The following is a 127,120-nucleotide window of genomic DNA, read 5'->3' as shown; positions in this document are numbered from 1 at the left end:
CCTGAGACAGAGTTCTAAGCCACTTTTTGCCCAAGTCAGTCACGCGGTAAATGGCAGAAGCCGTTCAAATGCAGGTGTTCTCCCTGAAGACCCCTCACGAGAGTGCCCTTGGGAGCACTTGATCTAGCACGGGCAAACTGAGGCCCTAAGCGAATGAATGAAAAAACGCCAAGACGCCGGTCGGGTAGGCCGGACTGTTGATTTCAGCTCTGGTCATGATCTCACAGTTTGTGAGTTCCAGTCCCACGTAGGGCTCCGTGCAGAGAGCACAGAACTTGCTTGGGATTTTCTGTCTCCTCTCTCTCCGCCCCTCCCCTGCTCACATTTTCTCTCTCAAGAAAAAATTTTAAAAAAGAGAGAGAGAGAAAAGAGAGCAGGCAGGAAGAAGGAAAAAAAGCTTTATTATATCTCTTTACTGGAATCCCAAGTACTCCAAAGTTAGATGGTAAGGTCTTTATGTGACTACTGCCCTCGGGGCACCTGGGTGGCTCAGCTGGTTAAACATCCAACTTCTCCTCAGAGCATGATCTTGAGGTTTTTGAGTTCGAGCCCCACATCCGGCTGTCTGCTGTTCTCACAGAGCCTACTTCAGATCCTCTGTTCCCCTCTAACCCTGCTTGCTTGCTCTCTAACATAAATTTTGTTTTAATTTTTTTTAATGTTTTTTATTTATTTTTGAGACAGAGAGAGACAGAGCATGAACGGGGGAGGGGCAGAGAGAGAGGGAGACACAGAATCGGAAGCAGGCTCCAGGATCCGAGCCGTCAGCCCAGAGCCCGACGCGGGGCTCGAACTCACTGACCGCGAGATTGTGACCTGAGCTGAAGTCGGACGCTTAACCGACTGAGCCACCCAGGCGCCCCTCTAACATAAATGTTTTCAAACTTTAAAAAAATGGGGCACCTGGGTGGCTCAGTCGGTTAAGCATCCGACTTCAGCTCAGGTCATGATTTCACAGTTCATGAGTTTGAGCCTCCCATCCAGCTCCCTGCTGACAGCTCAGAGCCTGGAGCCTGTTTCAGATTCTGTGTCTCCCTCTCTCTCTGCCCCTCCCCTGCTCATGGTCTGTCACTCTCTGTCTCAAAAATAAATAAAAACACGAAAAAAAAATTTTTTTAAACTGTTGCCCTTGTCCTGGCCTCCTCTGTGGGAGGAGCTAGACTAAATCACCCTCCACACCCGTCCAACCTAAGCAGGACACGAGGTAGCACAGCCTGGCTGGTTCAGAAGCATCCTGACCACTCACAAGCCAAAGGCCCAAGACCACCTGTGTACTTCAACTCTCCGACCTCAGAGCAAACTCTCCACCTTGCTAGAGGCCTCTCTTCTCCCTCTTCCCTTTAAAGTCCTAATCCTGATGACTGGGCGGTCTCACAGCCCCCAGATCCCCTTCGCCACGTCTGGGGCGGACACGGTGGCCCTCAGTGCTGTCACCTTGGGGTTCTGGTGTTGAAATGAAGATTCCCCCCACCCCCACCCCATGTGACCCTCCCACACAAAGCACGGCCCGCCGTACATGATGTTTATTGTCTGTCTTGGTGGAGGCAAAGCTGCGGTCACCACAGAGCCCCAGAGAGCAAATGAGGCCCAGCGGGTGATTCTTACAGGTACATGAGGAAAATGGATATTATATCATGGGCTACAGGGTGCTTTTAAAATAAAGACAAGGTGGGGCGCCTGGGTGGCGCAGTCGGTTAAGCGTCCGACTTCAGCCAGGTCACGATCTCGCAGTCCGTGAGTTCGAGTCCCGCGTCGGGCTCTGTGCTGACAGCTCAGAGCCTGGAGCCTGTTTCGGATTCTGTGTCTCCCTCTCTCTGACCCTCCCCCGTTCATCTTTGTCTCTCTCTGTCTCAAAAATAAATAAACGTTAAAAAAAAAAATTAAAAAAAAAAAAAAAAGACAAGGAAAACACGTACTTACGGGGGTGCCGGAGGATCGCTGTAAAAGGCACAGAATCCCGAAGGGAAGATTTCAGCCTGGGAGCTCCTCACTCTGCCGAAGAACCTTCGACAACCTATCCATCTGGGAAATGACCCATCTGCACCGAGGAAAAGTTCTTGTCCTCGGCCCGACCTTGCTTTTGCCAAATTTCCTAGCTCTGAGGGCGAAAGTAAGCACTGGCTCTTTCCTCTGATGAGCAAAAAAACTACAGCTGCCCCTGGGCCCAGTTCAGAGGGGCCGATGGGAGCAGACCCAAGGGGCAGGGGGTGGAGAGGAGCAGGCCCAAGGAGCGGGGGGGGGGGCTGCGGGTGAACAGGGGGTGCACCTCCTCTGTCGGCAGGGTTCCCGGGACCTGGGAAGAGAGGAGGGGGTCCTCGCCAAGAACTGCAAGTCCCCAGGGAATGCTGGGTTGGGTCATCTATTCAGAGAAGCACAGCTGTGCTAGAAGATTCATCGGTCACACATGGGCCAGAGCGCTTTCCTCGGGCTGCCCGCACGGAGGCCAGAGGGCTCTGTTAATGGAATAATCGAGTAGAGTCACGGCCATTATGAGCAGCACTCAGGGGCCAGGTCAACCTGCATGCATAACTCATCAAACCTCTGCGGTTCCCCATATAAAAGCAACCACCTTCTATGTCAAACACACCATGTACACTCTCATCTTTAAAATAGTATTTATAGGGGCACCTGGGTGGCTCAGTTGGTTAGGTGGCCGACTTCGGCTCAGGTCATGATCTCGCAGTCCGTGAGTTCGGGCCCGTGTCGGGCTCTGTGCTGACAGCTCGGAGCCTGGAGCCTATTTCAGATTCTGTGTCTCCCTCTCTCTGACCATCCCCCATTCATGCTCTGTCTCTCTCTGTCTCAAAAATAAACATTAAAAAAAATTTTTTTTAATAAAAAAATAGTATTTATAATGCAGGGTCTGTACGTTTCAGCTAACTTTGGGTCAGCCAGGTGACCTTAGGGAAATACCTCTTTGTGCGGTGACTTTTGCGTGGGGTGGCCCAGGCTCCCCCAAGGAGATTTTCCCAGGAGCCTCTGCAAACCCAGACCCCAACAAACCTGCTTGTAAACTACGATCCAGGCTTTGACTTTTTGTGAAAGTCAAAATAGGAATAAGAACTTGAAGCAAGACAGGTGGGAATCTGTATCATGTTTGATGACGTAGGTCTTCCCAAAGAAATCTCAATCCGTCACAAAAGTATTCACATTATTACATTCTCCAAAAGCAAAACACCTCAAGTGCAATCCTGGCCCCAATAGGATTCCTCAAAATGGAAATAATTCCTTGAGAAACAGAAAGGTAAAATAAGAATAATTTAAACAATAGAATTAGCTGAGAAAAAAGATTGATCTGAAAACAAAACAAAACAAACTTTAAATAAGAATGGGCAATAAAGGTTTTTTTTTTTTAATGTCTATTTTATTTTTGAGAGAGACGGAGAGAGAGAGACAGAATGCAACCAGGGAAGGGGCAGAGAGAGAGGGAGACCCAGAAGCTGAGGCAGGCTCCAGGCTCTGAGCCATCAGCACAGAGCCCGATGCGGGGCTCAAACTCACGGACTGCAAGATCATGACCTGAGCCAAAGTTGGACGCTTAACCGACTGAGCCACCCAGGCGCCCTGAAAAATCTTGTCCCTAAATGGAATCAAGGAGTCATGCTCAAACCATTTCAGAGAAACTGAACGCTGAATGTCACCGTGTGTGTCTGAGAGGGAACCGCCATGAGATACCAATTCTCTAGAACTGATTTCCTCTAGCTGCTGACACACTTCGTAAGTGATCCTTTTCTGAGGATTCTGCCACAGCCTTCGTGTAACACAATATTTTTTAATTTTTGATGACTCGTGAGACGTCAAAGTAACAAACTGACAGCTCTAAGTCTCAGACACACCCAGAATACAGAAGCAGGTGTAATTTTAAGTACGTTGGCTGTTTTCCAAAGGTCAATGAAATGCTTGTTGTAACATATACACCTTTACTTGGCTGAAAGTCGAAGAGAATAAACGAGCTTTGTTTTATTGTTTCTGTAGGCCTTTTTTTCCTTTAATTATTAATGCTGTTTTCCTAAGTTACCTAACACAAACCAATTCCTGTGGTCATAACAAGAAAAGGAAATTTGACTCTCGCCGAATCCTGTAAAAACTAAAAGAGATTTAGGGTATGGTAGAGGAAAATGCCAGGTTATAATGTGAAGGAAAGACCGAGGTTCCCATTTCCAGGCCCCTGGGCTCTGGGCTTGTCCCCATGAAGACAAATGAGCCTCTAGTCCCACATCATCCTGGCCGTGTTCTCTTGGTGCTCCTTAACACTGTGTGAGCATTTCATCAGGGCGCCCTTCTAGCTGATTTTAAATGTGGTTTTGGCGGTCATATTTGCAGAATGTATTTACTTAAAGTAGCTCTTTCAGAGAAATATTTGAGGAAGATTTTGTTCCTCATAGAAATTTATTAAGCACTGCTAGAAACAGAGGAGGGAGGTAAAGTGAGAGGATGGTTTAAACTATAATCCAAAGAAATTAGCCTCCTCTTGCAAATGTGTCCTAGAAAGTGACCCTTTAGAGCCAGATCTGAATTCTCCTGACATAAAGCCCCCTCTTCCCAAGTTTTCAGTGGACTTCATGTAAATCAAGCCTAACATTAACTAACAAACAAACAAACAAACAGGGGTGCCTGTGTGGGTCAGTTGCTTAAGCATCCAATTTCGGCTCAGGTCATGATCTCAAGGCTCGTGGGTTCCAGCCCCGTGTCAGGCTCTGTGCTGACAGCTCAGAGCCTGGAGCCCGCTTCGGATTCTATGTCTCCCTCTCTCTCTGCCCCACCCCCACTTGCACTCTGTCTCTCAAAAATGAACAAACATTGAAAAAAAAATTTTTTTTAAACACACAACAAAACCCAGGTTTACCAAAAAGAGAAAATCAAGTTGACCATTTTTCCCTGGAAGATTTATGGGGTTATTCCTGTAAACAGCAGCTTCCTCTAGGTCAAGTAAAATGTAAGCTGAGAAGAGGAGGAGGGAAGGAGGGAAGGAGAGAGAGAGGGCAGGGGAAGGGGGAGGGAGGGGCGGAAGGAGGGGGAAGGAAGGAAAAACTGAAAACTTTTTAAGAGGGGCACCTGAGTGGCTCAGTTTGGTAAGCGTTCAACTCTTGGTTTTGGCTCAGGACATGATATCATAGTTTGTGAGTTCGAGCCCCACACGGGGCTCTGTGCTGTTGGTACAGAGTCTGCTTGGGATTCTCTCTCTCTCTTCCAAAATAAATAAACTTGAAAAAAAAAAACTGGGGCGCCTGGGTGACTCAGTTGGTTAAGCGTCCAACTTCAGCTCAGGTCATTATCTCGCGGTCTGTGATTTCAAGCCCCGCGTCGGGCTCTGTGCTGACAGCTCAGAGCCTGGAGCCTGCTTCAGATTCTGTGTCTGCCTCTCTCTCTGACCCTCCCTCGTTCATGCTCTGTCTCTCTCTGTCTCAAAAATAAACATTAAAAAATTTTAAAAAAAACCAAAAAACTGTTCAAGAACACATCAGCTGCCACAAATGAGGAGCACCTCCAAAGGCATCCTGAGCTGTTCGATTTCTACAGGTGCCCTCCCAATAAAAGCACCGGCCACCCACCCTCCGCTACTTTCTCGTTCAAGCTCAAAACACACGCACACACAAAGTGTATCAAAAAGTTTCCAGCCTGACAAGGAAATACGAGCCCCACACTGGAAACACTTTAATCAACGACTCTGACCTAGGTACAGAAGACTGAGTGAGTACAGGGTTTGGTGTAAAGGGGGTGAGACACTGGTGATTCCACGCACATAACAAAAACTTGTTCATTTCTCGAAGGATGTGTCAGTTGACTCGAGTGAGTTCTTTGCTCACTCCAGTTTCCCCTGTGAAACCGGCAACGTCGTGCACGGCACGTGGTCCTGAGAAAAAAGGCAAAGGATCAGCGCCAAGGAGGAGACGGTGATTTCGCTCAATCCTAATCTAGACAAGTAGCTCTTCCCGAAGATCCCTTGGTGTCTGAGCCCCCTCTACATTCCCAGTGCAGGGGGAGGCGACGTTAGGGAAAACCTGACCGAGCAGATGTGTGACCTTGGGCAGGTTACCTGACTTCTCTGCGTCACATCAGTTTGAGGACAAGCCCCTGAGACAGGGAGTAAACAGACTCCTGCCCACCCAGTGTAGACAGAGTGAGGCTGGTAGCTGTACCAACCACTGTCTTAGGACCTGGAGGCCTAATGAGCTGAGACAGACCAACAATCAGCATTTTAATTAACTTTTGTCCTTTTTTGGTTTCTTTCTTGATTTTTTTTCCATTTTGCTACTCTTTAATTTTTCTTTTTTTTTAATTTTTTTTTAACGTTTATTTATTTTTGGGACAGAGAGAGACAGAGCATGAACGGGGGAGGGGCAGAGAGAGAGGGAGACACAGAATCGGAAGCAGGCTCCAGGCTCTGAGCCATCAGCCCAGAGCCCGACGCGGGGCACAAACCCACGGACCGCGAGATCATGACCTGAGCTGAAGTCGGACACTTAACCTACTGAGCCACCCAGACGCCCCCCTATTCTTTAATTTCAGAGAGGTTTTTGTGCTACGGTTCTCGTCTGTGTCTGAGGACACGAGGCCTGGGTTCCCTGCCCGCCCTCTGGCTGGAAGCATTCCTAGCAGACTGGCCCCTGCTCCAGACCGGCCATGGTGCTGGAACTCAGTGGGCCGGAGCTGGTGCCGTTTGGTCAGTCTCTGTCCCCTTCCTCGGAGGGTTTTCACAAGGAAACCAACTATAATACATGGCTGCGGGAATGAAGTGCTCAGTGGAGGTTCGTTTGGAAGCAGAGGGCAGCGGGCCTCAGTCTGCCTGAGAGACCAGGCGTCGCAGAGGACAGCCCTGGAAGCTCGCCCTTGAAAGCGGAGTCTCAGTGAGCACCTGCCAGACACACACAGTCAGCTCACACACTTGGTAAGGACCGAAACACAGAGACAAGCACGCATTCCAAGAGAACTAGGGGGTGGGGAGTGGTATACGGGATTTTTTTTTTTTTGGTGGCAAAATTCACATAACACAAAATTTTATGTTCACGGTTTATAAAATTTCAACCATTTTGAAGTATACAAGGAATAATCTGTTTTATACCAAAAGTGCCAAGTCCCAAATCATCCAGAATAAGGAGAAAGAGATGTATTCCCACCCCCACTACCCGATTCTTCCACCCGTTCCCTTGTCAGACAACTGGATTCACTGTTTCTGGGTCAAGAATTGCTGGTCCTTTTGTGGTAAGAGTCGACTGTTTCATTTCCCCCAGTCTTGAGATCACTAGGCACCCAGGAGGGGGACAGCTGGTCAACAGCAAGAGAGCCGAAGTGGCAAAGGCAAGCGATAAGAATTGGAGTCTCCAAGCGGGAGACGGTCCTTGAGAAAATCAAGGTTGGGGACAGGTAGTGGAAGCCCAGGGGGTCTTCTGTGGATGCTCCTCTCTGGGACTGTCTTCCTGACCCAGAGGGGGGACTCTAGCCGTCCTATTTTAGTGGCCTGATCTTGCTTGTTTGGATCCTCCCTAGATTCACTGAGATACTCAGCATCCTTGTAATAAGTGCCCTGTTTGCTTAAGATGAGCCAAGGTCACCCGTGTTTCTTTGCACGCATGAACACTTTCACAGACACAGCCCTCCAGGACTCCTGCCTCCCCAGGAATGCATGACCCAAACAGTGGGGGGTGATCGGGGAGTGGTATGGAGCACTTCCAGAGAAGGCCTACGAGACTATTCCAAACCAGTGGGTGGGAACTTGTGTTTGGAAGGAAACCTATTTTCTTTCTTTCTTTTTTTAATTTTTTTAAATGTTTATTTATTTTTGACAGAGACAGAGACAGAGCACGAGTGGGGGAGGGGCAGAGAGAGCAGGAGGCACAGAATCTGAAACAGGCTCCGGGCGCCGAACTGTCAGCACAGAGCCCGATGCAGGGCTCGAACTCACAGACTGCGAGATCATGACCTGAGCCAAAGTCGGACGCTCAACTGACTGACCCACCCAGATGCCCATCTTTCTTTTTTTTTAAGTAAACTCATCCCCAACATGAGGCTCAAACTCATGACCCTGAGATCAAGAGTCACATGCTCTACTGGACTGGGCCAGCCAGATGCCCCAAAGGAAACCCACTTTCTAAGAAGTTACTCATTTTTTTTCTTCCCTTCACTCTCTCCCCTCCCATCGGCATCCACGTATCAGCTGGTTTTGGAACTTGATGCCAACACAACTTGGCATTCAGTAATTATGTGGGCATGGTTCCCATGGTGGTAATTATGTGGGCCCTGTTCCGTATAACTGCCTAATAAATGCCGAGATGACTATTTTGGCAACTGGAGATTCAGTGGCCCAGCATCTATCCTTTAATCTACCAAGCAGAACGTTCTGGGGTAGAAGTTTGGAGAATGGGCTATTACTGAGCTGTCCTCCCCACACCTCGGTGCTAAAGGCAGTGAGTCCTGGCCAGCCCTGGAGGTGGGGGGAGGGGGTGGGCAAGCAACTTGTGCCCTGAAGCATGAGTGACCCTCGAGCCAGATTTTCTGGAGCCCAACTACTGTGAAAACCTAGCATATCATCTCACACTCCTTTATGGTTTAAAAAGACTCATAATCATTTTGATGTTGCTAGGATGCTAGGGACTACATAATACAACAACACAGGATCCCCGAGGGAGATGTTCAAGGGCACCGTCCACAGACTTTGCTCAGATTCCCAAGGGCTCTGCTCTTTCTCCCCAGGGCTCCCCTATCACACAATCTAGGTTTCAGGAGGCCACAGAATGTTCGTATTCCTGGCCACGCCATCCACTGGCCATGTGACCTTGAGCACGGCACCTAACCTCCCTGCGCCTCAGTTTCTCTATCTATGAAATGGGACTAATGACAGAACCTACTTCATAGGGTTGTTATGAGAATTAGACATTCACTCATCTATTTTTTAATTTTTTTTTAACCTTTATTTATTTTTGAGACAGAGAGAGACAGAGCATGAACGGGGGAGAGGCAGAGAGAGAGGGAGACACAGAATTGGAAGCAGGCTCCAGGCTCTGAGCCATCAGCCCAGAGCCCGACGCGGGGCTCGAACTCACGGACCGCAAGATTGTGACCTGAGCTGAAGTCGGACGCTTAACCGACTGAGCCACCCAGGCACCCCGACATTCACTCATCTAATGCATGCAAAGTGTTCGGACCAGTTTCTGGCACTCAGGAAGCACTTTGTAAGGAAGAGCTATTCTAATTCTAGGCCCAGGCAGGAGAGGAAAAGAACAGAATTCACTGCATCATACGGCCAACTACTTACCATAACACCTGAATCCTAGAGTTGGCCTCATCCCCTTGTTCGACACTCACTCATAAAGGGATACCTACCGAGCACCAACCACAGTGGAAGGTGATCTGATACAAGGATACTTTTCCCGAGAAAAGTGCAGAGCGCTTTGGTCACGAGACCAAAGGATAAATAGAAGTGACCCACTTCTAGAAGGGTCTGGAAGCAGTATTCTAGATGGAGGGCAGCATGTGTAAATACCCCACAGCAGGAAAGAGAGCCTAGAGCTCAAAGAGGTCCCATTAAATAAAAGGGTGGGAAGGAGGGGAGAGAAAGAGAGACAGAGACAGAGACAGACAGAGACCAGGCTAGCCGACCACAGACACGCGTGCTATGGTTCTACCGCGTGGAAGAAGAATGTGGCTCTTAGGTCTCCACCCCGTCTCCTGTCCACCACATTTTCTAGTTATTTCATGTTGACAGGAAATTAAGCAAATCAAAATAGGAAACAGCACTTAAGCTGCTCACTTACGTAAGACAGCCGCTTAAAAGTATCTCTGTTCCTGCACTGGGTATTTCTTCAGGGGGTAACTTGGTCTTTCAAGGATATACTTTGTTTCAGAGATAGTATATTCCTGTAACAAAAACAAACCTGGCAATTGCATTACTCATAGTGTCATATAGATCAATGATACCCAGATGTGTGCTTCTGCATGTAAGAAGCCGGGGGGTGGAGGGGTGGGGAGGGTACCTAGGTGACTCAGACAGTTAAGCAAATGACTCCCAATCTCAGCTCAGGTCTTGATCTCAGGGTCATGAGTTCAAACCCCCGCACTGGGCATGAAGCCTACTTAAAACAAACAAACAAACAAACAAACAAACAAACAAACAAAAAGAGGTCTATGACCCATGCATGCCCCATACATGGGGTTTACTATATATGTAAATACATGCAGATACTTTCTTCTTTTTTCCTTCTTTTTCTTCTCTCTCCTTTCCTCCTTTCCTTTCCTTTCCTTTCCTTCTTTTTACATTCTGAAAGGATTCCCTTCCTTAAAAAGACTAGAAATTAACAAAGCAAAGCCAATGACTTTGCAGAGAAGAAGCAAAGTAATTCACAACCCTCTCCATGAAAATCAATATTTATTTGTATTTTTTAATGCTTTTATTAATTTGAGAGAGAGAGAGAGAGAGAGAGAGAGAGAGAGAGAGAGAGCATGAACGGGGGAGGGGCAGCTAGAGAGGGAGACACAGAATCCGAAGCAGGCTCCAGGCTCCGAGCTATCAGCACAGAGCCCGATACGGGGCTCGAACCCACGAACTGCGAGATCGTGACCTGAGCCGGTCAGATGCTTAACCAAGTGAGCCACCCAGGTGCCCCAATGCTCATTTATGAGTGTCATCCTATAAATCTAGAACATGCCAGTGTTTATATAACTCAAGACAACCGCTTCAACTACTACATGGTGTCATTAAATCCATCCATGGGGGGCACTGTTAACCTCTCATTGGAATTCCTTGGAAATGGCGACAGGTCCCTTAGCTCGTGCTGCACACCGCAGTAGACAGAGTACTGGGTATATCTAACTATGGGTTAGAAACTGTGCTCCAGACTGGTGAGAGGTCCTCCCTCAGTCCCTGAAAGGACCGTGCTCCCTCACGATGCAGGACCTCTGCCCCGTGCATGCTGAACTGCAAAGTAGCTGCACTCATGGGTCAGATGGAAGCTCCTGTGTCTCTTCCTCAGGGAAGCCCACCCTGATTCCCAACCACGGCAATACCCCCCTTTCGTACGCTCTCAGGACCCCATGCACCCTCCTTGGTAAGTGTCACAACTGTACATTTATTTCTACGGTGGCCTGATTAATGTCCATCTTCCCCCCACCAACACACCCCCCTCGGAGACTGTAAGTCCTAGTTCCCGTGGAACTTTGTCAGCGATTAGGTGTTCCCAGAAGCCCTACCTTGTTTAGGTGTTGCTGAGCTCTGTGGGTTGTCAGAAGACCGCACACCCTCTCGTGGATCTTCCTCCAAGTGGACTGAGAATAAAGGTGGAATCTGCTCAGAAAATGAAACAGGTCAGAGTGTTAGGCAGCTGCTGAAAAGGATACTAGAATACAGAACACTGTGGGCTGATATTTACAGCCTGATGGCAAGAAAAAGCAGCAACAGGCAACCTGTACACATAGTGTGGTTTCAGTGTCCTTATTAACCCCGATGCATACGACACACACTGACGAATAAAAACCACAGGGTGGAGAATGGCCTGTGTGGGGGTGGGTGCCTATGAGGGATTCTCTTCTTCTTTGCTGCGTGCTTCAGATAGCTCTCTAAAGAATAAAGCCTGCGTTCACGCTGAAAAATTTAATCCGCCAATGTTTAACACGAAACGTAATCCCAATTGTTTTCCACCACAAGGATTTTTTTAACGTTTATTTATTTATTTTGAGAGAGACGGCATGCATACATGCATGCATGTGAGTGGGGGAGGGACAGAGACAGGGAGAGGGGGGAGAGAGAGACAGAGAGAGAGAGAGAGAGACAGAGAGAGAGAGAATCCCAAGTACGCTCCACTGTCAGTGCAGAGCCCAACACGGGGCTCGATCTCGAGAACCACGAGAGCATGACCTGAGCCAAAATCAAGAGTCAGACGCTTAACCTGACCGACTGGGCCCGGGAATTTACTGTTTATCTCACCTACTTTAGGCTGAGCAGACCCAAACTTCACCACACACCTTAGGGTGCCTTTCGGTTCCTCACATAGGAGGCACTTTCTCCCTTCCACACCCGCCAGCACTGCTCGCTAGGGCCTGGAATGCTGCCACTCCCACCCCGATCCCCACTCCGTGCTAACCCCGACTCCCCTTCAGAGCTCAGTCCAATCACTGATTTCTCAGCAAAGTCTCCCCTGAGCCCCCTCCTGTAGAGGGAACCGGCTCACCTCCTACGTGCACTTGGAGTCCATTCAACGTCATTCATAGCACTTCACCCAGTGACATTTTGTCATTATTTGGTTAATGTCTGACATTGGGATGGGGGAGGGGGACGCCTGAGTGGCTCGGCCGGCTAAGCATCCGACTTTGGCTCAAGTCATGATCTCACGGTTCGTGGGTTCAAGGCCCGCGTCGGGCTCTGCGCTGACAGCTCAGAGCCTGGAGCCTGCTTCCGATTCTGTGTCTCCCTCTCTCTCTGCCCCTCCCCTGCTTGTGCTCACTCTCTCTCTCTCTCAAAAATAATACATATTTTTAAAAAGCTATGCAAGGATTAAAAAACACACATTGTTTTCTAAAAATTCCTAAGAAATTTAGCAATATGTTGAAATCATTCTCTTTAATTAATGTATGATACACACTGGACAGTGCTGGGCAAGCCAGATGGCCTTTCCATGACTGTGCTGTCCTTTGTCACAGTTGATCACAGCCTTATCTACAAACTCATAGTCTAATTAGTTCCAAAGTTCTCCACTTAGAGTGATTTGGGGCACACAGAACTTGCTGATTCGCCAGAGGTAGAGGATAAAAATCTGATCTGCAGCCGGAGCCATCATCCTACAGTCAAATGTCCTAACTCCTGAGAATGAACTTGAAAAAGCTCCCCACTGCCTTCCATTAGCTTGGCTTCCACAGTCCCTCAGACCCTCAGCCTTGGCACCCACTATTCCCTCAAGCTGCTCTAACTTCTAGAAGGTGCCAGAGCCCTGTGGCTTCGCACCTCCAATCCCTCCCCTCCATTAACTCCATCAGAATCCAATCCCCTCCCCTCAAGGCCCACCTGGGAAATACCACCTGCTCCATGAAGCATTCCTTCTTCCTGCTTCATACTCTGATAACATTTGGTCTACACTATTCTCAAAGTCCTGCCTTGTAGAAAGCTCTCGGTACACGTTTGTTTTTACATCCTCTGCTAAGTTGCAAGTTCTCAGAGATCAGGAGAAACGTCTTCAGTGTCAGTGTTTCCAGAGGTGCCTGGGTGGCTCAGTCGGTTAAGTGTCCAACTTCAGCTCAGGTCATGATGTCATCCCTGCATCGGGCTCTGTGCTGACCGCATGGAGCCTGCTTGGGATTCTCTTTCTCTCCCTCTGTGTCCCTCTCCTTCTCTCTCTCTCTCTCTCAAAAATAAAAAATAAACATTAAAAATAATAATAAAATAAGTCCTAGGGATGTAACGGACAGCATGGCAACTAGAGTTACTACCATATTGCATATTTAAAAGTTGCTGCAAGAATAAACGTCCAGAATTCCCATCACAAGAAAAACAAAATTTGTAACTATGGCAACAGGTGCATACTGGATTTACTGTGGTGAGTATTTTGTAGTCTGTACAGATATCCAATCATGATGCTTGTTGTATACCTGAGACTAACATAATGTCAATTATTCCTTTTTTAAAGCTGTCTTAGAAATATTATCTTCAGGGGGAGCCTGGGTGGCTCGATCAGCTGAGCGTCCTACTTCAGCTCAGGTCATGATCTCACGGCTCATGAGTTCGAGCCCCGCTCTGTGCTGACAGCTCGGAGCCTGGAGCCTCCTTCGGATTCCGTGTCTCCCTCTCTCTCTGCCCCTCCCCCACTCGTGCCACATCTGTCTCTCAAAAGTAAACATTAAAAATCTTAAAAAAAAAAAATATATATATATATAATCTTCACCACTTCCCAGCATTAAGGTGACCACATGTCATGGTTTGCTGGGAGTAAGGCGTTTCCCGGAATGCAGGACTTTAAGAGCCAAAGTCAGAAGAGTCCCAGGCCAACTGGATGGCTGGTCATCTTACCAGAGAGGACAATTTGGAAAATATGGGTTCTTCTCTCAATTTTGTCCTGCTTACCAGATAGGTGCAATGGGGGGGGGGTGGGGTTATTATTTGTGGCAATCATATAAATAAACCAAGAAAACATGTCTAGAAAGAGAGAGAATACACCTACATGTTGGTAATTCTTGTCTTTGGGTGGCAGAACCATGGATGATTTTTTTTTCACCCCTGTTTTTCTGGAATTTCCCAACTTTCTATAGTGGGTGCTTTTCTACTGGTGAAATCAAACTCTTGGGGCGCCTGGGTGGCTCAGTTGGGCGTCCGACTTCGGCTCAGATCATAATCTCACGGTTCGTGGGTTCGAGCCCCACAGATCCCGTGGGCTCTGTGCTGACAGCTCGGAGCCTGGAGCCTGCTTCGGATTGTACATCTCTCTCTCTCTCTCTGCCCCTCCCCAGCTTGCACTTTGTCTCTCACTCTCTCTCAAAAACAAATAAACATTTTTTAAAAAATTATTTAGAAAAAAGAAGAAAGACATCAAACTCTTGAAGGTTTAAACTTACGAAAGATGAAAAAACGGATAGATAAATAGTATCTACGCCAAGTTAGCTGTCTGTCCCATTTTCGACAAACATGAGATATGCTTTCCACGGGCAAGAGAAAAGGCTCAATCCTTCCTTCTGGGAAGATTTGAAAAGAAATGGTGATTTTTCCTATCACCAGCTGAACACTCGTCAGGAAGCCAACTGGTGAAGTGACCAGGCTTTACTCCCACTAGACCACAACACGCTCTTCAAACGAAGAGACGGGTGCTGGCCGCTGACCTTTCTCGGAGAAGGGGCTGATCCAGAAGAGGGCTAGAAGATCTGGAAGGCTGGTAGGTGGCAAATGAGGCTTCCCGGTGGAAATCGGCGTCCCCTTGGTTACCATAACTGGGCGACGGTTTTCCAAACTTACTTGAATCTAAAGGTGATGGTGATTCTTTCCTTAAAACAATCCGTTCATCTGGCTCTTTGATAACCTGAGTGACAATGTGCATTATTCTTTAGCTGTCATTTTGCTTTGGTCTGCTTAATTAGAGCCGGGGGTGGGTGGGATGAGGAAGGGGGCAAGCTAATTGAGTACCTGCCCCAAGGAGCTCCTGCAGTAAAAGAATGGCAGGAGTAGGCGGCACTGAAACAACATGCTGAGGAGTCAAGGTCAAGGGAAGGAAAACCAAAATTCTGCACGTTTGGCACATACGAACAAGCCCAAATAAACTCATGCTCCGAACTTTGATTTGAGAGGATAAGGGATTATCGGGTTTGGTAAAGATACAATTTCTTAAATAAAATATTTCAAGGCCGTGGCATCAAAAGCTCAGTATATCCCATCCCTCTGCCTACGTCTATTTTCATGTTGTAACGTACAAGTGTGAGCCTTCACCCTGACAAACCAAACTTCAAGAGTAAGTGGCTTGCCACCTCTTTGTGTCATAAAAAGTATTTGATTGGGGGAAAAAAGCAATAAGAATACCAACTGGTAAAGTAGGTATTGGGGCGTTCGACCCTGGTGATTCATTCCACAAATGGAAAGAGCTTGTAGGAGGGGAACAGAGCGACCAATGCAAGAGGACAGTGGCGCCTGGGCATCTCTTAAACTCTAGTGCATCTACAGCAATTCCACAAGCAGCACTTGCTAGAAATAGCCTTTCCACCCCTCGTTGGGAAACGCACAATAACCGACATTAGAAGCTGGAAATAAATCATTTACAAATGCTACTTCTACAATTACCTTTATGTTAGCAGCAAAGCTGTCAAAAGAAGAAGCTAGAAGAGAGAGGAACAGGTGTTTCAGTGATTCATTTTTACCGGGAACCCCTACAACTGCTGTTAGGTCTCCTCCGCAGCAGCACAAAACTATGACACGTGAATGAATTATTAAAGAATCTAAGCGCTCCCTTGTAAATTACACTGTCAACTTTTATGCGTCCCTTGAGTCACAGTAAGCCTATCTCTGAGTGTTTCCGTCCTTTTGAGGTCCGGTGAAGTTGTATTATTAATGACAGTACACAGGGACGTGGAAAGGGCAAAGGAGGGTCTACAGTGAAGCAGTAAATTCAGTAATCCTCACGCAGCCTGGAAAACAAAACAAAACTCATATTCGCCCAATTGCCCAGAGCCTAAAAGAAAACCGTGTGACTCTCATATAAAATTAATTATACTCTGCGTCTGCCATTCCCTTCCTTTCTGGTTTACGTGGAGATCCTATTTATGCACAACTCTCCAGCATGCTTGTCCAAGGTAGACACGATTGTTAAATGGGGACAATGAATAGACAAGAGCTTGGGAAAACATAATGCAGCAAAGTGTAAATCATTAGGATTACCCTAAACAACCATGAGTAAGTAGACCGCATGCCAGAGACTGGTAAGGATGGCTGGGAAGTGAAGTAATAAATACACACAGGCAAAATCAAGACTAAACTGGATTCTTCCAAAGTCAGAAAAAAAAATGCTTTTGGAAGGAGTATTTGCAGGGCTAGGCCAAAGACACCGTGACTTCCCCCTCTGCACTTGGGGCTTAGGCAGTAACAAGGGCTTTTTATGGACTGCTGATGTCCCTCTGTCACTGACAGTAAGAAGGAAGATACGAAACGAAACGGCCTTTTTAAAGACTGGTAATCGCCACCACTTCCCGGCATGCAGGTGTGTGTGACTACCTTGTCCCAGAAGTTCCCTTCTCCCCAACTCCTAGCTGAGCCGGGAGCTGGCAATGCTAAGGCCCTTTACGGCTATAGCCACAAATCTGCCCTGTAGACAGAAACCCCTTGCTACTGGCTGGGATCACTGCCTTTCACAAGGGGCCTGCCCTGTTCTCTTGCTTCTCAAAGTGCAGTCCCTGGACCAGCCATGTTGTTATTACTGGGAAGCTTGTAAGAAAAGAAGGCTCCCAGGCCCCACCCCGGCCCTACTGAATCAGAATCTACAGTTTAACAAGAGCCCCAGGTGATTCAAATGCACATTCAAGTTTGAGAAGCCGCTGCTTTATTCTGCCTTAGGCCGGGATGAATGAGCTGACCGATGACCTAAGCAAAGGTCTGGCTTGGGACCCACAGGGAATCCAAGGATCTGAGAGCCCAGAGGTCTGAACGTCTTCTCTAAAGGTAGGTGTGCCCTACAATCTGTAACTTCTCTGGAACCTCAGTTCTCCACCTGCCAGGATTAAGAAAAGACAGAGAGGCCGAGACCAGTGTGAGGCATGAGAGTCCTGTCGTAACTGAGCCAGCATTAAGCCCAACGTGTCCTCTCCAGGAAAGGACACTTGCCGTTGCCTGATCTCACGGTAATAGGGAAGGCAGTGGTGCTTTTATAGGCTACGTGGGTGATTTTCAATCCAAAGGACTTAAATTAAATGTCAGAGGTGATAAAGCACTTTCTGCTTCAAACCCCGTACTCTGTCCTTGGTCGGCTGCTAACAGTCACCGTGTTCCAGGAACACTGGTTTGAGTTACTAAAAGAATCTGTGTAGCCCCTTAAAAAGCATAAGCCTTTAAGCCTAAAATAGGGAATGTGCTGTCAGGATTGGCCTCGGTCCAGTTCCACCAGGAGTCAAGAAAATAGGCCAGCACTGCAAGCCTAAGAATTTTTATCAGGTTCAGGAATGGATGCACTTCACTGCCGTGACCTTGGGAGCTGCCACATCATAAGGTACATGCCACCAAGGGATGCATTAACTCAGTGACTCTCAGCATAAGGTTCAGGGACCTCCCCAGGGCTCACCAACAACTTCCAGGAGATCTGCAAAGTCAAAACCGTTCTAATAATACTAAGACACGAGTTATCTTTCTCTCATTCTCGCACGAGGGAATTTTCCCGAAGCTACATGATGTGTCATGACATCACCACTCTACATGGCTAATGGAACGTGTGCTTGTAAAATTCTCGTATATTACAAATTTCTCAGTTTCAATTTCTAATATGCTAACTATTAAGAGGTATCATCCACTTAAACAAAAGCTCTTTGGGGACCTCAATAGTATTTAAGAATACTTAATTCAAAACCCCTTAATGCAAAAGGGTCCTGGGGCACCTGGGCGGCTCAGTCCGTTAAGCGTCCAACTTCAGCTCATGATCTCACGTCTCCTGGGTTCGAGCCTCCCGTCGGGCTCTGTGCTGACGGCTCGGAGCCTGGAGCCTGCTTCGGATTCTGGGTCTCCCTCTCTCTCCACCTCTACCCCGCTCATGTTCTGTCTCAATCTCTCTCTCTCTCAAAAATAAGTACACATAAAACAAATTTTTTAAAAGAATGCAGAAGGGTCCTGACAGTTGCACGTGGGACTCCCTGCCTTAACCTAACTGCTTCAGGTGGAGCTGGTGCTCCTCTTTGCTGACCTGGCCTCTTGTAAAGCAAAGCTTTGATCTCCACCAATCCCCTCCCACACCCCCGGCTCTTTCCCATCTCGAGAAATGGTGAGCCTCCTCTGTTAGCTATGTGGGGTGCCTTTGAGGGTGTCCCACCAGGACAAGCTGGCCCCTCTTCCGGCCCAGCCACCTCGTGACGGTGCTAACTCAGAGCATTCTCCTTCAACAGCGAGGGGGACCAGGAAGGGGACAGCTCTCCCTGGCCTCTGCTCCGTGGGAACGCCTTCCCTGCAAGCTCCACAGCTGGACGGCACTTGACAATCAAGTCAAAGATTTTCCCCCCAAAAATGTGGGATGCTTCAGAATGAAAGAAGATTTAGGGAGCACCTGGGTGGCTCGGTCAGTTGAGCATCTGACTCTCGGTTTCGGCTCAGATCACGATTTCATGGTTCGTGGGTCCGAGCCCCGCATCGGGTTCTGTGCTGACAGTGCTGAACCTGCTTGGGATTCTCTCTCTCTCTCTGCCCATCCATCCCCCCCAACTCGTGCTGTCTCTCTCAAAATAAATAAATAAACATTAAAAAAAAAGAATTAAGGAAGATTCAGAAGGAGAATGGGGAATCTGTAGGAGAAACCCAGTAATTCCACTGGGGAATCTGTAGGAATAACAAGAAACTCCAGTACCTCTTCTCCCTGGAAAAGGTAAGTTTGAAAACTTGGGTTTTGTGCTAGACTTCCGGGGCTGAAGCTCTGAAATATTGTCACCAAAAGGCTTCGCACTGTCCACCTGAAAGAAAGGAAAGAAATAAGATTTGAACCCACCATAGCTCATGTTACCCTCTCCTCATTACCTGTAGTGCCTTTCTCCCATTCAATTGCGGGCCACGCAAGTAAGAAGGGAAGGCTGGGCAGGGGGGTGCCTGGGTGGCTCAGTCGGTTAAGCGACAGACTTTGGCTCAGGTCATAATCTCGCCGTCCGTGAGTTCGAGCCCTGCGTCAGGGTCTGTGCTGACAGCTCGGAGCCTGGAGCCTGCTTCGGATTCTGTGTCTCCCTCTTTCTCTGACCCTCCCCTGCTCGCGCTCTGTCTCTCCCTCTCTCTCAAAAATAAACACACATTAAAAATTTTTTTTTAATAATTAAAAAAAAAGAAGAAAAGGTTGGGAACAAATTGAATCATATCTCCATGTATGTTAAATGCTATCCCAACAAAGGAAGCTGTGTGTCCCTACCTTCGCTGAGGCTTAAACAGGAAGGTATGAGCTAACTCTTAGCATAAAGTTGGACGCAAATTATATTCTAACCACAGGTTCAGGATCAAGCCCAGAAATGAGTAAGTGAAGTTTATTTCTAAATCTTTCAAAACAGGACAGTTTCATGTTCCTAAACAGGACGCAGTGCTGGCCTAGGTAGGGTCCTCCCTGAAATCAGGGGATTATCACAAGGTGACATTTCAGCCTTCCCCATTCCCTTCCAATCTGAGTGTCTGTATCCTTAAAAAAAAAAAAAAAAAAAAAAAAAAAGAATAGTGGCAGCTGCGTGATTTTAATTAAGGTGACCTTATTATCCTGACTGGGCAACATAATCTGTAAACAGGTCCAAACACTCGAAAGAGGGAACTAACTACTTCAGACTACTTATGGCATAGAGTCGCTGGATTTTTTTTTATCTTGTTTATTTCTGCCATTTTTTTTTAATCTCAAGAAGGCAGGTTATAATGTTACTCTCCATTCTACTTTCAGAATTTTATTGATTAGAATTTACTGTCTTCACGACATTAAGTCCTCTAAATTTTAATGCTTCTGCTTAAAGGAACGTCACATGCCATCAGGAAATCTGGCTCCATAAGAGTTACTACGTATAAAGCATTTAGAAAAGAGCTTGGTACATAGCAGAGGCTGTACAAGAATTTGTTAAATAGGGGCGCCTGGGTGGCTCAGTCGGTTGAGCGTCCGACTTCAGCTCAGGTCACGATCTCGCGGTCCGTGAGTTCGAGCCCCGCGTCGGGCTCTGGGCTGATGGCTCAGAGCCTGGAGCCTGCTTCCGATTCTGTGTCTCCCTCTCTCTCTGCCCCTCCCCCGTTCATGCTCTGTCTCTCTCTGTCTCCAAAATAAATAAACGTTAAAAAAAAATTAAAAAAAAAAAAAAAAAGAATTTGTTAAATAAAATAAACACCAAGCAGGTTTTATTCCCTATGAAATCTATCAAGATTTTAAGATTATGTAGCCCAAAGGGCCTCGACTACAGTTGTATTTCACAAAAATGAAATGCAATGAAGCAGAGCGTCCAATAAACTCAGTTCAACAATATTTAAAGATTGGTCGCTAGGTTTCTACCATTTTACCCAGGTTACCATGAGGTAACCCCAGCTGCTCTACGGTCTCTGGCCAAATAACATCTCTGTTAAACCTATAAACCCGCTCTGCACACAGTCACCTCAATCAATAGCACCCTGACTTCGGGGTTGACCATGCTTCGTATCTTTTTTTTTTTTTTTTTGCGAGAGAGAAAGCACACTCGAGCAGGGGAGTGGGGCAGAGGGGGAGAGAGAGACAGAGAGAATCCCAAGCAAGCTTGACATAAGGCTCAATCCCACATCCCTGGGATCATGACATGAGCCAAAATCAAGATTCAGAAGCTCAACCAACTGAGCCACCCAGGTGCCCTTTCTTATATCTCATGCACAAACATCACCACCAGTGACTTCTTTAAGCCAAGTTATCAATTTGACAGTAATATCCACAGTTAACTACTGGGAGTTATAAGGACTCCTGGAGAATAAATCATTAACTAGAATGTGGAATAAAGAATATGAACTAATATAGGAAATGCTTTTAATGTAATATTAACCATATATATTGAGAAACCAATCTATATATACAGTATAATTATAAGTTTGTGGAAAAAATAAAGCCTTATGAATATTTAAAAAGTGAAAGAAAATCCATTAAAGAAAATTTTTATTTACATTACATTGGTGAGCCTATAGGTAATCTTTTTTCAATTTCTCTATATTTTCCATTACTTAAAAAAAAATTTTTTTTTAATGTTTATTTTTGAGAGAAAGAATCCAAAGCAGGCTACAAGCTCCGAGCTGTCAGCACAGAGCTCGATGTGGGGCTCGAACCCATGAATCATGAGATCATGACCTGAGCCGAAGTCAGACACTCAACCGACTGAGCCACTCAGGCGCCCCTCTGTTACTTTTATAGTAGTCAAAAAAAATGTAAGGAGGCGATGTGGGCTGCTGCGATTAAATTTCCCCGTTACTTCCTGAGGGCTAAACCTAAGGAAGCTTTAATTAAGGGCCTTGAGTATGGCACGTCATTGCTTCTAACTCAGACATAGTTTTTCCTGCTCTTTAAAGTAAAAACAACCTCATTTTAAAAACTCAAGCCGTTTTGAGTTTGCGATGGGGACAGAGCACATGTCAGCCTTCATTATGCATCTCCCACCCCTGTCAGTTGGCTGATTCTTCTGGATAATGGCAGGTTGTCACATGCAGACATCACCCTCTATTAATAATTTCCAAAAATTAAAAATAGGGATGACTGACATTCAGTGAGCAAGTCCTGTGCACGAGACAGCTTCGTATGCCTTTCCTGACAATGACTCCAGGAAGTGAACATCATTTAATCATAGTTACTATTCAGCTTGAATTCCCTCTTTATTTTAATATTGCCCATTCGTCTTCATGGCCTGACCTTCCCGTATTCTGCCCTCATTCGCACCTTCACCCTTCCAAACTCTGAAAAATAATTTTAGGCTCACGTGTCTAACTACAAATGGAGGTTTGCTTTCCCCGGAGATTCTGAAATTATTTCCAAGGCTCGGTGGAGTGGGCTGGTCCTGAACGAAGCACCTGGGGGAGCAGGGCGAGGGGGCCCAGGATTGCGTGCTTTCAACCTTACTGTCCTTTGGCCTCATCCTCACGTTATTTAAGGGGGATCTGGGCCCATCTGATGTAGATAAAGGCCTTCTTGACTTCTCTCTTTCTTCCTGAAACCAAGAAGAAACGTTTTCAAAAATGAAAATGGAGAAAAAAAGAAAATTCAATCAGAATATAACCGTATTTAATCGAACTCTGTAGAAGAGTGAACACCTCAGATTTGCAAACCATGAACTTAGAAAGGGTGTTCTCTCTACTTAGCTTTTCTTCAGTTCAGCTTAACATCACTAGTATTTATAACTCGCTAGGGTAATATCTTTCCACCAGTAACAGCGACATTTATTTGTATTAGGAGAAAGTTGGGGGGCACCTGGGTGGCTCAGTCGGCTGAGCGTTTGACTGTAGATTTTGGCTCCAGTCATGATCTTGCGGTTTGTGGGTTCGAGCCCCGAAGTCAGGCTCTGTGCCAACAGCACGGAGCCTGCTTGGGACGCTCTCTCTCTCTCTGCGCTGCCCTGCCCCCCACTTCCAAAATAAATAAATAAACAACTTCTTTAAAAAAGAAGATAGGTGACTGACAGCGACAGAGATAAAGAGAGAGAAATGGAACCTGGCACACACCCCACCCCGGCAATTTCACGTCAAGGAATTCATTATAAGGAAATAACTGCGGCAATGTGTATAGTTACAAACATTCTCATAACCGTTCCAAACCTGGGAAAGTCAGCTATACCGGTGAGTAAGCAATTTCCTCTCTGCTGGGAACCCCCCTTGCTCCAACGCTCAGCCGGGCGATGCTGGGGCAAACCGGCCGCTTGTCGAGCCGCTCGGGCAGGCCCCACCGCTGGAGGGCGCCGGGGAGCGGCTGCAAGCCGGGAAGGCAGGCCAGGCCCGGCTCCCAGGGCTGCCATCTACGGCTGTCAGCGCCACCCCAGCAACCACTCTTCACCTTCCGAGTGACAGAGGTACCGGGTTTATAGTGTTCCTCCCATAACCGCAGAGCTAGCCTCCTGCGCCCCACTCACACCTTCCAGCACCAGCTGGCCAGAGGGCCCCGCTCAGAACTCTGGGACTTGCCCCACAGGACCCTTCCTCCAAGCTCCCGGGTCACCAGCGGTGAGTGGTGTCAATCCCGTGTCCCTTTTACCTTAAGTCCTTCAACCCGTTTGGCTTTACTTTAAAACATTAAATCTTTTGGGGCGGCTGGGTGTGTCAGTGGGTGGAGCGTCTGACTCTGGATGTTGGCTCGGATCACGATCTCACGGTTCAGTAGTTCGAGCCCCAGGTAGGGCCCTTTGCCGAAAGCGTGGAGCCTGCTTGGGATTCTCTCGCTCCCTCTGCCCCTCCCCCGCCCACACAGGTGCATGTGCTCTCTCTCGTGCTCTCTCTCTCTCTCAAAATATAAATAAACTTCAAAAAAATAAAAGATTAAATCTGTTTACTAAAATAACATGTGCAGTCTGTTTTCCCGACTGAACTCTGACTACTGTATCAGTGAAGTGCCCAACAACAGGAAAATGACCAAATTATGGTGCTTCCATATGGTGGACTGCAGTGAAGCCGTGAAAATCTGCCTGGTGTAAGAATACTTAAGGATGTGAGAAACATTCCCAGGGTATGTGAGGTGAAGAGGGAAAGGTGCAAAGTGATATGCAGTCTTTTAACATTAAAATTATGTGGGTGTGGGTATGTGTATACAGAAGAACATGCTCAAAAAAAATGAGTCATGCTCATCTCTAGATAATAAGAATGACAGGCAATTTTTATTTTCTCCTTTTTGCTTATCTGTATTTTCTAATTTTCTAAAATGAATACTTTTGCCATAAGAAAAAAACAATAAATCTGTTACTTTAAAAAGTTAACACTTGGGGCCCCTGGGTGGCTCAGTTGGTTAAGCGGCCGACTTCGGCTCAGGTCATGACCTCGTGGTCTGTGAGTTCGAGCCCCGCGTCAGGCGCTGGGCTGACAGCTCAGAGCCTGGAGCCTGCTTCGGATTCTGTGTCTCCCTCTCTCTGCCCTTCCCCTGCTCGTGCTCTGTCTCTCTCTCTCTCTCTCTCAAAAATAAACATTAAAAAAATTAAAAAAATAAAAAGTTAACACTTAAAGGAAGACCTATATTAGGAGATCAAAGCAAGATTAATATGATGGAGTGGAAAAGAAAGATAAACTGAAAAATCACCATGCACCCACATCAGCCTGGAAAAAATAGCAGGTAAGTAAGGAAATACTGGGGCACCTGGGTGGCTCAGTTGGTAAAGTATCTGACTCTTGATTTCGGCTCAGGCCATGATCTCATGGTTCGTGAGTTCAAGCCCTGCATGGGGCTTTGCGCTGACAGCACAGAGCTGGCTTGGGATTCTCTCTCTCTCCCTTTCCGCTCCCTCCCTCTTTCAAAATAAACAAATGCTTTTTTTTAAATAAGGAAAACCTAAAAAGCAGCTGATGCCTTCCTTAAATTAATCATTGGCCTCCCATTATATGAGTTATGATGCCCACAGGATTGATGGATTTGCACAGATTAGTGACCCTTTTCATTCAGTACCCCCTTAACCCACAGCCTACATTTTCAAGGATTTTCCAGGACACCAGGCAAGATCTGGGATGACAAGCAAAGCACCTGAAGAAGCTTTACCAATTACATTCACCCATGCTCCATATTGTTCTAGAAAGGATTTTAATGGTTAAAAATTATAAGCCACAAGGTAAAAGAAACACCAAAAGTACTCAGGATGACGGGAAATCGGGGCTGAACAAGAATGCCCGAGACCCTTCCCGGTCACCAAAGACGGCCCCAAATACAACTCGGAGCAGCAGCCTCAGCCAAGAGGGAAGGAACACTCATATTCACAAGCTCAAGAGCAAAAGCCATGAAACAATAGCAAATAAGCTAACCAGCCTACTTCTGTCAAACTTGTGACTTTGGCTTTTGTATCGCTTTTCTGTCCGCTCCACCACAGACCAGAAGGAACCCATGACAGACACAGTCTAATGGGGCAGGCTGAACAGTCCGAATACAGAAACTCAAACCCAGCCAGGAGTCTCCAGGTTTCTACTCATCCAGTTGCATCTAAACTTGGTAACTGAGTTTGAGCTGAGAACATTCTGCGGAGAAAATTCCTGACAGATCTACTACTGGCTTCTTGATTATACTTACAAGAAACCTGTTTCTATGCAGGAACACGCGTTCTCTGATGGCTGTCCGTGTGGAAAACTCTATTTTGGGAGCAATGCCCTAAAAATGAAATAGCATAAAGGAAGCAAATAAATTACTGGAAACAGATTCTTCGCCCATTCCATTCTAACTTGAAAGCCTGTAAGAACCTAATTACTCTTTTGTGTGGTTGGCATAACCCACACATATCGCCTAAAATATATACATATGGGGCACCTGGGGGGCTCAGTTGGTTAAACATATGATCTCAGCTCAGGTCATGATCTCACGGTCCGTGAGTTCGAGCCCCGTGTCGGGCTCTCTGCTGACAGCCCAGAGCGTGGAGCCTGCTTCGGATTCTGTGTCTCCCTCTCTCTCTCTGACCCTCCCCCTGCTTGCACTCTGTCTCTGTCTCTCTCAAAAATAAATAAACATTAAAAAATTAAAACACTGAACCACAGAATTGAGTGAGATTATCTAGGATTATCTGGGATAGATAGAGGTTCTCCTTCCTTGCCTACTTGCTTTGAAAAACGTGCTTTGTATCTTATACCAAATATTTATGCTCATTAGATCTATTTCCAAACTCCCCACTTCGTGTCATTGACACTTTTCTGGGGATCGGTGCCATACTGAATAATACACAGACACACACACACTCAGTAATAACAAGGAACAAAGTACAGGTGCACACAATCACATGGGTGACTGTCCAAGGCATTTTTCTAAGTGAAAGGAGCCAATCTCAAAAGGGTGCAGACCATATAATTCCCTTTACGTGACCTTCTGAAAAAGACAGAACTACAGTGATGGAGAGCAGACCAGCGGTGAGGGGTAAGGGAGAGGTTGCACCTATAAAGGGATAAAGGGAGGAGATTTGGGGGTTGATGGGAGAGCTCCACATCCTGATCACGGTGGTGGTTTCACAAATCTATACATGTGTTAACATTCGTGTAACCGTGTATCAGAAAAATCAATTTACCGCACGGTCATTTAAAAAATACAATTATCTGGGCACCTGGCTGGCTCAGCCAATGGAGAGTGCGACTTTTGACGTTGGGGTTGCGAGTTTGAGCCCCATGTCGGGTGTGGGATTACTTAACCATAAACGCTTTTAATTGATAAATAAATAAAATAAAAATACCATTATCTTTCTAAAAAGACTGAGGCTTTAGAGAGACAGAAAGCAGTTTTCCCAAGGTCCCGTGGCTTCTAGATGGCAAAACAGGAACAGAACTGGATCTGATCGAGTCACAGGATCTCCGACTGACCTCATGGACTCACCTGCAGCCATCGCTCCCTCCCCCCCTCCCCCGCCCAACAGGACCCTCTGCTCTTCCCTCCCCCAGACACCATCACCTGGCCAGGTGTTCCTTGTCCCGGGTGTGCCTTCCCTTTCTTCATCTCCTGTCCAAGCCCCAGTCGCCTCTCAAAGCCCGCCCTCCCCCTCACTCCTCCGGGCTGTGAAAGCTCATTCTCATTATAGGACGTAGTAAGTAAGAAGGATCTGCATCAGCTGAAGCCCCAGGGGGAGAGGATACCGACAAGTACTGTATCTTTACAGTGAGGGACTTTCACGCGATCTCATTTAACCCTCCCACCACCTGGGTAGCACACAGTCCTATCCCCATTTTATCCAACGAGCTTGGAGAGGTTAAGGTCTGTCCACTGTGACGCAGCTGGGGATTGGTGGAGCCAGGAGTCAGCTTGTTTCCTGGGCATTTATTCACTCCTATGCACGTTCATTCTTGTGCGTTCATCTTGTCCACAGAACATGTCCTTACAGGCACAGCCTAGATCCTCAGCTCCTTTTTTTCTTTTTTCTTTTTTTTTTGCGTCTAGAATGTGGTATGCCCATACAAGCGGTAGGCTTGGGCCAGAGACTCAAGATTTCTGGGCTTACAAACACATGAGCCCAATTGCTGCCAAGTTAGAAAATCTGGCGGGGGCGGGGGGGGAAGGGTGGTGGTGGGGGGTGGAGACATCTGGCAAACAGCGTACAATGACGTGACCTGATCAGCCTCACCTCCAGCTATGAGACTGCCCACCGGAGAGGAGACTGGGGGAAGCTCCAAGGTCCACAGCGCTGTTGGTTAGAATCACGAGACCTCGTGTGTGCCAGACCTCAGGTCCCCCGTGGCCCAGCCGTCTGAGCCTGAGCACGTCCCCACGTGGGCCACAGACTCGTGCACTTTTTCATGGCCTCACAAGGAGGCAGCATCATCATTTGAATGACAATTTAATAAACCACAACAGGTCACGTTTACCGTGAACCTAACTATATGCCAGATAGCATGCTAAACGCTGTACATATATCCAACCCTCGCAATAACCCTACAGGGGAAGTACTGTTATCAGTCCATTTTACAGCTGGGAACCTAAGGTAAACAGAAAGCAATTTACCCAAAGTCACAGTAATGAGTGACATAGCCGGGACTGAACCCAGACAGTCCGAGTCCACGCTTCGCACGTGTGGCTGCCTAGCAGGACTTCAAACCGCTGTTACACTTTGCCTGGAGAGGAGGAGGGAGGTGCCCCACCAGCAAGGAATCCACACCCCGTAACACATTCCTGTTCGCCTCATATAACCTCGATGCCTGACAGTGACTGACAGATAATAAGGAAGAACGTATTTTCTTGTTCACAGGAGCACTGATTTTAGTGTAAAAGTTTAGAGCTGAAATTTACAGGGTATATCTTGTCCAATTTCCTTAGCAACAGGATGAGGGCAATGATGGTTAGGTCAAGAAATGGATTTAACAGTACGACTTTTCTAGAATCATGGCCCTAAAGAAAAAATGAAATTATTAACTAAAAGTTAACAATGAAGAAATAATAATATTCCTTCTGCTTACTTTACAATCTTCACCTAACAAGAAAACAAATTATATTTAAAAAAAAAATTCTTGGGGCACCTGGGTGGCTCAGTCAGTTAAGTGTCTGACTCTTTAATTTCAGCTCAGGTCATGATCTCCCAGTTTATGACTTTGAGCCCCGAATTGGGCTCTGCACTCTCTACTTGGGATTCTCTCTCTCCCTCTTCCACTGCCCCTCCCCCCCCCAAAATAATTAAATTAAAAAAAAAAATTCTTAACCTCAGCAGGAAAAGGGGGGAGAAACAGCGGTTAAGGTATCAAGTGAAATAAAACGAAATACAGAAATACAAAGGAAAAGTCACATTTTCGTGAAGGAAATAAGTCTACTTCTTAATGAATTAACAACTTAGAGAAAACAAGTGAATGATTTGCCTGACCCACACATGTACACACTCAAGTTCTATGATATGAATGTAGAGAAAGTGGACAATGGGCTGAAGTAAACACGAGAGAATTAGCATCTCACAGTGACCAAGATTCCAGACTTTGAAGTCTGACAGACAAGCATGCCCCATCATTCATCAGCCCTGTGTCTTCAAGCCCATTCTTTTTTTTTTCAATATTTTAAAAGTTTATTCATTTTGAGAGAGACATAGACAGCGTGAGTAGGGGAGGGGCAGAGAGAGAGAGAGAGAATCCCAAGCAGGCTGTGTACCGTCAGCACAGAGCCTGATGTGGGGCTCGATCTCATGAAACCGTGAGATCCTGACCTGAGCCAAAACCGAGAGTCAGACACTTAACCGACTGGGCACCCAGGTGCCTCTCTTCGAGCACCTTCTTAAACTCCCTGTGCCACCTTACCCATCAGTAAAATGAGGAAAAAACTGAGAGCCACCTTGCAGGGTCAAGGAGGACTGCACGAGATAACCTGTAACAAACTCAGCACAGTACCTGGCATCTAGCGAGCGGGCACTGAATGTCTGCTACCACTAAAACTGTGGCACCTGGCTTTATGTTGCTTTACAGAACATTTGAGAGAAATTGAGCTCCGCTATCTTTTTAGAAATTGTTTAAAACATAGTTTCATTAACTTCACTGACACTTTACCTCTAATGCCTGCCGATCTTTCCCTGCGGTTTTAAAGCCCTTTCTCTGCATTTACAAAAAACTATAAACACAACTTCCTATATGTTCTTCTTCCTACTTATGCCCATAAAGTTAAACAGAGACAACACTTGAGAAAATATAAGAACGTGTGTTTCTCCTCGTCTCGAGACTCAGCTGGATACCAGCTCAGTGTTTGTGGATGGCTTTTCCGTGATAGAAAACTCAGGCAAACCGAAGTTAATATGAGGAATATCCTTCACGTGATTCTCGCCAGTTTTGGTCCTTTTAGCTCCTGAAGAGAAATATGCCAATAACTCAATATGATAAAGGCAAACATTCTCATGAGTATGATGGATATAGGTGATATACAAAGAGTATCTCGGAGGGGGAAAAAAATGGCGTCAGTGATATTCACCGAATCCTCAAAGATTATGGAGGGTTTAGAGTTACAGACATTAGCAATTCTGAGGAGGACAACTTTTGATGAAAGTTTGCCATTTGAAGTATTAGAACTAGAAGTTCTGTCGTCCTAAACATCACAGAAGTAAGGGTCCTGCGTGTTGTATATTCTACACAGTACTCTCAACAAAATGGGAGGCAATAACATTTTATTAAGTGATAGTAACAGAGATTCATGGGCAAGTAACAGAAAAGTTGAGTATTAAATATGCTTTTTATAATTCATAAAGGTGCGGCCCTTAAAAGAGAGGCCATCCAGGCAACAGAAATGTTGAGAAAACCATCCGAGTTGCTGTGAGGTTAGAAACTATCACAGATATCATCAAAATGAATATTTTGAATTTGGGTTCAGGCAATGCCCCCAAAACAGACTGTCATCTGAATCACTGCTGTGTCTTTTAAGATCCTTCAATAATATCACTGTGAACCTCTGTCTCTTTCCCTTCCGTTAAGTAGAGACTGTGATAGCTGCCTTGGCTGACATGAGAACTCTGAGGAAAATAACATATCTTATGAAGAACCGAAAGCTCAAAATAAATGAGAGGTGGCATTATTACTATTACGACTGTATTTTGCTTTCATCATTACTACTAAAACAATAGTTTCAATTAAATAAACTGGTACAGGGGCTCCTGGGTGGCTGAGTCAGTTAAGGGTCCGACTTCAGCCCAGGTCGTGATCTCACGGTCGGTGAGTTCAAGCCCCGTGTTGGACTCTGTGCTGACAGCTCGGAGCCTGGAGCCTCCTTCGGATTCTGTGTCTCCCTCTCTCTCTGCCCCTCTCCTGCTTGCACTGTCTCTCTAACTCTCTCAAAAATAAATAAAACATTTAATAAAAAACAAACCAGTATCAAATCTTTCAGTTAGTCTGCATTCAGAGAAGGTGGAAAAAACATCCTTCTAAGTATGTGACAGTGTGACTATGCAATGATTTACCTGGCTAGGTAAGATCCCCACCTCTCAGACCAGTATAATTGGTATTTTGAATGGGGCATCTAAACGGGGCTGCTAAACAGAACAAGGGAACTAACCCAGATGGAAGTGATCTGCCCAAGAGCATCCCCTATTGGAAATAAAATGTCCAGGTCGCAAGAATCTCTCCCAGAAGTCCAGCGGGGCATGAATCACTTACTGGAAAACCTGCAAATGTCTTCATGAGCACCTGCCTGTACATGCCAGGGAGCGAAGGTGTCAGCTTGGGCTCAGGGAAAAGAAAATCTCGTGTGTTTTCTTCATAGCAGGCCAACTCTTCCCATGCTAGAATGCAAGGAGAAAAACCATAAGTAGATTTACGTTCTGAAAATGATCTACTTCTTGAGTTTAACAAAATAAAAGCTCAGACAGGTGATGGCAGAGAAGGCACTCAGATAAAAGTAGACATTTTGGGGCGCCTGGGTGGCTCATTTGGTTAAGCATCAGACTTCAGCTCAGGTCATGATCTCACGGTTTGTGAGTTCAAGCCCCGCATCAGGCTCTGTGCTGACAGCTCGGAGCCTGGACTCTGCTTCAGATTCTATGTCTCCCTGTCTCTGCCCCTCCCTTGCTCACACTCGGGGTGAGCTCAAAATAATAATAAATAATAATTATTTATTAAAATTAAAATGTTTATTTTTATTTATATAAAAATATGTATTTATTATAATAAAATAATAAATAAATGCTCAAAAATAATAAATAAACATTAAAAAAATAAACATTTTGATTAAAGCACCTCTTATTTAAGAGGCAAAGTAGAAAACACTTCTACTGGTTCTTATCTCATGGATAAAATTTAAAAGTCTTCCGAACTCACAACAGAGAGAGACAAAAATATCTAAAGGATTACTCCACAAGACAGAACAAAGAGAAAAATCTCTTTTCATCCATCTGTCTGTCCATCCATCCATGCAACCACCCATCCTTTCCTTCCACATGTTTTCCAAGGACACACTTTGGGCCAGGTCCTAGGGACAGAACAGGAACAAAGCAGACAGCGCCCTGTTCACACAAAGCTTACAGCATAGACTGGGGCTCGACGTGTCCTCTGATGCAGAGACACCAGTATCCTGATGGCCCCCAGAACAGCCGAGGCTGTGGTTCTTAGCACGGTTGGTACCAGCCTCAGGGACACTTCCAAAATTTGTGGGGACATGTCATGGGCAGGAGCCAAGGTGCCAGGGTCAAGACGTTGCAACACTCAAGACACTCCTGCACAACGTTCTAACATCATAACCGACATTCTTTTAGGCGAGAAGCTAATTCTTCCCTTATAATTAGTGAAGCCTGGAACCTCACGGCTACATGTAAACACAAAGCACTTTCTCTGCATGGTTTTATTTTTTTTTTAATGTTTTTATTTATTTTTGAGACAGAGAGAGACAGAGCATGAACGGGGAGGGTCAGAGAGAGAGGGGACACAGAATCTGAAGCAGGCTCCAGGCTCTGAGCTGTCAGCACAGAGCCCGACGCGGGGCTCGAACTCACAGACCATGAGATCATGACCTGAGCCGAAGTAGGCTGCTTAACCGACTGAGCCACCCAGGCGCCCCACTCTGCATGGTTTTAAAATACACTGAATTTTCGGGAATGCAGGTACATGTGAATTAAGGGACCGTCGTACTTGACTGTGTTTGGGTCTTTACTGAGCCCCTACCGGCAGTTTGAAAACCATGCCACATCTAAATACTTCTTTGTGCCCACCATTTATGTATTGATACGCTATCGTTTTATTTTAAACCATTTTCCTTTTATTTCTCCATTGGCAGTGATTCGCTTCAGTTGGTTATATTAACCATCAATATCATTTCAGATTTCAGTCTGACGAAAGGGATGTTCCCAAACACTCATTACCAAAAGATCTGGGGGCTACGAGGACCGAGAATCACTGAGCGAAGGACGGAGAAGCTGCCGTCTGAATGCTCCTCGTCTACACAGCAGGGGCGACACAAGAGGTTCAGACTAAGAGTGGCCTCTGTATGGCACACCGCCACAGAAGAGACTATGGTCAACCAGGTAGCTTTACTGTTTGGTGACTACCATTCTGTTTGTGAGAAGAAGTCTGACGAGGGTGGATTTCTGGCACATCGATGGCAGAAAACACCTGACATTATCACGTATAATGGACCAATGTCTTCCTACTTATTCTTTAATACGGATATTTGGGGGGCGCCTGGGGGGCTCAGTCAGTTAAGTGTCTGACTTCTGCTCAGGTCATGATCTCACAGTCTGTGAGTTCGAGCCCCCCGTCGGGATCTGTGCTGACGGCTCGGAGCCTGGAGCCTGTTTCAGATTCTGTGTCTCCCTCTCTCTCTGCCCCTCCCCTGCTCATCTCTCTCTCTCTCTTTCAAAAATATATAAAACATTTTTTAAAAATTAAAATAAATAAATATGAATGTTTGGGTTCTAATAAGGATCTATGTGCAAAAAGAACGCATTCTATGGTTTTCGTCATCAGATCATGTGTCCCCGCCCTTCTCTCAGACGTGCTCAGGCCACAAGGGATTGATGATGTATCTCTCCCTCCTCCACCGCCGCGTCCTTCCTCTGCCGGTGCTGTTCCTTCCAAAATGTCCTTTCTTCCTTCCCATCCTGTTGAGATCTCCTTCGTCCTTCAAGCTTCACGTCCAATGTCTCCTCATTGGAGGCGGGTGCTATCCCAGAATCAAGCTTAGCATCAATCATTTCCCAGTCTTATCCTGGCCACCTTTTTTATCAGTGCTCCCTAGGAGGGGCATGGCCTCCCCACCTCTGCCGGCCAGCCAGACTTCCTCCAGTCTGAGGTCTCACAAGCACAACCTGAAAATGGAAAGTGATGCGACGGTCTCCTCACCCGTCACCAGCAACGGAACACAGCTTTCTGCTGAGGTCCATGTACAGTGGGGAAGAACCGTGTCCAGATGCACACAGAGCTGGTTCAGATCCCTGCCCCACCCTTTACCAGCTGTGTGACCAGGAGCGCGTTACGTCATCTCCTAACTTCAGGGGCCTCTTCGGGAAAACGTAAAAGTCATCGTAATACCTGCCCCCTAGGGCTACTGTGAGGTCACGTGACATATACAAAATGTAGAGCACTCGGACACCACCTGCCATTATCGTGTCCGCTCCATGACACCAACCCAATGACTGAGTCACTATCGCCGTCGTTAGCAAGAATGAAGATAAAAATAAGAGGTCAGAGAACTGGAGGCCTGCTCATCTACTACCTTTGGAATCACGGGGATGAAGGCACTGAAATTGGAGGAGATAGACAGAAGGCTTACGTCCTCAGTTCTCTCTCTGGTTCCATCACATTCTAGAGTCCTAACTGCTACCCAGTGTAAAAATGTTGGCACCCCACGAGGATGTTACAGCAAGAGCCTGGATTCTACACAGGCTGAGCCATACTCATAGGCCACGTGCTATGTCTGAGGGAAATCCGTGTTCTTATAGGCTAATGGCACAGACAGACAACGACATCATCGATGCCGTCGATGAAAAACATTTCCCCTAAAAAGGAAAACGAATGAGGACTTCAAGAAAAAAAAAAAACATTTTTTTTGAGAGAGAGAGAGATAAAGAGAGAGCACAAGCAGGGGAGAGGGGCAGAGGGGGAGAGAGAGAGAGAGAGAGAGACAGAGAGAGAGAGAATCTCAAGAAGGCTCCACGCCCAGTGCAGAGGGGGCTCGATCCCATCACCCTGGGATCTTGACCTGAGCCGAAATCAAGAGTTGGATGCTCATCCAACTGAACCACCCAGGCGCCCCCAAAATCGATCATTTTAATAACAATATTGTATTGAAAACCTAACATTTATAGAGCACATCAGAATCGACAGCTTGCTTCCCACTATGGAGTCTCATTTGATGCCTTCTCTACCGATAAGGAAACTGAGGCTCTGTGAGTAGAAGACACTTATCATGATGCCACACGGCAAAGCAGGAATTCAAAACCATATTTTCCGAGGCAGGAGTTCTGTTCTTGCTGATACCTGGTAAACACCACTACAAAGTATAAAACCAAACTCTGATTGAGGGAACAGGTGCCCACAGAAATGGCGATTTACAGCTGGACTGAATGTAACATGACTTATCCCCAAGTAGACATTTTTTCTCTAAGAGATCAGTAAAAAGAAAGCACCAAGCTCCCAGTCCAACAGGATTACACTGCTGCCCCCCTGTGTCCACTTGCTTTTTTCCCATCTTGGTAAACAAGAACCCGAGGCATCTTTACAGCTTCTAAGCCAAATCTTTGGACCCCTTCATTCTTTAGCAGTAAAGCTGTATGTAAATCTAAGCTACTTGTATCATTAACACATGGTCATAATATGTCTTTTGACTATCAGCGTGTTTGAAAGGAATGTGAATAAATATCAAACAATGAGGGGGCGCCTGGGTGGCTCAGCTCATGACGTCGCAGTCGGTGAGCTCAAGCCCTGCGTCGGGCGCTGTGCTGACAGCTCGGAGCCCGGAGCCCGCTTCGGATTCTGTGTCTCCCTCTCTCTCTGCCCCTCCCCTGCCTGCACTGTCTCTCTCTCTCAAAAATAAACAAACATTAAAAAAATTTTTTAAGGAATCAAACAATAAAATAACATCTACAGCAAAATGAAAAGGTAACAATTCAGCCAAGTGAAGGGCTGGTCCCTGTGAACCTACATGTGACCCATGTGACCCTACGGTGCAGCCTACAATGAGACAAATCATTTTTACTTAATTATCTGCTATCGAGACCCAGCAGAGCAAAAGGGCTTACAATCACCCTTCCGCCTGGCACCACTGGTGGGAGGCCAGAAGCACACTGTGGGGCACGTTCCGGGCACACCCTCAATGAACACGTCGGAAGAACTAACGGATTCGTCTCCAATGCATCTGAAGCTGAGTGAAATTATTTTGAGCAATTCTAACTTCATTCCACTACGATTACAATCTGAAATTGAAGGACCGTAGACAAAAGGAAAACACGTCTCGTACAGCCTCCACTTTGTATCTGAGTAACTTCTGAGTTATAAACAGTACGTGTGTACCCAGCCTCAGTATTCTCCAATCATCATGGCTTCGAGCTATTCTTGCAACCCACTCACAGATGGATTTCTGGTCTTGTGGAAAACACATGGTTGGGGCACCCGGGTGGCTCAGTCGGCTGAGCATCTGACTCTTGATTTTGGCTCAGATCATGATCCCGGGGTCGTGGGGTGGAGCCCCATGTCAGACTCCACGCTGAGCGAGGAGTCTCTTGATCTCTCCCTGTCTCTCTGCCCCTCTCCCCTGCTCACGCTCTCTCTCTCTCTCTCTCTCGAAATGAAAAAAAAAAAAGAACATATGGCAATCTAAGATATATTAAACTTTAAAAAGCAAGCTGCAGAATATGTATATTCAACCAATATGTATACTAAACATACATATGATAAATACTAGATATATATATAGCACATGTATGTATATGTATGTATATATATGCATGTATGTATTTTATATTTTAAATGCATTACATATACTAAATGCATTTTAAAACATCTGAAAATTATTAGTAATTGTTGTCAGGAGCTGTTGATGAATGTGGCTTTTGACTTTTTATTTTATATAACTTTGTGTTAGTTTAATTTTTGCAGTGAGAGTATGTAGGTATTGGGTTATTTTTTTTTTAATTCGTGCAGAATTAAATAAGACCAAAATGAGTCTGCTCCTATTTTATTAACATACTGAAGTATAACTTGCCAGTTAGCATTGATATATGTTTGAACATAAAACTAGGTCAAATAAGGAAAAAAAAAAAACGTGGAAAAAAATTCAATGCCCTGATTTTAGTCTGTCACTTTTAGGCTGAAAAATATTCAGTAAGAATTTCTGGAAAGCCAGGAAGAGGCACCACTGGCCTTCCTTCTCTTCTGTCTACCTAAGAAAGCCCTAACACATACGAGGGTACCCGTCCTTAAATCCACAGAGAGTGGGGTACTTCTCTGTTTCGGGGCCTCCTCTGCCAGTGAGCCAAGAGGCAGAAGAGCTACAGATTTCTGGGTCCCCTCCATCCCTTGGGGCCTTGACCTGCCACAGGCAGGGCCACACCAGGCACAACTGTGATCCTCTTAAAAGCCTCCACAGCCACCTCTGCTTTAGCTCAGGAATCTGCCAGGCTCACTCTCCTTCCCTCATGCTTTCTTCAGAAGAAGAGAAAGGGGCGCCTGGGTGGCTCAGTCAGTTGAGCGTCCGACTGCAGCTCAGGTCACGATCTCGCGGTTTGTGGGTTTGAGCCCCGCGTCGGGCTCTGTGCTGACAGCTCGGAGCCTGGAGCCTGCTTCAGATTCTGTGTCTCCTTCTCTCTCTGCCTCCCCCCAGCCCCCACTCACACTCTGTCTCTCTCTCCTTCAAAAATAAACATTAAAAAAAAGTATTTTTAAAAGAAGAAAAATTCAAACAATAACATATCAGAACATACAACAAAACAGGGGGAATCCATACACAGTAAGCATAACTTATTAAAAACTTTGGTAAAAATATCAGGAAGTTATACCAAATGCAATGTTAACATCCAGACATCACTCCACAAGTAACCACGGGGCACAGAAAGTCACGTTGTACAGAGGAAAAGAAAGAAAACAAATCATGGGAAAATGGAAATTTTTTAAGAAGTAAATTTTAAATTTGAGGTTGTCACAAATCATGTCTGCAAAAAAGAAGAGGCCAGAAAATATAGTACAATATACTTTTAAGAAATTATTATATACTTTGCAAACATGATTAATTCAAACGTTAATATCCACCATTAGCTAGGATATGGGCAATGGACCTGCTGTATACACACTGCTGAACACAGTAATAATGGAAGCTTGCTGGCGATCGGTTTACTTCCAGGTTACAGATAAGGATGGATGGTTTAGTCGAGTCCCCGCTTATCTATGGGGAATTATATACCAAGGTCCCCACAGCAGACAGTATTGAATCCTACATACACTACGTTTTTTCCTATACATACATACCTATTATAAAGTTGAATGTATAAGTTAGGCATAGTTAGAGATTCACAACAATAACTAGTAATAAAATAGAATAATCAGAACAACACACTGTAATCTCTGGCGAAATATCTTTTTTTAAATGTTTATTTGGGAGAAAGAGTGCAGGGGGAGAGAGAGAGAGTAAGGAGGGCAGAGGATCCGAAGTGGGCTCTGAGCCGTCAGCCCAGAGCCCGATGTGGGGCTCGAACTCAAAAACCGTGAGATCATGACTTGAGCTGAAGTCGGACACGTCACCGACTGAGCCCCCCGGATGGCTCTTGCGAAACATCTTATTGTCCTGTACTCACCCTTCTTGTGATAATGTGATTTGGATTTGAAAAACTGCCTACGTGATGAAATGGCACAAGGTGAGTGACCGAGTAGTCACGATTCAGTGTTAGGCTACTTCTGACCTTCTGACAAGGTCAGAAGGAGGATCGTCTGCTTGCAGACCATGGTTATGGCGGGTAACCGAAACTACAGGAAGCAAAACCCCAGACATGGGGGGACCACCGTCACTCTATTCCTTACAAATATACCAAGAGAAAAAATTAACCTTTTATTTTTACTTTTGAGAGAGAATGAGTGTGATCAGGGGAGGAACAAAAAGAGAGGGGGACAGAGGATCCGAAGCAGGCTCTGCGCTGATAACAGAGAGCCCAATGTGGGGCTCGAACTCACAAACCATGAGATTGAGACCTGAGCCGAAGTCAGAGGCTTAACTGACTAAGCCATCCAGGAGCCAGGAGAAAAAAATAATTTTTATAAATATGTGAAAGACAAGGAAAACCTACATGTTCAACAATATCAATTTAAGGATAATTAGAATATTCTGGAAAAACACATAGCTATTGAAAAAAGACAAACTACAGACAACAACGTACAGTCAAAAAAACCCAAATATTATGTCCCTACTGTTTAGAGACTTTTAAGGACACATAAGTAAATTAATGGAATTCTTTATTACAGTTAAAAAGAATGAGGTACCTCTAGGCTTTTAGAAATGACAACACAACAGTGATATTTGACGGGGGGAAGCCAATAAGAGAAGAAAATGTATGTGACACTATTATGTAGAATTTCCATATCTAGGTGTTCTGTCCACAGACAAATATCAAGAAACATGTTCACCAAATTATAAATAGAGGTTTTCTCATCATTTGGGAATGCTTTTTGCAGCAACTAAAAACCATAAAGCTATTTTCATCTTGGGAAGAGAAAAGGCAAAAACCAGTAACAGCAAAAATCAAAAAAGAATTCTAAATGTTTCTGAGTTTTAATGTTTATTTCTTTTTGAGAGAGAGAGAGAGAGAGAGAGAGAGAGAGTGAACAAGGGAAGGAGGGGCAAAGAGAGAGGGAGACACAGAATCCAAAGCAGGCTCCAGGCTCCGAGCTGTCAGCACGGAGCCTGACGCGGGGCTCGAACTCATGAACCGTGAGATCATGACCTGAGCTGTAGTCAGACACTTAACCGACTGAGCCATCCAGGTGCCCCCTGAGTTTTAAATATTATCTCTCTCTCCCTCTCTCTCCCTCCCTCTCTCTCTCTCTCTCTCTCACACACACACACACACACACACACACACACACGACTAAAATCACCAGGTAACCAGCCACACTGAGAAACTACGTAAGAGAACTGATGCCACCATGCAGAAGTTTAGCTCAGGTGCCCTGCCATTCGAGACACACAGGAAGCAGAGGCACCACAGAATGGTTTCCTCCTAAAGTCCCATGATTCTGGCAAGAACTGCTTCCGTAAAAGGGTCAGAGAGTAAATATTTTAGGCTTTGCAAGCCACGCGGTCATAACTACTCAACTCCAGCATAAACAAAGTCAGCCACAGACAATAAATGAAGCATGGCCGTGTTCCAGTAAAACTTTATGGACGATGAAATGTGGATTTTATATAATTTTATATAATTTTCACATCACAAAATACGCATGTTTTAAAATTTTTTTCCAACCCTTCAAAATGGCCAGAATGGAAGACAGTTTGGCAGTTCCTCAAAAAGTTAAACGTGGAGGTACCATAGGATACAGAAACTCTACTCCTAGGTATGAACCCAAGAGAATTGAAAACATGTACTCACACAACAACTTGTACGTGAATGTTGATAGCAGTGTCATTCATGATATGCAAAAAGTGGAAACAACTCAAACGTCCATCCACCAACCAACGAACGGGTAAACAAACTAGGCACATCCATATAAAAGCACATTATGCATCCGGACAAGGAACAAAGTAACGATAACAGGCTACAACCTGGGTGAATCTTGAAAACATGCCACATGGAAGAAGCCAGACACCAAAGGCTACATATTGTCTGGTTCCATTTACACTAAATGTCCAGAAGAGGCACAGCCATAGAGAAAGTAGACTAGTGGTGGCCAGGGCTGTGGGAAGAGGGAATAAAGGGTGACTATTAAGGACTACAGTGGTTTTGGGGGTTTTTTTTCCAGATAATAAAAAGGTTCTGGAATAAGATGGTGGTGATGGTTGCAGAAATTTGTGAAGATGCTTAAGCAACTGAGTTGTACACTTGCAATGGAGAGGTTTATAGTATATGAATTAAATATCCAGTATATGAATCTCAATTAAAAAAAAAATAGAAATTTAGCTCACGAGTCACACAAAACAAACTGCAGGCTGGACTGGCCTACAGTTTACCAAACCCATTCTGGCATCTAACACAGAAGATAGTTTTGGGTTCGCCAACAAAGCCGAAGGCAAAAACTTGAAAAAAACTGAGCCAAGCTTTTCTTATTTGGTGAGAATTAAAGTCATGAAAAAATGGAAAGCCAAAGCGCCTTTAAGTTATGCTTACTGCCACCAGACCCATAAAGTGACTTCTGTGAGAATTGGTAAAATTCAACAGACTGGTCAGGGGGAAAGTGAGTGTTCTAGAAAGCACAACTTGTAAATACCAGTCCCCCTTCTGTCGTGCCAAAATCCCTTCAAAATTAAAATAAACTGATTTAGAAATGCATTTATGGGCACATTACCTGGAGATACTAGCTGTATTAATTCAAACCTGGTTAGGAAGCCTAAAATAGAAAAAATGAGAGAGTTTTTCATAATTGCTAAGTTCAAAACTGCCATAACATTCCATTTACAATAATGATAATAATAATAATAATAATAATAATAATAATAATAATAATGCCATATCAACAAGGATTCAGGTATTTCTGGACCCAGTAATCCAAGGGCATAGAGTGGGAGTAACTAAGTTATAAAAATAACATTTTGTGCCCTAAGAAGTATTGATGACACGGATGTAATATTTTGTCTTAAAAACGTATCCATAAATCACTGACATAAAAATCAGATTCTCATTTTAAAAATTCAAAATCCGGGGCGCCTGGGTGGCGCAGTCGGTTAAGCGTCCGACTTCAGCCAGGTCACGATCTCATGGTCCGTGAGTTCGAGCCCCGCGTCAGGCTCTGGGCTGATGGCTCGGAGCCTGGAGCCTGTTTCCGATTCTGTGTCTTCCTCTCTCTCTGCCCCTCCCCCGTTCATGCTCTGTCTCTCTCTGTCCCCCCAAAAAAAAAAAAAAAAAAAAAAACGTTGAAAAGAAAAAAAAATTTCAAAATCCAAGGGGCGCCTGGGTGGCTTAGTCGGTTAAGCAGCCGACTTCGGCCCAAGTCATGATCTCGCGGTCCATGATTTCGAGCCCCGCGTCAGGCTCTGTGCTGACCGCTCAGAGCCTGGAGCCTGTTTCAGATTCTGTGTCTCCCTCTCTCTGACCCTCCCCCGTTCATGCTTTGTCTCTCTCTGTCTCAAAAATAAATAAACACTAAAAAAATTTAAAAAAAATAAAAAATAAAAATAAATAAATAAAAATTCAAAATCCAACTCTTGCCCATCAACCTATACAAGTTTATCTTGCTTAAAACAGTATGCTCTCTGACAATATAAATGAAACATAAAATATAACATTTTTTATACTTCCTGAGTCCAAAGTATATTTACAGTGAGCCCATGTACAAAATCTATAAGGACAAGAGTAAAATTCAAATCTGAAAGTCACTTAAACATAAATGGTATAACAATAAAAAATCAATAAAGATAATTCCCCCAAATTATAGAAGTGAATACATTTTAAAATAGACGATAATGGTGGCAATCATAGACGATTATAGTTACTAATCCATATTATATATTTGAAAGTTGCTAAGAGGGTAGGTCTTAAATGTTCTCACCGCAAAAAAGAAATGGCAGTCCCATGATGGGATGAGTGTGTTAGCTCATGCTGTGGTAATCATTTTGCAATATCTAAGTGTATCAAATCCTCATGTTGTATACCTTACACTTACATAATGTGATATGTCAATTATGTTTCAAAACAGCTAGAAGTCTGTATACAAGAAAAGTAAAATTCTCCCTCTGCAGACTTATGAAAAGCATGTGGATGTATGAGGACAGAATTTTAAATGCCAAGAAACTGACAGTTAAGACAGTTTGTAATTTTAGGTTTTCCAAGTAGGACAATGGGAATGTTAAGCCCTCCATTTGTCTCAGGCTCTAAATCCCTTACGTTCAGTGAATTCTCACTATATCCCATGTTCATGGACTGGAAGACTTAATATTGTTCAGATGGAAACATTCCTCAAATTGATCTACAGGCTCAAGGCAACCCCTATCAACATCCTAGTTGGCTCCTTTGCAGAAACAGACAAGCTGATCCTAAAATTCATATGGAAATACAAGAGAATCCAAATAGCAAAAACTGCCTTGGAATGAAGAACTAAGGTGGAGGACTCACATTTCCTGATTTCAAACCTTACTCACAAAGTTACAATAATCAAGACTGTGTGTTACAGGCATAATGATAGATATATGGATCCACAGAATACAATTGAGAATCAAAAAAAAACCCTCATATTTACAGTCAATTGATTTTCAACAAATGTATCTGGACTATTCAATGGGGGGGGGGGAGGGGGGAGGGGAATACTCTTATCAACAAATGAGACCAGGACAACTGGATACCCAGATGCAAAAGAATGAAGCTGGACCCCTACCTCATGCTATTTACAAAAATAAACTTAATATGTGTCATAGGCTTAAATGTAAAAGCTAAAACTATAAAACTCTCAGAAGAAAACACGGACATAAATCTTTGTGACTTAAATTAGGTAATGGTTTCTTAGTTATGACATCAAAAGCTCAAGTAAAAAAAGAAAAACGAATAAAACAGAATTCATCAAAATTAAAAATTTTTGTGTTTCAAAGAACACCATCAAGAAAATGAAAAGATAATCCAAAGAATGGAAGAAAGTGTCTATCATACATCTGCTATGGGACTTGCATCTATAATATACAAAGAATTCAATACATTACAAGTTCATAATATATTACAACTCAATAATAAAAAGTCAAATAACCCCATTAAAATATAAGCAAAAGCTCTGAACACACATTTCTCCAAATACCATATACAAACAGCCAGTAAGCACATGAAAAAATGCTCAAAATCATCAAAACCACAATGAGATTTCACTCATACCCACAAGAATGGCCACTGATCAACAGGACAAGTAACAAGTGTTGACCAGGATGTGGAGAAATGGATCCCTCACGCATTGCTGGTGGACTGTAAAATGATACAGTTGCTTTGGTGAAGTTTCTCCAAAAATTAAAAAGAATTACCATACGACCCAACACTTCCACTCTGAGGTATAGACCCAAGACAAATGGAAACACATGCCCACAAAAACACTTGTAGACAAATATTCACAGCAACGTTATTCATGATAGCCCAAACATGAAGAAAACCCAAATGTCCCTAAACCACTAAATGAATAAACAAAATGTGGCACAGCCATACCATGGAACACTACTTCGCCCCAGAAAGAAATGAAATACTGACACATGCTGTAGCAAAGATGAATCTTGAAAACATGCTAAGTGAAAGAAGCCAGTCACAAAGGACCACATATTATATAACTCCATTTATATGAAATATCCAGCATAAGCAAATCTATAGAGACAGAAATATTGGTTAGCAGTGCCCTAGGGCTAGGAGTGATAAGGAAGAATGGGTTTAGGGTTTCTTTCTATGGTGATAAAAATACCCCAAAATTAATTATGGTGATGGTTGCAAACTGGTGCAGCCACTCTGGAAAAGAGTATGGAGTTTACTCAAAAACTTAAAAATAGAACTACCCTACGACCCAGCAATTGCACTACGAGGTATTTATCCAAGGGATACAGGTATGCTGTTTCGAAGGGGCACATGCACCCCCGTGTTTATAGTAGCGCTATCGACAATAGCCAAAGTATGGAAATAGCCCAAATGTCCATTGATGGATGAGTGGATCAAAAAGAATGAAATCTTGCATTTGCAACCACGTGGATGGAACTGGAGGGTATGATGCTAAATGAAATTAGTCAGAGAAAGACAAATATCATATGAGTACTTTAAGATACAAAACAGATGAACATAAGGGAATGGAAGCAAAAATATTATAAAAAACAGGGAGGGGGACAAAACGTTAGAAACTCTTAAATATGGAGAACAAACAGAGGGTTGCTGGAGGGGTTGTGGGAGGGGGGGATGGGCTAAATGGGTTAGGGGCACTAAGGAATCTACTCCTGAAATCATTGTTGCACTATATGCTAACGAACTTAGATGTAAATTTAAATATTAATTAATTAATTAATTTTTAAAAATTATGATGGTCACATAACTGTATGAAGATACAAAAACCATTTAATTATAATATATAAACAAACAGAAGTGGACCATCAAATAAATCCCATCTCTATCTAGAAAAGGGTTTGTAATAGAATCAAAACCATGATTCAAATTTGACACAGACTGTTGAATGTAAGTATGGATCAAAATGGAAATATCACAATACAGAATTAGAATACAGAATTTTGTATCTGCACACACAATTACATACACCCAATAGTTGTTCTGCTTTGTTTTAAGAGCACTTACTTTCTAAAATTTCTGCTACAGCCCCAGGATCTATTGCATTTTCAAATACCTGCAGGAAAAAAAAAAAAGGGTGAAAATAAATTTTCAAAGATTAATATATGCTTATAGAAACTGTAGGTTTTATCTTTCCAAACAATTAACACATGTCAATTCCAGCCATACAGTATTTTAAAATTCAACGGGAGTATCTTTAACGTGTATGCGGCTAAAAGTTCAACAAATGACTATAGAATGAGAATAAACGCAATACCAAGTACAAGGAAAATCTGAGTTAGCTGACTCTACCCCATGCTCAAAACGTCATCAACTTGACCTAGTCTTATAGTTTGTTGCTAAAAGCACATCTGGCATCAACCTCAAAGAGTCTTGCTTGAATACCTAGAAAAACATTCTGCATACCACGGACACTCATTAAGTGATGTTAACTGAATAAACGACTCTAACAATTGGTTGTGCTAAACAGGAACGTCAGTACAAATTCTATGTGCAACACAAAAGAAAACCTACGCGCCCTCCTACAGAACAAAATAACTAGAGAGAGGGAGAGCCTCATAAGTTTAAAGTATATCATAAAGCACAAGACAAACGTTGTGGTATCTGCCTCGCCAACGCCAAATATGCTTATTTTGTCCTCGAGCTAAAAGGGTCTGGGACAGGACTGAAAGTGAAAGCACACCACGCCGGTCTCCCCAAACTCTGGAAGCCTGCATGAAACCAAAGTTTTCACCAGAGGTTGGTTTCGGGCATTAATGTTCTGATTTAAATGGTATTTAAACGTAAGCATGGTTAAAATCTGCTCTTGATCTAAAAGCCAGGTCTGCTTTAACTACAAAAGTGGAGGCTATCCCTGCAATCCGTTTTTGCCTTCCTGACCTAGATGTATCAGGGCAAATGTGGGTAAGGGTTTTTTTTTCCCCCTAAAATATTTCAGTAATGGCATCCCTTCACTTCATCCATGCTTAAGGATTTTCTCAAGTATGACCCTGGGGAGTAAATGATCAACATGAACTGTTCAAACACAATGTCTCATACGTTCGTTATGAACAGTTTATTTATCCAATTGTTTTAGGACGTTCAATTCTGGGTTACACAGAAGGTCCAGAGACGAGAAGATGATTTTGATACTTGCTGCACGTATTTGCAGCTGGAGAATAGAACAAATCCAAGAACACTAGAGCCGAATGGAGAAAGCTGGAATATGAACCCAAACCGCTCACACATGAGGGTAGTATTTCAGATTTTTAAATAACCACATTTTATAAAAAGAAAAATGGCCCATGATACACGTTTGACCAGCAACCTTAAATGCAGTTTTGCAAGAGAGCAGGAGGGGCATCTAGAGTATGTGTGAGTCTCTCCTTCCTTTTCTTCACATCAGGGATGTTGCACTTGATGACCTCCAAGTTCATTTACAGAATTATCATTCTGTGCTTCTTTGCCTTTGTACCCTTGGGTTTCTTATAAAAAGATTTCTAAAGTCTTCCACAGAAGCAAACTTGATAAATTAAAAAGGAAATTCTTAGGCGAAAACATAGACTGGATTTTCACCACTCACTTCCTACCACTACTAATATCTAGTAGAAGTAGGTTGCTTTCGATTCTGACTGTATGTCCCAAGGTAATAGCCATTTATTCTTCTCCTCTCTTATCTAACCAGTTTGGTAGACTCTGTTTAAATAAACAAGCTGTAATGTACAAACATATTATCTACAGCCCTAGCCTGTTGGAAAACCAACCCTCATCTCATCGCCCATTCTCAGTTCAAACATGTCATTTTCTGGGCAGCACCATCCAGCCCTTTAAAAGTGATAGGCTCCATGCTTCCGATTCTGTGTCTCCCTCTCTCTCTGACCCTCCCCCCATTCATGCCCTGTCTCTGTCTCAAAAATAAATAAACGTTAAAACAAAATTGAACGGGGGCGCCTGGGTGGCGCAGTCGGTTAAGCGTCCGACTTCAGCCAGGTCACGATCTCGCGGTCCGTGAGTTCGAGCCCCGCATCGGGCTCTGGGCTGATGGCTCAGAGCCTGGAGCCTGTTTCTGATTCTGTGTCTCCCTCTCTCTCTGCCCCTCCCCCGTTCATGCTCCGTCTCTCTCTGTCCCAAAAATAAATAAACGTTGAAAAAAAAATTTAAAAAACAAAAAAAAACAAAAAAAAACAAAATTGAACATAAAAGTGATAGGCTCCACCCTGGAGCCCTTCCCGGATTTGTCCCCTCTCCCAAAGAAGCAGCTCAGTGATATCATTTTGAAGGGAAATCATTAGACTCATCAAGGCTAAAACTGATTTCACCTCCAAATTCCAAAACAAAAACTTCAAAGGACCGCCAATGAGTCATAGTAATGAACTTGATATTCTAAATTGAAGCGGGAAGCAGGTTGATAAATGTTCTATTAATATCATGTTCCTATTCGTAGGAATGAAACCTAGTCTTTATCGCTGTAGCTAAATAAACCAGGTATGGCCTAAGAATACTCAGTAAATCTGAAGAGCCTTGTTTTGTTACGGGATTTCAGGTACAGGGTTTTACTAATTTGAATCTAGTTTTTTTTTTTTTTTTTTTCATTATTTCTCTGAGTCTACCAGTTTGTTTCTAAGGTCCATAATTTACTGATAATCCCTGTCATGAATGTAACGCAACTGCCTCTAACACCTCCAGGAACTTTGAGAAAATGCTCTCTGTGCTCCAGTTAGAAAAATGCCATGGGAGTTCCAAGAATAGAAAACATCCACCAGCGTATTTAGCACTAGGTTGACAGCACTTGGCTCAGACCTACAATGTAAAAGCTATTCCTCCAACTACGGTGTGCTGAGGCCGCTTCAAGTCATTTTTTAAAGAAAATGTACCAAGTAACTTTTTAAGAACCGCGTTCTTTATAAGAACCATTAGAGGATCTTCAGACAGCAACATCTACATTTCTCCGTTTAGCAATGAGAAAGTCAAGATCACCTTTTCAAACCTCATGCTCTGCTGAATCATAATAGGGAACACAGAGGGAAAGCAGTCTGTCTCCAGGTACTGATTCAGGAGGTACACCCCAAGGTACACATCTTGCTTGTCGGGAAGGAACACTCCTGGACAAGAAATCTTAAAAACAAGAGAGTAGAGAACAGGGCTTGGTTTGTTTCGTGTTTGAAGTGGAGCTGCGTTCCCTAGGCTCGCACGGACGCGGTGGAATTCGCCGCCCCGCCATCTCCCACACCTCCACCTTCCTTGCCCCGTCCCCCCTTCCCCAAGTGGAAACGCCAGTCTCCTCCCACGTCTCCGCCAGGTGTCACAATCGTCCTCTCGCCGGCCCTTCTCCCCGCCCCCGCGGGGATGGCAATGCGGAAGCGGAAGAGGCTGCAGGGCCGGGAGCCGCTCGCTAGGCCGGTCGGGTCCTGGGGTCCGGGCCCCCCGCCGCGATGCCGAGCCCCCGCAGGAACGTGGACGCACGCCCGCTGGCCGCCTCCGCCTCGAGCAGCAGCGGCGGCCCCGGCAGCCCGGCCCACGGCGGCGGCGGCGGCGGCGGCAGGTTCGAGTTCCAGTCCCTGCTCAGCAGCCGCGCGCCGGGCTTGGACCCCACCTGCACCCGGCTCCGCGCGTCCGAGAGCCCGGTGCACCGCCGCGGGTCCTTCCCCCTGGCCGGGGCGGGCCCCTCGCAGGCGCCCCCCGCCCCGCTCCCCGAGGAGGACCGCATGGACCTGAACCCGTCGTTCCTGGGCATCGCCCTGCGCTCCCTGCTGGCCATCGACCTGTGGCTGTCCAAGAAGCTGGGAGTGTGCGCCGGGGAGAGCTCGTCCTGGGGTAGCATGCGGCCCCTTATGAAGCTGCTGGAGATCTCGGGCCACGGCATCCCCTGGCTGCTGGGGACCCTCTACTGCCTATCCAGGAGCGACAGCTGGGCCGGGCGCGAGGTGCTCATGAACCTGCTCTTTGCCCTGTTGTTGGACCTGCTGCTGGTGGCCCTGATCAAGGGGCTGGTCCGCAGGCGCCGCCCGGCCCACAACCAGATGGACATGTTTGTCACCCTCTCGGTAGACAAATACTCCTTCCCCTCGGGCCACGCCACCAGGGCCGCTCTGGTGTCCCGGTTCATCCTGAACCACTTGGTGCTGGCCATTCCGCTGAGGGTGCTCGTGGTACTATGGGCCTTCATCTTGGGCCTCTCCAGGGTCATGCTGGGGCGGCACAACGTCACCGACGTGGCTTTTGGCTTTTTTCTGGGCTACACGCAGTACAGCATCGTGGACTATTGCTGGCTTTCACCGCACAATGCCCCGGTCCTCTTCCTACTGTGGAACCAACAATGACACCATCTCATTCATCATGGCACCAGGAGATCTGAAGGTTTCCACATGCGACCATGCTGACAAAAACCAGCCGCACTCCTGCTCGGCCCTCTAAGGACATTTCAGGCTTCCTTTGAAATTTCAGGTGTCATTCCATCTTGATGGCTTGCTAGGCCGGAGAACGTGCTGGCCATTGGACCACAGCCATATTATGGAAAGCAAAAAAAAAAAAAAAAAAAAAAAATCTCTCTATTACATATTTATTCAACAACTGTTTGTATCTCCAGAACAACTGCAAAGAAAACAAGCTGGGGTGATTATAATACTGCTGTTTTTTAAAAGTTGACATCGGTAAATTTTGTGTTTTGTAGTTATCCCGTAAGTCAACGTATCGCCTGTAAAGTGAACTTGGGGGAAAAAAGCAAAACATGGTCTGCATTCTGTAAATGTACATGCAGATGAACCACCTACTAAGCCTGGTTCTTCTCCTGGGATAGACTGTAGACAGTAGTTTAAAGCATGGGTTTTTCTCGCTGATTCCCTGAAAATCTGTTGCCACAGTGTCTTCTTAATCCCGATTTTCTTGATAAGCTTTTTTTGTTTATTGTCTCTTCCCTCTTTATGGATTGGGTAGCGAGAAGAGAGATTATAGTATATATCTTTCTTTCCTTTCCCTCTACCTTCTCAAAAATTCTTTAAATAGATCTCCCAGTACTCTCTCATGTTATCTTTTTGCATTCAGAGAACAAGCCAAGAACTTCCTTGAAGAAGCAGCACTTAATGTAGATATGGGCATATCTACAGTGCCAGTGGAGAAAGACTGGGACCATGACCAAATGCTTGATTCTATTGACAACAAATAGCATGGCATGACAGAGGGCAGAAACACCCATTGAGGATGTCAGGAACTAAGAGTCTGGGGGTGAGCTTACCACATGTGATGGCAGTGGGCCAGTATGGAAGGAGATGGGACTGTGCTGCCCACTGATGCTTCTCTACGTAGGTAATAAAATAGGAAAATGACTTGATTCTTTGCAGTGCAAGGGCATAAGCTTTCTCATATGTACCACAGGGGTGACCCTGTATACTACGGTTTTTCGTACAGAATCCCATTTCCCTGTGCACAGCACACTTTAGGTAACAGTATTCAACTTGAAACTCATCAGGGGAACCCACTGCTATACCAGGCTCAAGGTATAACTAACTCCTAAATTTCCCTTTATGGTGGTGACCTTTACATTTAAATCGGTTTATCCATGGTGCCTCCCCAAATCACAAGACCAAAGACCACCAAACGCAGGATGGACTCTGCTCATTATTCTTTGACCAGGAAAGACCACAAAACGGGATGTGCTTTAAATGCTGTTCTCCCTGAAAAATGAGAACCTTTAAATTACCCGTGGAACTGGTGTTTTCAGAGAATGAGGAATTATTTTGACATTTATAAAGAGAAAGGATTATGGCCTTTGATCTGCCACATAGAGGTGAACACTAGAATCTGGAGAATAGCGTGACAAGTAGGTTCTGATTGGGTGGAAGTGTGAACTTCCTGAGCGTGAGAGGCACACTGAAAGAGGAACTCCTCAAAGTAAAATAAAGTCATTTGCATCCCCACAACATCTTCAACATGGACTACCTCTTCTCTCGCGGAATCAGCCCAACTGTAAAGCTCTAGTGGTCTGCTTAATTGTTTAACCTTAGAGAGATCTTTGTTTTAATCCAGCAGTATTCGGGCCAGCTATTTTTGGAAGCAATGACATTTATTGCCTTTGCAGTGTTCACAAGTCTGAATATTGGGGGCTCAACACTAGGCTTCTCTTCTGGTCCCTGGAATCCCACATCTTAGTTGTTCAGACCTGACTTTGCAGGCTTTTAAAGCACAGATCAATTCAGCTGATGTTTCTGAAGCACTCTAAGTACTGTAGACTAGAAAACTGATTTTACTGTAATCGTGCACTGAGGAATGCTTTTTAAAACTTAAAATAAAATAAACCAATAATGTCTGAATGGAGCGAGATGCAAACTGGTTTAATCTTGGCCTTGATGAGCAGGAAGACTGATTTATCACTCAGCTCCTCAAGAATTCCTTCCTCTTACTGCAGAATTTTGAGAGTTGGCATTTGATGGAGCACAACTGATAGAGTGTGGTCCTATTTGCTGTTAGTAAAATGGGACAAATCCAGGAAATTTTTATCTTTCAGAACTGCATGTCTGATGAAAGCACAGCACTTGTCACTTGTACGGAGGCTGACAGATCTTCCACGGCCGTAACCCGTCGGCATTTTGCTTGTACTCACGGCCAGTAGAGACGCCCCTACAGCTGACAGGCAAAGCTGTATGACAGTCTGTCACCAACTACAGATGGAAGGATTGGAAAATATAAGCTGAATTAAAAGAAATGCCTGATCCCAAACAGGAACAATGCAGTCACTCTGCCACAAGCACCTCACTTGAGCAGGATTCAGTGGACAATTATAAAACAAGTGTTGGTTGATTGACTTCCCTTTTGGAATTAGCAAGCCAGAGCCATCTCTAGGGGAAATACCTTAGAATATATTCAGTTGGTTCATAGAGGTGGCAAATTATCAGGAAGTCATTGGGCTTTATGGAATTAAACTCTTCCCTTGTTATTTAAAGGAGGGTGTTGTTTTTTTTTTTTTAATTCTTTCACAAATCTTTATCCTGGAAAAAAATAAAATTCTTCTTGGACTTAATGCAAGGCTATAATTAATTTTTTTTTTTTTTAATTTTAGAGAGTGCACTCAAGTAGGGGAGAGGGGTAGAGGGAGAAAGAGAATCTGAAGCAGGCTCCTCGCTGAGCACAGAGCCTATCAGGGACTCCATCCCATGACCCTGGGATCATGACCTCGGTGGAAATCAAAAGTCAGACACAACCAACTGAGCCACCCAGGCGCCCCCATTATTTTAAAGTAACAGAAAAATTTAGGATAAAGCTAACAAGTCGTTGGGGCGGGGGGAGTTGGAAGGGGTTGGGCTGAATTAAGAGTTGAGAAATCAGGAAAGACCAATGTAGAGGATCTTAAGGACTGAGAGGTATGATCTGTCCCCAAAGACAATGATGTGTGTGGTGAGGTGGGTAGGAGGTGGTGAAAATGATCAAGACCATTTAGGAACCCTGGGCAGAGTGTGATTTGGGGCAAGGAGTGGAGGTCGGTCGACTTCTCTTACCGCCCGGATCTGGAGTTCCACCACCACCTCCAGAGGCATGGTCCCCTGTGTGGGCGAAAAGCACTGGAATGAAAAGATCCTTTTGTGCTCAGCCCTGGGCCAATTTTTCTTGGTTTAGCTCAATCCCTAGGGCAAACGTTCCCAGCAGCTTCCCCAGGCCCTTTATCCCCTGGTCTCGCCATCCGTCCCCCCGCCCTCCGCCCCAGCCCAGGTCCCTCCCACCGGGATGGGTCTCACCCTGCGCGAGCTGGAGCCAAGGCTTCCAGAAGCCGGAAGCGTCGCGTTGCCATGAACGCTCAAACTCGCAGCCTTCCACCTGGAACGCGCCAGCTAGGCTCTGCGCAGGCGTGCGCGCCCCCGGCTGCCCCACTGGGAACGCGGCGCGCGCCCGAAGTGGGCTTCCCAGGCTGTGCGCGGGCGGGAGAGCCCCAGCAGGTGCAGGCTTGGCGGCTGGACCCTGAGCTGCTGAAAGAGCTCCCGTTTCCTTTCCCCCAACTCTCTCCATTACCTCTCTTTATGGCCCCCATTGCTATGTTAAAATGTTCACAGAGTCCATTCTGAAAGGAGAATATGATCATGAGCTCCGTTATCATTTAAGTGCTACCCGCTTTTAGTAGCTGTAAAACCGCCAAGCCCCAGAATTTCTTTAACTGTTCAATTAATATAATAGCCTGTCCCTAAAGGTACTCTCTTGCTTACGAAATGTTATGTCCTTATGTTTAGTTTGGAAAACATGGCCCCCTTCAATAACAAGAAATTAACATGTTGCTTATTGGAAATACAAGGATAATTCCGAAAGAGATTTAAACGTTTGGTTTCCACGTTAGCCACAGTGGAAATATTTGTCAGTCTCTCTTTTCTGGCGTTTACTTAACCGGGAGCAAGCAGGGAGTTACATTATCTCCCAGTGGGTAGTTACGGTGGTTGCCAAAGGCAGGGCCACACTGTAAAAACCATCAGAGGGGACAGGCAGAGAAAAAGTTTTTCACCAGTAGGGGAAATTGCTTTTTGTCCATTCACTGTGTTTAACAGACAAAAAGACAGGAAAGGAGGCGGGAGTGACTGCTTCTAGCCAATCTGAAAAATCTGGGAGGGCCAGTGCTGTCTCTGGAAAGAAATCTTAAATTGTGATGAGTCATTTATTACTAAACTTTTGGAGATTTATGCCACTGCAGAAATCCAAGTGTTCTGTGACAAGAATTAGGCATTCTTTGGGAACCGGAGTTCCTTTCCCAGGAACAGAAAGGCTCAGTATGATGAAGGAAGGTATATTATGTCCTTATCCAATCTTTGTTGCTCTGTCTGTCTGCATACCGAGAGAAACACAGGTGCGTGCTTGGCCCCCTGCGACATCCTGAGAACTGATTTGTTGACTCACGACAGCGTGCCGGCACCCAGACAAGAGCAGGGATACACAGGAACATGAACTGTGTCGACCCTCACAGGTAAGTTACCACCACCAATGCTAAGTCATCATGGAGAGTAACAACCAAAACAGATGAATAAACAAGGTGGATAGATGAATAAGTGAGATGAAATAAATAGATGAATAAATGAGTGGACAGGGACACAATGGAAGGGAGGAATCGCTCTTTCTTGAGAACGTGCAAAGTGCTAGGCACATTGCATACGCTAATTCATTTCATCTCCACATTAACTCTTGGAGGAAGAGATTCTCCGTTTGACAGATGCAGGATCTGAGGCCAAACAGCCTTTTCCCCAAGGTCACACGGCTAAAGGGAAGCAGCCACACTTGAATCCAGGTGTGCCCTACCACATCACTGCCCCTGTGGCATAGAAATCCTATTGATTTCTACAAACACACTGCCCCATCCTGTGTTCTTACTAGTCTTAATCGGACTCTCCTTGCTTGGCTCCTAGAATACAGCCCTTTTCTGGTTTCCCTTCAACTCTCTGGCCACTCTTTCTCTCTGTTCATCTTCCTCTACCTGGCTATGCAGTGTTTCCAGGTCCTTTCCTTTACATAATCTATGCCTTTTACCTAGGGTGGCATACAATATAGGTATGGATAAAAACATGTATGCAGATTTACATATCTCACCCAGGCCTCCTGATGAGGAGGAATCTCACTACTTTTATATTTATATTTATATTTATATTTATATTTATATTTATATTTATATCTATATCTATATCTATATTTATATTTATATATCCCCTCTTTGTAGCAGCTGCCACAATAGCAGTTTCACATTTGTTCCTGTGATTGTTATTTTTCTCTATAAACTACACGCTTTGCCTGGCTAAGAGTTTGTATTCGAAATACCTAGCTTCGCAGATGCTCAATAAATAGCTTTGAAGCGATGTTAAATGCAGAGCTGATCAAGGCAGTCTGTAGGGTTCAACGTACGTGGGGAAGGGGGTTCCCACTTGTTGGAGGCGGTCATCAAGAGGACGTGACCACTGGTTGACCCACAGGCGGGACCAAGGCAACTGGAAGTTCTGCACCCCCCCCCCCCCACTGTGCTTGGAATGTACATTCTACCCACCATTCCCTCAGTGGGAGTTACTTCAAGAACACAGGCCTTGAGAGAGCAAAATGCTGTTGAGACCATCTGGATCGTAAATGTGTCTGAATCCAGTTCCAGCTTCTAAATAAACTTCTAGTTTCTGGTGGGTGGGTGCAGATATCTACTCATCTGGTGGCCGCCTAAGACAAGCCTCCTGTGTAAGTTCCCTTGCTTATTAAAACTGCCACCTACTCATCTTGAGTGGCCTGCCTCTTCCTTCAGTCTCTCACTGTCCTCCACAACTAGGAGCCAATTTCAGATATCACCCAGGGAAGCTCTGAGTTTGGGAACCAACACCACATCAGGGCAGACTAAATGGCACTTTGTAGCTAGCACTTTTTTTTTTTTAATTTTTCTTTATTTTTGAAAGTGGGATGAGTGGGGAGGTACAGTGAGAGCAAGGGAGGGGCAGAAAGAGAGGGAGATACAGAATCTGAAGCAGGCTCCCGGCTCTGAGCTGCCAGTACAGAACCCGACCTGGGGCTCGAACTCATGAACTGCGAGATCATGTCCTGAACCAAAGTTGAACTGTGAGATCATAACCGATTGAGTCACCCAAGTGCCTCCTTTGTAAGCTAGCACTTTGCAGGTTCTCAATAAAGATTGATTCCTCCCTTCTATTATGCTAGCTACTTCTGCTACTCTGCCGTGGAGGCTTACCAACTGAGTTGATAAGGAATATTTATACTCTGTTAATTTTCCCCACCGTGGTCACCTGAGCTACCATGGAGATGTAGAACTTTCTATCATACATAGTGCCTTTGGCCCGTCTTGCAGAGTAGTTCATCATCGAGACTGCCACCTTGGTGGCAGAAAACAAATCCCACTGAACAACTTCTATTCCCACAGTGTTTCTGCACTGCAGGCTGGTCAACAGTGATATCACCACTGCAGAAATAACACATCAGCACATCCTGCTCACATCCTGGCTACTGCAAAAAAAAAAAAAAAAAAAACCAGGCACATGTCCCAAATGGGAAATTTCCGAAGAGTTAATTAGCAAAGAACAAAGGTGTAACAGTCAGACAATTATGGTTGCGAATTTTCCATTTAACTAAACACATGAATCTAAATCGTTTACACCAAATCGTAAGCATTCCTCAAATAATGTAGAAAGGAATATTCATATGGAGAAGGGAACTATGTATTAAAAAAGAAGGCTCTAATCTTATGGATGTTGGTAGGAGTGTAAATATATATTATGCATTACTTTTCTATAGCTATTGTAACAAATAACCACAAACTTAATGACTTAAAACGAGACAAATTTATTATTTGTTATTATTAGTTTTGTGGGTCAGAAATCCAACACAGATCTCACAGGGCTAAAAGCAAAGCTAAAAAAGCAGGGCTGCGTTCCTTGCCTTTTTCGTTTCCTTGTTTTTCCAGCTTCTGGGGTCACCTGCATTCGTTGTCTCCTAGCTCCCATCCTCCATCTTCAAAGCCAGCAAATTGGAGCTAATCCTTCTCACACTGCCATCTCTCTGGTTCTCTCCTCCACTTTTAGGGATCTTTGTGATTACTCTCGGCCCATCCAGATAACCCAGAATAATTTTCCTATCTTTTTTTTATGTTTATTTATTTATTTTGAGAGAGAGACAGACAGAGCATGAGCAGGGGAGGGACAGAGGGAGAGAGAGAGAGAGAGAGAGAGAGCGAGAGAGAGAGAGAGAGAGAGAGAGAGAATCCCAAGTAGGCTCCATGCTGTTAGCACAGAGCCTGATGAACAGCTCAATCCCACAAACCATGAGATCATGACCTGAGCCAAAATCAAGGGCCAGATGCTCAACCAACTGAGCCACTCAGAGGCCCCGATAATTTCCCTATTTTAAGATCTTGATTAGCAACCTTAATTCCATCTGTAATGTTAATTCCCGTTTGCCATGGAAAGTAACATATTCATAGGTTCCAGGAAATAAGATGTGGATATCTTTGGGGACTATTATTCTGCCTACCATGTATAACCTCTCTGGAGAGCAGTTTGTTAATGTCTATCAAAATTTTTCATTCAACTCAGCAATTCTACTGCTAGGAATGGGTGTGTATGGATATACTTCCACACATACACAAAAATACATGCTGCAGCATTATTTACAGTTTTAAAAAAAAGATACTGGGAGCGCCTGGGTGGCTCAATTGGTTGAGCATCCAACTCTTGATTTCAGCTCAGGGCATGATCCCAGGGTCGTGAGATCAAGCCCTGAATGGGGCTCCATGCTGAGCATGAAGCCTGCTTAAGATTCTCTCTGTCTCTGTCTCTGCCTCTCTCTGTCTCTCTCGATCCCTGTACCCCTTTCCCCCACTCATACTCTCTCTAAAATAAAAAATAGTAATAAAAAAAGATACTGGAAACCACTTAGATGTTCATTAAGTAGGGTCAGGTTCAATCAATTATGCTTAAGCCTCAAGTTGGAATATTCTGCAGCATGGAAAAAGTATGAATCTGAGATGCACATCTCAGCAATAAATCCTCCCGAAAATATAGGACTAAGGGGGCAAAAAGCATTGAACAAAAAATGTGTGGAGTATGCTGCCTTTTGGAAGAGACAGGGCATATGATATGTACATACAGGCTTAGAACATTCCTAAAAGGATATGCTAGAAACACCTAATAGTGGATGTCTCTAGGGAGGGGACCTAGAGGAGCGAGAGAGAGAGAAAAGGAACTTCCTTTTCATTGAATATCCTTAGGTATTTTTTGAACATTTTTGCCAAGTATTTGCAGTATCTAATCCAAAAAGAAAACAAATTAAAACAGGTAGAAAACATAAAATAATAAAAAGGCTAAATGTGGCTAAATTAGGAGGACCAGGAACTGGATTCTTCAGCTCTTTGGGCTGTATCATATATACTGCATGCCATGAAAACATCCACGCAAGCGTGGTTGCTCTTCAGCTTCCAGTGCAGGATGTCTTATCTGGCGATCCCTGGCTGTCTCAGGGGTCCTACAACTCCTGGAATAATAGGCAACTTTTCCTTCATGTGCATATGTGCATTTTTCTGGGAAGACAGGCTGTAGTTTTTCTGAGTCAATCTGGAAAGGATAGAGTTAGTCAAACCAGGTTTTAGAATTACTATCCCGCCCTCCAACCTGCCGTAAGTTCCTAGCACAGCAAAAAGAAGGGCCACCCGGCTTATCTGACAAAAGCAGCAAGTAAGGAAAAGGGGGCTCTTCTCTCCAGAACATTCATGCCCACTTATTAGAGCAAAGTGTCTCTCCAAGGGCAGCTGTATTCAATAACAAGTGAAAAAGACTTCCAAAGTCCTGTTCTGGGCCATTAGTTTATGTGGACTCAGATCCATTTGTTAGGCCTACATTCTTTTGATACAGTGAGTTATTCATTAGCAAATGTGAATAACACTAGCAGATTGAGTTTCCAAAGTGAGTTGCTCATTAGCATTTGTGAGAAATGCCTGAAAAGCAGAAGAAAAAAAAAACATCCAAGTATATGAAACAATCTGGATTATTTCAGCAAAGGTGCATTTTCAAATCACCGATTTTTTTTTTTAAAGCACAGACCCAATCTCGAGACCCAAGAAATAATTGCTTTATATCTGCCTTCTCTAAAATCTTTCTCTGAAATGTCAACAATTTAGTTTTCTTACAGTTTGACATACAGACGAGAAAAGTTTATCTTTCTAACTTTTACTATGAATGTGTAACAGAGCTCAATGAACTGTGCTGGGCCCTTTCCTCGTTTCTCATCAACTGCACAAAGATGAAGTTTATATTTTTTAAAAAGTTAATGAATGCACTAATTAATCTTAACATCACTGAAAGTGACATCATGTCTCCCTATGTGATTGTAGAAACCACCCTATGCCAAGAAAGTTGATGTTGAATCTCATCAAGCCACTAGAGCTGCACTAATAAGATAGCCATATATAGCTATTTGTGTTTAAATTAACTAAAACTAAATAAAACTTAAAATTCAGTTCCTCACTCACACTAGTCACATGTAAAGTGCCCACTAGCCACATGTGGCGAGTGGCTACTGTATTGGACAAGGCAGGTAGGATACTTCCATCATCACAGAAACTTCTATTGAACAGTGTTGCTCTAGAGCTAACTTGACTTATTAAAGGAAATATGGTGGATATATCTGGAACGTAGGACATTCTATAGGACAACTGATCCAATTAGTCTACAACAAGTCAATGACATTGAAGAAGAAAAAAAGGAAAGAGTCAGGGGAAATGCTCTAGATTAAAAAATACTCCAGAAATCTGACAATCAAATGTAATACGTGGCCTTCATTGGGGCCTTGATTCAAACAAACCAACTTAAAGAGAATATTTGAGACTATTAGGAAAATTTGATTATGGTGTGGGCATTGGATGATGCTAAGCAATTAATTTTGACAGGTATGGTAACATCCTTGTGTTTATGTAAGGCAAATATCAACATTGTTTAGAGATGCATATTAAAGTATGTCGTAGCAGGGGTGCCTGGTTGGCTCAGTCAGTTAAGGGTTGGACTTCAGCTGAGGTCATGATCTCGTGGTTCATGAGTTCAAGCCCTGCATCAGGCTCTGTGCTGACACAGCTCAGAGCCTGGAGCCTGTTTCAGATTCTGTGCCTCCCTCTCTCTGCCCCTCCCCCCACTCGTGCTCTGTCTCTCTCTCTCTCTCAAAAATAAATATTAAAAAAATTAATAAAGTATGTACTAGTAAAATGATCTGATGTCTAAGATTTTATTTTCAAATACTCCAGCAAATGAAAAAAAGGAATAGATACAGCAAATGTAGCAAAATCTTCACAATTGTTAATCTGGGTGATGGATATATAGTGGTTATCATAATTCTATATTTTTGTGTATAAAATATTCATAATAACAATGTAAAAATATTTAATATACACTTAAATAAGAAAAGCAATCACATCCTTATGTGAGCTTCCTTCTGTCCTAAAATAACCCGTCAAGAGGATTCTTAGTGGCATCACAGTGAAATGCCCTACAGTAGAACTCTTACATACACTTAAAGAGATAACAGGGTGGATCCATTTCCCTCAAATGCAGATAAGAAAATCATCGAGGTGTATAATACTTTCCAAATGATTCAGAGAGAAATCCACTTAAAGAAAAAAGCAGCACTGTATTACCAGAATAGCGGCCTTTGCGTAAATATACAAAACGGGAGCTGGCAATTTGAGTATTTCTTTAAGTGCCCATACTTCTCCAGAATTTCCCCAAGTATCAGGAAAGCTTTCAAGGAAGGAATTAAATTGCAACTGCACAGCGTTTAACAACCTTGAAGTCATTTGGGATCTGGACTCACACATGGGATCTATTTCACAAACTTTATTAGAGTTTATGAGTCAGACTCATATGTTACTCTTTGGCTTCTACTTTGATTCACTGGCTTTTGTAGGCTCAGTACTTATTTAAAACCACACAAACTCTTCCACAAGGACTGCCGTTGGGCATTCTGGACTACACAGTCCATATCCTTCCATTTTAAAGTAATTTCTTTTCAAGAAAAAGTAATTTGCTCCTCTGAGTTTCAGCTGACTAGTTCTATGTCCATGGGGGCAGTAGGCTAATTATGACCCAAAGCAGTTTCCAAGGAATTATATTTATTATCCAATATAAGAAAGTAGAAAAGAGTTTGATTTAGTTCCAAGACTTGTAAAATGTATCCACTGAACCTGGGCACGGGATTTAGGCCCCAAAGTCAGCAATGGCTAAGATGATGTCATTACATCTACCCCTTCTTCTCCTACCAAAATATACCTCTTTTCATTCCTTTTCACCCTCTTCTGTCTTTATCTAGTCCTACACCTTTCCTCTTATCCTTGTTTCCATTCATTCATTCCTCATGCATCTATCAACACATATGTATTGAATACCTACTGTATGCTAGGGTACTCTTCTGGACAATGGAGGTACGAGGGTGAACAAGAAACAATCTATGCCTTTGTGGGCTTTATATTCTGGTGGGAGAAGAAATATAATAAATAAGTGAACCTAAGATAATAACAGGGTGATAGATACTAGGAAGGAATTTGGGAGTTGGGGGTGAAAGAGAAGGTCATAGGTTAGAGAGGGAATAAGAACCTAATTTAGACCCAGTGGACAGATCGGCATCTCTAAGGGCATGACATTTGATCTACGATCTAAAAAAATAAGCATGACCACTAGCCGGACTTTTAAGTACCAGAGAAAAAATATCCCAGTGCTGGGAGCAACAAATGTAAAGGGCCATGAGTCAGGGAGGGGATGGATATGTTTGAGAAACTGAAAGGAGGCCAATGAACATACTAAGAGAGATCTGGGCGGGGGGCAGAGGGGGTTAAGAAGTGACACTGAAGAGGTAGCCGGCATTAGATTACATGGGAACTCAAAGTTATAGCAGACAATGTGGCTACCTAATAGTCATAAGCCCTCTTCCTTGCTACTGGAGCACCAGTTTTGCTTGGGTGGCAATGCATCTAGCCCTGGGGAATGAATCATCATTTATTTAACCAGTTCTGGACAATGAGCTATAAGGGGAAGTCACTGGAAGCTTCTGAGAAATATATTTTTTTAATTTTAATGTTTGTATTTATTTTTGAGACACAGAGAGACAGAGCACGAGCAGGGGAAGGGCAGAGAGAGAGGGAGACACAGAATCTGAAGCCGGCTCCAGGCTCTGAGCTGTCAGCACAGAGCCCGACGCGGGGCTCGAACTCACAGACTGTGAGATCGTGACCTGAGCCGAAGTCGGACACTTAACCGACTGAGCCACCCAGGCACTCCTGAGAAACATTTTTATGTCTCATAGTAGAGCCACAAGTAAGTAAAGCTGTTTGCCTCCTCCCTCTTCCTGCTTTGGCTGTTGTCGTGTTTCGATGTGACATACAGAGCTGTGGCAGCCATCCTGCCACCATGACAGGCCTGGGGATGAGGGTCAACAGACTTAGGATGGTGGAAAGAATAGAAAGAACTGGAGTCCTTGATGACATCGCCAAACTGCTAAACCAATCCTGAGAACACCCATCTTCATCCTTTTTCATTAAAGAGAAAATAACTTTCCTTACGGTTTAAGTTTCCATTAGCTGGGGTTTCTGTTTCTGGGGTTGAAAGCATTTAAATGATAGAGCGGGGGTGTGACACGATCTGATTTATATACACGTATTTTTAAATCTCTTCGGCAACCGTGTGAAGACATTTGTAAGGAGCAAAAATGGAACAGAGGCATGAAAGACTAGAGTACTAGTAGCGTGTAGTAATTCTGAGGAAGGATCCTGGTGTCCTGAGCTAGGGAGGAAGCATTACAGCCGGAGAGTAGACAGATTCCAGATGTGTTTGAGGGTAAAAATAACAAGATTTGCTGTTGGTTCAGATATGGGAGGTGAAAGAGAGGGGATGAATGAAAGCCACCCTCTTTTGAAGTTGGTGGTGGTGCTGCTTATTGATATGGAGAAGATAGGAAGAAGTTTGGGGAAGGAATGGAATCAAGAGAGGTTTTTTGGGGAAATATTAAATTTAAGATGTGCATTCAAAGGGAGATGTCAAGTCAGCAAGTAGACAAATGAGTCTGAAATACTGAGGTTAGGTCAGGGCTTGAATTTCAATTAGTGAGTTGTCAATACACAGATGTTATTTAAAGCCACGGGAACAGACAAGGTCCTCCCCACTGGCCAAAAATTGAAGAACTTTAAAATTAGAGGTCATTTAGAAGGGGAAGAGACTGCCAAAGAGCCTGAGAAGTAGTGAGACAGGTAAGAGGAAAACCAATATTGAGCTTACTTTAAGCCAGGCACTGCTCAAAGCACTTTATGCCTTCATGGAAACAAAGAGAAAAAAAAGTGTTTTCCCTTTCTTCCTCCCTTTCTGTTTTCTCCTGTGGCTTTTCCTAACCCAAAAGGTTCAGGCACACTGCTTCTCAACTTTTATTTGTAATTATTAAGGTATATACGCACTGAAAAACATTCGAACAGCTTAACACAGGAATGCTAAAAATGAAAAGCGAAGAAACTCAGAAACTTTCCTCCCCAGCCTGATCCACCATTAACAATTCTTGTTTACCCTTCAGGAATTTTCTAGTATATGTGCTGCCAAAGCGAGCACTACCCTCCAGGAATTTTCTATACACACGCACACAAATTGGATCCTTCTCTTGAAAGGTAGATGTAGATATACACACAAATATATATACATACATATATATATACACATATACATATATATATATATATATATATATATATATATAATACTGCAATTTTTTAAATTCATCACATTTTGGAGATTTCCTGTATCAGCACGTATATATCTACGTTTTAAAGACTGATAATATTACATTGTATTAATATACCATAATTTATTTAGGCTCCTCTATTGATGGGCAATTAGATTGTTTCCTGTTTTTTTTCTTGCCACACACACACACACACACACACACACACACACACACGGAATGTTGCAATAAACATCTTTATAGATAAATCATTGGATATTGGTACAAAAATAACAGTTGGGAGAATTCCCTGGTAGTGAAATTGCTGATTCAAAGCCCTTTGGTCACTGACATTGTCAAATTACTCTCTCCAAAAAGGTTACAGAAATCACATTCTCTTTGAACAAGCATTTCCTCGCATCTTGCCAACACTCGGTATTGGCAAACTTCAAAGTCTGTGGATCTAGGAGACTGAAAAAATGGCGTCTCGTTTTTATTTGGGTCCCTGTAACCGCGGGTAGGGAGGGCAGCAGTGTGCGGTTGCTAGCCTTACACGCTTTGAAGTTAGACCCCCGGGGTGATCATAGCTTCTCTCCTTCAAATGTGTGACCTTGCGCCCCGTGGGTGTGTTTCCCCGTCTTCAGGACTAAATGAGATAACTTAGCAACACAGGGCTTCGTCCGCTATCACCTGCATTCGTCCTCATCAACCGCGCTTGCTCGGCTACTTCATCGTCGACGCGCTCCTCCTCCCAGCCAAGTTTCGCCAAACTCCTGTAGCTTGGAACTCGAAATGAGGGAAAACTTAGCTCTGCCTTTCAAAATTCTCCCCTATTTTCCGCCCACCCTCGCTTCAGAACTGCTACTTTGCAGACCAACGTAGAGGTAGGCGTTGCCGTCTGTAAACAACTTGCGAAGCGGACACGGCACCTCTCGGCGTCCGGGACCCACGGTGCAGAGCGAAGGGAACGCTAGGCCACAACTAAACACTATGACACCCGCAGCGCCCTTAGGGCTATGTTGGCATCGCTCAAAGGTTTCAGACAACGCAACCTTAAACGCGAAGCCCCGACCCACCCCCTTCACGCACGCCCAGAACCTGCCCTCCCAGCCCCAACCCCCAAGCAGGAAGTGACGTAGCCAAGTCCGTCCGTCTTCTTCCGCCGTCCGCGGCCCAGGCCAGCGCGGGGTGTGCGTCGGCGTCGCGGCCAGCAGAGGGATTCTGGGTAACGGCCCCGGCAGGCTGGGGCGGCTGGCTCCGCGCAGCAGGTTCCGCTCACGCCAAGTCCGTTGGCAGTGGCGGCTCTAGGGCTGGGGGCAGCCGGACATGGAGCAGCCGTGGCCGCCGCCGGGACCTTGGAGCCTCCCTCGGGCCGAGGGTGAGGCCGAGGAAGAGAGTGACTTGGACGTGTCCCCCAGTTCTCCCCGCTGCCCGCAGCTGCCGGGCGGCGGCGCCCAGGTGAGAGGGGTCCCGCGTTCGGGCGCGGGGGCGGGCGGGGGGGCGGGATGGGGAGGTGCCGGCCTGGGGACCAGCGCGGCCCTGCCTCTGCGACCCTCCCTGTACCCTGTTCTGCGTCCCCATCTCACTCCCGGGGGTCAGGGGCTTGATGCCATCCCGCGGCTATTGTAGCATCTTCTGAGGGCTTCTGAGAAGGGCTGGCCGTATATTCCCAATCTCCACCTCCACGCACACCTTTTCACCTTGGCTAATTTCTTCCCATCCTGGGAAGATGGTCCTCCCCCTTCCCCGCCCCCCCCCCCCCCGACAGCACCCAGATTTGGGGCGGCTAACGCTCTAACGTTGACCCTTTGTCTCCTCGTGCGTGTTTTTACCCGAGCACTTTATTCTCTTGAAGGCTCTAATACTTGTGCCCACTTAATAGTTAGGAACAGCGAATGGTTGGTTGTGTTTCAATAATTCACTGAGCTCCTGACTTTATACAAATTTAGGATCCAATTTCATTGACTTTGGACATCCGAATAAATTCCGTAAAACCTCGCTTTTGAGGGTGGTGTAAATCCGTCCCATTAATGTGACCATTTCCCCTCCAGTTAGGTTTTTAGTTTTGCTCCACATCAGTCTCCAGTGAAAACACATAGGCACACGTTTGCCCTTTTCTTCAGAGTTCTTCCTCAGATTCCCGGTGCTACTTGTAGGTTTCAATCCAGCCTTCTTTCCTCTGAAACTTACCCAAATGAGGTACCCATTAGGATTTTTCTGAGTCCTGTCTTAGGGAGTGCTTACATACTCATCACCTTATCCCGGTTTTTCTCCTAATCTGGGTGTGTTTTGGAAGAATATTTTAAGAACACAGACTAAACACTAATATGTCCGGAGAAACGGTTATGGATGTCTCTACTTTCCAGGCTTCTTGCAGAGTAGGGTCCCTAAGAGCTTAATTGAATTAACAGCTTTTCTCTAGGCACATCTTGCTGTTAGTAAAGATGAGTGATTTAAATCATTTGCTAATAAGTGTAAGGTCTTGTGCCCAGTACACTGGGTTAGTTGGCTTCAGGGAGAAAAATGCTGTTTCATAACCATAGACTGTACTTCGGCCAGCCAGTCTCTGGGAAAGTGCAAGACATTTTTTAGGAGGACAGAATGAGAGTCGACAGGTTAGTAGTCACCCCCTAATTATGGATTGCTAGTGTCATCTTTATATTCAAAATGTGTTATGTGAGCATATAATGAATGTGTTATGGAGGGGGAAAAATGAACAGCAGCTGCTCTTGTCAATTTTGAAGGCATATGGAGAGAATAAAAGGTCTCCAGAATTTCAGCGCCTTGTGGTTGAATCACAAAAGTAACCTAAGATAAACTCTGAACTTAGAAAATATCTGTGAGGGGCGCCTGGCTGGCTCAGTCGGAGGAGCATGTGACTCTTGATCTCTGGGTTGTGGGTTTGAGCCCCATGTTGGGTGTAGAGATTACTAAAAAGATAAACTTGAAAATATCTGTGTATTAACTCTTTACTTAGGCACTTGGAATTATAAGCTTACTTAGCTGGAGGTATTTTCTAAGTAAACAGGCTTACCTTCTTCATTAAACGTGATTTCTCTGAGACTCTGTAGCCAATTAATGGCAGAATTAAAACTGGCAACCACTTCTGACATCTACTACAGTGTTTTTTCCTACCTGCTGCACTTCCCATCCTGTGATGTCAAACCACGAGGCTGAAACTACCTTTGGTGTTACGTTTTGCCAAGTGACTGATGCTAAGTTTGTCCGTGTGTTTATAACCTACGTACTTGTCTTGCTGGCTTTAGGACTTAAGTTTTTGGATTGGCATATTTGGAAAGAATAAAATGTTAGCATTTTATAATCTTTTCAAAAAACAGCTTCGGTTTAATTTTACCAGACATGGGGAATCTAGACCTCTTAATGTCATATGTGATGTACAGTTCTGAGATCCAATTAAAGTAAAAAGCAGTTCGGAATTTAGAGATCCTGTTTGAGCATTTTTAATTGTAAAGTGATGTTAGTAAACCTAATGCCAGCCTAGTTCCTTTTTTGAATTTATGTTCATGAAAATATAGTCATGTTTAACGTTCCCCTAAAACCTCAATATGTTCACAGGTAAAATAGGACCTTTTTTGTTTTTGTTTTTGTTTTAATCATCTCAATACATGTTGGATACTTTGCTCAAATGCCAGATGTTGTCTGTATAGTCTGTGGAGAAGAATTTAAACATGAATCATTTTTAGAATTTGGAAATAAGATTTCTGTGTTTGATTTGAGACATGAATATTTGCTCCCACACAATTTGAAAATGCAGGGCATTTCCATTTGTCCATATGCCTTTCTTAGTATACTTTTGTCTTTTCTTATAAGATAAATTTTATAGCTTCATTTTTCTCCTTTTCCTGGCTCCTGCTCAAGCATAGCTAGGCTACAGTTATTCTTGCTCCTATTTTCAGATAGCAAAATATGTATATCTATATATATTACTTGGTTGGTTAGGGCCTTGTGATACCTGGGATTCAAACCTACTAAATGAGTAAATAAAACACCTGAGTAGCAACAACATCCACATTTGCTGCAGTAGAAATCTAAGACTCGGCTCAAAAGTAAAGACCTTGAGTGCTATTTGCCTCAAATATTTGTAAAAATATTTGCACAACATAATTGCCACCACTAGTCTGTTACAAAAAGTGAAGAATCATTTATTCATCTAAGACTTACGGAATTCTAGCCCCTCGAGAAGCTGATAGTTGAGTAGACAATTAAGCACAATGTTGTGTGAAAACACCACTAAGAAGTAGGCAGACCTTGGGTGGGAAAGGAAGGATTAGAGAAAATGTGAGGAAGTGATGCCAGAATCTGGAATGGAGATAGGAGTTGGGGGGATGAGGGGTTGCCACACTGAAAGGGGTGGGCGGTGGAAGGAAGAAGCAAACGAGGAGGAGAGTAACTGGAACTGAGTCTAGAGAGATGGTAGGAAGTGAGATCATGAAGGACTGCGCCATGCTGCAGTTTGTGCTTTATCCCAGGACTCTAAGAATGAGGAAAGTGATCAGATTTGGTTTTTGGCAGGATCACTCCAAGTCTGGTAGAATGGAGAAATGGCTTCATGTGAGAAAGGCTGTATTTATATAATTGAGGTATGAAATTATAAGGACTTGAGTAGTGGTGCAGATTAGGGAACAGATCGAAGTAAAATTGTTTGGAATACGTAGTTTGAAATTGTTCTGCGTTTTGGCTGAGAAGTCTTAAAGAATGTACCTTCAGCTTTTGTTTTATAGAGCTGGGGTATATAAGGAATTAAACACTAAAGTGCCCTACATGTAGTGGTTCAGTAAATATTATGACTAATTACCGTTGCTTATGAGTGGAACAGAGGCAGTCATCAGGGTGGACCAGTTTTGTTTTTGTTTTTGTTTTTGTTTTGATAGCTCTGCCTGTTTTGACTAGGATTAAGTTAAAGACTATCTGTGTGATAGAGAACAAAACCCTAAAGATCTGGTTTTCAGCATATTGTAAGGTGAGGAACTAGATTTAAGCTTTTGCTCCCAATTATTGTGCTGTTTCAGTACTACGAAGCTGTCAATCAAATGTTTCTTGAGCACCAGCTATGTGTAGAACATTGTGCTGATTATCAGGCTTTTTGCCTGATGGTTGTCAAGGAAGTGGTATATTCTAGATTAGAATCTAGTTGATGAAGAGAAGACCTGTAATATAAAAGTATAACTGCATACACAGAAGGCAGAATACCTGTGTGCCAAAAAAGACTGAACAGAAATCCTTGACTGCAAGAAAATAAAATTGTGCTGCACCAACAAACCCGTCGCCTTCTTCGTTTCTTACAATATTGTTTTGTTTCCAGATGTATAGTCATGGAATTGAACTGGCTTGCCAAAAGCAGAAAGAGTTTGTCAAGAGCTCTGTGGCGTGCAAATGGAATCTCGCAGAAGCTCAGCAGAAACTTGGTAGCCTAGCCCTGCATAACTCGGAGTCCTTGGATCAGGAACATGCCAAAGCACAAACAGCGGTATCGGAGCTGAAGCAACATGAAGAAGAGTGGAGGCAGAAAGAAGAGGCTCTCGTACAGAGAGAGAGAATGTGTCTGTGGAACATGGATGCCATTAGCAAGGATGTTTTTAATAAGGTACGACCTCTGATTGGGTCATAATGAAAGGAGAAGAAATTGAGTGTTTGTACAGACCAGTTGTGCACATTTGGTAGCAAAGCGGCAGAATGCTGTGAATGGTGTCCGGTTTTGACAGTTTATGAAAAGCATTGGCTACAGGAAACCTGTATCCCCGTAGCGTCGAACGGGGGTGGTCGTGAAGGTGACTGCGTGGCGCGGACATGAAGCATAGCACGCCGAATGTGAGTGTTGACTGGAATCAGACCGCCTCAGACCTCAGCTTTGTCACATGCTGCTGCTTGTGACCTTGGGCAAGTCACTTAACCTCTCTAAGCCTCAGTTTCCTCAGCAATAAAGGGTGGGTATGAAGACTAAATATGGTAATGTCTTAAAAGCCCACGGGACAGGGCCTGGCATGTGGTAAAGCTCAGATGTTATGAGAGCTCTCTGCTGTTTCTGTCGGCTTGCTGTCCGCTGCGTAATGCTGATGTGTAGATGCGGAGTTTATTAACGAGTGTTTCACTGTTACTTCCTGGTGTGTATTTAGTAAACCTCGGGTAGTAATCCAGATTTAGCATTACCAACGTAACCGAGAGGACCAGTACAGTACTTTTGCCAAGTTAGTAGTCATTAAGAGTAGTGTTCTGTCTCGCCCTCGATTATGTGGGCTTTATTCTTTGACTGTCGTGTCTGAAGAAGAAATGGGCAATGACATTCATTTTTACTGCTGTGTAAAGTAGTACTTTTTCTTTGTAAACGTAACTCAAAGCTTCAGGGATAGACTGTTCTTTCTTGTGTAAGTCATATTCACTTTATCTTTAACCATCATTACTCTGTAGACTTCTCAGTCTGTAACACTCTTTGTTTCTGTCCTAGCATCCACTCCCAACCTACCCTCTTAAGCGCTTTTAATTTCCTTCCCTTGGACCAGCGCTAGTTCTGCCGCAGCAAGTAATACACACAGGTTAAATGTACACTACAAGCTCGATCAGTGCTTTATTACATTGAGAAAAATTGTGAGCGCAACATGTTTATTACAAAAGACGAAACAAGGGCGCCTGAGTGGCTCAGTGGGTTAAGTGTCTGACTCTTGATTTCAGCTCAGGTCATGATCTCATGCTTGTGAGATGGAGCCCTTCGTTGGGCTCTGCGCTGGGCATGGAGCCTGCTTGGGCGTCTCTCTCTGTCTCTGTCTTTCTCTCTTTCCGTCTCGTTCTCTTCCTCCCCTTCTCCCTTCCCCCCTCCCCCACTACTCTCCCCTAAAAAAAAAAAATTTAAAAACAAAACAATACACCAGTATGTAAAATAGAATTGAAAGGCTTCCTTCACTTCCAGTTTCATTTCCCAGAGATAACCACTGTTAACAGTAAGTTGTATCTTTCTAGACTTTTTATGTACTCATGCCAGTATATATTTATTTACCCCTGAACACATACCAAGATCATTCTTTATCTGAATGATTCACGGTGTCTATATATATTGTTCCAAGGGGTGTGTCTTCTTAGCACTTACTTTATTTCTGGTTTGCATATATACACCATAACTATTTAAAATGATTTTTTTCTTCCAGAGAGAATGGTCAAAGCAGTGTTTCTTTGTTTTATAAAGTTAATGTCTCCTAACACAGTGGTCACAAAGAAAAATTTTCATTTGTCTCTGCTTTTAATTGTTTTTTTTTGTGGTTGTTGTTGTTGTTTGTTTTTGAACTTGGGTTATAACATAGCCTACATTTGTACCACATTTTAATTAGGATTGTCTTTATGTTCCAGTCATTTGCTCAAAATCGTACATTGATTTTGTCTGGGAGCTTGAGACTTGAGAGGACTGGTCTAGATCTGCGCTGTCCAACTCGATAGCCGCTAGCCACATGTACTATTGAGCGCTTGAAATGTGGCTAGCCCGAATTGAGATGTGCTGTAAGTGTAAAATACACACAAGATTCTGATAACTTAGTACAAAACAGAGTAAAAAATTTCATTAATATTTTTTTGTCTTGCTTACATGTTGAAATGATCATATGTTGGATATGCTGGTTTAAATAAATGGGTTACTAATTTCATCTGTATCTTTTTGCTTTTTAATGTGGCTAATAGAAAACTTTATATTTGTGACTTGGATTATATTTCTATTGGACAGTGCTGGTCTAGATAGCAGGATATGTAAAAGAAAAAATGCTTTTATTTTGAAATATGTAAATTTGTGTGCTTTCAGATTATAAACTGGCAGAGCTGGTTTGCAATTTTCTTTTTTGGCAGTGATGATCTCAAGGTTTAAATGTGATCACAGAATGTTCTGAGAAACTGTCCTGCCAGTTTCTCTGGCTAGATAAAAACTTCATCTTGATCTGCTTTATGATTTATTTAATTGAAAATAAGCACTTCCTTAATAGAATTTGCACTTGATTTCAGAATCAAATTGTTTGGCCTTTCCTAAGAAAAGTTTAAAACCAAGGGTCTATATTTTAGGTGTATGTCTTAGCCAAGAAGTTATATCAGATATATTTCATTCTCTATATGCTTTGAAAATCTAAGTTTATTTCCAGCAAGAACTCCGAAGATTAGACTAGAGCTGCAAATATTTAATAGCAATGAATAATGCAAATTTACATGCAATTCATGTAAAGGATCTCTCTGTGCTTTAATAGGGAATTTGTATGATTTCTAAAGTGTTTATAATTTTCACACATACATCACTTTTTAAAACTGTTGAAACTAGTACAGAAAATTTTAACTTCTTAATTGAGTTTAGCAGATAAATTTAATGATATAATATCAGTATAATGTACCATCTTGTTATAGTGTTTATAGGAAGGATTGCTAGGCATTCAGTATCTGAGAAAGATTCAGTTAGAATATAAAATCTGATTTTAACTTAAAGAATTTTTTTCTTAGAGTTTTATTAATCAAGATAAAAGAAAAGAAATAGAAGATGAAGATAAATCCAAATCATTTATGCAGAAATATGAACAAAAAATCAGACATTTTGGTAAGTCTGCTGCTTAGTTTTCCTTCTTTTATAAAGTGATACCATAAATATGTGTACAGAAAGTGTCTGTATTATAGTGGGTACCAAAAAGAAGGTAAATGACAAAACTCCTTTTGGGTAGCCACTTCTGGCACAGTTGGACAGCTCTTGTTTTCGACCCTTTTTTTGGATAATAAATAGATTGACAGCAAACTAAGTTGTGAAGAGAAGCAAAATTCAGTCTATTATATAACGCTGCCCTCTAAGACCTAGTCTTTGTTTACTCCACAGCATCTTTCTGTTTCCCAACTGGTCTTTGCTCTTCTCTTTTTCCCTCTTTGCTTCCATGGCATCTGATTATTTTATGGGGATAAGATTAGCATTCGTTATTTTCAGGTTTTGGAATAGTTGCTGTATAAGTCACGCAGATCCTTCAGCTGCTATTCGGATAAATACAGTAATAGAAATATATCTACAGGGTACTGAAAACGAGTTTTCTCTATTGAAGAAAGACTGCGGGCTTGGGGTGGTGTAGTGAAGACTTCGCACAGGAGGTGACATCTGAGCTAGACTGAAGAACACATAGGAGGAGGTCCCCGTGTAGATGAGGGAGCAGCAGCGAGTGCAGAGTTGGGAAATAACATGTTGCACTGCGTAAGCAGTGTGGTGCTGTTGGGGAGAGAGTGCTTTTGGGAAGTGTTAGTGGTTAAGGTTCAAGGTCTGTATTTTGATCCCAAGTAACATGTTAATTTAGTAAACATAGTTTTCACTTATAGTATGTTAATAAGCTTATTAAGTGACATTTGGAAATATATTTCCAATGGTGTTTTTTTTCCCCTAAGCGTTTAGAATTCCATTCATCCTTCAGTTATGTTAAAACGATTGCTACTACTTTGGATTTTTCCCCTTTTTATGTAGTTCATTCATAAAGGATTCATTTTTCTCACTCTCTTTGTTTTAAAAAAAGAAAGGCTGTGTATTCGAATTAAGTAAAGAACAGAACTTGACGAAGTGAACAGGGTTTACTTTTTAAAATTTTGTAAATGAGTCTTGGTTGTGATAGTGTGATTGGCCACTCCCACCTGGAGTCCTTGCTTCCTAGCCTGTGTGTCCCACTGCATGTACTGGAAGAGCATCTTTTAAGGTGCTCTCACCCAGATGGCCTTCTGTAAGCTTTGGAGCCATGGGAAGCCTAATGGTGCAAAATGGTCCCCTCATTTTTGCTGCAGACAGAGCACTTTAATAAGCAATTCTGTGTGGGAGAATAACCCAGCCTCACAGGGTATTGTAACCCATCTGGCACTACGACTTTTTAAGTCCTCAGCAAAACATTTAACCATTCCATAATACCCGTTTCTGGGTGGTGATGTTTATAGGACCAGTGAATTTCATGAGCCTCTTGTCTTCATGTCTTTTGTTGTAGAATGAGTTTCTGGGTCAAGAAATAATGTGAAGTGGGCAATAACTCATTTAGTAGGACCACAGACATACTAGCGGTGGAAGCATGGCACCACCATGCGCTGGTTTCTGCTACTGGCAAATTAGGTATTGAGAGGCTGTCCTGGAATATCCTTAATGGGGAGATCCCATGCCATTGAATCTCTGCATAATCTCAAGTCTGCCACTGAGAGTCCTGAATTTATACAATATTATGCAGACAGGGAGATGGCTGAGGAAAAAAGCTGACTTGACCTCCATACGTAGAGGACTAATAAGGAGAGGTTTTGCCATTGCGTGTTGGGGCTTCCATTGTCTCATCCCCTAAGACTAATCAGAGCCTTATTGTCTTCAAAGTCAACCAGACCTCATAGCCACTCCCAGATTCACACTGTGCCTGTTTTTTGATGGAAATGTGCGCTGCCTTTTTCCTTTGGAGGAGATGTCCTACTTGCCACAGTTCCTTGGATCCCTAGAAATGTTACTAAGGTAGTAGGCTCCCAAATTTTCCATGTGTTTTTTTCCTACTTTCTGGCCTGCATATATCTTACCAAGACATCTGGGATACCTGCCACTTCTTGCTCACCAAGTTCTGTCAGCATGACGTGGACCAGCTTGCAGGCATGCGGGATGGTGGGATGATGGAAGTCCCTGTGGACTGAATTGTGGCACAGAGCAGCCAGAGACCTTAGGCAGCTCAGTGAAAGTGTAATGCTGTTCCTGCTGGGTGCAAGCAAATGTTTCTGGTGTTCTATGCTTATTATGGTGGAGAGTGAAGAAAGCATTTGTCAGGATTATGACTACATTGATACACTTCTTCAAAGTGTATCACATCTGGAATAGCAGCTGTAATTAAAGTTTCCAGCAGAGGCTTTCCAAACTTGGCTTGCATTCCCAACTCTTGGAAGGCACGAGCCTGAGACACAGAGAGCTGTGATGGGCTCCGGTGACCTGACACCGGTACTTCTGTGCGGTCTCATGTGTGCCTGACATTAACATTTCCATTGTGCTGTTTGTTGACCCTCTTACTTATGTGACTTTACCATCTAATGATAAATGGTACAACCATATCGTGGAGTATTTTGAAGCAATGAAATCTTGGATTTCCCTCCCTACAGTTGAATTTAATTTATTAATTTAGTTAACTCATGTTTTATAAATATACCAGTTTAGCAGCAAAGTCTGTTTTCTTTTCAGTTTCCCAGAAGTTTTATTCCAAGTCCTGTGCATCTCTGACCTCATTTTCTTTGTGATCATCAGAGCTGCTTTTTGATGATCTAACACGGTTTTTCATGGTACATCAGCTTTTCACTTCCAGCCAAAGTTAGCTGTGATTTAACATCTTTGAATCTATGTGGGATGTCGTCACTGGAATTGTTACTGAAAGATGTAAATGTTTGCGTAAATACTCTGATGGGATTTTTCTCATTTGTATTGAAGGTAGATACTCCATTTCCTCAATGTAAGCGCTTACACATTGCTTTTCAAAACCACATTGATACCCTGTTTGTTGAAAAACATTTAGTATAAAAACTCCTGAATAGAATGTGGAGTGAAATGAATAGAAAACGAATATGCATGATATGATTCTAATTTTTTTTTTTAATTTTTTCAGTGTTTATTTTAGAGACAGCGAGCACAGGAGCCGGGGACGGGGGAGGGACAGCAAGAGAGGGAGACAGAATGAGCTGTCAGCACAGAGTCTACTGTGGGGCTCAAACGCACGAACCGTGGGATCATGACCTGAGCCAAAGTTAGACATTTAACCAACTGAGCCACCCAGGCACCTAATTTTATTTAAGTAATTAAAAATAAAGCCCTGGGGCCCCTGGGTGGCTCAGTCAGTTAGGTGTCTGACTCTTGATCTCAGTTTGGGTATTGATCTCAGGGTCATGAGTTCAGGCCCTGCACGCTGGGCGTGGAGCCTACTGAAAAAAAAATTCCAGAAAGAAATACATTAAAGTGTTATCATTAACATTAATCATCTCTTGTAGTAGGATTGCAGATGATTTTCTGGATTTTTCAAATTCTTCACAATGAATATACATCATTTTTATAACATGAAAAAGAAGTATTTTTAAAGGGTTTATCCTAAGAATTCAAGGATGGCTTAACATTGGAAAATTTATTAACATGATTCACCATATTAACAACTTATAATAGTATCACCACAAGACTTGGTGATCAGTTTGATGTGGGAGGAATGGAAATGTCTAGAGGAATTTCTAGAATTCTTGAGTGGGTGACATGGAGCCTGTGAAGCACTGCAGATAGCAGGGAGAGAAAAATGGGTTTGGTTTCAAATAAGAGGAGTTTATGTGCAAACGTGTAGGTAGAAATAGTTGTCTGGTGGCAGGTGACTGGAAATATAGGTGATCTGGGACTCGGGAAATACAGAAAAAGGTTATTTAACTTCCATTGAGAAATTCTCAACCTTGTTGGGATGTTTTCCGCAGCTAGAGATAGGAAAATCATTAGTGTAATTTGAAGGATTCAAATCTGTTATTCTGTAAGTATAATGCCACGAGGAAAGGGAAATCAATAAGGTTGTGTGTCTTGGGCAATCATTTTCGGAATCCGGTGGAATATCGAGAGCTGATGGATGGGTTGGGATTTAGATGTTCAGGAAAATACATACGTGGAAGCACACAATTAAAGCATTCTAATTCATCAAGATAAGGTTTTTCAAGCATTCAGAGATTGGCCGGCCGGTTGAAATGACTATGTTAGTCTTCTCCAAAGCGTCTAATACTCGCTGAAAGAGTGAATTGTTCCCTTTTGTGTTGATACTGCCTAGTATGTACCCTCTTGTCAGGCACTGTCCCCAATGCTTCATGTGTATTAACTCATTTAATTCTCAACAGAAACCCTCTGAATGAGATACTATTTTTAGCCCTATGTTACAGAAGAGGAAAAGGAGGCATAGAGCTAGCCAAGGCATAGGAGATGGTAAGGCCAGTATTCGGACCTAGGCCGTTTGTTTCTCGAGTCTGCTTGTTTTAGTCACCGCGAGAGATTGTGCTACTCATAGTTTGTTTACAAATTGTAAAATAACGTCACAGTGATTTCAGGTATGTTGTTCCACTAAAGCCTTGGAGTTTCTTGAAGTATTTTGTTCATAAAATTCCACACTCTTTCCACGAAGGTGTGTGTGGGCTCTTGTAACCTGACGTGTCAGTTTCATGATAATCGGTATGCATTTTTGAAATCAAGTGATGAGAGGTATTTCTCGGATAAAGAAAAGCTGTGGTCAAGTATTTTGTCTTAGGTATTAAATGGATAGTTTAAAATTTTTAACATTCGATGACACCCTCATGATCCCTATAAATGTCACTAACCATTTCGTATTATCCTTCCTGTAAAAGAAACCAAAATGGATAGGATTTGGGTGCCTCAGTCAGTCATGATGCTGCCATGGAGAAGTAAAGAGAAGCAATGCTCTCTGTGTGGATGTGGATAGAGTTGAAATACCTCTTCAGGACTCTAACAAAGCTAACGCAAAACTGCTTCATAGGATTTATTTTATGGCTTCAGGTATAAGAAATAAGGATTATGCTTTCTTTAGATCTGACCCTCAGAAGTTATTAGACTCTTTAACTGTAGCTTGAGAAGTAGTTTTAAGGAACTTTCAAAATCATTGTTTCTCAGAATTTAAAATGCCCTAATCACTCCATCTGAAGCATTGGGAAAATACTTAATAAAACTCTTTACGAGAAAATGCTAAAATGCTTCCTCCCTCCTTTATTTAAATGAGAAACAGTAATCGTTTCTTTTCAGTTGATTCCCATGTGTTGCTAAACGTGTGTTTGTCAAAAAGACATTTGTCCTCAGTTTTGTTCTTCTTTGTGTTCTAATGTGGAACTTTAACGTATAGAAGTTCAATTTGTATCTAGAGGAAAGATGTCACTGCCAAACTATTGACACCACCTTCTAAAATTTCCAGAATGCTTCAGTGACATACAGACTTCTTTGGATGAGTCTTAAGAGTCTAAAGCTAATGTTGTTCTACTTAATTTATTCACGTGTAAAGCTTACTGGACAAAGTTAAAAGCTGAACGCTTTGCTGGTTCCGTGATGGTATTGACTTTTTGGCCAAATTTCTTATTAATTTGGATAAAGATACAGATACACCTTAAGTAGTATTTGGATTAGCTTGATATTTTGAAGCAAAATGGCATCTGCTTTTAAATATGCTTCACTAATTTCTAAAGGTTTTCTGTGTGTTATAAACGTGACTAAATGGTTAAAGTACATTTACTTTTGTCAGACTTGATTGGTTTTCTCTGCTGTCAACATTTGACTTTATCAGCGTAGACATTTTTTAATAAATTAGAGATGACGGGGTTTTTCACTTTTATTACGTCTTTGCTAAGTATAGTTTCTTGAGGTTGTGCTTTCTTCTCCATATTTCTAATAGAAAAATTTGTATTCTGTGAGTAAATAACATTGAGTGTCTTGAAATCGTTTGTACTTACTTCTGCCTGGGATGACCAGCCAGTCTGCCTGGAATTTCAGGCATTCCTCAGATGCAGGATTTTTTTCACTTTAAATCAGTCGCCCTATTTTAACCTAATTATCTGAAATGAAACTTTCTGTGAATTTTGGAAGCTGTTTCCAATATATTGGGGATTGCTTTAAAAGAGTTTTATTCTCCTTTCTTTGCTCTTTTACCATAACCTATTGCTGTAGTAATGTGAATTGTCTTTAAAGGGAATCATTTTAAACTACCATTTCTTTGTTTATAAGAGTATTTGACAGTTGTGATTTAATCCTTTTTTTATAGGTATGTTGAGTCGATGGGATGATAGTCAGAGATTTTTGTCTGACCACCCATACCTTGTATGTGAAGAAACCGCTAAATATCTTATTTTATGGTGTTTTCATCTAGAAGCCGAACAGGTATTGTGTAAACCTTGAGTTTCTGGGACCCTTAATTTAATTCTGATATGCTTTTTTGGTTTTTTGTTTTTTATGTTACTTCCTTTAAGTGAAAACGGGAAGGTTATTAAATAGAATTATAATTTTTTGTTTTTAGACCTACTTGAGTTTACCGTGGGAACTTTTATAGTTGTTTTAGTTAGCATAAGGAAACCTTGCCAGTAGGCTTTTTTTGCTGCCTCATTTCTTTGTTCCTGCATACTCTAAACCTTTTTCTCTTTTAGCCTATTTGAAAATCATGTTTTAAAATCCACATAGTAAGCACAATGTCAAATATGTTTCCAGAGGTATCTCTCGGTAATTTTAATGTCTGTTTTCAGAAAGGGGCTCTAATGGAACAAATAGCACATCAAGCTGTTGTGATGCAGTTTATTATGGAAATGGCCAAAAACTGTAATGTGGATCCAAGAGGGTGTTTTCGTTTATTTTTCCAGAAAGCCAAAGTAAGTAACTATTTAATATTTTTAAATGGGAAGATTAAGGGGCACGCCTGGGTGGCTCATTCAGTTGAGCCTCCGACTTCATCTCAGGTTATGATCTCACGGTGTGTGAGTTTGAGCCCCGCGTCGGGCTCTGTGCTGACAGCTCAGAGCCTGAAGCCTGCTTTGGATTCTGTCTCCCTCTTTCTCTGCCCCTCCCCAGCGTGCGCGCTCTCTCTCTCGCTCGCGCTCTCTCTCTCTCTCTCTCTCTCTCTCTTCCCCCCCCCTCCCTCCCCCTCCCTCCCTCCAAAACAAATATTAAAAATAAATGAATGGGAAGATTAAGCCTTAGCTGAGACCTCTTTGGTCCATATACATTAAAGGAAGCCACCCAACCAGAATGCCACACGCTAAACCCTATAGATTTTATACCGGGGGAAAAAATTACATTGCTGATCTCATGCTAATTTAGACTTAAGGGAGCTCTATAAGAGGCCAGTAAGTATTGACTGCCTACGAATGCAAGGACTGCAGCTTAAGGTGATGCGACTATAGTGTAGGTACGGTAATCCTCTATGTATAGAGCTCACAGTTTAACAAAAATAAAATAAAAGAACTCACAGTTAAAGAGAAATGACTTTTGTAATGGACAAAAACAAGAAACAACCTAAACATTCAACAGCTAGAGGAATGGATAAAAACAATCTGTGGTACATAAAATATTATGCAGACATTAAAATTTAAGAATTTTTAATGATGTGAGGAAATGCTTTGCTATAAATCAAAAGAAGTGATATGTATTGGCCTATGAAAGAAAAATGGACAAATCCATTCAATCCATTTCACACTTAATGATTGAAAAGTTGTACAAGAAGAACAGTTAAGAATTCACATTCACTCTTGTAGAGGTATAAATTGGTGCAACCACTTTGGAAAACTTCCTAGTAGAGTTGAACAAGTGCTAAAACCCAGAAATTCTAGGTGTATATGCTAGAGAACAGGTTTCTCAGCATGTGGTCCAGGGACACCCAACAGTCTTCAAGACCTGGTTTTGGGAGGCCTAGAGTCAAAACTGTTCTCATAGTGACACTAAAATGTTATTTGATACAGAAGCAGATGTGGGAATCCAGCTATCTTCTGTTAAGCCAGACTTGTCAGTAGATGTTTTTGTTTCAGAAATAGGGTTGGTTGTTTTTTTTTTTTTTTTATAAAAGTGTTATAAATGTTTACATGTAATGAATTTGTTATATTTTAGATAATTTTTAAATGCCCGGGTTTTAGTTTCTAACACAGTGAACATTGACAAATAATGGCCAACATAAACAGGAGCTCTTCAGGTTCCTCAGTCATTTTCAACAGTGAAAAGGGAGTGGGGGTCCTGAGAGCATAAAGTTTGAGAACTGCTGCCCTTGAGAAGCAAGGCTACATGTGCAGATACATAATGTTCAGAGGATAATTGTTCATAATCGCAAAAGCCTGAGAGCAACCCAGGTGTCTCTTGACAGTAGAAGGAATAAACTGTGGGATGTTCATTTGGTAAAATAGTAACCAGCGTCACTGTGGATGAAAAAGCAAAGAGTATCCTGTATTTTTTATGAAGTTTCAAAACAAGCAGAACTGAACAATATGCTGTTGAAGGATACATGTGTAAGCAGTAAAACCAAAGAGGCAAAGGAGTGACTTGATACATTTCAGCATACACAATTAGATGTTAGAAGGAAATACACCAAAAACTTAACTTTGATAATATCTGGATGGGAGAATTATAAGTGATTTCCATTTTCTTTTTTATATACTAGAGTGAAAATATTTTCTTATATAAACGGGAAAAATGTATTAAATGTATTGAACTTTAACGTATCAGGGTGATAGTAGCTCTACCTTAAATGTTGTAAACTCTTCTAAAGTGCAGCCTAAGTAGGAAATTTCCCCAAAACAGTAGAGTTTTAATGAGTAATGATGGAGTTGGTATTTTAGTTATGCTTATGATGACTGTTCTAAATTTCACTTGACATATAGGTATAATAAAAGCCATACTTTCTTCTTTGCCTTACATCATTGGTTATGTTTGGACTAGTGCTTAATAGAATAATGGAACATAGCCAAACTGTGTCTATCCTTTGAAATTTACTTTGTCAAAGTAGAACTGAAAAGTCTTTAATCGTAAACATTATGTTCTTCATAATTTTTTTTTAAGTTCAGGAATAACTAACTTTCATAGAGTGCTTACCTTGTGCCAGGTATTGTTCTAATAACTTTACATGGATTAGCTCGTTAAATCCTCATAAGATTTTATAAGGTTTATTATTTTCTATTTTACAAGTTAGGAAAGTAGCATAGAGAAACGAAGCAAGTGACCCGTGGTTACTTCCGGCAAGAGTCAGTCCAGTCTCTCCAGACCTAAATCCCTAGGCCTTAGGCACGCCAGCACTTGTGCCGCTTGGTTCCTTTAATAGTAGTTGCATAACCGTTTGAGAAGGGTTACCTCTGGATATGCAGGCTGACGTCCTGGGTGTCCACACAAGTGCCATATACTGATTAAAGTGAAATGCTACAATTAAAGAAGTGGCTGCTGAATTCATAAAAAGATAAAATGGCAGCACGGAATGTTGTCTGCATGATGTGTATGGATATAATGTTAATAACTAATCCACAAGACCTAGACTACATTAAAGAAAATACAGCATTCCACACAAATGGGCCCAGTGAGATCATGGAATGAGATTGTGACAAAATCTCTTCCATCATTGAACTTAAAGCCTAAGGTCCTGTTAGTGTAGGGTATGTGCCATGTCATTCTTTACCTGCAGGGGAGACTTAAGTGGAGGCGACTGCCAGTTGGGTGTTTTCCATCAAGAATCTTGCTTGTATTACATACGTCATTGGAGGGAGTTCCCCTCCTGCAGCATACTCTTCATACTTTCTTCTCTCCATAATGTTGAAAAGGTATTTGCTTCACTAAAACACGAAGATGCTTCCGTAATGGAGGTGAATATTGAATTTTATTTAGTTTTCATGGTTTTACAAATAGGGAGTATAGAGTTGGAGAATTATTATAAACAGGTAATCGATGGAGAATTAGAAGGTTTTAAGAATAGCCCTTGGTTGTTGCTTGGCAATTGGAAGGGATAGAATGCATATGACAGGTTAAATGAGACTTACTTTGGATCCTGTCAAGAATCTAGAAATACGGAGAATACCTGCTTTCTTTTGTTATATTTGTGTGTGTGTGTGCGTGCGTGTGTGCACGTTGTTTATTTTGCTGGAGCAGAGAAAATGGACGAAGCCAATTCTTCGTATTCCTATGAAACTGGTAGTTTTTACAAATCTGACAAGGATCCTGGTGTTTTCTACATACATTTAAACTATTCACCTTATCTTTACTTCCTTCACTTCAGATCTGATATATGTTTGTTAGAATTTACTGTGTGGTCTGGAAGTCTTAAAAAACAGTCTTTGGTTCTTTTGTGTTTTCTAGGCAGAGGAAGGAGGTTATTTTGAAGCATTCAAAAATGAACTTGAAGCTTTCAAGTCAAGAGTCAGACTTTATTCTCAATCACCAAGTTTTCAACCTATGACAGTTCAAAATCATGTTCCCCATTCTGGTGTTGGATCTATAGGTTCGTTAGAATCCTTATCACAAGTAAGTTGGAAAAGCAAATACTTTATAAACTTATTAGTTCACACAATTTTTGTTCTTTTGGACTATTCTTCTTACATGTAATGTATGTGAGGTCATTTTAAATATTTTCGCCTCAAAAGATAACTCTTTCATCTCATGCCATGTTTGGTCACTCAATAAATGTCTTCCCTCCCTTGGGGATTTAGACACCAAATTCCACTCCTTCAAATATAGAAGAGTTGTACCTAAGCATTTTTTTTCTAACGTTTATTGATTTTGAGAGAGCATGTGTGCGTGAGCAGGGGAGGGGGGAAGAGAGAGAGAGAACATCCCAAGGAGGCTCCGTGCCGTCAGCACAGAGCCCAACACTAGGGCTCGATCTCATAACCTTCGAGATCATGACTCGAGCCAAAATCGAGTGTCAGACGCTTTAACCGACTGAGCCACCCAGGCCCCTTGTACCTAAGCATCCTTAAGGGCAGGTGTTACCTATTGATCATCTCGATCCTGAACTTCTCAGCGTGGCTCCTGAGTAGCCCCTCATTCTCAGTAGAACTATACTGTGAAGAATTTCTTAGGATGAGTTGGCTTCAGAGCATACATCTCAGTGGCAACCAAGGTGATTTGTTCCATGAGTTTATTTAGTATTGTCTTATTAAATGTTGGTGTTGCTTAGCAGAGGCAGCATGCTTAGTATGTCAGTGCACCTTATGCTAAGCTGCTCTTTCTAGTAATATGCATCAACTGTCTGAGCCTCTGCAACAAGATCAAGATAAAGCTGTGTCGCTTATGTCAGAAGGAGAGGTTAGGCCACTGGTCTGATACTGTGGATTGCAATTTTAAGTTACCACAACAAAATTGCTGCCTGTGCTAATTGTAGTGGCATTGTAATTGAGCTCAGTCATCTCTCATTTCCAGACCCCAAGATTCTAAGACCAACTTTAGTCAGGTTAGTCTGTTGACTACATAGTGAAAAGGGAATTCTCATTCAGAAGACAATGTGAGGAGAGCCCTGTAGTTTTAAATCTCATAAAGCAGTAGGAATTGAGATTTTCAGTACCTGTACCTATGACTATAATTTCACCATTTCTGTTACATAAATTGTAGGCCAAAGTGACAATTTAAGGACAAGAGTTGATAATATTCAACTCAGCCAGAAATATTAATTCTCAAGGATAGAAATAATGAAGATCTTGATTTTTACATAATTAGTAATGTTACCTCTTAGATAGATAAGCAATATCTCCCCTTGATTTGTCCTGCAGAGTATCTCTTAATGTCTTTAAATATGGTAATGATTTCCTCTTCTTTGAGAAATAGCCCACATCTAACTAGTCTTTCCGAGGGACTTTTATGACTGTAAGACACCGTCACATCTAATATGTACAATATATAAATCTCCTAAAATGAAGATACCCCATAATGAATACAAAGGGAAAAAGAGACTTGGAGGGACGTCATTGATTCTGAACGTAAGAGGGAAAAGATCTACGTTCAAAGAGAACTGGTCTATATTACCAAAGAGCTGCTTCCGGTCTGAGAGAACTAAGTTCTTATTGCACATACCGGTAGCAGCTGAGGTCTGCTGCTAGGCGTTCCTTGCTGTCGCATTTGCGAGGTGCGGGGCTGAGATTGTACAATTTTGACACTTTGAAATTGCTGATATTATCGGGGTTGTTCAGACTTAATTCCTCCGGGCTAACAGACTGTTCCTCGTGGTTGGAAAAGTTGAGCATTCTGCGCCAATCCTCCTGAGGGAGGGAAGGGCTGTGTAAAATTTCAGCTGGATGCACCGAAGGACCTTTGACTGGTTGAGGGGAAGCTTTTGGAAGAAAAGCTTACCATAATGATAACATCCCATTTTTATTATCATCAGTCTGTAGATTGCAACCTTCATATGTTGTTTCATTTAATCTTCTCATTCATTTTTATGGATGAGTGAACCGAAGCTCACGGAGGTTAGGCAGTTGGCCTCAAGTCAGTCCAGCAGTTGATGCAGCCAATCACTCCGGTCCCGGATCTCTGTCCCCTGCACTGCTCACTCACCTGCACTACAGACGGTTGTTGAATCGCACGCTAGGAACAGGACGAAATACGCAGTCATGTCCCCTTGGGAGGAACCGGTCACTGGGACGAGAAATGTGTTGGGAATGCTACTAGATGAGAATATGCGGTAATCAGTTCAGTTTAAGTTTGGATTAGGTTAGGTGTTTTCATTGCTTTTTGTTTTTAAGTCTCTCCGTAGATTTTACAGTTCCTGGGGAGATGGATATTGAGTTCTGGAGGTCCTCTCCTGTCCAGTCTTGGTAGAGTAATTGTAAGCTCCGTTCTGAGGGCCTTTGGAATTGGGCTTGTGTTGTCAGTAAAGGTCTTAGCTCTGTTTCTTTGGAGAATGGGATAATGTAATGAGGGTTTAATAATTTTTTTTAAAACTTAAATTTGGGTAACACTTTAGCTTTTCATTTTTTTTTTTTTCAGTTGACAACAATCTTGTCAAATAAGCCAAATCCCCTCATCCTTAGTTTTGAGAGAACTAATCAAGGCCTCTTAGAGGTGTTGTGACAGTTACCCTAGGTTTTTCCTGTAGACCAGCTTTTTAATCTACTACGGTGTGCTAAGTTTTCTCTTCCAGGATTACATTGCATTAGGTGGTGATGGCAGGACTCGAACTGAGGTCTAACAGCACGTAAGTGTTCCAGACCTCACTCAGTTGTTCGTGCCATTGCCTTCATCAAGACTTGATTGGGAATAATCCAACTTCTGGCTAGCTTTTTGACTTTTACAAATAATGGAATTACACATATTTACTTTACTAAGAGGATCTTCTGAAACCCCCCCCTCCTTATGAGATGGGAAAGTTTACGGCATCTATCTTCTCTTTGGGCTGTTTTCCTCATTGGTGTTCATTAAATAAACAGATGAAACTGGGTGTAACAGTACTAAAACACTGAGTAGCTGGCAGATATTCAGAACAACTGAATAGACAAAATTGAATTGTTAGGGAAGAATTTCCTAAAGTCCTGGATCTTTAAGGGCTTATGTCCCTAGTCATGGTGCTTTAACAAATAATGGTTTTGTTTTTGCATTTATTAAATAAGGTTTTCTTCTTAGCTTTAGAAACGAACAGATAGAATATTTAGGAACTACAAACATTGAAATTAAAATGTCCTTTTATTCTCAATTTTTAATACATGGATCTAAGTGCCTCTCAAAAGATTAATAATTTCTCATTTGAGTTTGTTTTTAATCTTTGAAAAACCAAAATACACTCTGAAGGTAACTAATTTTTACTCGGTAATTGTATTTTTTTCCTTATTCAAGTGTTTTGCATTTTTAATATTTACTGTGGTAATTAGATAGTAATCTTTAAAACACATTGCTGACCTGGGGCGCCTGAGTGGCGCAGTCGGTTAAGCGTCCGACTTCAGCCGGGTCACGATCTCGCGGTCCGTGAGTTCGAGCCCCGCGTCAGGCTCTGGGCTGATGGCTCGGAGCCTGGAGCCTGTTTCCGATTCTGTGTCTCCCTCTCTCTCTGCCCCTCCCCCGTTCATGCTTTGTCTCTCTCTGTCCCAAAAATAAATAAAAAACATTGAAAAAAAAAATTTATAAAAAAAAAAACACATTGCTGACTTAAAGTCATATCTTTTTTAAATTATCAATAGCTTTGTACACATAGTTACGTGAAAGATGTACCCTTCTATGACTAAATAATTTAACTTGCACCGTTTTGTTAAAAGGGAAAAAAAGTTAGTGTTTATTACATTTCTGTTTGTTACGTATATCATCTGTCTTTGCCACATCCTCTTTGGATGGTCCTGTCTATTTTTTTCATCGTCTTGGGTTTCAACCCAAGTTTGACCTCTGAGTCCATTTTCTTTCCCACATACATCGCAGAGAAATAGTGCGAAACTGAACATGTAGTTGTATATGCTGGCATAAAACTGGTTATCATCCATTGTTTCTTCCCTCTATTTATGTTTTCCAGAATCCAGATTATCTTCAGTATTCTGTCAATACAGCTCTTTGCAGTTTAAACTCAGTGGTACATAAAGAAGATGATGAATCCAAAATGATGGACACTGTATGATTTGGTTAAGACTGCTGAGGCCAAGTGCTATTTTGTTACAAGAAAGGAAGAACTTGGCTATTTTCTTGACACTTTTATGGGTGCTGCACTTTATTTTTGTTTGGTTTTGATGGGAGGGGAAAAAAGAGTACTGAAACGTTTTGTAAAATTTTTTTTATGTGCTGCTAGGTTTTTTGTTTTTTTTCTGAAGAGAGGAGAGTGATACCATATGTTGTGGGACGTCAAACTGGACTTTGGGTTTTTTTGGTTTTCTTTGGCTACTAAATTTGCCTTTAATCTTATTGTACTCAATTTTGGAATCAAAGTAGGAAAATCTGCACAAATGCAATGTTTACAAGAACCGGTTGATTCTAGGAGGCATCTGCTACAGTCTCTTTTTATATGGGTATGTACATGTCCTACGCTACAAAAATAATTAAAGATAAAATGTACTTGTATCCTGCTAATTTAGCTGTCAAATCTGGTGTTTCATCATATTAAAAGCAATAAATCAGTAGTGGATAATCTACTTTACTAAATAAGCTGGGTGGTAAACATTAAAACAAAGTCTTTCCCTTTAAAATAATATTACATTTGTATTTTCGACACCATCAGTTAAATCTTTGAGTATAATACCATTTTTATATAGATACTGACTTTACCCCCTATGTATTCTCAAGACTGTATTACTTAGAAGTTAATTTTATCCTGTTGACTTTTTAATATTAAGGGTTATAGTAATATAAAAAGTGATAAAGCTAACCTAGATTTTTTTTTTTTAATAAGATAACTTCAAGCTCACTCTTAATTTCTTGACATAGTTTGGGATCTCTCAGGGAGCAAGTTTTAAAAGAATACTAATGGCCTATAAGAACAAACAGGAAGAATATTCTGATTTTTAAAATCATGGTTGTTTGTTTCATTCTTTATGTAGCCCAAGGACTTTTTTAAAAGGCAGGAGAACTCTTGAAGACCTCACTGCCTCGAGCTGCCCAAGTACTTACTTCTAAGAATTTGGTGATCCTTGTTGGTAATGATGGCTTTTACCACATTTGTCCTCGCTGTCCTTAGGTCAGTTACCATAGAATGCTTCTGAGCTTTACCACTTCCTATATAATTCACTTCAGATGTGCCAGGGCGTGTGATGACTCGTTTTATTTGGAAGTAGATGACAGTGCACCTTGTGCTGTCCTTGTTATTGAGGATGAATCTTCGGACTTAGGGGAATGTGGGCTTCGGTGTGTATTGAGTGTGGTCTGTGGCTGAGTCCCACTGAGAGCAGCAGCACACATCTGGAAGACGGCTGACTGGGATTGGGAGTCCGTGTCTCAGTTTGAGAAACCGCTAATGCTAAGGGACCCGTACGGTGATCAGACCTGTGACCATAGCCTCGTTTGCACCTTGGTTTGGCTGAGGTGATAAGGCACGTGGCACCAGTAGAAATGGACTGGAATTACTGACTCACACTTCTGGAACATCACAATCTTCCTGGTTTTCAGAATAAAACTTTGTGCTTTTGATATAAATATATACGCTATAATAAAATGTTTGACTAATTTATATGGTAATATTCATCAGCCTGTAATTTTTTTTTTTTTTTTAAACTAATGACCTAGTTATAGAAGTTTTTTCTTTTTTTCTGTTCTGGAGCAAGCTCTTGTTTTCCCTTCCTGTCAAATAGAGAATAGACACAGGAGTGAAATCCCTGATTTCACTGACATGTTTCTTGAGCCGTTACTTTCCATTCCTCAACTCCACTTTTCCCCAGGATTTGCCTGGAAGCACCCAGATTGTTTTGGATTTCATTTGCCGCTTTTAAGTTAAAGGTATTAAGGACTGACTACCGGTAGGAGAGAAGTGATCAGCACACTGAATAAGCTAATCCTGAAGGGTTGTTCGGTTTTGTTCTCTGAAACAGGAATTCTGGAAGAACTATTTAAGGTGTAACTTGCAGGTGTGTATATATGTGTGTGTGTGTGTGTGTGTATATATAATTTTTTTTTTTTTTTTTTTTTTTTTTTTACAGTCCAAGGGAAGTGTTCTGGGTTTTGTATGTAAGTGTGACTGGGTTTATTCTGGGAACCACTGAGGAGTGCCATAATTTGCACTTAAAGACTTTAACTTTCACATATTTAGTAGTACGTTAGTACTGAGCACAGTAAATTGACACTTTTTCTTTATTTTGCTTTAGTACCACAAACTACTTTTAAGAAAAACGTCCTCTTCTCTGTTTCTTAAGAAATAAGGAGTGTACTAAGCAAGGGGATAATTCACATTTCAAAATGAACTTTGGTGGGCTGTCCAGACAGATGAAATGTCCCAACAGATGACTGAAAGGATCCATCAAAGACTTTTGTTTCATTTGGTAAAAGTAAGCTTCTAACAAAAGATTTTTTTTAATTGGGTTGCTACCACTCCATTTATTGCCTGCTAACTCCGTGTCATTTTATCTATGGTAGTGGAGAGAATACGAATTTAAAATTATTCTCTACGAGGTAGAGATGGGTAACATTCTCATCCAGTTATACCATTAGTGGGCTCTTTCAAATTTTGTGTAATAAGCTCACAGTGTCCTATAACTTACCTTTAGGAAAACTGAGTGTTCTTTAACAGTCCTGTTCCCCCTTTAAAAGTGAATTCACATGATGTGGCGCCTGGGTGGCTCTGTCGGTTAAGCATCTGACTTCGGCTCAGGTCAGGATCTTACAGTTTGTGAGTTCAAGCCCCGCATCGGGCTCTGTGCTGACAGCTCAGAGCCTGGAGCCTGCTTTGGACTCTGTCTCCCTCTCTCTCTGCCCCTTTCCTGCTCACGCTCTGTCTCCCAAAAATAAATAAACATTAAAAGTGAATTCACATGGGGTACCTGGGTGGCTCAGTAGGTTAAGCATCCGACTCTTGATTTCTGCTCAGGTATGATCTCACTTTTCCTGGGTTCAAGCCCCACATCAGTCTGCGCTGATGGTGCAGAGCCTGTAGGGATTCTTTTTCTCTCTTTCAAAATAAATAGACTTAAAAAAAAAATGAGTAACGGGCTGAACAAAGAACATGAATCTGGTTTAATAAGTGGATTTTTTTTACAGGATGAAAAACTGTAGATTGAGACAAAGTGATCCTGAAGTTAACCTTGGGGTATTTTTTGAGAAAAATAAAGATGTCCGTTTACTATTCTCAAAAATCAGTCACGTATTTCAATTCTTAAATTGATTCCAGACAGAGATGCACTTGTCAAATTTAAGCTTAAGGCTGTTCATTTTGGTTTTGCATCTATGTGATACGCATTTTAAAACCCTGAAAATCCTTTGCGTTGATTTCCATAGTGGACATTTGTTACCATGTCACAGGTCTCCGAAAAGCAGACTCCTCGAAGAGGTATTTGCTTGCTTGCTTAAGCTGATGGCAGGGTGGCGGGGGGTTGGGGGGGCGGTTACAAACATGAATAAAATGTTGATTATGAATTGCTTAGCATGTAATAGTGAAGTCAAAACCATTCTCATACGCCTTGAAGAATTAGATTTGAACTTTTTTCTGAGTATGAAAATGATAAAATTATTGGATCGTTCACTTGGTTTCTTAAAACAGCATGGTTCTTCCTGCTGTTTACTATTCAAACACTTAAGAGTCTTTGGTAAAATATGAAACATCATCAAATTGATTTCCTCGGGTAAAATCCTTCCAAAATACAATTTGGCACGACAATTTAACTTTACCCAGTGCTACATATATGGGAAAACGTGATCGTTAGTTTACAAAAAAACAAAAACAAGGAGTCAGGTATGCACTCTACTGAGCATATTGGCTTCTACCGTGCTTTAAACATTTTAAACTAGTAACTTCCAAAATCAAAATCTTGAATTGCAAAGTTACGAAAGCTATTTATTTTGTCAACAAGAAGACACAACTTACAAACATGTTTTAAATACAAATTTATTCTTGATGTTGGTTGCGGGTACTAACAGCAATTTCAGGTCTGTAATCACCATGATTTGTTGTTAACATAAGTTTTGTCACAGACTATTGAATGTCTCAGATATTTTGCTGGAATGCCATTGTAAATACCTGGCTGGAAAATAGCTCTGGACTGGGGTTTAAAAGTTTGAGCCAGTATTTAACCCATTTCAAAAGAGAAATGGAGAATATTTGCAGATGGTGTTGCCAATTTGCATTTCCCGCAGCACATTCTGCTTACGAAAGGTGTACCAGAACGACGGGTACCCCAGAACACAGGGTCGTGGGCTGAGGTACTTACTGTCCTTACCAGCCTTTTAACTAAGGCACGGCAGCTTCTCCTCGCCCTGGCATTCAGCTCTGGACATAACTTCCATGTGGCACTTAAATCACGACGACGGTCACTGAGCTTTTCAACAATGACAGTCTTCATCAGAACTGTCTATGACATCAACTCGGCGTAAAACAACTTCTCTTTATTTGCTTTAATAAAGCAAAAAAGTAATAGTGCGCGCATTTCCCAAAGTAATGGACGTACGTGCAAAACTTCCAGTTACGTGTTCTGAGGCGGGGAGGGAGTGGTAACAGGAAGAGGTCTTACTTTGAATCGCCATGTACTTCTGCCCCTTTTTGAGTTCCAAATCCAAGTGTGTCCAGTATGCCTGCAATACTACAGCAGGAGATCTAGCTTAAAATGAAACCAGCCTCTGTACTGGTTTAAGACACAGTTTTAATTTTAAGACAATTATTAGAAAGTAGTCACTAATTCGGAAGCACGGGAGACATCAGGGCAGCAGAACAGAAGGGTGGGATGGAGTCAGCCCTGTGGAATGCTGGACACAAAGTAATACCCACAGTTCTAAAAGTCACTTTTACTGTAGAACATTAATACTCATGTACCTGCTAACCCAGTGATAATTCCTAAGCTTAGTAGTTCACAACCGTTTTAGAAAGCACATAATATTAACATTCAAATAAAGCATCGTAGAAACTTTTGTAAAGAAATGCTTACTATTTTTAAAAGCCTTGGTCCATTCTGAAAGATTAACGTTGAATTTTTAAAAATCGAAAGAGAAGAGTTTCTCCCTACAGAATAAAGAACAACTTGCTGGCATGTGTATTTTAAGCGCCTGGAATAAAATGGGCCAAATGTTCACAGGCAGTTAACCGCTTGTACGAGGACTCGTTTCGTTTGACTCAGCACCAGGTAAAAGAAGAGTAAATATGCCCTTGAAGATGTGGTTGGGTTTCCCCTCTGCCTCATCGCCCCGCTCTTCCCAGCAGGCCACGGGACAGAAGCGTGCATCCTTGCTGCCCCGCTAAGAAACCAAATTGCCGTCACTCTTAGATGGCTGCCCAGCATGCAAACACAGTTCTCCTGCCAGACGACGGGGGCAGCAGGGAAAGCGAGGTGTCCGCTTCTCTGATGAACAAAGAACTTCAGCAAACTCAGTTACCTTCCCGGTCCTTTTCAGCCTTTCAGGTAAATCCTTCTTAATTGCTACACCTGATTACTAATTAGGATTGTTCCCTCTGTCAAGGGAACGCTCCCCAGGCACACCTGTTCCTACTTCCTGATGACCAAGTATGCTTACTTCACTTCGGGCCGTGGCTTTGCTTTTCTTTTTGTACTTTAACTGGTCACTCTTCACCCAGAGGTTACACACTGATCAGAAACTGGCAAGTAGGTCATATTTCTGGCAAGTAGCACGTATTTCTTAACCTGAGTAACACCCAGAAACATAAGACTGTAATGACATTTTCTGTGGACAATTCAACTTCGGTGCTTCTGCAAGAACTTCTAGGGTCACTTTCTAACATTTTCCTCAGGACACGTATTCTCAAAAGACAACATGTCATAGGAAAGTAGTATTTTCCTATATGCTAGTTTAATACAATTGTATAGCAGACTGAAAATTCTGAGTAAACTGAAGGTATGTTTAACGACAAAATAAATACAGCAAAAATGGCTATGCTTGTAAGTTTCTTAGTGTAAAGGCAGCAGTGAATTTGCATCCTGAAACTAATGCGCGTTTCCAGTTGTTTTCTGGAATTTGATAGACCTAGTGTCTCACAAAACCATGTACCATAATGCTAGTGATGCCGTTTTTTGGGCAACAGTCTATGCAAATTTCTCTGATGAGATACTTTCCAGAGTGACGTGGAATTTTTTTTATTAGCTTTTCCAGAAAAATAAAATTTGTATCACTTGCTCTTCTGAACAAAACTTACGTTATTTCCTATTGCTCTTTTAATTATCCTTTAGACAAATTTTCAGAAGTTAAGACATATCTGATATTTTTTAATTGCATGCCCATAGAAGATAAGTGGATAAAACACATTGGACGGAAATATGAATCTTCGTCATTGGACATATCCTTAATTTCCAGAATAAAATCAGTACAACTGAAACTAATACAATTTTCAAAAAAAACTCATACATGGCAGGCTGCGGACGAGGAGCCCCTGCTCATCTTACTGGTTTTATGCACTTTTCCTCATGGAGTAACTGATGCTTTCTGGTTTGCTTGTGGAACCCTTGTTTGTAGGAAAGCATAGACATAGGGCCAGATCTTGTTGGTTTCTGTTCCGGAGAATGTTTCCAACACCCCCTTTTTCCTAAAGATGACAAACAGAAAAACACAGGTCTGACTCTTCCTAATGAGCTTTTTCAAAGTGATTGTTGTTGTTTTCTTTTTTTAAATGTTGATTTATTTTGAAAGAGAGAGCAGGGTCTGACACGGAGCTCAAACCCACGAACCATGAGATCATGACCTGAGCAGGAACCAAGAGTCAAATGCTTAATGACTAAGCCACCCAGGTGCCCCTCAAAGTGATTCTTCAAAGATGGTGATGTGAGGGCGCCTGCCTGGCTCAGTCGGTAGAACATCCAACTCTTGATCTCAGGGTGGTGAGTTCAAGCCCTTGAGGGGTAGAGTTTACTTAAAAAAAAAAAAAAAAAAAAAGTGGATTTAGGGGTCTCAGTAAGTAATCTGTGATCCAGAGAAAGAGGCATTGGCTTAGCGTTGGTAAACCTAGATTTTAGTTTCAGCTGTGCCCTCTGGCTTATGGAAACAGTCACTTGAAAAATAGTAGCACTTATTTATTGAGTATGTGCTCAGTGTTTTAAATATACTGGCTCACTTAATCCTTTCTGGAGCTCAGATTCCTTTTGTTACTGATACAACTGTGTGTTTAGAAAGTAACAGCCCAGATCACACACGGGAGTAGCTCCCCAACACGGGGCCTGTCAGATACCTTTCCTTGCCTCTGTCTACTTCCCCACTTGCAAAACTGCTGTCTAATGCTTGTGCTTCCTTCTTTTTGCCTAGTTTTATTTCTTCCTCTATGCTATCCTTTCACATTTTAGAGGAAAAGGGAATACAAAGTTTTTATTGAGCTTCCTATTGTGTTTCTCCATTTTTCCCCAGGCAGATTTGTCTGGCTTGCCATCAGACCAGCAGCCAGTGTCTGTTTACTCCTGGGGGTGAGATCAGAATCCCAGGGTTGCTCCTCAAAAGACAGACTCCCTCCAGACATGCTGGCATTCCTCTCTTTGCTTACCCTCCTCCTGCAACCCACACGCACACAGGGTCTTCAAGGCTGAACCCTGCTTTCTTCCTGAAAACAGGATCATCGTACCTCTGCAACCTTTCACCTGGTTTTCAGAGGCTTCCCTGGGGACTAAAGCATTCCTCTCTCGATACCTCATACAATTGGCGAGAGTTAAGACTAACTTTGAGTAATTCCCACTGTTTTCTTGGTTAAGAAACATCTGCTAAGGAAAGACACTATGCAAATAGTGTAGTCTCTGCATATTAGAAGCCCTCCTAAATTCACAGGCATCTTGTCAAGCTTTCAAGAGAACAAGCTTCTTAACTGCTGTGGCCTCCTGAATCAAGCCAGTGTTACAAGTGAGTTAATTACTGAGGGCACAAGTGCAGGCACCTATTGTATACAATTGTATACAATCCTAAAGCTGTACCTTGGATGACCATGTGCCCTTTTAATTTCTATGTAATAAAACCTGCTTCAACTGTAGGTCCTTTAAAGAGTAAGAACATAAAGCTGTTTGTTAACACAGACCTAATTACTCTGTAAATGTCCCACTGCTGAAAGAGTTTTAAAAACAAATACAACTGTCAGTATTTAAAATACCAGTGCAGGGGCACCTGGGTGGCTCAGTCGGTGAAGCATCCGACTTTGGCTCAGGTCGTGATCTCGTGGTTCGTGGGTTTCTGTGCTGACAGCTTGGAGCCTGGAGCCTACTTCAGATTCTGTGCCTCCCTCTGTCTCTGCCTCTCCCCTGCTCATGCTCTCTTTTTCTCTCTCAAAAAATAAATAAACATTAAAAAAAATTAAAAATAAATAAAAATATCAACGCATATTGATATTCCATATACCACTCTTAGTTTTTGTTAAGTCCAGCCCTAGTTCTGCATGCAGGCGTTTAGAAGGAAAAGCTTCAATTAATGGCAAGAGGTAGCAAAAGCCGGAAGCCTGGGAAGACCAGGTTTATCTCCTAAGACAGGGACCTGGATCCTTATGTTTCCTCTCTGCAGCTCTCCCGACCCCTCTTCCCACATCGGGAGAGAAGTAATGGGTGGTTACCTCCACGAATAGGCTCGCAGGGTTCTTATCTGCTCAGCAACAATGCCTTCTCCCTTCTGCTTACTTTTGAGTGAATAACAAAACCCCTTTTGGGAAACACCACCTTCACCAAACCAGATCCATGGGATTTGGGTGGGACTCTCCCCACTTCCCAGCTTCAAGAATGGACGTGACCAGGGCCAATCAGTGCCGACCAGAGGGCTTTTGCTGCCAAAGACACTCTCTTTTCTGCTCAGTAGCTCAACTGGTAGGAGATAAGCTGGGAAGTGTTGAGAGGCTCACGGAGGGACAGCCCGCCTGAGATCGAAGCCGCCAACATGGAAAAGTAGAGCCGAGTGTGACCGGGGCCTGAGGACACTGTCTGAACACTGGACACAGGAACTATCGTTGGACCTTGTGGTTACAATACATTCCCCTTTTGCTTAAAGTTAGTGTGAATTAGGTTCCTGACTGATAGCAGCACACAGCACGTTGTACGGTAACCACGATCTACCCAGCTCTCAGCCTCCTCCACATATGGCAGATACGGCTTCCTGGGGGCCCGGCCTTGATCCGTGTGGACCAACGTTTGGCACGGTGTCAACAGAGGGAATAATAATAGCAGCTACCACTGAGTGATTTATTAGTGCCAGGGCCGCGGGAAGTCTTCATGTGGATTCTCTCCGTTCCCTTAATAACCCTGTACGGTAGGTACTATCTACTATTGCTCTGACTTGACACACACACAGAATGTGTGCCACAAAGGTTGAATGCCTTGCCCGGGGCCACACACGCACAGCTGGTAACCAGTAGAGACAAGCTCATTCTAGGAACCACGGAGTTACAGGTAACAGCGACCCCAGAAAGTGCCCTTGTAATTTCGCCCTCCAGAAAGTACTACTAGAATAGTCTGGAGACTGCTGCTTCCGATTTCGCTGCGTACCTGCCCCATTACAACAACACCACTGATTACACAGGGTTTACTATGGGCCAGACACAATCCTAGGAGTTACACACACTAACTCACCCTTTCGACCCTCTATTCTTACCCCCATTTAAGCAAGAGGTGAAGACCAGGTGAATAAACAACGAGCGGGGATGTGAACTTGGGGAGTCTGGCTCCACAGTCTGCTCCAACCACAACACTGTGCTGTCTTGACTCCGAAGCACTGGTCAGGTAGTGCGTGTGTGAAGGGAAAGGGGATGGGAGGGATCCCTCCTCCATAAGCAGAGGGAAAGCCGGACAAAAGGAGACTGGGTCACAGATTTATCCAGGAGAGTTCCCGTAGGTGTTGTGGGATAGGAACTTCCTGAAGAGCGGACAGAACTGTGTGAGAATATAAGCTTTCGAAGACTGTGAGCCAAACGAGGGGAGGATAGGGAGCCGCCTGAAGCTTCCAGGCGCCCTCCAGTGGCACAGGTGGCGGGCATTCCTGGACTCGCAGCCCCAGCGCTCACGGCAGCCTGCCCTTTACCTGCCAGCAGAGTTCGGGCGACGTCCACTCCGAGCTCCAGGTGGGGACCGGCCAGTCTCCTCCCTCCCGAGCAGGGGCCAGCTCCAGAATGAGCGGTCACCTAAGCCTAAAACAGTCGGTGCAAGGTGCTCCCTGACCACAGTGGCTGCTCAAATTGGTGCAGTCTTCACGACATGTGGGGCTTTTGTCCACTGGGGGGAAAGCTGACCCCTCAGCCCTCCATGAAAGAGGACGCCCTGCCTGTTTCCTGGCTACTGTGTCTGAGCACGCGGGGAGTCTAAGGACAAAGCCCACAGAAAGCTGGGAGAACACCAACATTCTGTCCAGACCTCGTGGTGACCGAAGCCCGGGACTTCTCTGTTACACATGCTACATTTCCCCCTTACCGTTCAAACCAGTTTGAATCGGATCTTCTGGTATGTTAGCATTCCAGCTGGAAAGCATGGGTTAACTCAAAACCGACTTGGTGTTTCATCACGCAAGAGAAGCTCTGAAGAGCGACAAACTCACTGGTAATATTCCAGGACCGGCTCTGTTTGGGCTTCGTACGCCTTCAGTCTCTTGACAACTGTCTCTGGCTTATCGTCCTCACGCTGAATGAGAGGCTCTCCAGTCAGGTCATCAATGCCCTATGGAAGAGTTAGGAGAGGCTGGTACCAAACATCTCCGTTTTGAAGCATAGTTTTATAAGCAGCTAAGTGATTTTTAAACATCTGTATGCTAGTACCAAGCACAAAAGCGTGCTTTTCAGTAAACAGAAGCAAATCCAAACATAGATCGTTTTGCAGCACAGGGCCACGAGACCCCAGGATCATCTCCAGCCTCTAAATAATTTCGTACGTACACAGAATGAATCAGCTATAGACTGGGAATCTCAACTGCAAACCCTCTCAAGTGGTCACTAATCCTTATCACCCCAACTCCTAACACACCGCCTGGCACGCAGTAGGAAATCCGCAAATACTTCTGAACGAGCACCAAGCCCCCTGTCGCTCCTGGGGACTCCTTTCCCAACAAGCTGAGTGGACTGGACTCGTCCACTGCGCCAAGTGACCCCAGAGCGTCCCCCTGGAGCTTTGGTCAGGCGTCACAGAACTTCCGTCTGTGAGGGCAAGAGGAATCAAGAGACCGTCTGCTCCGTGAGAGGCCGGGCCAGTGCCACCACAGCCACTCACCACGGTTTTGGGAGGGTTGAACTCAATGTTGTAGACTCGGCCGCTGGCGGGATGAATCCAGCGAGCAGTGAGACGCTGCTTAATGACCTCAAAGGGCACGTTCAGATTGATCACCGTGTCTATCTGATAAGCTCTGTCCAGGGCTTCTGCCTGTGGAAGTGTCCTTGGAAAACCTTTACAAATTCAACAACAACAATGACAAAAGAATAAGGGGAGGAAGGGAGTGGGGGAGGAGGGGAGAGAAGGAAGAGGATTCATTAATGTTGAACAGTCCGAAAACAAAGCAAGAATACCAGGCAGGCTGATCACAGCTGTAGGGCAATTGGGATGACGGTTAATTCTGTGAGTCAACTCGCCTGGACCACGGGGTATCCGTACACGTGGTCAAGTGTTACCCTGGGTGTGTCTGAGAAGCTGTTTTGGGACAAGAGTAACATTTAAGTCGGCGGACTAAGTGAAGCAGACTGTTCCCCTGATGTGGGTGGGCCTCGCCTAAGCCACCCAAGGCCTGAACAAACCAAAAGAGCTGACTCTCCCCTCCAAATAAGGGGGAGTTCTTCCTGCCTGCTTGCCTGCCCTGGGGTTGAGACTGAGACCTCGGTTTTTTCCCGCCTTCGACTCAAGCTGAGGCCAGCTCCTCCTGGCTGTCAAGCCTGCTGGCCTTCGGACTGGAGCCAGATCGCCCATCGGCTCTCTTGGGTCTCTGCACGCTCACCCTGAAGATCTTAGGACTCTTCAGCCTCCATCATCGTGTGAGGCAATTCCTCAAAATAAATACCTGTCTCTCTCTCTCTCCCCCCCGCCTCCCCCCAGACCTGAGTATCAACCTACCCTCAAGGATTCCACCACACCTCTTGCTGGGGAAATTCACAGCTGGATTGTAAATTACTCTCCACCGTTCCTTCTCCCTTTTGTCGTGACCCTCCCTCACCATAAAATATTCTCGAAGGAGGGGGAAGGAACGAGTCACATCTAAAGGGAGCACAGAAATCGTGTAGTCCACTTCTGTCGTTCCCTTCAGATGAACAAGCAGGTCCAGAGAAGATGAGTGGCCTAAGTCTTCAGGGTGCTGGATGGCGGCATTCAGGCCCGCTGCCCACCAGACGTGTGTCCATAGCCACGAAATGCTCCTTCTCTGCCCACGCTCCTCACTCTGGACAGCTGAAGTGCTCCCAACACCACTTACCGTCCAACAGCCAGCTGCACTGAGTGAGGTTTTTCAGCTCGTGTAGAGCCAGCCGAGTCATGACATCATCTGGGATGAGCTTCCCTTGGTCGATGAAAGTCTTGGCTAACACGCCGATTTCTACAGCAGAGGAGGGAGACGAAACCTATCAGCAGGTGTATTTGTTTTATCCCATTCCAGACCCCCTAGGAAACCGCTAGCTAAAGAGGACCTCTGGATAGCACACTCATATGATAATGTGCATTGTCAACAGAATTGGAAAATAATCTACACCTATTTCAAATTCTCTATTATATAAAAATATATAAATGCAAATATATAGACAGAAAAAAAAAATGGAAAGCCACTCTCAACTCGTTAATAGTAGTCCTCACTGGCGCCTGGGTGGCTCAGTTGGCTGAGCATCCAAGTCCGACTTGGGCTCAGGTCCTGACCTCACGGTTCGTGAGTTTGAGCCCCGAGTCGGGTTCTCTGCTGTCGGTGCAGCACTTCAGATCCTCTGTCCCTCTCTCTGCCCCTCCCCTGCTTATTCTCTCTCAAAAATAAATATTAAACAAAAAATGGTAGCCATCTCTGTGTGATGTAAGTGATTTTTGTACATATTTACACTATTGGGTATTTTATAAATTTTCTATCAGAAAAAAAAATAAGAATAATAGAAATTATTTAAGTTTATTGTGAGAGAGAGAGAGTGCGGGAGGGGCAGAGAGAGCTGGAGAGAGAATCTCAAGCAGGTCCCCACTCAGTGTGGAGCCCAATGTGGGGCTCAATCTCACACCTATGAAATCAAGAGCCACCCAGGTGCCCCAGAAATGATTTCCTTTTTATTTTCTTTTATTAATTTATTTTAATGTTTTAATGTTTATTTTTGAGAGAGAGAGAGAAAACAAGCAAGGGAGGGGCAGAGAGTGGGGGGGGGTGGACAGAGGATCTGAAGTGGGCTCTACATTAATAGCATACAGCCCGGGGGTGCCTGGGTGGCTCAGTCAGTTGAGTTTCCGACTTCCGCTCAGGTCATGATCTCACAGTCTGTGAGTTCGAGCCCCGCGTCGGGCTCTGTGCTGACAGCTCAGAGCCTGGAGCCTGCTTCAGATTCTGTGTCTCCCTCTCTCTCTGACCCTCCCTCATTCATGCTCTGTCTCTCTCAGTCTCAAAAATAAACATTATAAAAAAAATTTAATAGCAGACAGCCCCACGTGGGGCTCAAACTCACAAACCGTGAGATCATGACCTGAGCTGAAGTCAGATGCTTAACCACTGAGCCACCCAGGTGCCTCTATTTATTTTTTTAAGTTTATTCATTTATTTTGAGAGAGAGAGAATGAGACTGTAAGCAGGGGAGGGGCAGAGAGAGAAGGAAAGAGAGAGTCCCAAACAGGCTCTGCACTGCCATCACGGAGCCCGCTGCAGGGCTCAGTCCCACGAACCGTGAGATCATGACCTGCACTGAGGTCAAGAGCTCAACGCTTAACCAACTGAGCCACCCAGGCACCCCTAAAGTGACCCAGCTTTTTAAATGAACAGACTATAATGTTCATAAAAGTAAACTAGTTGCTAGTTTAAACTAGTAAACTAGTAAACTAGTAAAGTAAACTAGTAAAAGCTAGTTGCTTTTCAAATATACTTTGAAATTAAAAAATCGTGTCTACCTAAAATTATTTCTTGAATGTCAATACCGCGTAAGTGTAAGGGTTTAACTGGCGCTCGAGGAGACCTGAGTGTTCATCCTGGTCTCCCAGCAACTGTTGTTTATTAACGAGCAAATTCTTCAACCTCTCCTGAACTCAGTTTCTCATCTTTAAGTGAGAAGGCTGGCCTAATGTCTAAGGGTCAGATTCAAGTCTCCTGACTCCAGGGTCAGGGCTGGCCCACCATTATTACAGGTTTGCTACTGTCAACAGGTTGTCTTGTGTCTCCAGGGTCCTTACCACATCCTCTGGGCTGATTTTAAACTTTAGCTATAGGGGCGCCTGGGTGGCTCGGTCGGTTAAGCGTCTGACTCTTGATTTTGGCTCAGGTCATGATCTCACGGTTCCAGAGTTCAGGCCTGGCGTTGGGCTCCATGCTGACAGCTCACAACCTGCTCAGGATTCTCTCTCCCTTTCTCTCTGCCCCTCCTCTGCTCACACGGTCTCTCTCTCAAAATAAACTTTAAAAAATAAAAATGAACTTTAGCTATAGATGACAGCTGTAGGTTATAAAACACAGCACCCTCAGGGCGCCTGGGTGGCTCAGTCGGTTAAGCAGCTGACTTCGGCTCAGGTCGTGATCTCGTGGTTCGTGGGTTTCTGTGCTGACAGCTCAGAGCCCGGAGCCTGCTTCGGATTCTGTGTCTCCCTCTCTGCCTGCCCTTCCCCCGCTCATGCTCTGTCTCTCTCTCTCTCTCTGTCTCAAAAACAAATAAAGATTAAAAAAAAACTTAAAAAACAAAAACAAAAACACAGCACCCTCATGAAATACCATATTTATAGAAACTCCACAACAGGGACTTGCTATTGGAAGGACACAAGTATAGGCAGAGATGCTACGAAACATTCATGTACAAGGACAGTCGTAATCGGTATTTATTATGGCAGAGAATGGTTAACAACCTAAGTGTCCAAATAACAGGGAAATGTTAAAAAATATATCATTCTTAAGACCGCTTCGTGGCATGTGAGCATGCTCAAAGTAAGTGAGAAAAAAAGGTATATAAACAATCATTTAGAATGCAACAATTTTGCAAATACAATAGAACCTTGGACTGCACGTAACTTGTTCCGAGAGTGTTCCGCAAGACGAGCAAACATTTCTAATGAATTCTAACTTGATAAACGAGCGAGGTCTTGCAAAACGAGTAGTAGATGATGCCAAACGTCACATGATCACAATTGCACCCATGGTTCTTGAAATTCACTTTGATATATGAGTGCTTTGAATCGCAGGCATGTTTCTGGAACAAATTATGCTTGCAAACCGAGGTTTTGCTGGACATACAAATGCAACAGAGAAAAGAGAAAGAAAAAAGCACATAAGGCACTAAAGGATTAATTACAATTGTATCTGGGTGTTGTAATTAGGAGGATTTTAATTTTCTTTTGTATAGTCTCGTGACGTGTTTTTCTTCCTTTATAGTAAGTATAGTTCACTTCTAGTTTTTTTCAATAGAAGACAACACCTCTTTTCTGGCTCTGATCCTGTGGGAAAGATCCAATCACACACACAAAAGAGAGAAAGAGAGAGAGAGGGAGAGGAAGGGGAGAAATATTCAAAGAGAAAACTATTAGAAGAGAAACATTTTTATTGAGAATATGTTCTTAGTCCTGAGATACTGAACATCTGTGATAACAATCTCCTGAACGCCTCCCTAAGCTCCACTTTGTTTTCTTTGGTAAAGAACTGTCCTTTTTAAAGACTTATTAAAAATGAGCAGGTGCCTGAGGCAAGCTGGATGCCTTTTCCCAGGATGCTCTCTCCCCTCCCTCCAGCCTCCTTCCTCCCTGTGGAGCCAGAAAGAGGACAGCAGGCCCGTCAAGGGATGTTAAGGATACACAAAGAGCAATGTTTCTTCATTTTGAAAAAAAGCTTACAATTAAGTAAAGCCAATTAAGGCTTTAAACTTAACTTTAAAAAACCTTTTATGTTTTCACAAATTAAGGTAACTTGAACTCTCTGCTGAAGGCGTTCTTTAAACACATCGTTACACCTCACTGCTCCAGTTATTTTTCAGAGGCCCCCTTAAGGATTATGCCTTCCTACTTTGGATAACCTTACCCCCACTGGTGTGCTATTCTGGAGGCTGTTTATTGTTACCTAACTACTGAAGTATGTTGCATCAAGAACATTTAGCAAGCAGGCCAAGCAATTTAACCTTATTTAGAAGCGCTAACTAATGACAAAACATTTTGTATGTTTTAAAGGATCAACGTTAGAAGAGAAAAATGAAAACAGCAATTCGCCAGACTAGGTGCTGAACAGAGAAATCCAAGAGCACTAAAAACATTGAGGTGGTTGTTTTTCTTCCCGTATTTGTCTGCATTCTGAAGCAGACAAAAATCCCACCTAAAAATAAGCTAAATGCTCATCAATAGGGGATTAAACAGACCTTAATATTCAGCAAATAGATACCTAAGTAAGCATTACAAGAATGAAACAGACTTTTATGTTTTGATGTGGAAAAACATCCTAGATATAAAGTGAAAATACACTGGTGCAGAATACATACACAGTATGATTGCATATTTCATAAAATAAGAGATATGTAGGTTATACACACACCTATATACACACATACCTATACACACATATGTGTGTGTGTTATACACACACATTTCCTTTTTTTTTAATTTTTTTTTTTTAACGTTTATTTATTTTTGAGACAGAGAGAGACAGAGCATGAACGGAGGAGGGGCAGAGAGAGAGGGAGAGACAGAATCTGAAGCAGGCTCCAGGCTCTGAGCCATCAGCCCAGAGCCCGACGCGGGGCTCGAACTCTCAGACTGCGAGATCAGATCATGACCTGAGTTGAAGTCGGACGCTTAACCGACTGAGCCACCCAGGCGCCCCTACACACACATTTCTTTTTTTTTTTTTTAATTTTTTTTTTTCATCGTTAATTTATTTTTGGGACAGAGAGAGACAGAGCATGAACGGGGGAGGGGCAGAGAGAGAGGGAGACACAGAATCGGAAACAGGCTCCAGGCTCTGAGCCATCAGCCCAGAGCCCGACGCAGGGCTCGAACTCCCGGACCGCGAGATGGTGACCTGGCTGAAGTCGGACGCTTAACCGACTGCGCCACCCAGGCGCCCCATACACACACATTTCTAAAAGGAAACACGAGATCCTGTTCCCCTGTGAAGAATGGGGCTGAGGCAGGAAATGAGAGAAGATTTTACTTTTCATTTCATGTACTTCTGTCCTTTTTCCAATTCTTCTTTTACCTCTGTAGGCATTACTTCTATAATTTTTTAAAAGCAGGTTCAGGGGCATGTGGGGGCGCCTGGGTGGCTCAGTCGGCTAAGCATCCAACTCTTCAAAAACTTTTTTTTGTTACTGCTTATTTTTGAGAGAGACACAAGTTGAGTAGGGAAGGCGCAGAGAGAGGGGGAGACACAGAATCTGAAACAGGCTCCAGGCTCCGAGCTGTCAGCACAGAGCCGGATGCGGGGCTTGAAGCCGGGAACGGCGAGATTATGACCTAGTCTGGAGTCGGGCGCTCAACCCGCTGAGCCACCCATGCATCCCAGCATCCAACTCTTGATAAGGGCTCAAGTCATGGTCTGTGAATTCCAGCCCTGAACTGGGCTCTGTGCTAACAGTGTGGCCCTGCTTGGTATTCTCTGTCTCCCTCTCTCTCCAGCACTTGCTCACTCTCTTCCAAAAATAAATAGATAAAACTTTAAAAAGATGAATGTGAAAAGGAGGTTCAGGGGCACCTGGGTGGTTCAGGTGGTTAAGCCTCAGACTTTTGATTTCAGCTTGATCTCATGGTTCATGGGATCAGGCCCAAGACTGGCTCTGGGCTGACAGCGCAGAGCCTGCTTGGGATTCTCTCTCCCCCTCTCTCAGCCACCCCCCCCCCCCTTCTCGTTGCATGCGTGCACTCTCTCTCTCTTAAAATAAATAAACATTTTAAAAAAATAAAAGGGGGCTCAAAATGAGTTTTTTGGAAAACAAAGGTCAACACCTTTGAGAAAAAAAACTCATCCTACTGCTGACTTTTTAAAAACACCTTTCGTGGGGCACCTGGGTGACTCAGTCTGTTAAGCATATGACTCCTGATCTCAGCTCAGGTCTTGATCTCAGGGTCATGAGTCCAAGCCCGTACTGGGCTCCACCTTGGGTGTGGAGCTGACTTTAAAAAGATAAGTAAATAAAAATAAAACATAAATACATAAAAGCAGGTTTCTTAAGAGATGATTTGCACTGACATAAAACTCATCCAGTGTATAGAGTTTGCCTGGATTTGGCACTGAGTTATCAGAATTTATCTGGCACGAGAAACGAAACTTCCGATAACTATGCACAAGAATAGCTTTCCTGTCTAAGAAATCTCTGGGGTATCAAAGATCTAAGCCAATTTTTGTGACTACAACGAGCCTAAGAAAAATACTCGGGCCTTCAGATTATGGAAGAAACGTCAGAACCAGAAAATCCCAGTGTAACAAAAAAGAAAAAAAAAAAAAAAAAAAAAAAGGAAGATCAAACCCTTCAGGTCAAACTTCAGTCCTCCAGGTTAAAGGGCACGTGGAGATCAGGCCACAGCACCCGAGGGAGCAGCAGCGACTGGAACTGGACGTGCTTCTCTAACAAACCAAGCAAGCGGTTTACTTTGATCTTTGAACTTCGAACTCGTCCTAAATTCCTAATCTCTTTCACCAATAACCCGCCGGAAGCGGCCCCCGGCCCCCGGAGGCTGGAGCCTTCGGGGCGCAATTGCTCAGCAGCTAAGATCTGCCCCGCTGGGCAGCGGGAGAGGGATGCTGCGTCCGCGACCCTGCGCCCGTAATCCCTGCACCCGCATACCCGGACCCGTATCCGGGGGTCTCGCTTCCGGGGGTCTCGCTTCCGGGGGTCTCGCTTCCGCGGGACCCGCATCCCCGCCAGCAAATCCCAACCCGGGCCACGCCGCGCCGCCTCCGCTCCGGCCCGGGCTCCCACCTGTGCCCCGAAGCATGTTGTCTCGGAGCAGGTCCCCGCTGGAGAGGTGCTTCAGCGCGAAGTGCTTGGTGATGCGCGACGACACGGTGCCCTTGCCCGAGCCCGGCGCCCCCATGATGACCGCGCGCAGCAGCCGCGCCGACGCCCCCATGGTCGGAGGGAGCGGCCCGGGCCGCGCGCCCTGCGGAGTCCGGCCCGGCTGCGCGCTCGCCCGGGTGTGCGGTGTGCGGTGCGGGGCCGGCCGGCAGAAGGCGGGCGCGGCGCCCGGGCGCTCCCGGAAGTGAGGCGACGGCCACCGCGGCCGCCCCGCCCGCCCCCGGCCGGCCCCAGCGCCCGCCCCGCGGCTCCCCGGCGCCCCCGCCCGCGCGCCCCGCCCGCGCAGCCCTCGCCGCGGCCTCAGCGACCCCCGCCGGCACGCCGCCGCGCCTCCTCCCCTCCCCCGCCGCCCCCGCCGCCGCCGCCGGGGGCCCGGGAGGTCTCGTCGGCGCCCCCCCGCGTGCCCTCGGCCTCCCCCAGCTCCGCGCCCGTCCCGCCCCGGCCCTCCCTCGCGCCCCTCCCCACCCCTGCGCCCCCTCGCCCCCTCTCCCGGGTCTCCAGACTGTCCCCTCCTCCCCCACCCCCAGCCCGCACCTCCCCAGCTCCTTTGCGGCCGGGCGACCGCTCCTCCTCCCCACTTGCTTTCGCGCAGGTTTTAAGGTACGTCGTTGTGCGTAGAATCACAATGGGTGACTAGGCTCGTTTCCTCCCCCCCACCACAGGAGGGAACACCCAGCCGAAATTCAGTGAGGTGCCCTGAGTCCCAGCCGTGGAGGGGTGCCTCTGACCTCCCAGGATCACGCTTTCAGATTCAGGAGTAGCTGTTGTTACTTTTAGCGGAGTCTAGAAGTGCCGGCTCCTGCACAAGCTCCATTCTCTGTTTTCGGCAACGCATTGATGCCACGGGTATTTCTTCAGTGAAGCCTCGGCAATGCGGTGTTGAACAACACCAAGTTTCTGTTCCTGGAAGTTTAAGTCTAGTGGTGGGAGGCAGGTCGTCTCAAGGAAACAAACGAGCAAGATAATTTGAGATCAGTGTTAGGAACAAAATAGAACGTGTGAAAGTGTGGAGGGAGGCTGTGTTATATCAGGTGGTCAGTGCTTTAGGAACCTTTACTTTGCAGAGATGGCATTTGCTCTGGGTGTTGAGTTAGAGGACGGAGGGAGGAAGGCACGGTTAGGGGGCAAAGCCTTAAAACTGTTCAAATATTTCTATTCCAGGAATGGAAACACAAGACTGACTTTTTTTTTTTAAGTTTACTTATTTTTCTTTTTAGTAATCTTCACACCCAAGGTGGGGCTCGAACTCATGACTCTGAGATCAAGAGTTGCATGCTGTTTTGACTGAGTCAGCCAGGCATCGCAAGACAGACATCTGAGTGCTTATTTCACCTGTAACATGGGCCTGGAAGATTGGCATGAGTTGTTAAAATAACGTGTGTCCACTACAATGCCAGCCACAGGGTAAGTGTATCTGACCTGGGGGACTGGATGGTGGGGTGGGGGCTGGGGGGCTGGAGGGGGCGTTTAATGGTAGGAGGCACTGCACTTAGATGGGGTGCCTGGGAGGCTCAGTCTCTTAAGCATCCTACTTTGCCTCAGGTCTTGATCTCACAGTTCATGAGTTCGAGCCCTCATTGGGCTCTATGCTGACAGCTCAGAACCTGGAGCCTGTTTCAGATTCTGTATCTCCCCCCCCCGCCCCTCCCCCACTCTCAAAAATAAACATTTTAAGAAAGAAAGGAAGGAAGGAAGGAAGGAAGGAAGGAAGGAAGGAAGGCAGGCATTGAATAGGTTGTGATATTTATTCATGATTAAGAAAGAATGAAAACAGGGGCGCCTGAGTGGCTCGGTGGGTTGAGCGTTCAACTTAGGCTCAGGTCATGATCTCGTGAGTTCAAGCCCCGCCGTCAGGCTCTGTGCTGACAGCTCAGAGCCTGGAGCCTGCCTCAGATTCTGTCTCCCTCTCTCTCTTCCCCTCTCCCGCTCACACTCCACTCTGTCTCTCTTTCTCTCTCTCTCAAAGATAAACATTTAAAAATTAAAAAAAAAAAAAAAAGAGTGAAAACAAACGACTTACACATGCAGTTCATGTAGTTAGAAAAAGGCCATCAAAATAACCCAAGGAAAGCCAAGGAAGGGATTGCGTAAGGAAAAAGAACACAAACGAAAGGAGTGGAAAACTTACAAAACAGAAGTGACAAAAGAAGGGAAAAGTCTGCACAAGTCCAAGTGGGGAGACACTAGAAAACCTGAAGGTGTAGAGAAAGAACTTCTAATCTCCAACGCCGGGAATATTTGAGCTTTTAGCTGCAAAAGGGCCCTAAAAGAAAATCGTGAGGAAGTTTGGCTTAGGAAAAAAAAAAAAAATGTTTAGACAAACAAACAAAACAGCAGAGGAATCATCCTGTCATCGGGGAGAAAAAAAGCTGAGTGTTGTGGTCACATCAACAGGCCCCACAAAAGCTGTCGACTAATTGCAGCTTTGCTAAAGTTCGTTGATGACAAATGAGTAAGTAAGTGCCGAGCTGTGGGAGGTGTCTGGGCGGCTGGGCCTAACACGGGCATTTCTCCATACATAGGCATTCGCGGGGCCTAGTGCGGTAAGGGCTCTGAGTTCACGGTAACACCTCAGAGGATGTACGTGGACAAGAGATTCAGGAAGGGCTTGTGTGCTGGGGCTTGCCTTCTAGGGATCCTGCAGAAGTCAGGGTCTGAAGAAGCCTGAGATAGACCCTGTGGCGGGACGCCGGGCTGTCACAGTCATTCCGGCCTGGAAAAGCTGAGCTGGTGATGAGGGAGCATCAGGCGAGCCGAGGGGGGAAGCACAAGCTGGCATCACCCCCCTCCCCCTCCCCCCCCCCCCCAGGTTGGATACTGGTGGCATTCCTCAGGCACCTTGGCTGCCCAAGGACAAAGGGGAGGAGAGAAAACAAATAGTTAACTGATGGAGACCCCAGTGCTGCAGACTGGAGTCTCCATCAGTTTACAAATATCTTAGTAAATTCCAAGAAAAAGGCAATCTTATCAACAGCCTAATCTCCAGAAACCTCATATCCTGGAGCCCCAACGTCACCCTCCCGTCCACAGTGATGTGGGAACAAAGGCAAGAAGGAAATGGCAGGTAAGATTAAACTTCCTTATAACCTGCAGCCCATTGGCAAATACTTGAGGCACATACAGAATAGAACATTTCTCCAGAAACCCCCTGCTGTCCTGATGTTAATGCCTTACGGGAGGGAAAACCACCTTTGCTTGAAGACAGCAAGGCCTCAGGTCCTGGGAGTCCTCCTTAGCACATCCCAGTCCCTCTGGAGGCCTCCCATTTGACTCTGTCTCCCCAACTCCGTAGTATATGACTGGTCACTCTGCACAACCCTCGTGCAGCTCTTTCTGTCCATGAATTCTACCCCTGTGCCTTAATAAAATGGCCATTTAAAAAAAAATTTTTTTTTAATTTTGTTTTGACATTTGCTCATTTTAGAGAGACAGAGCATGAGTAGGGGAGGGGCAGAGAGAGAAGGAGACACAGAATCCGAAGCAGGCTCCAGGCCCCGGGCTGTCAGCACAGAGCCCGATGTGGGGCTCAAACTCACGAACTGTGAGATCATGACCTGAGCCGAAGTCAGACGTTTAACTGACTGAGCTACCCAGGCGCCCCAGTAAAATCACCCTTTTGCACCGAAGACGTCTCAAGAATTCTTTCTTAGCTGTTAACTCCGAACACCCACCAGCCCAAGACCTCATCACTGCCACTTGTGGCCACATGGATGAACCCAGGGGTAGGTGGATTAGAGAGTGGACAAAAAGTGTCCCCCCCCCCCCCCCAGCTGCTAGAAGAACAGAATTGTCATTAACTGAGATGATTGGGAGGACCGTAAGGGAAACAGGTTTGGGGGAGAATATTAGAGTTGTTTTGGGATACATTAAATTGGTTATATCTTTGAGACGTCCAGTGGGAGTTGATAAGGAAGCAGTTAGGTGTACAGATTTTGAGTATGTAGTGCAGGTCTGGGCTGGAGATACAAAATTTGGAAATGTTTATTTATTTAAGTTTGAGGGGGGGGAATTGCAGGGGAAGGGCAGAGAGAGAGAGAGAGAGAGAGAGAGAGAGAATCCCAAGCAGGCTCCGTGCTCAGCGAGGAGCCTGACATGGGGCTCCATCCCTGGGATTATGACTTGAGCCGAAACCAAGAGTCTGACGTGTAACCGTGTCACCAACTGAGCCACCCAGGCGCCCCGGGAGTCATCCTTTAAATTCTGCACATAGTATAAACTCACTAGGGGGGTGAATTTAGATGAGAGGAATCTGAAATCTGAGTTCTGGAGTCCCCCCACTTTCTAGGCTGAGGAGGCAACACTGAGGGAGCCTGAGGGGGAAGGTAAGTTAGTTAGGGTGAGTGTGGGGTCAGCTGGAAGTCAGCCAGTTGTGTTCCAAAGAGGGAGTAATTAAGTGAGTCAAATTCTACTGACAGATGGGACTGAGAACTGCCTGAAAATTATTTCTAATTGCACAAAACAAACCCCCTATGAAATAGGTTATTTTTTATTTTCAATGTATAGTTGAAAAAATCTGGAGATGGTTTTGCCCCCGGATCCCATAGTTACTCAGGAACAGAATTAGTGATTCACAATGCTAGATGAAGTTTACATAATGCTTTCTGTCCGAGGAAACGTCTGTGAGTAGAATTCAACTTATCCAGGACAAGAACATCAGGGGAAAAAGAAAGAGAAGGTCTCAACTAAAGTAGGGTTATGGACCCTACAGAGGAGGCAGAAGTCAGAAAATACAAGGCCATGTTGTTGTTGTTGTTGTTGTTTTTTAAATGTTTGTTTATTTTTGAGAGAACGACAGAGCGAGAGTGAGAGAGGGGCAGAGAGAGAGGGAGATACAGAATCCGAAGCAGGCTCCAGGCTCTGAGCTGTCAGCACAGAGCCCGTTGCGGGGTTGAACTCGTGAACTGTGAGATCATGACCTGAGTCGAAGTTGAACGCTAACCGACTGAGCCACCCAGGCAGCCCAAGCCCATATTTTTTTTTTTAAACACTTTGCAAAAGCAACAGAAGAAGGAGCCTTGGGAAATTAAATCAATGAGAATATTTGGGAAAGCTCTGAGAAAGAAGAAAATGAGGCCAGCCCTACCAGTCATTAAAACATAAAAGACTTGGGGTTCCTGGGTGGCCCAGTCGGTTAAGCGGTTGACTCGGGCTCAGGTCATGATCTCAGGGTTTGTGGGTTCGAGCACCACATTAGGCTCTGTGCTGACAGCTCGGAGCCTGGAGCCTGCTTCGGATTCTGTGTCTCCCTCTCTCTCTCTGCCCTCCCCCACTCATGCTCCGTCTCTCTCTCAAAAGTAAATAACCATTTAAAAAAATTTAAAAAAAACATTATAAGCTTGTACAATAAGATTATGGTGTTGGGACATGAATACATAGATCAATGAAACAGAGTAGAAAATCCAAAAATAATTGCATCTGGAAATTTAATATGTGATAAAGCTGGCATCTGAAATCAATGGAGGAAAAAGTCCTTCTTTGTAAATAGTATTGGGGTAAATAGGTAGCCAGACAGTCATATCCGTTTCTCTACACAAGATGAATTCCGGATGGGTCAAAGATTTAAAAACTTTTTAAAGAAACAAAGCTGTATAATTACTAGAAGGAAGTAAGAGCAGATTCCTCCATAATTAAGGAATTGGGGAAACTTCCTGAACTCAAAATCCGGAGGCAATTAAGGAAAAGACTGAAATTGGGACTATACAAAACAACAGTGACAATAAAATTTTTGCGTTAGCGAAACACATCATAAGCAAAATAAAAAGACAAGTTAAAAACTGTGATAGGTATTTCTGACTTACAAAGGATTAATGTTGTCTGATTGTGTTCTGGAGAGCAAGGAGGACTCCTGGTTCACAGTCTTTGCCAATTGTCATGGTGTAAATCCTCCCACCACAGTAGATTTTAAGTTGCCAAAATGCGCTCACCTGTACCCATGTGACATCAGCTGGGTCACAAAATTCCTGACGATTTAACAATCGGCGCTTGTAGGCGGGCTCTCAGCACATCACCATCAGTATCCTTCGTAAATATACGAAGGGCTTCATCACTTGGAGAAGAAAAGGAAAACCATCACCTTGTGGAAAATAGACAGGAGATACACACACACAATTCACACACACACAATAATGAAAATAAAGGACCTTTAAATATGTGAAAAGATGTACAGTCACACTTAAAGGAAATGCAAATGAAAACTGCACGAAGATACTATTCCCCAACTCTCAGATTGGCAGAAATCTAAAAGTTTAGACAGCAAAACGTGTTGACAAAGCAGTCAGGGAACAAGCACTTTAATTTTTTGCTGGTGGGAACGCAAAAATGGTATAATCCAGGGGGAGGGGAATTTGGCACTATCTAGTAAAATTGCATAGATAATAACTTGTCGATCCAAATATCCCACTTTTAGGCCTCAAGCCTAAAGATCCACTGACAAAAATACAAAAAGATACATAAGGTTGCTCAGTGACCACTGTTTGCAAAACCAAAAAAGTGGAAACAACTTCAATGATCATCCATCACAGAATGCTTTCATAAACTAGGACCCGTTCACATACTAGAATTAGTACATAGCTCTAAAAACAAGTAAGAAATACCTCTATGTACTGCTATGACATGATATCCAGTGAAAAAAAGCAGGATTGCCAAACTAAGGTAATATACTACCATTTAACTAAAAGGGGAAGAGGAAATGAATATCCCGTATTTTAAGATTTCATCTTTTAGTAATCTCTACACCCAACAAACGTGGGACTCGAATTTACAACGTTGAGATTAAGAATTGTATGCTCCACTGACTGAGCCAGGCAGGCGCCCCTACCTTATATATTTTTTAGAAATACATAAGGGGTCCCTGGCTGGCTTAGTAGAGCATGCAACTCAGGGTCATGAATTCGAGCCCCACCTTGGGCACAGAGATTACTTAAAAAAAAAAAAGAAAGAAAGAAAGAAAGGAAAGAAAGAAAGAGAAAGAAAGAAAGAGAAAGAAAGAAAGAAAGAAAGAAAGAAAGAAAGAAAGAAAGAAAGAAAAAGAAATTGAAGAAGAAAGATAAAAACAAAGTTAAAAGAACAAATTAAAAAACAAAAAATGCTGATTACCTCTGGGGGGGGAATGGAGCAGAGAGATAGAGACGGAGATCAGACTTCTCTCTGATTATGGTTTAACGGTTTGACTTTGTTAGTTATGCAACAAGATTTAATTTTTCAAAAATATTTTCAAAAGCAAGACCTACAAGTCAAAGGCAAAAATGAAACAATTGAACTTGGTTGTGTAATGACCTTGTTCTATTTTTATAAATGGCTACTGCTCTTGTTTTATCTTTTTTTAATGTTTGTTTATTTTTTGAGAGAGAGATACAGTGCGAGCAGGGGAGGGGCAGAGAGACACACACACACACACACACACACACAATCCAAAGCAGGCTCCAGGCTCCGAGCTGTTGGCACAGAGCCTGATGCGGGGCTCGAACTCACGAACTGTGAGATCATGACCTGAGCTGAAGTCAGCCGCTTAACCAACTGAGCCACCCAGGCACCCGCTACTGCTCTTTGAATAATATGTAGAAATATGAGTAGCTTCCTTTGCTCTGAGGTAACCCATGTTCTGAAGTTTTCTCCTGGAATTTTCTATACTGTCTCACATATCTAACTCTGGAGTTCCTTCCAGGTGACAAATACCATAACCTTGCTGGAGGGACATACTTCCCAGCCTATTTTCTCCTAGCCAGAGGCATCTCCTGTCCTTTGAGACAAAACTACTCCCATCACAGCACTGACTTCCCCTCAGAAACAAGACACTGTGTTATTCTCCTAATAATCCCCCTTCACTGCTGGAGCCGTGGTCCATCCAGGGTATGTCTGTCCCAGGACCGAGGGATAAGGTAATCATACACCCATGAGGGTCATTCTTCTCCTCGAAATTCGAGTTTCCTGGATCACAGGATTTGTAGTTGCAAGTAGCTAAGTTCGACTCTCACAGGTTGGGGGACCTCAAACAAAATAATTAACTTCTCTTCGCTTCAGTCCCCTCATTTTTGAAACCGGGGAAAGGTAACACCAATCTTTGGGGGTCGCTGTGAGATTTGCATAAGATGATGTAGAATGTCAGGCACACGCTTGGTGCTTCCCTCCTGTCTCCTCCCTCTGCTTCCCTTCTCTTGTTTCCCACCTTCTTTTTATTCAGTCTTCTCTCCACATCCTTCTTTCCTAAAATGAACAAGACTAAGAAACTTTGAAGATTCTTTTCAAACCCTGAGATCAGAAACACTGACAGGGTGCGGTGCATTTAGATGGGGGCTTGGCTGTCGAGGACTAGAAATCCAAAAATGCGCATAGTAGAAATGAGTTAGAGGCTGGTAGCGACTTCATGCAGAAGTTTAAGATCTAATACAAGGGAAAGGGTTCCTGGGTGGAACTATTTTAGGGTCTCAGTAATATTAGAAATTCTGAAGAGTTAAGAGCGCCAAGGTGGCTCAGTCGGTTAAGTGTCTGACTTCAATTCAAGTCATGAACCTGTGGTTCGTGGGTTCGAGCCCCACATGGGGCTCTGTGCTGACAGCTCAGAGCCTGGAGACTGCTTCTGATTCTGTGTCTCCCTCTCTCTCTGCCCCTTCCCCACTCATGCTCTGTCTCTCTCTGTCTCTCAAAAATGAATAAGTGTTAAAAAATATTTAAAAAGAAAAGAAATTCTGAAGATTTGTCCAAATGAGGGGAGGAAATAGAGAAGTGAGTGGAGGAGGTAGGGAAAAAGAAAAATTGGAAAGTAAGAAGGTTAAAATAAAGTCAGATCACACAAGTGTTGGTGAAGATGTGGAGGAATTGGGATTCTCATGCACTTCCAGTGGAAATGTAAAATGGTGCAGTAATTTGAGAACAATCCAGCGATTTCTCAGTGAAACATAGTGTTACCATATAACCCAGTTCCACTGCTAGGTATATACCCAAAGGAACTGAAAACTTAGGTCTACACAAAAACTTGTACGTGAGTGTTTATAGCAACATCGTTCATAATACCCAAAAGGTGGAAACAACTCAAACCTCCTTTGACAGATGAATAAACAGAATGTAGTATATTCATACAATGGAATTTCACTTTCCCAAAGAAGACATACAGATGGCCAACAGGTACATGAAATGATGCTCAACATCATTAATCGTCAGGGGAGTGCAAATCAAAACCATGGTGAGATACCACCCATACCTGTTAGAATGGCTATAACGTGAATGGCTAAAGACCAGAAATAGTAAATGTTGGCGGGGATGTGGAGAAAAGGGAACCCTCGTGCCTCACCGGTGGGAATGTAAATTGGCTCAGCCACTCTGAAAACCACTATGGAGTTTTCTCAAAATATTAAAAATAGAACTACCATACGATCCAGCAAGTCCACATTTGGGTATTGGTCAGAAGAAAACGAAAACCCTAATTCGAAAGGATACGTGGACCTTCATGTTCATTGCAGCATTAGTTACAATAGCCAGGACATGGAAACAACCTAATTGTCCATCGATGGATGAACGGATAAGGAAATTGTGGTGTATGCAATGGAATGTGGTATATACCAAGAAATGTGACTTAGCCATCAAAAACAATAAATCCTGGGGCGCCTGGGTGGCTCAGTCGGTTGAGCGTCCGACTTCAGCTCGGGTCATGATCTTACAGTCTGTGAGTTCGAGCCCCGCGTCGGGCTCTGTGCCGCCAGCTCAGAGCCCGGAGTCTGTTTCAGATTCTGTGTCTCCCTCTCTCTCTGCCCCTCCCCCGTTCATGCTCTCTCTCTGTCTCAAAAATAAATGTTAAAAAAAAAAAAAAAGAATAAATCCTTGCCATTTACTGCAACACTGATGGACTTTGATGGCATTATGCTAAGTGAAATAAGTCAGAGAGAGACAAATACCATGCTTCTCTTTTCTATGTGGAGTCTCACACAACATCAACAACAAGCCAAGCTCCTAGACACAGAGTACAGACTGCTGATAGCTGCCAGAGGCAAGGGTGGAGAGTGGGAGAAATGAGAGAAAGGGGTCAAAAGGTTAAAAAGAAGAAGAAAAGGGAAAAAGAGAGAGAGAGAGAAAGAGAAATTTGCCTTCCTGATTAGAAAACAAAACTCCCAAAACAAAAAATACCCTTCAAAGTGGGATACACTGGTTAAGTCAAGTGTGGTCCATCCGTATGATGAAATGCCACCTAATGGCATTCAGAAGGAAGGAGGAAGAAAACAGAATGAGGAAGCCTTTTTATACTGATAACTAAAGTTTTCCAAGATGTAAACAAAGTTAATTAATTAAAAAAAATATGTATATATATATATATATATATATATATATATATATGATCTATTGGGGTGATATAACTCTAAGATGTTAATGTAATACGCATTATAAGATGTGGGGAAGTGTTAAAATGAGAAAATGTAGGAGATCTCAATAGGTGGATAGATAGATAATGTTCTTTTCATTCACATGTGAGATATTTACAGTGACCATGTTCTGAGTCACAGCAGGATTTAACAAGATACCAAAGCATACAGAAAACAAGCCTAAAGCTAACATCATACTTAATGGTGAATATATTCTTCCGAAGGTAAGGAACAAGACAAAGATGTCTACCCTCATCATGTCTCTTTCACATTGTTCTGGAGGTGCTGGTCAATGCAATAAGGCAAGGAAGACTGGAAAGGAAGAAACACAACTGTCTCGTTCACAAATGGGGTTGTATGTGAAAAATCCTAAGGAATCTACAAAAAAGCTACTAGATCTCTCTGCCCTTCCTCCACTCACGTTCTGTTTCTCTCTCTCTCTCTCTCCCCAAAAACGAATGAACGTTAAAAAAAATTTTTAAAAGCCACTCGAACTAATGAGTTCTAGTTGCAAGATTCAGAGAAACAATGGTATTTCTATACACTAGCAACAGACCATTTCAAATAAAAAGTTTTTGCAATCAAAAAGAATGAAATCTTGCCATTTGCAACAACGTGGATGGAACTAGAGGGTATTATGCTAAGTGAGATTAGTCAGAGAAAGACAAACATCATATGACTTCACTCATGTGTGGAATTTAAGATACAAAACAGATGAACAGAAGGGAAGGGAAGCAAAAATAATATAAAAACAGGGAGGGGGACAAGACATAAGAGACTCTTAGATACAGAGAACAAACTGAGGGGTGCTGGAGGGGTTCTGGGTGGAGGGATGGGCTAAATGGGCAAGGGGCATTAAAGAGGACACTTGAGATGAGCACTGGGTGTTATACATAGGGGATGAATCACTGGGTTCTACTCCTGAAATCGTTGTTGCACTATATGCTAACTGACTTAGATGGAAAATAAAAAAAAATAAATAAAAAGCTTTTAAAATGTCATTTGAAGTAATATTTTTAAAAAATATTTATTTATTTTGGGGAAAGCACAAGTGGGAGAGGGGAGAGAGAGGGGGACAGAGGATCCAAAGCGGGCTCTGTGCTAACCGGCTGACGGCAGTGAGCCTGATGTGGGGCTCGAACTCATGAACCATGAGATCGTGACCTGAGCTGAAGTCCAACACTCAACAGACTAAGCCACCGTTGTGGCACTGTAGTAACATTAAAATAAATATTAGGGGTAAATCTAACAAACTGAATGCAAAGACTGAATATTGAACATTACAAAATATTTCCAAGAAAAATTATAGAAGACTTAAATAAATGGTTAGATGTATCGTGTTTATGCATAGAAACTCATTATTGTTATGTCAATTCTCTCCCAAATCATCTATAGATTTAACATAGTCTTGGTCACGATGTCAGTAGGTTGTGGGGTTTGTTGTTTTTGTTTTTTTTTTAATAGAAATTGATGGGTTTATTCTAAAATTTGTGGAGAAATAGAAAGAATCTAGATCAGCCAAAATAAACTTAAGAAAGAATAGGAATGGAGAACTTTAGCAGATTTCAAGATTTACTGTAAGGCTATAGTAATTAAGACAGCGTGGTGTTGATGTAAAGATAGGCATATGGATGGGACAGAATAGGGAATCCAGAAATAGACTTACATATAATAATGTCAATTCATTTTTGACAAAGAAGAAAAGGATGGTCTTTTAAACAATATTGCTAGAGGAGCGACTGGGTGGTTCGGTTAGTAGGGCATGTAACTCTTGATCTTGGGGCTGTGAGTTTGAGCCCTATGTTGGGTGTAGAGATTACTTACAAAAAATAATAATGTGGCTAGAATAATAGGATATCCTTGTGGAAAAACATGAACTCAATTCTTACTTCTCATCATATGCCGTAATTAATTCAAAGTGGATCATACGTCTCAATGTAAAAGTTAAAAATCATAAAACTTTGGGGCGCCTAGGTGGCTGAGTTGGTTAAGCATCTGGCTCTTGATTTCAGCTCAGGTCATGACCTCACAGTGCGTGGGTTCGAGTGCCACATCGGGCTCTGCAATAGGAGTGTGGAGGCCGCTTGGGATTCTCTCTGTCTCCCTCTCTCTCTGCCCCTCCCCCGCTTGTGTGCTCTGTCTCTCTCTCTCAAAATAAATCAACTTTCAAAAAGCTATAAAACTTCTGAAAGAAATGTAGGGGAAAACCTTTGTCATTTTTGTTTAGGTAAAGATTTCTTAGAACCCAAAAAGCATGAACCATAACAGAAAAACCTTATAAATTAGACTTTATTAAAAATAAAAACTTAGCAGGGTGCCTGGGTGGCTCAGTCGGTTAAGCATCCGACTTCGGTTCAGGTCATGATCTCACAGTTCATGGGTTTGAGCCCCACATCGGGCTGTGTGCTGACAGCTCAGAGCCTGGAGCCTGCTTCAGATTCTGTGTCTTCCTCTCTCTCTGTCCCTCCCCTATTCATGCACGCACGCATCTCCCTTTCTCTCTCTCTCCCTCTCTCTCTCAAAAATAAACATAAATAAATAAATAAATAAATAAATAAATACATAAATACATAAAAACTAAAAACTTAGGCCCTTTGAAAGACAATGTTTAGAAAATATGAAGGCAAGACAGACTGGAAGAAAATCTTTGCAAAACATATACTGAATGAAATGCTTATACCTAGGATAGATAAAGACCCCTTAACACCTCAATAATAACAAAACAGACAACCTGATAACAAAAAGGGAAACAAATGTGAACAAATACTTCATCAAAGAAGACCTATGATTAACATGTAGGCACTTGAAAGATGCTTAACATCATCAGGAAAATGTGGGGGTGCCTGAATGGCTCAGTTGACTGAGCACTGGACTCTTGATTTTGGCTTAGGTCATGATCCCAGGATGGTGGGATTGAGTCCTGCTCATTATGGAGCCTGCTTGAGGATCTCTCTGTCCCTCTCTGTCTCTCCCTCTGGCCCTTTCTCCCACTTGATCTCTCTCTCGCTCTCTGTCTCTCTCTCAAAAAAAAAAAAATTAAAAAGAGAAGGAAAATGTAAAATAGTACCATAATTAGATACCAGTATATCCCACCAGGATAGCTAAAATTAAAACAAAACAACAAAAAAAGCAAAGGCCTCACCAGGTAACACCGAATATTGACGAGGATGTGGGGCAACTACAGCTGATGTCAACACAAAATGATGCAGCGACTCTGGAAAACAGTTTGGCAATTTCTTGTCAAGTTAAATACACACCTACCATAAGACCAAGGAATCTCTCTCATAGGTGTTTACCCAAGAGAAATGCAACCTGTATTTCAGGAGAACCTATACAGGAGAAGTGTATCCTGTATTAGTCTGCTCCAGTGGCCACAAAATGCCATAGACTGAGAGGCTTTACTTTTTGTTTTCTCACAGCTCTGGAGGCTGGGAGTCCAAGATCAAGGTGTCGTCAGGATTGACGTCCGGTGAGAGCCCTCCTCTGGGCTTGCACACGGCCACTTTCTCACCCTGTCCTCCCATGGCCTCTGTTCCGTGCATGCCAAACTAATGCGTGTGACGTGTTCATTTGTTTTTTCACTTTTCTGTTTCATTTGAAAAAGCTGTAATGAATCTATATACTTTTTATCCAGTCATAGAATAAAACAAATCCAATCTAACATCACTTTATTTTATCTGTTTACTTATTTTAGAGAGAATGTGTGTGTGAGCAGGGGAGAGGGGCAGAGAGAGAGAGAGAGAGAGAGAATCTTAAGCAGGCTCCATACTTAGCTCAGAACCTGATGCGGGGCTTGACCCCCCAACCCTAGGAGCATGACGTGAGCTGAAATCAAGAGTCGGATGCTCAACCTACTGAGCCACCCAGGCGCCCCCATAACTTCACTTAAAAAAAATAAGGGCAGTGGATTTTTCTCAGTGTATTTTTTTTTTCAGCTTTACTGAGGCATAATTGATAACATCACCTTTTTATTATTCATACTGATTCATTTTTTTGTTTGCTTGTTTCAATTAGTACTTACGGAAGGTCAGCCACGGTTTCAGGAACATAGCGATCAACACAGCAAAACCTCTACACTCTGGAGTCTTCCTTCTGGAGAGCAGAAGAGGGTATTAATGACTGCTGTGCACAGTAATACCAAATAGTAGTAATTGAAGGAAAATTTTAATCTGTGAACAATTCTTTTCAATTATCAATATCTCTTTTCAGTCAGTATTTGCAGCCTCTGCCCCATCAAATATTCTCTTCAGAAGAGTGGGGGGCACAGCAGAAGAGCTGAGTCCCAGGCCTGGTTCTACAGACCTGAGCGAATACGAAACCTTGCTGGGCCTCCCTCTGCTCAGTAAGCGGTGATCACACGGCCTCCAAGCAGGCGGTGAGGCTCTTAGTAAAATGGGAACACTTTATCATTGTGTAAATGTAAGGCTCTTTGTGTAAATGTGTGATAATCTCTTTAGGCGAATCTTTTTATTGGAAGTGGACATTCTCTTTCTTTCTTTTTTTTTTTAATCTCTCCACCCCCAGTCTTTGACTCAAGATTTTAAAGATTGCTATTAAAAGACAAGTGTGTTAGCACATCAAGATACTATCAGGTAGCAGATAACTTTTAAAAAGTTAATTACTCAAATTTGTCCCAGTAGATGAAACTGTGATGCCTTGGGGCACCGTGAGGCTTTGCATAATGGGAAGAAGGGTTTCAGGAACACCTGGTCCTTGGCTCTTGGTGCTTAATACAAAAACAAAAGAAAACCAACAAAACCCTGTGCAGAAAGGACCCTCCCGACAAACGCTCTTCGCAGTCTCGCCTTGGGCTTGTAATTCACTGTCTGGAGAACAGCACAGAATATGTGGATGAGCCGGTGAAAAATATTTATTTCTCAGCAAGTACTAACTGATGAGCCAAACAGGAAAAGACGAACTCTGTTAGAACTTAATCTGTCCTAAACAGGAGAGGCCCACAGTGAGGAATGGAGCCCCGCAGTGGGATAAAAAATGATCGGAGCTGGGGCGCCTGGGTGGCTCGGTCCGTTAAGCATCTGACTTCCCCTGAGGTCATGATCTCCCGGTTTGTGCGTCTGAGCCCCTCTCTGGGCTCTGTGCTGACAGCTGCGACCCCTGCTGGGGATTCTCTCTCTCTCTGTCTCTCTCTCTCTCTCTCTCTCTCTCTCTCTCTCAAAATAGAGAAATAAACTTTAAAAGAAAGAAAAGAAATGATGAGGGTTCAGGGGGAGAATTCTAAGTGGCTGTGACGATCCCGTGTTCAGACTGAAGTCAAACCCGAGGGAAGAGACAGGGGTGGGGAATTTAAACAAGGAGGAAACTCATAAAGCAACTGACAAAGAGAACATGAAGTAGGAGGAAACCTGGCGATGCCTGAGCCTCGGACTCCCCGCTGGGCACGAAGCCTGCTCCTGGTGGTGGGGGGCAGTTCCTGAGATGCGCAGAAGGGGGCGCCATTTCCGTATTATTCTTCCTGCTCCTACCCTCCGAGCCCCCACATTGAAGCTCCTGGTGCTAGGATGTATTACTTATACTTCATTTTACAGTTTAAAAAAAAAAATGTTTAATCTTTATGTATTTTTGAGAGAGAGAGAGAGAGCAGGGGAGGGGCAGAGAGAGAGGGAGACACGGAATCCGAAGCAGGCTCCGGGCTCCGAGCTGTCAGCACAGAGCCCCAGGCGGGACTCAAACTCACAATCCGTGAGATCATGACCTGAGCCAAAGTCTGGTGCTTAACCGACTGAGCCACCAGGCGCCCCATTTTATAGTTTTTTAAATAAATATGTACCCTGGGGCGCCTGGGTGGCGCAGTGGGTTAAGCGTCCGACTTCAGCCAGGTCACGATCTCGCGGTCCGTGAGTTCGAGCCCCGCGTCGGGCTCTGGGCTGATGGCTCAGAGCCTGGAGCCAGTTTCTGATTCTGTGTCTCCCTCTCTCTCTGCCCCTCCCCCATTCATGCTCTGTCTCGCTCTGTCCCAAAAATAAATAAAAAACGTGGAAAAAAAAATTAAAATAAATAAATATGTACCTTTTACAATTCTTTTTAATTTTTAAGTTATCTCCACCCTCAACACGGGGCTCGAACGCGTGACCTCAAGATCAAGAGTCTCGCGTTTTACCAACTGAGCCGGCCAGGGGCCCGTCATTTTACAGTTTTGAAGGCATATTTTCATTTTATCCTTATGACAACTAGGTGATACCTGGGGGCAGGTCCTATCATCCCCATTTTATAGACGGAAAACAGAGAGGCAGCCAGTTTAAGTGATTTACTCAATGTCAGACAAGCAGTCAGCAGAACTTTTTTTTGTTTTCCTTGACTCCTGACCCAGTGCTCTCTCCGCTCTGCTGTCTAGACTAAAGCAGGGTTATCAGGTACACCTGAGGGACGGACAAAGCCCCAAACACTCGCAGATAAAGGGAAAGAAGGTCTGCTGGCTCCTGTGGGTCCTTTCCACACAGCGAATGGCCTTGCAGACGCTGCTGCTCTTAGGACGTTTGGAGGTCAAGTTGGGCCCACTTCTGTGTTTCAAGCCTATAATTAAACTTAGCTTTCTGTTGGGTCACTCTGTGGTCAGGGCCATGAGTTGAGCTTGGCCAAGAGGAAGGAAGGGTGTAAGCAGAAGTGGGTTGCCCACCTGCCACTTTTCCGGCTCAGTACCTCTCTTCTGGTGGACGTGAAGGCACCCGAAGTAACCTCTCAGTGACTGCAAGTTGGGAAACCTCTATAACGATTGCTTTTTTAAAAAAAAAAAAAAAAAAAAAAACGTTTTCTAGTGTTTATTTTTAAGAGACAGAGAGAGAGAGGGAGACACATAAGCCGAAGCAGGCTCCAGGCTCGGAGCTGTCAGCACAGAGCCTGACACGGGGCTCCAACTCACAGGACTGCGACATCATGACCTGAGCTGACATCCGACGCTTAACCGACTGAACAACCCAGGTGCCCCGGTGATTGCTTTTAACAAAGGCTGAGAAGGCCTGGCGTCTTGTCAGAAACCTAAAGTACCTGGGCACCTTGTGCTGTGTCCTTTGAGCAGCCTAGTGTCGAGACATCATAGTCTCTGAGTAAGTGTTAAAAAATTGGCCAGAGGGGCGCCTGGGTGGCGCAGTCGGTTAAGCGTCCGACTTCAGCCAGGTCACCATCTCGCGGTCCATGAGTTCGAGCCCCGCGTCGGGCTCTGGGCTGATGGCTCGGAGCCTGGAGCCTGTTTCCGATTCTGTGTCTCCCTCTCTCTCTGCCCCTCCCCCGTTCATGCTCTGTCTCTCTCTGTCCCAAAAAATACATAAACGTTGAAAAAAAAAAATTGGCCAGAAAGTGTTTTCCTGTATCAGTGGATTAATTAGCAGTTGCTGCAATAATGCTCTGTAATGACAACATTCGTATCTCATTTATTTTGTTGCTCACAAGCCTGTGGGTTGGATGCCCTCCCCTCCCCCAACTGAGGCTGCGTGTCCAGCCCGGGGTCTGCTCTCTGGTGTTCATCATTCCAGAACCGGTGGCCCACAAGGTCGTGGCTGGTGAATTGCACACGCATAAAAGAGCAAGCCCGATCTCACCGGCATATTTAGAGCCTCTGCTTGTGTCACAGTGTCACTAACACTGCACGGGTCAGAGCGAGTCACGAATGCCGAACAGGAGAAGGAACGTACTCTGTGCTAGCGGGAGGTGCTGCAAAGTCGTTTAGCCAAGGACAAGGATGTTTGATTCTAAAACAGAGACCGAAGCATTGGGAGCAATGACCCAATGTACCGCAACCAGTTAGGAATCTGGCCATAAATAATAGCTAACATCGATTGAGTCTTAAACGTGTGAGGCACTTTTGTTAAGCACCTTGTACGTGTCAATTCATTTAATTATCACAACAACCCTATGAGGTAGATACTATTAGGATCTGTATCTTATAGAGGAAACAGCCAAGGCACGGTGGGGTTAAGGAAGAATTCAGATCACACGGCAAGGGGTAGAGCAGGGCAGGGACAATTACACCAGAAAGGAACGCTGTTCACAGCCTCTCTCCCTGTCGTGCCTCTTCTAGTCTTCTCTGGCCCTCCCCAACCCCGTCCCTCTCTCTGTGTGTGCTTTGTCTTTAGAAATGACGCCATCTGGCCTCCCAGTCCAGAACCCTTAGCGTCATCCTTGGGCCCTCTCAGCTCCTCCCGTGTCTGCTCCCTCCTCTCGGCCCTGGGCTACCGTCTCCTCGGAGACCTACCTACCACTTCTTCCCCAAGGCATCCCTCTCTTTACTCCTGCACCCTCAAGGCATTGCTGCCAGAGGGATTTGCCTATAATGCAGATCTGATCCCTTCGTTCTCCTGCTTAGAAAGTTTCCACATTCCCCAGAGCTTTTAGGATAAAGTTAGCTTTCCGTATTCCAGGTCCTTCCTTTCTGACCCTCCCCCACACTTTTCTCCAGCATCCCACACAACCTGTGTGCACTTTCGTGCCCTCTTGCCTTTGTGGATGGAGCTACACCCTCCGTCTGGATCCTCTGCTCCCCTGTCCGTCTTGTCAACTTCTGTTTGTCTGGAGGCCTACCTTCCCGGAAGCCTTCTCCACTCTATTCTCCAGTCTGGTTAGATATCCCTTCTCTGTGTCCCCAGCAGACTCTGTCTACACGTTGCGGCGTTTGCCAGATTACATCGCTATCTGCTTCTCTAGCATTACTTTTGCTCAACATGTGATTTGTGGACTCCCTGTTTCAGAATCACCTGGGAAGCTTGTTTAAAACGTAGGCTCCTGGGGTCGAGCTTAGACCCACCAATTCAGAATTGTTGCAGGGCAAAACCTAAGGGTCTTCATTTATTTATTTTTTTAATTTTAACATTTACTCATTTTTTTTTTTTGAGAGACAGAGAGCACAAGCAGGGGAGGGGCAGAGAGAGGGGGAGACACAGAATCCAAAGCAGGCTCCACGCTCTGAGCTGTCAGCACAGAGCCCGACGCGGGGCTCGAACTCACAGACCGTGAGATCATGACCCGAGGTGAAGTCGGACGCACAACCGATTGAGCCGCCCAGGCACCCCCTAAGGGTCTTTATTTAAAAAGTTCCCCAAGATGCCTGGGTGGCTCAGTCGGTTAAGTGTCTGACTTTGGCTCAGGTCATGATCTCATGAGTTCGTGAGTTCAAGCCCCACGTCGGGCTCTGTGCTGACAGCTTGGAGCCTGCTTCGGATTCTGTGTCTCCCTCTCTCTCTGCCCCTCTCCTGCTTGCACTCTGTCTCTCTCTCAAAGATAAGTAAACATTAAAAACTTTTTAAAAATAAATAAAAAATTCCCCAAGATGATTTTTCACCTGTGCCAAGTGTGACCACCACACTAGACAGGCGAGTGCCATGCTTTCTTGTACCTCTATCATCTAGCATTGTGCGTGGCTCAAAGTAAGCACCCAGTGAATATGTTCTGAATGAATGAGTGAAATGAGCTGTTCAGGTTTGGAGGCAACCGGAGGTGGAAGCTGAATCCTCAGCTGCTGCGATTCCAGACGCCAGCAGATGGCACTGTGTCTACATAAATGCTTTCGCGTTGCGTTGGGGGAGGAAGCCGGGAAGTTTTGTTTTACTGGAAATCGAGCCTCAAATGCTGCGTAATTGAATTTATTATTATTATTTCCTGCTCACTTTGCCTACTATTGTCCCACTTGCATGAATAAATTGATTTCTGGAGGGATGAAGACTTGGACAAGGAAAGGGGAAAGAGGCTGGTCACACAGGAGATCTGAGTGGGCAATGAAGATGGGAAGGATATACGTAATTACCCTCATTTCCAGACTCCGTGATGGAAAGCCGCTCCTAGCGAGAGCACTGAGTGTTGTGAAATTACCCAGAGCGTTCAAAAGAATATGCCATTTCAGCGAGAGGGTGGAGCCATCCTGTAATTTCTGTTAGTCATCTGCTGTTTTCTTTATGGACTGTCAGATGCCTGTATGATTACCCTTTTAAAATCATTTCCCTCACAGTCCGAAGTCTGAAAGCCTGAGTCTTCCTCCTGGGCTGAGTACTTTACTCTCCTAAAGGCCAGGGGCCCCACAGACCTTTCCTCCCCCTTCCAGCCTCCCTCTCACCCCCCAGGGGCATCCATGTGCAAAAAACTGATAGAGCTGGCATGGGGCTCGGGGAGGCTATCGGGCAAGGCCAGAGATAGGGGCTGAGCTGTTTTCCTCCGAAGGGAACGAGGGGTGGGGTTCGCTGCCTTCCCAGCTCTTGGCAGAGAAGAGAGAGTGCACACAGAGCATAGTCTCAATCTTATTGGGAAGGCACAGTTTAAAGGCATCACACAAATTAAGGACAATGAGTAGAAATAACTACCAAGTTCTGAATGATCCAGTATAAACTAGATGGAAGTGCTTCAAAGGAAGGAGAGAAAATACATTTCTCCTTTTCCTTTTTTTTTTTTTTTTTGGAATTTTTTATTTTATTTTATTTTTTAATTTACATCCAAGTTAGTTAGCATATGGTGCAACAACGATTTCAGGAGTAGATTCCTTAATGCCCCTTATCATTTAGACCACCCCCCACACACACACACACAACCCCGCAGCAACCCTCTGTTTCTTCTCTGTATTTAAGAATCTCTTATATGTTTTGTCTCCCTCCCTGTTTTTATATTATTTCTCTTCCCTTCCCTTATGTTCATCTGTTATCCTAAAGTCCTTGTATGAATGAAGTCATACGATATTTGTCTTTCTCTGACTGATTAATTTCGCTTAACATAATACCCTCTAATTCCATCCACATAGTTGCAAATGGCAAGATTTCATTCTTTTTGATTGCCGCGTACTACTCTATTGTGTGTATATATATATATATATCACATCTTCTTTATCCATTCATCCATCGATGGACATTTGGGCTCTTTCCGTACTTTGGCTATTGTTGATAGTGCTGCTATAAACATGGGGGTGCATGTGTCCCTTCGAAACAGCATACCTGAATCCCTTGGATAAATACCTAGTAGTGCAATCGCTGAGTCGTAGGGTAGTTCTATTTTTAATTTTTTGAGGAACCTCCATACTGTTTTCCAGAGCAGCTGCACCAGCTTGCATTCCCACCAACAATGCAAAAGAGATCCTCTCTCTCCGCATCCTCACCAACATCTGTTGTTGCCTGAGTTGTTAATGTTAACCATTCTGACAGGGGTGAGGGGGTATCTCATTGTGGTTTTGATTTGTATTTCCCTGATGATGAGTGATGTTGAGCATTTTTTCATGTGTCGGTTGGCCATCTAAATGTCTTCTTTGGAGAAGTGTCTATTCATGTCTTTTGCCCATTTCTTCACTGGATTACTTGTTTTTTGGGTGTTGAGTTGGAGAAGCTGTTTATAGATTTTGGATACTAACCCTTTATCTGATATGTCGTTTGCAAATATCTTCTCCCATTCTGTCGATTGCCTTTTAGTTTTGCTGATTGTTTCCTTCACTGGGCAGAAGCTTTTTATTTTGATGAGGTCCCAATAGTTCATTTTTGCTTTTGTTTCCCTTGCCTCCGGAGACATGGTGAGTAAGAAGTTGCTGCGGCCAAGGTCAAAGAGGTTGTTGCCTGCTTTCTCCTCAAGGATTTTGATGGCTTCCTGTCTTACATTGAAGTCTTTCATCCATTTTGAGTTTATTTTTGTGTCTGGTGTAAGAAGGTGGTCCAGGTTCCTTCTACATGTCGCTGTCCAGTTTTCCCAGCACCACTTGCTGAAGAGACTGTCTTTATTTTATTGGATACTCTTTCCTGTTTTGTCAAAGATTAGTTGGCTGTATGTGTGTGGGTCTGTTTCTGGGTTCTCTATTCTGTTCCATTGATCCGAGTGTCTGTTTTTGTGCCAGTACCATACTGTCTTGATGATTACAGCTTTGTAATACAGCTTGAA

General features: G+C 43.7%; 4 protein-coding genes and 1 long non-coding RNA gene across 12 annotated transcripts; 3 read left to right on the top strand and 2 right to left on the bottom strand.

Moving 5' to 3' along the window:
• Positions 1 to 5,631: 5,631 nt before the first annotated feature.
• Positions 5,632 to 52,279, bottom strand: SPATA6L (spermatogenesis associated 6 like). Of its 6 annotated transcripts, none has more exons than XM_043565085.1 (13): positions 52,089 to 52,279; positions 47,578 to 47,715; positions 44,629 to 44,677; positions 40,682 to 40,723; positions 30,863 to 30,987; positions 25,353 to 25,430; positions 22,081 to 22,308; positions 18,996 to 19,098; positions 15,743 to 15,777; positions 14,794 to 14,990; positions 11,185 to 11,278; positions 9,753 to 9,872; positions 5,632 to 5,854 (listed from the first exon to the last, which is right to left on the bottom strand). In XM_043565085.1, the coding sequence occupies exons 1-12, from the start codon at positions 52,125 to 52,127 to the stop codon at positions 9,801 to 9,803; spliced, it is 1,200 nt and encodes a 399-aa protein (XP_043421020.1). In that variant the 5' UTR covers positions 52,128 to 52,279; the 3' UTR covers positions 5,632 to 5,854; positions 9,753 to 9,800. The 6 variants fall into 6 exon arrangements, with proteins under 6 accessions (XP_043421020.1, XP_043421019.1, XP_043421023.1 ...); XM_043565084.1 differs by having other exon boundaries at positions 9,753 to 9,855; positions 52,089 to 52,278; XM_043565088.1 differs by lacking the exon at positions 25,353 to 25,430 and having other exon boundaries at positions 9,753 to 9,855.
• On the top strand, positions 47,809 to 51,613 carry PLPP6 (phospholipid phosphatase 6). 3 transcript variants are annotated; one of them, XM_043565092.1, is made up of 2 exons: positions 47,809 to 49,212; positions 49,642 to 51,613. In XM_043565092.1, exon 1 carries the CDS (start codon positions 48,033 to 48,035, stop codon positions 48,918 to 48,920), a length of 888 nt encoding a protein of 295 aa, XP_043421027.1. In that variant the 5' UTR covers positions 47,809 to 48,032; the 3' UTR covers positions 48,921 to 49,212; positions 49,642 to 51,613. The 3 variants fall into 3 exon arrangements, with proteins under 3 accessions (XP_043421027.1, XP_043421026.1, XP_043421025.1); XM_043565091.1 differs by having other exon boundaries at positions 47,809 to 49,250; XM_043565090.1 differs by having other exon boundaries at positions 47,809 to 49,821; positions 51,101 to 51,613.
• Positions 52,280 to 63,940: 11,661 nt separating the features above from the next.
• Positions 63,941 to 86,331, top strand: CDC37L1 (cell division cycle 37 like 1). The gene is made up of 7 exons (XM_043567200.1): positions 63,941 to 64,239; positions 68,105 to 68,386; positions 71,260 to 71,353; positions 77,553 to 77,668; positions 78,028 to 78,150; positions 81,605 to 81,769; positions 85,734 to 86,331. Exons 1-7 carry the CDS (start codon positions 64,108 to 64,110, stop codon positions 85,833 to 85,835), a joined length of 1,014 nt encoding a protein of 337 aa, XP_043423135.1. The 5' UTR covers positions 63,941 to 64,107; the 3' UTR covers positions 85,836 to 86,331.
• A 3,335-nt stretch (positions 86,332 to 89,666) lies between these two features.
• AK3 (adenylate kinase 3) lies at positions 89,667 to 105,138 on the bottom strand. Its single transcript, XM_043567034.1, has 5 exons — positions 104,826 to 105,138; positions 98,186 to 98,305; positions 97,000 to 97,172; positions 96,335 to 96,453; positions 89,667 to 92,378 (listed from the first exon to the last, which is right to left on the bottom strand). Exons 1-5 carry the CDS (start codon positions 104,974 to 104,976, stop codon positions 92,258 to 92,260), a joined length of 684 nt encoding a protein of 227 aa, XP_043422969.1. The 5' UTR covers positions 104,977 to 105,138; the 3' UTR covers positions 89,667 to 92,257.
• A 114-nt stretch (positions 105,139 to 105,252) lies between these two features.
• Positions 105,253 to 118,936, top strand: LOC122475243. The gene is made up of 3 exons (XR_006295127.1): positions 105,253 to 105,521; positions 106,139 to 106,325; positions 118,690 to 118,936. It is a non-coding gene; the product is annotated as an uncharacterized LOC122475243 (long non-coding RNA).
• Positions 118,937 to 127,120: the final 8,184 nt, after the last annotated feature.

Source organism: Prionailurus bengalensis, chromosome D4, assembly GCF_016509475.1.
Source record: "Prionailurus bengalensis isolate Pbe53 chromosome D4, Fcat_Pben_1.1_paternal_pri, whole genome shotgun sequence".
Classification (NCBI taxonomy): domain Eukaryota; kingdom Metazoa; phylum Chordata; class Mammalia; order Carnivora; family Felidae; genus Prionailurus; species Prionailurus bengalensis.
The sequence above is the reverse complement of the archived record's forward strand: the minus strand, read 5'-3'. Positions and strand labels throughout refer to the sequence as shown.

Excerpts from the sequence above, each read along its gene's own strand:
- PLPP6 (XM_043565092.1), top strand. The coding sequence starts at position 48,033 with ATGCCGAGCCCCCGCAGGAACGTGGACGCACGCCCGCTGGCCGCCTCC.
- SPATA6L (XM_043565084.1), bottom strand. The coding sequence starts at position 52,127 with ATGCCTCTGGAGGTGGTGGTGGAACTCCAGATCCGGGCG. Across the intron at positions 25,431-30,862 it reads AGACATTTGCAGGTTTTCCA|GGCATTGCTCCCAAAATAGA; the intron begins GTAAGTGATTCA and ends TTTCATTTTTAG. Across the intron at positions 11,279-14,793 it reads CAGCCCCTTCTCCGAGAAAG|ATTCCACCTTTATTCTCAGT; the intron begins GTCAGCGGCCAG and ends TTTTCTGAGCAG.
- CDC37L1 (XM_043567200.1), top strand. The coding sequence starts at position 64,108 with ATGGAGCAGCCGTGGCCGCCGCCGGGACCTTGGAGCCTCCCTCGGGCC. Across the intron at positions 71,354-77,552 it reads ACAAAAAATCAGACATTTTG|GTATGTTGAGTCGATGGGAT; the intron begins GTAAGTCTGCTG and ends CTTTTTTTATAG. Across the intron at positions 81,770-85,733 it reads CGTTAGAATCCTTATCACAA|AATCCAGATTATCTTCAGTA; the intron begins GTAAGTTGGAAA and ends TATGTTTTCCAG.
- AK3 (XM_043567034.1), bottom strand. The coding sequence starts at position 104,976 with ATGGGGGCGTCGGCGCGGCTGCTGCGCGCGGTCATCATGGGGGCGCCG. Across the intron at positions 97,173-98,185 it reads GTGCAGCTGGCTGTTGGACG|GTTTTCCAAGGACACTTCCA; the intron begins GTAAGTGGTGTT and ends GAATTTGTAAAG. Across the intron at positions 96,454-96,999 it reads TCAACCCTCCCAAAACCGTG|GGCATTGATGACCTGACTGG; the intron begins GTGAGTGGCTGT and ends ACTCTTCCATAG.